This window comes from Sciurus carolinensis, chromosome 16 (assembly GCF_902686445.1).
Source record: "Sciurus carolinensis chromosome 16, mSciCar1.2, whole genome shotgun sequence".
Lineage (NCBI taxonomy): Eukaryota > Metazoa > Chordata > Mammalia > Rodentia > Sciuridae > Sciurus > Sciurus carolinensis.
Window position 1 is genome coordinate 30914308 of NC_062228.1, and position 144179 is coordinate 31058486.

The window sequence follows — 144179 nt, forward strand, 5'->3', positions numbered from 1 at the left end:
AGCTTCAATTTTGGTACTAAAATGAAAACGAGCAAAAGAGCAGCAGCTGATATGTGGTAGACAGGAATGTGGCTAAGAAATGGTCCTTTGTAGGGTCGCCCATGAAGATAGTAGAGGTTATTTTTTTGCAAAGCATAATCTATTCCAAAGATGGTTGATATAACACTTAATCCCCACCACACATATAACTACTTCATAACTGTTTAAAATCTCCTTTCCTTAAGACATTTTTCCATCTCTCTTGCCTCCCCAAGATATTCTCTTTCAAATGCCTTCTCCAGGAAGCTTCTTCTCATTACCCTGATCACAAATGATCTCTCCTCTCTTCCCAACATGTTATCGGTAACAATATCTGTAAACAAGTGTTTGTTGACTACATTAGCAAAGGAATGCTTCTCCAATGGTAATGATTATGATGTGATATTTCATTATTATAATACTTTCCATGGTTCTTACCATATTTAGTGTGGACAAGGGTCATGCCTTTTCCATTTCTGGAAACTTCTAGTGTATTAGTCAGCTTTTCATAGCTGTGACCAAAATACTCGACAAGAACAATTTAGAGGAGGAAAAGTTTATTTTGGCTCACAGTTTCAAGAGGTTCAGTCCATGCATGGCCGGAGGTGAAGCAGAACATCATGGCAGAAGGGTGTGGAGGAAGAAAATTGCTCAACTCTTGGCAGTCAGGAAGGGGGTGGGGGAGAAGGAGAGGAGGATCCAGGGAGACAAGATGCAATCCCTAAAGGCAGGTCTCCAGTGACTCACCTGCTCCAGCCACACCCCACCAGCCTACTGTCACAGTATGGTACAGTAGTCCTTTCAGATTGTTAACCCACAAATAGATTAATCCACTGATTAGGTTTCAGCTCTCATAATTTAATCATTTCACTTCTTAACAGTCCTGCAGTAATACAGGAGATTTTGGCGGACACCTAATATCCAAACTATAACACTTAGTTACATATATTTAGAAAGGCATGGTAAACAATTGTAGAACAATAAATGACATGGGTTTTGGTTCTGGATAAATGGGAGTATTTGCATTGAACATATAAAACTTATTAAAGTCCACAGTAGGAACTCACTTGGTGATGTTTGCAGATTAGAGAGCTCAGTCTTTCAGTAGAGCAACAGTCAACCTGTAGCTTTGGACTGCTGAATTGGTTTTTTTAGATTGTTAAATGCAAAAGCTTCCATCACCTTCTTTCCCTGGGCTTGAGAATTGGTCAGTTCTGCATAGGTTAACCAGAAATATGAATCTTCCATAATTTTGTTGTTTTCACTGCTGTATGTGAGACTAATGAGGTGTGTAGTGATCTCACCATATTTGTGACGATCGCCTCCCCAATAAGAGATAGGGGGAGGCAAATAATGAAGTACCCATCCTCCCCTGGGATGATCAGAAAGAAAAGAAAGGGCAAAGAAGGATGGTTTATCATCCTGGGGTGATTTTGCATGACCATCTGCATACTTTGCAAAATTGGCCTCATTTTACAATGAATGAACTATTCAAAGGAATGGTAGACTCTTTCTTTAAAAAATATTTATTTCCTCCTGGAAAGAAAGAAAACAGAGACATGGTAGCCCTGGGCAGATAAATCAACACACAAGGAATTGGGATTGAAAAAAAAATCAAATATAAATTTTAATTTAAGATCTAAAAGAATCCAGGACACTCAAGGAATTTGTTGCTGGTGAACAAGGGAGGCAACAAAAAGGAGGCACAGGAGGCAATCGGTAGTAACAGAGGCCAGTCTGAGGCTCAGCCACACGAGGTTTAAAGGTGTCAGTTTTCATTAGCCATTCTACTCCAAGATATTCAAACCAAGCAGCAGTTCTGAAATACCTTCAGAACTTCATTGTGAACTCCTTTCCTTCCTGTCCTGGGCTTCTGGGGTTTGTTGTGTAAGTGGAAGAAAGGAAAATGGAAGTGCTATTTCACTGCACAACTCTAGGGGGCAGCACCCTCACAGATCCATGCAATACAAGGAAGGTGTATTTTCCTAGCCCACCTAGCCTCAAAAGAGAGGAAAGACGGTGTTTTCTCTGAGCTGCTTGCAAAGGCCACCCTTCTATTTGATTTCTATTACATAGTCTTCATTATATATTATATGTGCTTCAATTCCCAGGGCCCTAGTTTGGAATTTTAAAATATTTCCTTTTTCTTCAACATGTTGTTGACACAGGACAGAATGAGTGGATAAAGCTAAATGATTTTACCTGCTCTCTTTGAAAAGAAAAGCTCTTGTGCTAACTAGCCTCATTTCTTTAAACATGCTTTTTCAAAAAATGTGCAAATCCTCTAATCTAACTTGTAAAACGTTTAATATTTTGGATATACGGTTTTAATGACTGTCCGAAAGTCACGACGGCTAGACAATGGGAACTGCTGGACTATTGTGCATTGGCTACAAAGCCATGAGGTGGCTCTTTCTCTCGGGTCAAGAGGTCAAGCTCCACAGCATTAATTTTGCTGAGTTTCTTTGTTATAAATAACAAACAAGGTCATTTATTTTCATTTTCTTGTTTCTAATTGCATGCATCGACTCCCGAGGATGAACTCCATAAACAGGTGGCTGGAATGCTGGGGAGAAAACTTGAAACTGTTCCAGAAAAAGAGGGCATGTCCCACTCTGGCGAAACAGTTTGATGAGGTAGAGATTTAGTCACTGCAGGATATGCACCTGCACTATTACTCGAAAAGCAAACACTCATCTGTTTGGCACGCACAGATCTATGTAAATTAGGGGAGATTATTTTGCTGCTAGTTCTTGGCTGTTCTGTGATCAAATGCAATTGTTTTCTCTTTCTTAAGAAACAGAATCTTTATTAGTCTCCGTTCTTTTCTCGGTTACTTTTTACAATTTTACTGTTAACAACTGCTGGGTTATTAAAAATAACATGCCATATAAATTAAGCCAAGGAAGAAACAGGATGCTTAGGAAAGAAAGGGTGTCATCCAGAGGGTTCAACTGTGAAAGATATTTATGTGCAATGCTATGTAGATCTGTCAGGGAAGGGTTTAATGAATATTCGCCCAAAGATTTCCTTTCTTTAAACTCCTATAGCTCTCCCTTAGTGAAAAATAAAATATGGACTGACCCCCACCCATTTGCTACGAAAGTACTGGATCTTCAGCTCCCATTGTTCAGTCAGTGGTCTTTGTGGGCTGCACTGCGGGGGCCCCTCCTGCTGTAAACCCTCTGGGCTTCCTGATTTTCACTCTGTATAAACCTCCTCCCCCTTCACTACCTTTGTCTCTTTGGGGGGAAAAAATCTTTTTCACTTGAGCAAAATAAAAACTACCCAGTATTTGTTTCTGGAGTGTAATTATAAACTTCATTGTACATTCTTCCTGGCTTTGATGCTTATCTTGAAGAGTTCAGTGAAAATAAATTGTTTTTATGAAAGCAGAGAAACCATTTGATAAACACACTGTCTCTGAAAATTGTTCCTGCAAAAGAGGTCATTCTTTCACTTTAAAAGAAATAGAATATATTTCAGAAAACAGGCAGGACAGCAGTTGAGGGTTTCTGCAAATACGGATTCTTTTTATTTTATTTTTTTTTAAGGTTGGGTGTAAATACACTGAAAATTGCACACCTCCTGATTGTGTTGAGTGTATTGGTTTCTAAAACAGCTTTATTAAAGAGTTACTCAGGTCACAAGGAAATACTTGCTGCATTTCACATTTCTGAGAATGAATTCTCAGCTTAGTACTCCTTTGCTACTAGGGTTTTGGGGTTACTGTTCCATAATTACTATATATCTGTCAGAACCTATGGGTGTATCTATTCTTAGTAAAAGTAGTTTTTCAGAGTTTTTCTTGTGCCTTCTGGCACTGAGACCAATCTGACAAAAACTGGGTATATATAGAGAGAGCAAAACTGAATCCATATTTACTTTCATGGAGGAGGAAAAGTTTGTTTATGTTCCCCCCATTTGCCTATGCTTCTGTATTTTTAAGCCAAAGTAAAAATATCAAAACTGCTTGTATTTCCAGATTAGAAAAAAAGTATGGATCCATTGAAAACAGAAACTAAAAATGACTATGTGGGCTTTTTTTTTTCTTTCTTTCTTTCTTTTTTTTTTTAACATGATAATTCCTGTATGGAACCCTTCAAATGATTAGTTTTAGATCCTCCACTGGAAACAGGTAATGAGGGCTCCAAGGTCATGATTCTTCCTCTATACCATGTATGTGTATGTTCACTATCGTGAAAGCCTTTGTAGGTCTTGATTTTATCTGCATGTCATTTACACTAGGAATGTGAACTGTTGATTTTCTGACATGAAACTCTTAAATTTCATGGGGATGAGTTTTACACACATATTAAGAATCCAGGCTGGATAGGAAAGCTATGCTTTATGACATGAAGCCAAATTCAGATATGAAACCAACTCTCAGACGTTTTACCAATATAATACATTAGCTGTTACTATGGGAATACATGAGGAGAAACTTGAGGAGCTCTGGCCTTGTTAATTTCCATTTGGAGCTGCTGTTAATTTGGCTACATTACATATTGCAAACAAGGATCATAATATTTGGATAGGACTTTTCATCACCCAAACTCAAGAGAATTAAACTATATATAATGTTTAATAGTATCCTCATCTCATCTGGGCAAGCAGAACCCAGAGGGGTTAAATTACTTTCACAGATTCTGAAAAGTGGGAGTCTCAGTACAATTTCTGGTTATAAAACTCAGCAGGTTTAGATTTAATGCAGTCCTCTTGGGAACCTTTTTGCTTAATTTGGAGGCAGGTAAAGTAGAGAAGTGAAGTTTTCAGAGTTCTGTCACGATGTAGTTTCCCTATTATGTTGAAGTGTGTATATCCACTGCCCCTCCCCCTGTTGTTTTAGGGATTCTTGGGTGACATCAACTATACAATTAGAAACATCAAGATAATAAGACTGTTTTGACCCAAAACATATAAAAACCCTAAAGGGGTTTTCTTATGTTCAGAAGTTGTATTTTGGCTGAACAAGGGTTTCTTCTGTCCTCTCTAATCAATAACTGTTAGCATTGTTCAACATAAATTCAAAGCATATTTAAGATACATTCTTGGAGAAGTTTCTTCAAATTCAAGGCTAACCTAGTATGAAGGAAACCTTTGTCTATGGTATTTCAGAAACAAGACTGCTCACAGACAGAAAAAGGTGACACCCTTCAGATGACAAATAGCATGACAGCTAGAATTGCCTTACGATTTTTTAGTGCATCATTCCAAAACTTTTAATGGAAGGGCTTCAAATCCCCTGGAACTCTTAAAATGAATTGGCATTTTGAATGCAATGGAGGGTTGAATCAGATCAGTTCTAAATGAAACAACAAATGATCTTAGTTTTAAAGTATTCGAAGGTTCTAGAATAGCAGGGCACAAAAGGTCCTACCCTTCTCCTCCCAAGGTAGATTGTTCTTAACCAAACCAAAGGTCCTGGATACCCTCTTCTCAAATCCTACCTTAACCAGATTCCCTGCAAATCATCTTCCACTATTAAAACATTTTTTCCCTCCCCTCTCTTTTCCTTCCTTTCTCCTTACCTTATTTCCTTCCCATTTCCTTCTGAACTGCCTTTGAATTACTTTTTAATTGCAAACACACCATGGATGGAGCACGGCTGATGTCCCTGGGATTCTGCAGTGATCTAGCAGTGTGCACTGCCTCCTCCCTCCTGCCTTCTCTGACACATTTCATGGAGGCCGAGAGTCTGGCCTCTTTCATGCTATGTGTGCATTTGTTTATCAGATTGCTTTTCTCAATAGCAATGACAGCTGTGGCATGACAAGATCTCCAGGTGACTGGCTGGGATGGGACAGGGCATGTGTGCATGTATACATGAGAAGGTGTGTGTGCAAGTGTGTAGTCCATAGTTCTCATTAAGGACTTTCATGCATCATGTTGTGATTCTCTTTCTCATTCACAAGTGCCTAAAATAGTGCCTGCCACATTTTAGGTACTCCGAAATTGCTTCTGAATACCTGGAGACTGGGTAAAATCAAGGGGCGGCCTTCCCAAACGACCACAGATTTTCTCATTCTAAATGGCTCCATATACACATCTTGAGCCTCATCATTTGATTTATTTTTCCCCTCTCTCTAATCCAAATCTATACTCATAACTTAGCCTAAATTGTAATAATAAAATGCAGACCAATGAGTACTGTCCTCCTCTTAAAGGTATTTGCATCCTAAAGGTAAAGGGACTCTAATAGAGACTTCTAGTAGAATAGGCAAGAGGTGTTCTGGGGTGTAACTGGGCATTCCTAAGTTCTGAGGGTCTCCTGGAGCCAGGTTCTCACTTCCCGTCTCTTCAGTGTTCAGGGCTGCACATCAGTCCACATTCAGTTCCTGCTCTGACAGCCAGTGGGGTTTCCACTTCGAAGAATATTTGTATGCCTGATCCCGGAGGTCTGATTACAACTTCAGGTTTACTCCGTCTGGAACTTTGATTATACTTTCCTTCATCCTCTGTAATCAAGCTCAGATTGCTCCAGATGAACGGCAGAATGAGCAGAAGGTGAGGCATGTACAAAGAAAAACTCAGCTTCCCAGCCTTTTGGCCTCCTTTTAAGAGCTATCTGGGGAGAAAAATTCTTTTCTGGCACCCCAGGTCAGCAGGCTGCTCCTCTCCTGTGGCCAGACTCTGCACTATACACCATTGTTAAATACTCCTAGTGAAACTTAAAAGATGCTCTCTTTCGCGACAACAGGTGGCCACTGCAACCTCCAGTTCTGATTGGTGGAAAGGCCACAGGCGCCTAGTGGCCCAGAGAAAGGGCCTCCACTTTTGCGTTTCAAGAACTTACTCAATGGGGTGTTGTCCTGATAATATCTCAGCGCACTGCCAATTTGTGCAACCCGCTGGGCCATTAGGGAGCGCCGCTGGGTTGTCAACGTTAAATGGAGACTCGGGAGAGGGGGATCGGAGTCAACCCAGGGACAATGTGAGCAGTTGTTCCTTTCCTGAATACACACGGCTTTCTCGCAGTCTCCCATCACTGGTTTCTGCTAAGAGAAGAGCAAATACACACACTTTCACCTAATTGAAGTTTATTTTCCCTGCTTGGTTCCAGAAAGATAATATTGAGTGAAGGTACACATACAGGTGTCAGAAGCCCGAGTGTCTACTTTGGAGAGCAGAAGAAATGAAAAGAAACTCTTGTAATGCTTGTCTGAAAAAGTTCAGGCCCGGGGCCAGTAAAGTGTGATCGTGGGACGACACCGTTAGCGAGTGTCAGACGAAATATTTTGAAATTTCTCTCCTTTTAAAGTAGCTCACAGATAGGTGAGCGGGGCACAGGGAGCAGATCCCACAGCCTCTCTAACGTTTTCTTCCGCCAAGGCTGAAGGCCAAACTCTCAAATTAACTCACAGCAATAAAGCCGAGGACGGAAAAAAAAAATGTAGCTTAAAGAAAGAGAAAGAAATAAAGAGGGGGTGGGTGAGTGCAGTATGGGGAAGTTAATCACCCAGAACCTTTTAGGAAAATAGGGACATTTTCTCTCAGAGAGCAGTGAATGATCCGCCTAGATCCAGTTACTCAAATGCCTTTCGAATACAAACAAGAGCAAAGAAAATAAGAAGAGAAGCGACAGGAGGCTTAACCCGGGAAGCTTCAAGTCTGCCTACCTGTGAAAGGTCAGGCCCAACACCCCTTCTGAAAAATACCACAGGTGTACATGGGGTCCCGGGTCCCGGCTACCGGGAGACACGCGTGCAGGTTGGCTGCTGGGATAGGTGTGCCCACGCAAGGGACATTCGGGACACAGGGCAGGGAGGGTGAAGGGACCGAGGGACAGGCCCCCACCGGGGAGGCAAGGGGGCCAGAGGAAAGCGATGGAAGGAGGGGCGGGCCGGGAGCGGACCGCGTGGGGATGCTGGGGCCGAGGCGCGCGGGGATCGGAAAGGCGGAGGGTGGGACGCCGGGGCCACGGGGCTGGCGGCGGCCGGGCCGACCGAAGCGGCCAAGGAGAGGAGGGGAGCAAGGAGCGCTTCGAGGCAGCGGGGACAAAGAGGACCGGAGAAGGAAGGGGGGCGAGGTGGGAAGAAGAGGGGCCCGGGAGAGGGGAGCCCGCGGCGCGGGCGACAGGGAAGGCGAGGGCTGCTCCAGGCGCGGGGTGAGCGGCGGGGCCCGCGCGGGGCAGGGGCCGGGAGGGGTCGCGCGCGCGGAGGCGGGCCGGGCCGGGGAGCGCACCGGCGGGGCGGGCGGCGCGCCAGCTGCCCGCGGTGGGAGGGGCGGAGCGGCGGCGGCGCGGGGAGGGGACCGGCGGCGGAGGCAGGAGGGGGAGAAGGAGGGGAGGGGCCGGGCCCCTTGTCTCCGCGGCTCCTCTCCTCAGTCCGCCCGGGGAGGAGGAGGAGGAGCGGGGCCAGCCGCCGCCGCCGCCGCCGTCCCAGCCTCGCCCAGCGCACCTGAACTCGCCGCGCCGCCCCGGGCCCCCGCGCTGTGCCCCGCGCCCCGGGCGCCCGGCCCGCGCGCAGGCTACCTCGGTGCCCCGGCGGGGCGCGTCCCCCGGGCCGCCTCCCGCTCTCCCGCGGCTCGCGTGGCCGCGCCTTTGTGTGCGGCGGCCGCGGCTCCCGGGCTCCTTGGGCTCCGGTCGCGACGCCCCTCCAGCCCCGAGTCCCGCGCGCCGACCCCGGGCGCCCCCAGTCGGGCGCCCCCGACGGTGGATCTAGCGGTTGCGAGGAGGCGGGCACCGTCCCTGGCGAGCCCCAGTCCCGGCCCTCGGCCCCGGGCCCGGCTCCGGCATGGATGTGAGGTTCTACCCCGCGGCGGCCGGGGACCCCGCCGGCCTGGACTTCGCGCAGTGCCTGGGGTACTACGGCTACAGCAAGGTGACCGGGCCGGGCCGGGCCAGGGGGTGGGGGGCGGGGGCCACCTCCCCATCCAGGGCGCGCCCCGCGCTCCTGCTCACCGCTTGCTGCACTTTTCTTTCCCCTCCTGTCTCCCGTAACCACTCCTTTCCCTTTGCGCCTTCGTCTCTGTCCAACTCTCCTCTTTCTGCCCCTTCCCACCCCCCTTTTTGTCTTTCTGCGGGCGCTCTGCTCTGCCCCTCCGCCTCTCCTCCCACCTCCCCCCCGACTCTCCATGCTGCCCCAAAGCGGAGCGAAGAGCAGCCGAGGACTGAAAGACGGGACTCGCGTGTGATTCTTTGTTGTTATTAGTAAACACGATCGGAACCCCCCTAACTGCGGGGGTGGGGGTGGGTTGGGCAACGCAGGGGTCCCTGATCTCGTGGTCCGATGGTCTTGCCCCTCTCGGCTCAGTCAGTCTTACCTCCCCCACCCGCTTGAGAGCTGGCCCCGGGGCCGGTTGGGGAACCGAAGAACAAACTTTTGAACGTGCTGCCTGGACCTAAGACGGGGTGTGGGCGAAGTGGTTGGGATCCCTGCAGGTGGGCTTTGCTACCTTTCCCGCTGGGGCGCTCTGGACCACCAAACGGACCTGCCCGCCCCTCCCGGGTCAGCGCAAGTGGCTTCTCATCTTTCATTTTTGGGGGCGGGGGTTAAGTTTTGCATTTCGGGGAGATCAGAGTTGCAGACCTCCACACCACGCCTTGGAGTCACCTCATCCTCCTGCACTTCCCCCTGCGCCAACTTGGAGAACCTAATGTTTCAGGTGGCCGAAGGTGGATCGCAGAAGGGCGGGCGGCGCAGCGAGTCGGTGCCGGGCTGTAGCCCGGGTGCCAGAGCCGCGCCTGCTCGGGCTCTCTGTCCTCTCTTAAGCCCCCAGGGCCAAGCTTTGGAGAAAACATCACCCCGAGGGCGACATTCAGAGAAAGAACCGTGCTCTGGATGGCCTGTGCCTTTTGAATGTGGTTTTCTTTCCCTTCCCCCTGCTCCTCCCTCCCCCTCCTTTTCTTTCAAATCGTAGTTTGTTTATGATTGCTTGGATAACAGAGGAGGAAATAAGGAGCCTGCTGAAAGAAAGGTGCTATACAAAACTAATGAATAAATAACAGGAAGAGGAGGAATTGCATCTAGAATGAGGGACAGTTTGCTGTGCCCCGTGGCTGATGGAAGCTCGTGTTCCTTCCTATTTGTTTGTACTTCCTTCCCAACTCCAGTGCTGAAGTTTGTAAAAGACCATTAGGATCGCTCTTGTTCGTCCCTGTGCCATCGTGGGCCAGCACTGCGTCTGGCACAGAGGGCCCTCCCTATAAATTTAGAACGAAGGGACTTTATCTAGTGTTTTTAACCCCTTGGTGGCGGCGTGTGTGTGTGTGTGTGTGTGTGTGTGTGTGTGTGTGTGTAGGGGGGCGCATTCATGCTCTCGGAATTCCAAGAGTAACACATTAAACACTGGAAAAGGAACAAGAAAAGACTGATGGCTGTAGCCAGAGTTAAGGATTGGTTTTTGTCCTCTGATTTTGGATTTACTCAGGTTATTAAATGCTTTAAAAAGTCCCCCATGTATGCTCAGTCAGGGACTTAGGCAGCCTAATTAAGTATGTAGTGTTTCTGAGAATCCACCTAATTGTTCCAGTGGGGTATTATTTATCTCCTTACAACTTAGCCTGTGTGTGCAAGCCTTGTATAAACTGGGCATGCTCTTATTTTGGGAAGCCATTACCTTGTCTAATGTTTCTACTTCTTTCTCTGATTTAAGATCAGCAACACTCGAATGACACCAAAATAGAAACCTATTGTACTAATCCAGTCACTGCAATGCGTGGCAAATCTCTGTTCACTAGGATCCCAAGGTACTTCAAGGGACCAGAGGAAATTGTGGGTGTTTTGTGTGTGTCTCTTTTTATTTTCTGAAAAAGACTATTTTGAGTCCATTTAAACTCGGAATACTTACTTCAGGGAGGGCATATAAAGCTCGGAAACAGACATTATGGGAATGCTTGTTCAACTTCAGGAGTGTGGATACAAGCTGGTTTGCTGTCATCTTAATCGAGCTATATTCCCGAAATAACCTGCTGTCTTAGTAATCAGCAATCTGATCATGTTAAGTGCTGTAGTACCCAACTTGTGAAAGTTAGGTACAGCACTTAATATTGGGAGGAATCGAATTGTACATATTCTAAGGGGCGTTTCCATTTGCTTACAGGTAAAAATATATTACAATCCTTGAAATAAAGCATTCCTTATGTTAAGCCACAATACTGTTTTCCTACTCTTTATTTCAGAAATAGAAACCCCAATTTTATTTACTGTAATTTTTTTCGAATGAGGAAGAGGAAATGTTAACTTTATATAAAACAGCAAGTGCTAATTAAAGGTTTATAGCATTTTCTTTCACAGCTAACTTATGTGTCTGAAGTGGTACTGCTTAGTGAGGTTTATACTGAAAATGTAAAACCTAGCACACAAAGACATGTGTTTATTTTATATGAAAATACCTGTAATTATTAATCTCTTAAGACAACTTTAAATGACTTGCATTATCTTTCTGGACGGGAAATGATGGATTTCACAAAAGTATGTTTTTGCCCTTTCTTGTTTTAACGACTGTCTGGGAAACTTTAGAAAGAACACAGAACTCTGGGCTCCAGGCGTAACAAGTGAAAAGTTAGCGCTTATCTTTAAATTTATTTACAAACCGTGAATAATAGGGTTCCATTCATTTCTCTCTTTAACAAATGACCAGAGTCCTTTGTATAAATTATATGTGAGTGTATTATCTTTACATTCTGAGTATATGGATCCTTTTTAAATGTCAGTGCTCATGAAAGTGTACTCTGTCTATGGAGAATGGATAAAAGAGTTTTGAGGGTTCAAAAGTCATTGCAAGTAGGAGAATAACTTCAAATAAAATATAGCCAGGATCATTAAAATCAGTTAATAATTCATGAACCAGCCACTGATGTAGAAACTTAAAGTCATCTCTATTTTCTAAGGGCTAATTTCCATTTTAATTTCAAGTGGAAAATCTACTATTTGAACATTTCTTTCTGTGGTGTGGCTAACAAATTAAACTAAAGTCTATATGTTAACAAAAGTCCTTATTATGTGATTCAAGTGCATTGGTGACCCATTGACAATGTATATGGAATTTCTTTCCCTGGGTCCAGTTAATTTTCTCACCAGTAAGAAAATCATATGTAAAGTATCAATTAGCATACAGTTGTCGTAAGTCTGCTACCCCAAAATGAGATTGTGTTTTGAATGCGGGTATAGATGAGGTAAAATTGTACTATACGTTAATAATGAACTTGGACTAAATTCTACTAGCTTTTTCTGCATATTTTTTGAGGTTTTCTTTTTTCCCTTCCAAATATGGCTGTTGTCTTCTTGTCTTTAATGATAATTAGTTCTATTTTGTTTTTATTCAGTCTAAATCTTCCCTTATACTTATTATATGTATTATTTATTGATCACTCTGATTAAATTAAGACATTCCAATGTTAGCACATTGACTCCACCTTATTGGGTCTCTACCTGGGTTAGTTTGAAGAGAAAGAGAAACTGAAAGATAATGTGTTATTTGTCTCTTTTCCTGGGGATCATGATTCAAATTGAGAATACTTTGAGGAATTCGATGGAACCTTAGACTGATATCTTAAACTAGCATGAGAATTAATTGCCTCATTTCTGGAGACGTTAAATTTTGAGAACAGATTGAGAGATTTCCATATCCTTCCATACAAGATATTGAAGCCATGTTATGGAAGAGAAATAAGGTTTCTCTAAAGATCTTAGACCAGGGATCTTACACTCAAATGTCTGTAAGGACATCCAGTTAACCTACATGAGGATAGAGTTTGTGGCCAAGTGGAGAACATGTCACACTTAAAGGGTGGCCTTGTCATTAGTAGATTGTTGCCATTTGGGCCCACTATTTCCAGATTTTCCAATTTTTCTTTTCAAGAGAATGGTAATCTGGATTTTTTAAATATGAACTTCCCAAATTTTAAATGTTGGCAGTATATAAACATATAATTAAAATCTTTACATGGGACCCTTAAAACATGCTTTTGTGCTACTTCTTTGCAACTTTTGTCTTAGACAAATTTATATGCAGATGAGGATTCAAAAATGTTTTTATAAGTCATTTGTGGTTTATGTTCAACTCTGTGGGCAGTTCTACATCCAACTCTGGACAGTTGAGTGAATGGAGTAGACCTGGGTAAAGAAATTTGTGATAGCTATAAAGAAGACTAGACTTATGGCAGATTGGTTGGTTTCAGGTTAATACTCAGGTACTTCTAGAAGTTTTGGAAGGAACTAACCACTATGGATCTGGGCTCACCTCCATATCAAACATGGAAATACACCTGTATCCTACTTTTAACATGATATGATACGACACCGTATCTAAGTTGATCAGCTGACTTATGTTTACAATTTGTAGACATTGATTTTGTATTTATTCATTTTCATATTGTAGTTCTTTTGGCGCTGCTTGCCTCATTCATTTTCTTCTTCATATTTGAAAATTTTTGTAGGCCTTTGAGAATCTTGCAGTCTGGTCCGTTGTGATTGATAGGTAAAATGGATCTGTTGCCATTAACTGGAGATCTACAAACCCCCAATTGGCCCCTCCAGGGAGTGGAATGTTGATGAAAACTCTGTGTGCACTAGAGACAAGCATATAGTTAGCAAAAAAAAAAAAAATTAATTTTAGTCACATTAGATGGAGGCAATGAGTGTATGTGGTCCCAGTGTTCAAAGTGTGTGTTGATATTTCAAGACTCAGCTCTTTCAGGCCACAATCTCAACTGGATGCTGGATCTGCTTGAGGACTTGTTGTGTTTAATTTTAAAGTATTTTTTAAAAGCCCAATTAGTTGTCTGTGTCTAAAAATCTTTGTGTATAAGTCTGGATTCCAGCTTTTTTTCCCAATTAATTGTAAATTTGGAAAAAGTGAACCTGCATCCCTGGGTGGCGACATCTGCTGGGAGTCCTTCAGATGGGCATGCAAACTGTGGTTCATCACAATCACTACTTCCTCTTCTCCTGCTCAGCCTCTGTGTTCCTCTCAGGTCCTGGGAACCTTTGCGTTTGAAAACTTTGATTAAGAAGAGATCAAATTAAGCAAACCAAAGGTGATGCTGAAACCTAGTGAAAGGAGGTTACTGTCACTGGAGAAATTACAGTCCAAGTGTGCTTTGTGGGTAGTAATATGTGATCATTTTATGGAGTTGTATCTCAAACTTCATCATCTACAAGAACCACCTGGAGAGCTTGTTATAATGCAGACTTTTGGACTTTACTCCTAGAGATTCCAATTCATGAGTCTGGGGTGGGGCTCCCAGGAGATGCTGCTGGTGTGGGACTGGAGACTATGTTCGGAGTAGTGTAGTGCACAGGGCCTTCTGTGGTAAGGCAGAGTTTGCTTTTTGTGTGTTTACAGGTTAGAATGCCTTGGGTTGCAGATAACAGAGAACCCAACAGAGTGATGTAAACTAAAGACATTGTTTACTTACAAAGTCTCCAGGTAGGCCATCTCAGGCTTTTTGAATGGTTCCATCATATAGATCCCTCTGATCTCTTTATTCTCCCAACCTTGGAGTTTGGGCACTTTCTGAAACCAGTTGCAAGTTGGCTACTAAGCTGGCATCACCTCCTAACCTGATAGCGCATGAAACAGGAACAGTGCAGTGGTGGTAGGGGCAGTGGTCGCCAAGAGCACATTTCCCTCCTGCATCTCTTATCAAGAAGCAACAGCTTTCCCATCAGACTCTCTCTTATTGATCAGAAGAGGGTCGTGTGACCACCCTAGGACACTCACATTGGTAAAGAAGAAGGAGATTGCTCTGATGGGTTTAGACCCATCCCATGTCATCCCCTGGGGTTGAGCCTTGCACATGAGCATAGTAAGTGTTATGCTCTGTTTGCAAGAAGAAGGCTGTTGAGAAGACAACCAGCAGTGCTCGCGGCTATGTGCATTTGAAGAATTGTTGATGGGCCAGTGGTTTGGGTACAAGTTGTACTTTGTAAAGATGGATCTGACCTTTTGACTGAATTGGTATAGAGCCCCACCAGAGCTAGGGAGACTACCTAGGAGGTCATTACCCCATTGAGTGAAGTATGAGAAGGATTTGAACAAGAAGGGGTGAATGTGGCTGCAAGGGAGAGGAAAGCACTCGATAAGACATCTCTGACTTGGGAAGGGAGAAAGGAGATGGAGATGATTAGGGTGTTTCAGCTCGGGTCCTAGATGAATGGTAAGACCTTGAGTGGAAACAGAGATTAGACAAGAGGCCGGTTTGGAAGGAGAGATAAAGCTGACTTTGGATATTTTGGTGGAATATTTCCAGAGAGACAGGTACTGGGTTAGTTTCAAGAGAGAGGTCAGGGAGGAGGAATCATAGTTGGTCTTCCTGTATGCAGTAATGTGATGGAAATGGACTTTTGTCCTTTCAGAGTAAGGAAATGAGTTCAAGGAACATCCTTGGTCTTGAGGGTTGGTAGGCGATGCTAAATCAACTCCCCAGTTAGTGAAGTGATAATTTAGGAGGTAATATTACATATGGAACTCAGATTATTTGGAAATTCTACTGCACTGTTAAAACAGTGGTATAAAAAAGAAGTGTACCTGTATATGTTTGTTTACATTTGATACCAGCTTATTCTCTTAATAGTTATTTGGAAGAAACATTCCTTTTTGCTGTGCTGGGAATTGAACCCAGGACGTTTTGCACTAGGCAGGTTATCTACCACTGAGCTACATCCCCAGCCCAGGAAACATTATTAAATGGTAATAACTAAATGGGAATGATGCAGAATTTGCAATAACAATTAAAAACCGTGTTAGCCACTTATGAATGAGAATATTTAATTTTTTTGTTCTTTATGTTAGAGGTGAATTTTAAATTGGATTTTGTGAGATGTTATTTATGTCAAAATATCTTAGAGAATCTGTTTCAAGTGTGGCTAATAAGGAGGGATAGGATTTTTGCTAAGTATGCTTGCAAATTTAAATATGTTTTGAATGTAGATTCAGGTCACTTAAAACCCTGTTCCAAATACAGAAGTAGAGGCTTTTTGTCAAGGTCTGTATGAGCTTCTGACAGGTTTTATCTCCTCCTCTTGAGGTAGATCATTTCATTTTCTTTGTTTCCTGGGTTTGTGTCCTTAATCTTCCCCAGGATGCCATGTTCTCTTAAATATGTTCCATGCTTTTGGGAAGCATATCAGCCCCTGGAAAATGTTCCTTCTTGTATGAGTAGCGTTCTATTTTTAATCTTAATTTTGCTTTGTTTATAAAAGAATAATTTGGGTGTCTTGATAATCCATAAGTCAAATAAATTGGCCATTATCAAAAGGCATTTGGATTTTACCCTAAACACATCTTTGAGTAATATAGACTCCTTCTTTTGGAGGTGTGGATTTTGAGCTTGGCCCTTCTATTCCAAATGTGGCAAGTTTTATGTGGCCTTATCTACAGTGACCAAATTGCTTATGTGGAAGGATTATGTTAAAGATAATGATGAGGGGAGTGAATTTTTAAATTTGTTTAAAATTGATGTAGTATAAGTTATGGTACCATACTGTGAGGTTTTCCAGCAGTTTCTACAGTTGATTTGTAATGAGCAAGGGATTTACTGTGGAATAATAAAAGTTCTACAGTTTCTTTAAAAAAAATCTCCTAGGTATAGGAAATGGAAATCCAAATTGCCAACCTGACTTGAAAACTTTAGGGAAATATGTTTGCTTGGTTGGAAATTGATTTTCTTGATAAAAGGATGAGTTAAATCTAGGAATATTTGAATAGTTAAAAAATATGGTAGATTTGTTTTAGAGTTCCTTAATGTCTATCTCTTCAGCATTTACTAATTGGCTTATTTAAAAAAATTATAGTGAGAGAGCTTAATGGAGAAGTGGTTAAAATAGTTGGATAGTTAAAATTGCTTTTGGTTGCAAATGAGAAAATGTCACCCAACTGAATTAAATACAACAGGGATTACAAGTTTTGTTTCAGGCATAGCGAGATCCAGGGTCTCAGAGGATGTTGTAAGACTTTCTGTATCACCTCTGCTTACATCTCTTCGGCTTCTTTGTCAGCAAGACTGACCTCAGGTGGTGGGAAGATGTCCAGCAGCTGCTCCAGGTCACATTCACACAGCTCAGCTCCCCAGGGGGAGAACTTCTTTCTTGCTTGTTTCAACTTCTCTACATCAAGTTCCATTGGATAGACTTGGTCCCATGTCCAGGCCCCTCAGTCCTGTGGGCATCTCAGGAGGGGAGTTGATACTGTCATTCTCTAGGAAACCATGTGGGCTGCTCTAGGAAACAAAGTTGGTACTGCCTTCAGTCACAAAAGTAGGTACTGGGTAGGGAAAAATGTCCATTTAAAACTGTTCTTTCCACTGAAGCTTGATGATTTTTTTTTTTTTTTTTTTTTTTTTTTTGGTACTGAGAACTGAACCCACGGATGATTTACCACTGAGCTACATCCTCAGTTCTTGTTATTTATTTATTTATTTTATCTCAAGACAGGGTCTCACTAAGAGTTTCACTAAGTTGCTGAGGCTGGTATTGAACTTGTGATCTTCCTGCCTCACCCTCCCAAGTCGTTGGGATTATAGGTTTGCAGCACCACACCTGAATGAAATTTGATGATTTTGAAGATATCTGAGGATTTGCACTATGCATAATTATTCTTATTCTTTATGGAAACCAGAAGTAGCTTGTGCTTATTTAATGCAGATATTTTATTATGATAGGAATGAGCTTCTTGTTGAGGCTGAGATTAGATGTGGTCTACCTTCAAGAGACCTCTACCTTGACTGGGGAGCAGATATGTATGCATGTGTGCATGTGTGTGTAAATATGTGTATATAAGAGAGGTGTTTTAGCCTGAATCTGATGATGGTGGAAGTAAAAGTTTCCCATGAGCAGATGGGATGAGGAAGAAGATCATGGAGGGATGTGCTGTCAGGAACAAGAGCTCTTGGGGACTGTCAGGCTTGGACAAATAGGAAATATAAGGATATTTAGAGGAGAGAGTGAGAGGGAATTCTAGACAGGATTTGCTGTGAGCATAACATCTGAATAGAAGTTCATTTAGAGTCCTCAGCAGGGTGGTCTATGGAATAATCTGTGGAGGTGAATTTTTGTGTTCCCATGGTGAGAGGTATGGTTGGTGAGATCAAATTGTGTAGGCACTAGAATGTTTGACCAAAGAGCCAAGATTTTTCTTAGTAGGTACTATAGTAAAGTCTGTGTGTGTTATAGTGTTTCAGTACCTTTATGTGTGTGTGTGTGTGTGTGTGTGTGTGTCTGTGTGTTTGTAGGTAGGCAGGTAGAGGATGGCATTTTGAAGGGGGAGCTTATGAGAAGATATTTTCAAAACTATTTGAAAATATTTGAGGGAGAGATGAGGGGGAAGGGATGGGTACTGAATAATGGATTGGATGGTCGCCTGATGTGGGAATGAAGACTGTAGGTGAAGGGAGTTAGCCTTTGATTGTAGGCTGGAAACCACTTCTTGGAGATAATAGGGAGGAAAGATTGCTGAAGATTTATGTATATATATGTGAAGTATGTATATCCTGTACTATTATATAGAAAAGATGTAAGGGAAGGAGTGAGAGGGAGGGAAGGAGAGAGGAATGCATGGGTGTGGACCTTGATTGACAGGTTCAAGGTCTATGCCCGCCTTGCTGTCTTCCGTCTCATTTCTTAAGGCCTCCCCCCGTTCTTGCTCTGTGTATCTTGACCACTCCAGCCATTATCCCATCCTTGTGCACTTGCTGTCACCCTGTCTGAAACCTTTTCTCCAGAGATCTTCACTTGGCTGCTGTTTCCTCAGCAGTAAGGTCTCAGCCTAAATATCTCCTTCAGGTTTGGCCTCACTATTTAAAAATATCTCAATCTCTAAAATATCCTTTTCCCCTGCCTCCAGTTACCACTTCCCTACCCCCATTTCTTATTCATGGCATGTGTCCCCAATTCAGGGTTTCATTTGTTCCACCACAGGCTGCTGCGCCATCTCTTTGCACTGGAGTATATTGATGAGGGTGAGGTCTAGGCCTACTTTGAGGACCAAGGGACAGATATCCGGGGCGGTGCTTGGTACACAGAAGAAAACGTGATGAAGAGTGAAAAAGAGATGAATAAAAACATCATAGAGGGGCTGGGGATATAGCTCAGTTGGTAGAGGCTGGGTTTGATCCCCAGCACCAAAAAAAAAAAAAAAAAAAAAAAAAAAAATCATAGAGCAGAAGATCTGATCTTAAGTTAATCTTTGCATAAACTGGTTGGATCCAACCATGTGTCAGAAATTTCAAGGCAATGTAGGGGAAAGGAGCTGTGAAAAGTCACTTGTCCTGTTTTTAAGGATCCCTTTTCAAGGCTTTTAAGGTAGACTTTTATTTTGGATTTTTGTATCAGTATTTCATGTGTTGGTAGCCCCCGAATAGAGTAACGGGTGTGAAGTTGGCGTCAGGGTGGCTCTTGCCTAAGAAGGAGTGAGAGAGGAACACAAGTAGAGACAAACAAGTAAAGAAGTTTTCAGAGTGACTGAGTTTGATCCAAGAAAGGGAGAAAAAAGCAAACTTTTGAATAGCAATGCCTAAATGATGTAGATGTTTGTTTCTCTTTTCCTTAGCCAAGTCTAGAGGGAAGTGATCCAGGGCTGCTATAGGGTTTCCGAGAGATTGGGGAGTCATGGTGCCTGTAACTATCCTGTGGCTTTTGTCCTTATGGTTCAGGACTGAGCTCCAGTTGTCTGTGGTCCATCCAGCAAGAAGGAGGGAGGTGTCTAAGGTAAAGGGAAGGTTCTTGAAGGTGCCACATGACACTTTGTTAATATCTCACTGGTCAGACTGAGTCACAGAGCTGCACCTGTGACTCCTAGGCTCGAAGGAAATGAATTCTGTGGTGCCCCTGGCCACGTGCCCAGTTACAGACGCCATTACTGTGGAGGGAGTGAGCCATAGGAATGGACAACTGATAGTCTAGTGGGGGTGGGGAGTGATAGGTGAGGTCCAAGAAACCCTTCCTGGGTATCTCCAAGTTTCTGATTTTTGTATACAAATCACAGTGGTCTATTTTTTTCTGTAAAGTTTTTTTTTTTTTTTTTGGCAGTGCTGGGGATCGAACCCAGGGCTTTGGGCTTGCAAGGCAAACACTCTACCGACTGAGCTATCTCCCCAGCCCTCTGTAAAGTTTTAATGTTTTTTTTCTTTCGTTTGCTTCTTGGAAGATCTTCCTTTGTTGAGAAAGATGCACTGTAATAAGTTTGATATCTTTTTAGTCCTTTCTTCAGTTTTGGGATTTTATTTTGGGTAGGCTTAAAATACCCAGGATTTATGTTCTTTGTAGAAACTGCAAATCATTATGCCCTAATTTTAATTGAATACCTATATTTTAGGCCCACATTTCTCTTTTCAAAACTCATCTTGAATTTTTATAGCGTTTTTTTCCTCAAGTCTTAACTATTGGTGACAAAGTTTCAGCAATGTTTCTTTAGATATTTTGAAAATTTTTGATCAAACCCAATTTACCCCTGAAGCCTCATGTCCACTGTCCACTGAGAATCTTCTTCACTAGGAACCTTGGGTCCTTTATGTCCCTTTGCCTCACATAGTCCACTGGCCCCTTTGGTTAGCCCTTGATTCTTTATGGAACCTTGACCATGAGAACATGCTGGCTGCTCTGGCCCCTACCCAACCTCCTCTCTCTCCTTTCCTCTTGCTGTGTATTTCGTATCCTTCAGTTCTCCACTTAAGGGCAGCTGAACTTGGTGCTGTCTGCCCTGGGCCCTGGCTGCATAGTCCTGTGTTCATCCATTTATTCTCCTGGGCATCCTCCACAATGACTCCTTCAAGTTTTTGCCACTTTCTTCACATCTCAGGCCAACCAGCCCTCCCCTTGTTCCTCATGGACTTCTGGAGGAATTTGATATTATCTGCCATGAATCTCAGTCATCCTTCTCACTTGTCTAGGTCTCTGTTCCAGACCAGACGGAGAACAGCTCTACTCTTCGGAATAAATCCTTCCAACAATATTGTGTATCCCTTCCTGACTCTTGGATGTTCTTGGTTCTGCAGACAGTACCCACCTTCCCAGGCTTGTGCCTTTCTGCTTTCAAATGTTCCTGTTCCTTAGCTGGTGCAGTGGTGCCTACCTGTAATCCCAGCAACTTGGGAGGCTGAGGCAGGAGGATTCCGGTTTGGAGGTCAGCCTCAGCAACTTAGTGACACCCTATCTCAAATTAACAAGGGCTGGGGATGTAACTCAGTGGTAAAGCGCCCCTGGGTTCAACCCCCAGTATCAAAAAAAAAAAAAAAAAAAAAAAAAAAAAAAAAAAAAAAAGAAAAGAAAGAAAAGAAAAAAATAAAAATTCCTGTTCCTGCTGTTCTGATGTCTTCTGATCTCCACTGTAGAGTTAAAGTGCTACCTCTCTTGTCCCATTTGCTTCATTTCATTTCATCCACATAAAATGCTTCCTATGTTCATTTATTTCAGTTTTTCCCTTAAATTAATGTAAAATTAAGACTACCACAAATGGAAAATCCCATGGCTTTCCACATACAGGGGAAAAAAAAAATCCTAAAGGTAAACCCAGGGGAGTAAACAGTGTTTTTGAAATCTCACTGGAGACCTTGCTTGCCTGAGGCTCTGTTCTGTGTTTGTTGAAAGGGAAGATTTGCAAGTGTCAGGGAGGCGTTGAAGATGTGTTAGCACCAAACTGAGACGTGGTCTTTGATTTTATCTGTCTTGGAAAGGAATTCAGAGCAGAATGGCTTTCCCCAGATGTCATGAAAGGTGCTTCTCTTCCTGTACCTTCTAGAGCAGAGTGTTTCTCAAACTTGGGTGTGCTTACCAACCTCCGGGGGACATGGTGACATGCACATAGGTCTGGGGTGAGCCCAAGAGCTGGGATTGCTGACAGGTCCCCAGGGAGCTCATGTGGCCACCTCTCTAGCTATAGAGTCCTAGAGAAAGGACCATCTACCCTGACACTTGCCCAGCTGTGGACACCTCTTTAACATGGTCTCTTTGAACAGTTTTTCAGACAAGTCCTGTGTCTTTCCCACCCTGACCACCTTTACATCCTGTAGACCACTTCTCTTCCCCTAGTGTGGCTGGAACTGTCTCTGAGCTCCTCAGATGAGCTGTCCTTGTCACATTAAACTTCATTCACTCATGCACGAGTGTGGAGTGCCTGTTGTAGGACAGGTACCGCTTTAAACCCTGGGGTCATCTCTTTTCTGACGACTCTGTAATTTCCTACCCCTACCCGGGTCCCTCTGTGTCCCCCTGTGTCTATGGTCTTGGTTCCCTAATTTAGTCCATCTGGATGCTTCTGGTTGCTTTTGCTGTGCCATCTTCTCTGCTGCTTTCCCTCCTCTTCCCAGGGACTGGAAGTCTCCTTCTAGAGCTTGACGTCTTGCTCTTTTGACCTCTGCTTCCTGCTCTCTCCTTTTTTCCTTTTTTATTTGTTCTGTGCCATTAGCTGTTCCCTTTCTGGAGTTTGTATTAGTTGTCTATGACTGTGTAATAAATCACCTCTAAATTTTGTGACTTAAAACGTTTTGCTTGTAATCGTGCAAGCCAGCAGTTTAGGCTGGATGCAGTGGGGCAGTTATTCTCCTCTGGATTCTCTGAGGTGTGTGCAGTCAGCTACTGGGTGGCCAGGAGGGTGGAGGCTGCTGGCCAGCAGGGGCCCCGTTTCTCTGGCCTGTGGTTCCTCACCTCCTGCCCGCCATCCTGGGCTTGCTCTGGGAAGGTGCAGAGATATCAGGGTCCTGGAGCTCAGACCCAGAAATGTCACCCTTTTCCTTCTACCACAGTCTCTTGGTCAAAGCAAGCCCCCAGGCCAGCCCAGATTCAAGGGGAGAGGAAACTCTATTTTCTGATGGAAGGACAAGCCAAGTTACCTTGCAAAGGGGCTTGGCTACAGAAAGGCAGAAGAATGGTGGCCCTTTCTCAATTTTGATGGAAAAAACGGTCATCTCTCACCTTTCTAGTCTCCCGCACGGCACCTCCGTAGGCCGTCGCCACTGCTGGGATTGTCATCAGTTCACATCTAGCATGAGCCATATGTCACGACATGTCACTCCCACCCCAAACTCCCCTTCAGGTTTACAGATGCCACCACCAATTTACAGGTGCAAACTCTCAAAATTAAATTTGCTTTTATTTATTTATTTATTTTGCGGTGCTGAGGATCGAACCCAGGGCCTCGTGCTTGTGAGGCAAGCACTCTACCACCTGAGCTATCTCCCCAGTCCAGCGTTGCTTTCTTGGCTTCTTTTGGTTCCTTGGTGAGTCTTCATGTCTCCTTCCTTTTTCCTTCAAGGGATCTTGTTCTCTCTGCCTCCTTTTTGCTGTCAGGAGTCTAGTCCACACAAGTGTGGAGTGCCTTTTGTAAGCCAGGTACTGCTTTAAACCCTGGGGTCATCTTTTTCCTCGTCTCCTTTCCCTACTCTAAATTTTTCTCACCTCCAGTTGCATCCAGGTTCCACTTTTGGTGTGATTCCGAGGACGTCATTCTAAGCGGGCATTCTCCTCCTAAAATCACCTCCGAGGCTTGTCGTTGTTTATCGCGGAGCTTTCTCAGCTGCCACCTTCGTTTTGTTTATTTACAATTTTTTTTATATTGATCCACTTTCAAATTTGACATTCCTATTGCATAGGGCAGCCCGGTATTGCTTTAGTGTACAAAAATCACCCATAAAATAAATGCACGATTATTAATTTTTTAAAAGGCGTATTTGTATACCACTTAAATTAATCTAGTATACATAATAGATACCGGGAGCAGTGGCCTCCTGGGTAAATTGCTGTATCTTCAACTTGACGTTGAAGACCCTTCATATCTGGTGTCAAACTTGCCACATTAAGGAAAAGCAAAATTCCTTAGTGAACAGTTGGTGAATTTTCTTAAATGCTTGAGTTCTGCTCGGTGTCACAAACTAGGATTTGCTTAAGAATCTTCTAGATCTCTTCCATCCATTGTACTCTTCTTGTCTTCTGCGCTCGCTCTCCTACCTTTATTTTTTGTACCTGTTCTTAGACATACTATTTGTTTTTGAAAATATTAATTTCAAATAGTTATTTTTCTTCTGCTTCCAAGGTTCATTATTCACAATAAATAACTTTTCTTGGTGGCATAATATCCTTGCTCTGTGTACATTAGTTTTTTTTTTTTTTTTTTTTTTCCATTACTGGAGATTGAACCCAAGGGTACTCTACCACTGAACTACATCTCCAATCTGTTTTATTTTTTATTTTCAGACAGGGTCTCCCACAGTTGATGATGAGGCTGACCTGGAACTTGTGATCCTCCTGCCTCAGTCCCCCGAGTTGCTGGGATTCCAGGCGTGCACCAGCCACTGTGCTGGGCTGCATTACTGATTTTTAAAACATTTTTTCCAATCCTGGTTTTGGCTTAACAGGTTTCTAATTGTCAGTGGAGTAAAATCGTTTGCTAGGTATTCCTTTTTTTATGGCTTGTCTTAGTCTTACAGTCCTAGAAAACATTGTAGTTAGGACTATACAGCTTTGATCATCTGAGATTCTCTTTATAGTTCAGACACTTTGAAAATGCATCAAGTGCAATGAAGCAAGTGCAAGATTGCAGGTGGAAGGTAGCCTTTCCCTTCTTCTGTGTTTCTTAAGCCTGCATGCGTGTGAGGGTGGAATTTGTGAACGACCAAGGTAGAAACCAAGTAAAGGGACACCAAGTCAAGTTGAAGGAATTCTACTGGGCTTAAAAACTAAGGATAGTGATAACAGAAGACCAGGAGAGAATGATGGATGGGAGGGATGGGAAGAATCTTATATAAGGATGAAGGACAAAACCCAGCATCTAGTAATAGAGAGGCAAGATAGAAGGGTCTAATTTTAAAACCCAGGCCAATTTAAACTTAATGGATCCATCTGACAACAGATAACACCTCATTGTTTGATTGTGGTCACTAACCAAAATGTACCATTGTGGCACAACCCTTACCTTAGCATTCAACTTTCTGGCAAATTTATTTGCGGATGATAAATTTTGCCATCATGCATAAATTGTTGACACAGAATTTTTGTCCTTCGGTTTCTTATCAGAAATAATGGAAATAATGATCTTGAAGTTTCTGCTGCCCAGCTTGCCTTTAAAAAATCTGTTGTAAGAAAGAATGTATTTCTGGTGAACGGCCTGAAGAAAATGCACCCATTCAGCCAGATAACCTAATTTAATGAGAAGGTGCTGCCAGACTGAGAGCCGAATGCTCCTGGTGACATCTTGTCCACCCTGCTCCACGTTCGCTTTTGCAGGATCTCTTTCCTTTACTGAATTGCACACCCATCAGGACTCACTTGGCATCTGGGGGAATCATGAGTCGTAGTTTCATGAACAACCTTTTGTTTGTTTGTTCTGCTTAGAATGTAGCCCATCTCATCTCAAAGTGTCCTTTTTTAGGATGATTTTCCCGAGAATCTTCTTAGAAGACTAACAGGAAGATCTGAAAAGAATCCACTTAGTCTTATCTTGTGGGTATTATTAGACTTGTCATTCTCATTTCTTCCTTGCATTGGCTGCCAAGAAATTGAATTCAAACATGAAACCCATTTAGTAGCTGTCCAGGATGGTAGGATATGCACTCCTATGTGTGGGTCATCTAGATTTTATTATTTTCTTTATTTTACATTTTCTTTGCCTTGATTCTTGTATTACCCCTCTTTAAAAAAATAAATATGCTTTCAAAAGTCACCCCAATCCTCCTGTGGAGAAAAACAGGCTATGAATAAATACTTGAAGTACTTATGAGTATAATGAATATGTTTGTATAATGTCAAGGATACTTATATCTTTCTGAAAGGGAAATTTTCACATAAAATAAAAGAACTTAGTCTACTGTGTCAATATTGTAAAACTAAAAAACAAACTTTTATCCCTTTCTCTTTATGGTCTTTTTTATAAGTAGGATACAATTCTCCATTTATAGCACTTGCTAGAAGTTGTTTCTTACATTTCCTTCCAAAATTATAGAATCTATTAAAATGGTGAAAACAGGAAAGTCAATGCATTCCTCAAATCTTTAAGTTAATTTTTGCACTCTCTTGCCCGTCAAGAACTATTAATTCTTGAAAGTAAATCTCATAACATAATTGACCTCCATCTTAATTTTACCTGAAGACGGTGCTAAGATGAATCTGTCATTGAGGGGTCTATTACTGTTCAGTGTTGACTGGTCCACACATGCATTCTGTGATCCATGTGTGGGCTCCCTTGTGGTCAGAAAGAGTTTCATAACTCACCCAAAGAATTTGTCCATTCAGGAAGTGCTGCCATCTTGGCTTCATGAAGTCTGCCAGTTGCTGCATGAGTCCTGCTCGAATTGAGAGAAGCAGCTTTAAAACCTCTTGTGAAACCAGCCACCCTCTTAGATTGCCATCAAGTGACTCATGAGAATGCAAATGTATTTTGCTATTGACTAGGGGGTCACTTTTGTTTCATCAACTTTCTGTATATTGGAAAATTTGACTTTGGTAACTTTGGAAAGCATCCTAACTCATTCCTCCTTAGGCTGTTGTTGGTTCTGCTTATCTAAGGTTAGTTCGGAGTGGTCCAATGTGTTTCAGTGACTCCAAATTTTGAGCATTTGGCAGGCTGACAGGGTGTGAAACAGAGTCTAGGGACCAGGGTTCTACCACTTAGTGGCTCTGTGATCTCCAGCATGTTCCTTGAGCTTCTTATTCTTAGCATCTTGGTTTACAAAAGGGAGATTTTGCTTTGTGGTGCTGGAGAGACAGGGGTGGGCAAAACAGATAAGTTCTGCCTCACAGCACTTACTGCCTATGGATTATTGACACCCTACTCCATGGGCTTGTTGTGTATGATAAACAAACTTACCTTCTTGAGAATTATAATAGTATTTCCAGCATAGAGTTTTTGTAAATATTGATAGTAACTCCACTGACTAAGCATTTTGCTGATGTTAGCTATTATCATTATCATTCCAATATATTATTGTCATTCTAAGATTAGGTCAGTGTCTTAACATATGGATAGATTGCTGTTCACAGACTATGGGAAAACCATCTTGCCTTAGAGTATCCCATTATTTTACCAGAACTTGAAGGACTGAATTGGGAGGACTTTCACCTTGAGCACTGATAGGTGGAAACTCTGTTCTTTGTTTCATGTATGATTTGAGCAGGGCTTTTCACCCTTGACATTATTGATATTTGGGGCCTAATAATTCTTTGTTGTAGGAGGTCGTCCTGTGCATAGAAGGATGTTTGGCAGTATCCCTGGTGTCTACCCACTAGGTGCCAGTAGCACCCCCAGTTATGACAACCAAAAATGTCTCTAGATATTACCAGATGTCTCCTGGTTGAGAACCACCTTGCTAGAGGAATATTTTGGAAATTTTTCTGATTTTGTCATTTAGAAAAGGCTAACCGGAATAAGTTACTCCTTTGTTGCAAAGGGCATTTATCTAAATATAGGGCAGTTATTTCTCTAGGGCCTAAAGATGCTAAAAGGATCTTCCATCACTGTATTCCCCAGAATAGTAAAGAAAGCCAGAGTTCATTCTAGGGAGTAGATGATCATCAAAGAAAGAGGTTTCCTGGACCAATTAAAATCATCAACACCTGTCTTGGCTTCTGCCAAATATTTTCTTTTGTCTTCTTGCTCTTTTGTTTAGGAATCTCTATGAGTTGATAAGAATATCCTTTGAATTTACAAAACTGTGTAAGAATAGTGGTCCAAAAAGAGCAGGTCTGTATTCATTAGAGGAAATAATTGTCCATCAGCTGGGGAATTGACTCAGTTAGGGTCCACCTATATGGCTGGGTGCTTGAACTCAGTCCCAGAGTATTTGGAATGAATTGTTACAACACCACCAACGACCAGTTCTATGCATTGATTATATTAGAATAAAAATAGGACTCTAGGTGACCAGGATTTGGTTTTCTTGTCTCATTTCTTCTGACATTGGGTGTATACACTCAAGATGATGGCTTTATGTGTTTAGTCATTCCGGTATATTTGCTAGTTATTTTTTATTTATTTATTTTTATTTTAGTCTTGAGTCACATGAACCCCAAACTCAGACGTCATTCATTCCTTAAATATTCACAGAGTGGCTACTGTGTCTAGTATGGTGTGTGCTGAAACTTAATAGGCAATTTGGCCCCTTCACTCTGTGACTTCCTGGAGGCAGTGACCAACATCTGCCTCATTTGCCGCCATGTCCCCAAAACCGAGTACTGTGCCTAGTATGCAGGAAAACCTTGGCACATAACTAGTTGCAAGATTTTATGCTAATATTTAGGGTTCTTTACTTACAGATTTCATAAGCTGATTACATAGTTTGGGAACAATTGGCAGGCTGTCTTAAAGCCTGCAGCAATACTTTTAAAAGAACAGATCCCAAGAAAATGTGGTGGTCCAGCGTTTCCCCAAAAGTTAATTGCAAAGTCTACCTGGTAGATTCCTCCCCCTGCAGTTGGCACTGTGACCCTCTCTGTCTACTGTGCCTGGAATTCCCGGAGGAAAAGGGGATGCTGAAGACAACAGTGTCTCTCACTGGCTCTGATCAGGGTTTTATTGTCAGGAAATCCCCCTTTTCAGGGACTTCATTGTCTGCATCCTCTAAACAGCCCTCCCCCACCCCCCATGCCCTGCCAACCAATGATTTCAAGGCTTTATAGAAATGAAAAGTTGCTCTTCTTCACAAAAAAAGATCGGGGGAGATAAAGTGATTAACACTTATTTTGTTCAGGAATCCATCTGAGCTACCATCCTTGAACACTCATTTGGCTTGTTGGAAGGGTAATCTCTTTCAGAAACATTGGACAGAATTGACCAATTCATTATGTATGTAAGTCTGCTTAAGAATGTTTGATTCAGTGAGCCCTCATCTCCTGGCTTCCTAATCTCCTGCCTTGGCTCTTCTGTTCTCTTTGAGTTTCTGCAACTCATTTCTACCCTGATTATTGAAGCTTTCCCTGGACATTCCAGGCCTGGTCGAATCTTGATGAATAGATTTATGGGGGGGAAATGCCATCCTCCTTTAGTTGGTTATTGATGGCCAGATTGTTCTGGGGTAATTAAACTCGGGTAACTACAAATTTAGGCAGAAAAGTATGAAATTACTTAAGCCGGTGGGAATGTCGAAGGATGTCTTAGAGGCAGTGAGGAATTCTTATAAAAAATATAGTACTTTGGACAATGTGGGATGTTCCAGAACAGCCAATTATGAAAGATATATATTAAAACAAACATCCATTTAATTCATCATGAGCATACCATTATATGTACTATTTAAAAACAGGAACAAATAATTGTAGGCATCTTGCATGGAAATGTACTTTTTTTTTTTTCAAGTCCCTTTCCTTTTAGGTTCACTAGGCAGATTTCTATAAAGTATTATTGCCATTACCTATAACAGGGAATAGAGGAAGTGGACAAAATATAAAGATATTAGAAAGCATTGGAGAGTGTGCATGCTTGCTTGTGTATGGGCACAGCACTCCTGTGAACTTCTAAATGGTGCAGAGGAATGGGGTGTGAGAAGAGCCCCTTTCTTAAGTTATTGCCTTTGAGATAAATTCATAGGAAGTTTGTGTTTTCCCTCTGGGTGCAGCAGGTGAAGTTACTGATGGCAGAATCCACACTTTTTAGCAGGTGGTCAGGTACCTGAAGTAGAATATGATCGTGTTATTTTGTTATTATAATCATTTAGGTAGGTACTGTGGACTCCAGATAAGTTTTCTTCTATTTCCTTTCTAGTGGGAGAGTTTCAGTAAAAAAGGATAAGAGGAAAGGAAAAAGGAAGATAAAAAGAAAAATCTTCACGAACTAAGTCCATCTGTACTCAAGGAACGTACATGGATAGCCCTCTGCCCCCAAAGTTATCATCAACTTTTGTGTTCAGCGGAAAGATTCTCTAGTCATTTTATTTACTGTGCCTGATTAGGTGCAATGTGATGAAATAAAATGATCAGGTCCTGAAAATATTTATTTATTCGCAGTAGTGGGGATCGAACCTAGGACTCTGCATACTAGACAAGTGCTCTACCACTTAGTAGCTACATCCCAGGTCTGTTTTTTTTAAATCAATAAAACAAGTGTTCTTGCCTCCCTACCCCCATTCAGACGTCTTACCTTTTATATTTTTGAAGTGAAAATAGAACAAAGTAGGATTTTTTTTTTTTTTTTTTTAATTATTGCTCCAACTCAGGACACTTTCTGGGAAGTTTTACCATAACAGAATAAGAAAATATGGGTGAATGTGCCAGGAAGAAGAACCAGCATCCTGACTCAAGAAAAGGCAGCAAATGGAGCTTCTCAGGAGACAGGGAGCAGGGCTGAGCTCCGATTTTGCCTGTCATGCTGCAGAGGTGAGGTCTTCTCTTCTAAAAAACGAGATAAAGCTCTAGCATGCTTCCGCTGGGTGCTGAGTTTTCTGTCTTGGAAGGTGGCTGGAGCTGGCGCGAAGGATGGACTGGGTTAAGGAAGAAAAGGAGGAATGACCACGTGCTTGGAACAAGAGCGAGTCCCTTCTTAGCCCTCTGTAGGGAAGGAGGGCATGGAAGTGTTCATTTCCTTTTATGTCTCGTTCAGTGAATGCCCAAATCTTCCCAATTCTCATTAAGAGACTTTGTAATCGTGTACACGTACCCGTGGTGATTGGAAATCATTTGCATTTACTGCTCCACACATGTAAATCATAGTAATTTTAGGAAGAAAGAATTGCAAACATCTAAAAAATTCATTTGAATGCATTTTCTCAAGTTCCATTTTTAATATATCCATTCCTTTCAGGCAGTCTAATGTCTTATCAGAATTATTTTTTAAAACTGAAATAGACCACTTTTAGGCCCTATTGGATTCAGCGAGTTATTAAATTTCACATCTTCCAGGGTTTATTTTTTCTGATGCCATAGTTCAAGATAATGTTTTTTTAATACTACATGCAGAATTCCAGAGATTCATAATAGCTTATGACATCTTAATGTCCACAGTGACATTCCACTGGTCATATCCAACTGTGATAAACAGCTCTGCACTCTATAAAAGACGACAGTCACTAAGTAAATGCAGGAAAATGCAAACAGTTCCTTCGATCTTATGAATGATGTTACAGATCCTGAATGTTAATTTTGAAGAAAACACATGCTTTTAAATTTAAAGTTTATGCCTTCAATTCATAGTCCTTTTATTCTTCCAGGAAAAAAAAATATCAAGCAGCTATACTTTAAATGAATTTAATGAACTGCAAAGACTGACATTTTCACTATAAAAGTCACACTTCATTTAATGAGTAGTTAAATATTGATGCTATATTAAAATACAGGCAGAATAAAAATGGTGCAATGGATTTCAAAATAGGAATTCAGGGTTCTTTTATGTTGAAAATTTCATGAACTGAAAAAAAAAGTACCATTTATCAAAATGTGTTCATAAACACAAATATTCCAGTGGAAATAGAATAGTAGCCTGCAGGTCATAAATCTCTGTAGATAAACTGAGGTCTTTCTTTTCACTGTTTTGATTCTGTCAGTCTTTGCTGCAAGGGGACCCAGTGATGCTAAATGTGGTTCTAGTTTCCTTGAACTAAGCTACTTGCATAAAAAGTAAAAACTGATGGTTACTTTAGAAAAATAAGTCAAGTAAGGGTCTGTTGCTCCTCTCTCTCCTCAGAGGTCTCCAAAGGCTCCCTGGTTCAATAAGAGTGAAAGCCACAGTCCTATAAAGGCCCCTATAGTCTTAAGTTGGTGACCACATTATCTTCTTGGCCTTTTGTAGGCCTGGCTCGACCCTCTTGCCATGTGTCCACCTTCTCCCTATTCCTTGGAAACTGCAGGCACACTCTTACCCCAAGGCCTTTGTTTTCTTTCCCTCTGCCTCAAATCCCATTTTTTTTCCCTGAGATTTTTGTGACTTTGTGACTTGCTCTTTTATCTTCTTCGGGTCTTTCCTCCAGCATCCCTTTCTGAGGGAGGCCTTCAAGACCATCCTTCTCCAATTGAGTCTTCTTCCCTTTTCCTGATACTCTGTCCATCTTCCCGCTTCACTTTCTCCAAGCAGTTTGTATCACCAAGCGTTTCATTTTCATTGCCTGTCTCCCCCATGAGAGAACACAATCTCCCAAGGGCAGGGAATTTTAAGTTTTGAATTTTTTTGTCTGTTTGGGTCCTTGTTTTTATCCCCAGAGCCAAAGACTGTGCCTGCTATAGAAGAGATACTCCATGAATGAATGAAGTGTGTTGTAATGGATAAATAAAAGTGCGTTTTAAGGCAAAAGTGGGATTTGCAAAGGGAATGTGTCCTATGGTAGCTGTAAACAGGGACCAGACAATCAGGAGGCGTGTCTGGATTGTGGATCTGGGAGCCATCTGCACAGAAGGCGTGACCAGCTTGTTGCAGGTTACCTGGGACTCCCAGTTTTAGCATGAAGGATCTGCATTCTGGCAAACTGGGATGACTGGTCACCCTGGCACAGAGAACATACTTGAAGCCATTAGGGATTACAGGAGGACAGGGATCACAGACAGGTGTCAAAGGTGCCAGGAGGATGCTCTGTGGCTACAGCTGACATACCTGTGTGTGTGCTTGAGAGTCATGCCTGCAAGAGAACCACCTGAAGGAGGTGTTGGCAGCTCTCCTGTGGCCCACCAGCTCTAGGGAGTTGCAGCCCAGTCTTGTCTAAATTCATAAATTTTCAAGGGAAACCAGAAATTTGGATTTCTGTGATGTTTTTCAACTTCTCAAATCCAAGTACTGATTGGAAACCGCCTAAGGATTACATATGGTCTGCGGGCTGCCCTTTGGCTATCTCTGCTGAAATTGACCCAGGCTTCCAATTCATTAGGAGACAAGTCCTATGGACCTGGATTTTGAGCACTGCATGAAGAATGTTTAATAACAACATTTATATTCTTTGGAGAAAATAAATATCATTTAATAGCTTGAAGAACAGGTTTTGGGTAACTTACATGGCATACTATTAATGTTTAGGGAGAATTTCCAGGAACTCTTCTCAGTACTTTATATGTATTAGTAAATTTAATCCTCATCCACTCTATAAGGTAAGTACTGTGAATATTTCAATGAACACATGAGGAAATGGAGGCCACTAAGATTAAATAACTTGTCCAAGTCACAGACTAGAAAATGGATCTTTGATTCAAACATAGCAGGCTGCTTCCACAGATTGTGTTTCAGGCTTCTCAAACTTCAGCGAGTCTCAGAATTATTGAAGGGGATACCTCAACTCAAGTTGCTGAGCCCCACATCCGGAGTGTCAGTAGTTCTGGGTGGGGCCCAAGAATTTGCATTTCTGGTAAGTTCCCAGGTGATGCTGACTCTGCTATTCTAAATTGCAATTTGAGTACTACTGCCAAGACTTCTGAAGGGACTGGGGACCACTGGAGAAATGTTGTGTGTATCCACCAGAGCTGGGTATTCACAGTAGATCCCTGCAGTCATAATTGCATATTCTGTGGATAATGTTGTCATGGGCACAGGTAGCCATAGACAAAGGCAAAACATTAATGGGCATTGCCTTAGTCTGTTTTCCATTGCTATAACAGAATACCTGATACTGGGTCATTTATAAAGAAAAGAGATTTATTTTGGCTTGTGGTTCTGGTGCCTAGATTCATCAACTGCTTCTAATGAGGACCACATGCTGCTTCAACTCATGGTGGAATGTAGAGGGACAGCAAGCTTGTATGGAAGAAAGAGCCAGAGAGTGAGAAGTGCCAGGCTAACTTTATAACAACTTTATAACAACAGGCTCTTTTGCAAGAACTAATCCATTCCTGCGAGAACAAATGCACTCTGAGAGAGCTAACTCCATCTCACAAGCAAGACCTTAATCCATTCACAAGAGCCTCCATGACCTAGTCCCCTCTCAGAGGCCCTAACTCCTAACACCTTTCTGTTGACAATCAGATTTCAACATGAGTTTTGGCAGAGACAAACCACAGCAGGCATAAAATGGGTTTTACATAAAATGAAACACTTCCTGCACCCCTGTGGTCCTATACCACTGAAGTTTTTTTCAGTTGAATACTGAAGACCTCTGTGTGTTTCCAAATATCTGGCAGAGAAAGCAGGACTGGGATGAGCTAGTGTAGGACTGGAGGAACCTCGGTGGTGCTGGGCTTCTACCAGTGGTTGGATGTGGTTTGATTTTTAGTTACAAAGATGTGTTTTTAAACCATATTGAATTGCATAGAAAGCATTTTTCTTCCATTTCCCTTTCAGTCTCTTAGTGCATCAGTGAGAAGATCTCAGTTTGGTGCCAATACGTCTTTAACAATACTTGCTAATCTTCCTTTTTAACAGAGTTTGAGAGACAGAGGGAGAAAGGTTGGGGGAGAGCTTGCAGGACCCAGTTACAGACCCTTCTGTAGCTAGAAGTTTGCTTGAATTAAATAGATCATTTTGCTCTCACTGTATTTCTTTTGATAGTTATATTCTATTTGTGGCAAGAGATACTGGTTTTCTACTTTAGATATAAAGTTCCCTTTTGTTAATAAGAATGCACACTTATTTTTGTTTGGATGACTGAATTGAAGAGAAATAAAGGTTGACAATACTTTATCCATAATTTCAACATTCTAAATACCTTGACAATTTTTTTTTCATAAAGTAAATTTACAATATATTTGTAGCAAAGACTGACCTGAAATCATGCTAGGCCATATTTGTTCTGTTTTTATCTCCCTTTGTATGAATATTCAGACAATTTTGCTACAGAGGTATCTGCCAGGGGTATTGTGCAATAGGTGGACAACTTCCTTTATTACTTTTCTAAATCTTAAAAACTCTTAAATGCAAAACACTTCCATCCCCAAGATTTTGGATAGGGAGGAGTGTGAACCTACTTTAAATGACCAAATCCATGCTGGTGGTGTATAAATAACTGAAATTGGCAGACACTGATCTAGAAGGAAGAGTTGTTATTTGAGATGAGTATATTAATGTGAGCAAAACAAACATAACATCTAATAGGATTTTTCAGCTTTTGCTTGCTTTAAGCCCCTGGCAATGGTTGCATCTGTATTTAGGAAGCAGTGTACTATATTTTACATATGATAAGGTGCTAGCCCTGCTGCCAAACCTGGTTTTTTAAAATCAAAAATTCTCAGAAAAATGATAATGTAGTACATTGCTCTGTTTTGTTGGAAAACCAAAGACATTCAGTCAAGAACTAGGTTTTCAGGATTTATTATTATTGCACTAATTATGCATCTACCTTTTATGTATTTTTATTACCTGTGGGGCATGTGGTATCTCCATCCAGATTCCAGTTTCCATTGCTCATCTGTGTATTGTATTTGCACCAATGACTATTTTGCCACATTTTGCTAAGAAGTAATGTCTGATTTCTAAGCCAATCTTCTCAGTGTGAAAAATGGCTAGTTGTCCAACTATCATGTCCCTTTCATCTTTTTCTCAGCTAGAATTCTCTTCCCGTCCTCATCCAGCAGAGTGACAGAAGAGACAGAGGTGGTGGAGAATGCTCAGATGCCCATAGGAGATTTAGTGAGGGGGGCCTGGAAGCAATCTCACTCAGGTAGCCAGGCCCACTGGTGAGAGCTTTGTTAGAGTTAACTATCCGATAGCAAGACTTAATCCTTGGGTAAGACTGGCTAATGCATCCTGGTGGGCAAATGACAGTGTATTTTATCAGTTTGATGAATGAACTAGCCCTTACATTTCTAGCTTAAATAAGATGAAAGTGGTTGGGAATAACGAGGCGTCGATTTGAATGTAACATCATGAGCTAATGTAGGTTTCACAAGCTTTAAACAATTTGCAGCCTCCAAAATATTTGTAGATAACAGAAGACAATTTGGCCCATCCATCTGTCCAGGACTCTGAGGGCTCAAGGAGTTTGGTTTTACATGCCTTGAGTGATGCTGGTCCTCTTTGATCTTCCTGGCAATAGTTGCCCTATAATTCATCCTCACTACGAGGAAGGATTTCCTGATTCCTGACATTTTGCCCTTCTGTACCTTCTTCCAGCTTCTAAATCTAAGCTCATCAGTCATTGTCCTTTGTGTTTTCACTTACATGTAAATTTTGGTAGAAAAAGAAAATGAAAATGATTTTCCCAACCACAGAATATTAATGATCATTGAAATCAGATTCAAACTAGAAACATATCCTGCCAGATGAGAGGATGTTTGAGAAGGGTCTTCATGGATCCTCATGTTTGTGCTCTGTGAGAAACACATCAAGCAAAGTAATTGCTCTGTGTATTTGTACTATTCAAGTGAACCTTAGACTCCTGATTCCAAATTTTTATGAGGTATTCTTCATTTCTGTCCTATATAGTATTGCATTTTATCAAAGTAAATGTAGATATTTGAGGAAAATGTTGCTGACAATTCTAGTAAATATTAGAATTCTGTATGAGAATATTGATATTAAAGCTGTATTAGGACTGATACCATTAGCAGCACTATAGAGAAGATGTTTTATTAAATACTAATTTCATATGTTATTTAACAAGTAGCTGGCTTTGAACACATTAATCTCTCTTTTTAATTCAAGGTTGATGGTCTGGGTCTTACATATTGTATCCCTGAATAGGCCATTCAATAACTATGCAAAATATCTATTTCTCCCATGGGTATTTGTGCTTTGATATATTCTGATCCTTATTAAATTTAAACAGGATCAAATTTATACAGCTCTGGCAGAGATTTATTAAAATACACTGAATGGACAGCTTGTGGGAGTGCAGTGTACTGTAATAACATATGCCTTTTACCAGAGAATAGTAATTATTGAGAATCAAATAAATCTGTAGGAGGTTAAGTATATATGGAAAAGATATCAATTGCAGTTCTTCAAAACTGGCCTAAAATATTTGAAGATGTGTTACTGTGCAAAATAATGAATCTCATCTTTTTAGATTCCAAATATTTAGCAATGTTTGAAAATGTGGGTTTTTTGGGATGTTTTAAATTCCAAGAGGAGGGTGACTCAAAATTATCAGAAGTGTTACATGTGTTTAGCATAGTCCATCTGTAGAGGCACCTGTTTTTTTTTTTTTTTTAACTTTGTCCTACTTTTTATTAAATAAAAATCAAAGTACATGCATTATCCTGTTGGCAAAAAACTTATTTATTTATTTATTTGAAAACAGACGTCCATGTCTCTCTTGGTGGGAGATTTGGGAGAAAGTTTACAGAACAGACTTAAAAAAAAAAAAATGTTTTCAATACTCTTAAACTAGCTTATGTTTTTAAAAATATTGTTTTGTTCTCAATTTGGTGTTCATCTACATACTTTTGCTGTGGCCTTAGGATATTGAATCCGATCAGATTGCAGACTTCTCATGTCTTTTATTTTCTTGGAGGGATGGGACCCTGGAGGATAGTTAGGATTTTCAACACTGATTTTGTCAGTCTGATACATCTGATCTGTTCTTTCAGTGCTCTTGTGGCTGTAACATTTTATCCTTCATACATTATTTAATTATGTTACAGTGGTCATTATTAATGCTCGTCTCTTCCCCCTATTTATAGACCCCCTTGGGGCAGGATGGGGCACCTCCAAGGAGTAGGGACTTTTCTGTGTGACAAGAGGAGACTGTTTTGGCACAGAACCATCTTGGCTTGCCCCAGGGCATTCTTCTCCTTCCAGTATGGGAAGCTGCCTAATTCCTTCTAGTGTAGAGACAGAGGTGTGGGTGAGGGTGGGCCACCCTCCTTCTTTCTTGGTTAAAATAATATGAGTGTCGAGGGAAGCCAGGCTGAGGTGTCTGAGAATCAAGGAACCTTTGAGTGGTGGTCTCTAGAGGAAGCGAGGTACGTGCCTCCCTCCCAGAGCTCCCCCAATTCTACCCTAAATTAGACCGAGAATGTAAGTGACAATTCTACCAGGGGGTGCGAAATCTGTTTTCCCATATCTTAACTGAATTTTTGCACTTCTTAACATATTGTGTGTGCATGTATGTGTGTGTGTGTGTGTGAAAGTTTATAGGAAAAAGTTTATAGGAGAATGTTGGATTGGGATGGGTTGGGATTCATATTTGGGGGTTCACGATGTTCTCGCTGGGTACTCCATAGACATTATTCTTAGGTATCATGGTACATCAGAGATTTTTTTTTTTTTTTTTTTTTTGTGGGAGTTGGGCAGATATATTGAGATGTAATTTACCTACACGAAAATCTGCCAATTTTAAGTGTGCATTTTGGTAAGTTTTAACAAGTATGAACACTTGTGAATAACCATATAATAAATACAGAACATTTCCACCAGCACAAAGTTTCCTTGTGCTTCTTTGAGTCAGTCTACTACTTCTGACCTGCCCTTGAACTATATGTTTATGACATTCATTCTTCATAAGTCCATTAAATTGCACCAATGCACGCAAATGTTCCTTTTTCCCCATGTTGTTAAGTCTTTATAGTAAGCATATGTGTACTTAGTTTTTTAAAAAAATCTTTTACTGCATTTTGGTAATGTGGGGGCATTATTGGTACAAAGAGAAATTATCAGAAATTTGGGAAGTGAGTAAAATAGATTGTATCAATTACAATGAAAAAGATTTTTAAATGCCTTTGATTATTTGTACTTAGGAAATAAGTAGAGTTGGTTCTACTGCCAACTTTGTTCCTTCATTGTTGTTGAGTGAAACAGATTTCAAAAAATACATTTAAGTGATGAATTCAGTTCCCTTTACTTTGCAATTAAGTTTTATTTATATGTCTGCTTATGGATGAGGAAAACATTGTTATTTGTCTTGCAATACTAGCTGGATCTATAGGACTATGTAGGTCTAGTTTGTGAAATCAGAAAATTGAATAAAAATATTAAATGAGGTGCTTTTTAATCAAAACGCCTTAATGTTAACCTTTGGCTGATGTTCCAAGGTATCATATCCATTACCATGTTGGATTATCTATGAAATTTGGAAGTTATTTTGCCTTTGAGGTCATCTGGAATACTCAGACTTAGACCAGATGGACTACAAAATGCACTTTCACCTCTGTAGTATAGGATAGATTTCTTTGAGCTTTCTTTTATTGTTTTAGAATGCATGTGTATGTGTGTGCATATTTGAATTATATGCCTGTGAATGTGTGTGTATACAGATTGACACACACAAATCTTTTTGACACTAGTTTTTTAAATGAGAAAAAATAGGGAAAAACTTGAAATGATGGTGCTATTGGTACTTTAGAGTCATTTGTTCAAAATATTGTAACTGTAATAAACAATTTAGATATTGCTTAATGCAGGTGGAAACTGAAGAAAATAGCAAGCCAGTGTTTCCTGTAGGAACATCAATACCAAAACCAAAAGGAAATCAAAAGGAGAAATGAAACAGCTTATGTGATTCTTCTCGTTTACCTGCTTCAAGTTGAGAGCGTAATATGATCACTTAGCTCCATAAATGCAAAGCTTCTAACAAGGGCATGTTTTAATGTTGTCAGAACTTTTGTTTGCACCTGGTGTTACACTTGATCACTGAATAATTGAGTGATAATGACTGTTATTTTTAAACTAACATATAACATCAGGGGAGGATGAAAAGCACAAAATATTTGTAAATGTCAAGCATGATAGAATTATTGAAAGCACAGGCAGTCAACTACTCAAACCTAACGTAAGTTATGGCATAATTTGTTCTGCAGCTCAAAAAAATCAGATTGTAAAAAAACATTCTTACAGATGGATTCTTCCAATGAAGAAAAACGCAGGGTTTGAACAGAATCAGGAAACTCACAGCTAACCAGACACAGTTATTCAGGACCAAGGACAAGGGCACAGATACCCGTCTCCCCATTTAAAAATTTTTAGCACACTTTCACAGCTATGTCTTTCTGTTACCGGTTGACTTTCTTTATTTGTTCAGAGCTTTGCTAATAAGTATCAGATAATGTGACAAAGTAAGACACCTTAAAGCTCTGTTTCCCTGAAACTTGGATTCAAGGTGCTTTTATAAAGCTAACTTTTGTATTCTCTTTCTCATCTTCTGGGGCTTGGACCCTCTTCCAAGTCCTACCACCCATATAAATGCCTCTCCTTAGATTCTTGATCTGCCAGTCTTCTGTTCTTTCTCACACTGTCTTCACAAACCTTTTGTTCCTGGCTCTATTGAACCCACAAGAACACTTCTTAAGTTTTACCACCATATTGAGAAAACAGTACAGGTGCCTGTTTCCCTTGTTTCATAAATGGCTCCTCCAAAGATGAATAAAGTGTGCTATGCAAATGGTTTGGTGGTTAAGTACCGGCTGCCTTCTTGCTAAAACCAACCATGTGGAGTTAGATGTGTAGACACTGACTTCTGATCAATGAAGTGATACCCAGAATACAAGGGAGGAAGTGCAGTGTTTAATTAAACAAGTGTCCATTTAGGCCTCAATCATTTGGAATTTGTTGACCTTGTATATTTGGATGGTGGTATGATAGAGTGGAGAAGCATGGATTTGGAATCTAATAATCCCATGTTTGACTTCTCAGTTGCCACTTATGGGCTTTGTGCCTTTGTTTACTTTATTTAGTATTTCTAAACTATGATTTCCTAAGACCTAAGATATAAGGAGATAGTAATATTGACCTCATGTCCATTATAAGATTTGATGTATGTAAAACACCTGGAAAAATATATTGCCTCTCTGTTTTTTTTTTTTAATGGTGAGTGATTTTTATTAAACAAAACTTATAATAATTTTTCCTAAGAAAATAATTAGAGTTTAACTTTAGCTTTTCCAAGCCAAGGTTCTCAGGGAAATAAGACATACTTTCAGTGTTCCTCTTACATCTTGGATGATGGATTAATGTTGAAAACTTGTAGGTGAATATTTTAATGTGATGTATCCTTCTTATTAAAGGATAACATATAAAGTGCCTAAATCATAAATGTCCAGCTTTAAGAATTTTCACAATCCCTTAAGTATTTTCATGAATCAGAAGCTAATAAACTTCCCTCATTTAAAAAGTTCGATATTTTAGATTTTTCAATTCCATCCCCATTCTGAGTCACTGCTTTTACTTAGCAAAGTTTTAGCTTTAGAACTTTGGTAAAGCAATACAGAACCGTCATGTCACTTTTATTTTGGAAAGGAAACTAACATTGACTGAGCTTGTGTAGGATTGAAGGTACGTACTGTTAGGAGCTTTGCATATATTATCCCATTTTAACTATGAGAGACTTCAGGTTCCAGTGTATTTTCAATTTCCATCTCATCTGAGTTTCTGTAGATTTAACTTACGCCGTTACCCTTGCAACAATTCCTGTTGCAGGGCTATTTGGGAGGTGTGGACCTGGTGCTAGGGGTTTCTGTGCATTGACTGCATAAACGAGAGAGACCCTCACGTTTGTGGGGGAGGTACTGTTCATCTCCAGGGCTCCAAACACCAGATGTTTTTGCAGCACAGAGGTAACAGGTTACCTGTTGCTTGGAAGATGGTGCCACAGCTCTCAGAGGGCTTGAGTGAAAGCCTTCCCTGTGGCATGTGTCCTTAGCATGGTTTTAGATAAGGTTGTGATCCATACGGCTTTTTGTGTTGGGCCTCAACCTCTTTTTGTCGAAGCTCCCTGAGAATCAGTTGCTGTTTGTTCACACCTTCCTTATGATCCACTGTCATGGTACACAACATGCATACGTATATTTTAGCACTGGAAAAAGAAAATCAATCAAGCCTTGGTTGTGAAGAATGGTATTATTTATTTATTTTCGTTTTGCTTACTTTGCTCACGCCACGTTCCTCAGCTCTTTCCTTTATCTCCAAACCCAACTCCTTAATAGAGGCTGGCTTCACTTGGCTCAAGCCAGCCTCCTTTCCTCCACCTCTGCCTTCCTCCCTCACTTCCTTCCTTCCTCCCTGTCAGGCACATTCCTACTTCGGGGCTTTTCCACTTGTTCTTTCTTCTGCCCGGAATGCTCTCCCTAGTTCTTTGTAAGGCCAGTTCCTCATTTATGTTTCAACTCAAAAATGTCGTCTCCACTGGAAGCCTTTCCTGTTTACCCTTTCAAAAGTATCCTAGCCACCAAATCATTTTAGGTTACCATCTTACTTTATTTTCTCCATCTGAAGTTCTTATTTACTGTCATCAGACTGTCCCCACCCATCAGGACACGGGTCAGGGCTTCTTTCATTGCTAGCTGCACTGTAAGCACATGGACTAGGACCTGTTCTGTAATTATTCATAAGGCATTTGTGGCATGAATAGATGCTCTGAACAGTAATGATGCTCTTGGTAAACAAAAACATAGGCACAGGTTGGTTGGAACGTTCTTGGAGTAAAGTTCTGCGTCGTAGAGTATTATCGGTTGGACTTGTTGCCAGCAGGTTGAACACTCAATCCATTAGCTTCCTAGCTTTTCCTTCAGAAACCTCTTGACACTTTGATAACTGTTTCTGGGGCAAATTTTTATCCCTTTAATTCAGCTGAAACAAAATTAACTTGAGCCAGTATTTATGTATCTTATCTAGAATGTGTTCTGATTCCTTAGGGTATGGTAATAAAAAATACCTTGCTCTTTTCATGGTCAAAATGTCTTGAAGATGAACCACTATTTAGCAGGGACTGGGAGGAAAACAGGACAGGGATTATCATTTAGGAGAGAGGCGAACACACCTATTTGAGCTTCCTAGACTCAGATTTTTGCAGGAGGTGCTTGTGCTAGTTAATTCCAGTTCATCTGCTCACCTTGGTGCCCAGATGGTCCCCACGTGACCTGTGGTTGGGGGAGACCCTCTGAACTTCCTGCTTGGTCTTGGCAGCATTACCTCTGGGCATTCCTGAGAGCCCTTTTATTTTCTTAGAACCACAAGAAGTCCCAGTGGATCCTGATTTCACTCCTGTCCAGACACATGGAACCAGCTATTCTCTCAGGAATTCTTCAATTCCTTTAGTAGAGCGTAGGATTAGAATCCAGAATTGTATTAAATGGTTTTATTCAAGAACTTCTGGAAGGAAGAAATGATGGTAGGCCATGTCAAGGAAAGAGCTAGAAAAGATAATTATTTTTGGTCATGAATTAATAGCATTACTAAATCCATATGTATTTTGTTCTAGTTTATCATATATATATCATATATGTATATATGTGTATGCATGCTTTTATATATATATATATATATACATATATATATACATGTATATATTTCTGCTCAACATATATTTTTAAGATCCTAGGCCTAAGTGTTTTATTTTTATCTCTTCTTTAATCTTTATCTCATCCATCATTTTATTGTAATCACCTGGTTGACATGAATATTTTGAGATTACCCATGCTTACCATAAGAAAGAGGGAGAAAAACAAATAGAACACCTTGTCCTTTACTTTGTAAGCAGCATCATTTATACCCAGACTTATTATAGCTTTGATCTGTCCCTTGGAAATGCAACACATATTGTTTGAGGTACAAGGGAACGTGCAGGTTTCCAGGGATTGGAGGAACATGGCAGATCTTGTACTTAGAAACTCTATTCTCCCATTGCAAATAGTAGGTGTCTCTGGTTTCTGGGAGGAGTAGGACTAGGGACCCTTTTCAACTCATCTCTCAGACACCAGGACTGACCATCATTGCACTGGTTTGAGAACCATTGGTATGGATCTTAGACTTTGGACTGCTAATTCCAATCTAGAAGTTAATTACATTAGTAGGGCTGCTGATATCAGTCATTACAGTCAATATGCAATAAGGTGGTATGCTGGAAGTCTGTTTATTTTAACCAGTACCCAGCAGTTGATGTGTTTGTACACATTTAGACATTGTGCGTGTTTGTGTGGGCACACCTACACACACACACACACACACACATATTAGGCAACCTTGCATCATCTGGAGGAATTGTGAGTGGGCATGTGTGATTGGCAAGTGTGAAATTGAATTTAATATGAGATCCTGTGTCTTAGGTAAAATATTTGAGAGAATGTTGATAGTGAAAAGCTGTCTAGCTTTGGGAAAAAAAAATGGCTTATGTGTTTTGGGAGCAAGAGGTCTGAATGTTAAAATTTCATTTAAATGGCAAACACTTTTAGAACTATACTGAAGAATTTAGTTTTAGTGGGAAAACTTTAATTTGCCTGTAACATGAAGTACAAGTTATTAATTGCACCAAAGATAACATGCTAATTAAAAGGTTCGTGTATAGTTGTCAGAGGTTAACAGTGCATACTGACAGACTTGGAATAGAAACTAATTATATTATGTTCTCTAAAAGGGGTATTTTTACCCACGAATGTAAGATACCTTATTATAGTTCTGTTTTTTTCTTAGCTTGGAAAAAAAAATCCTTTAGATGTTCTTTGTAATGAAGCCACGAGATAAGTGTTCAAACCAATGATATATAAATAGCTTTACTTGCAACATTAGCTTCCCGCATAGTTACAGAGATAATTCCAAATAAACATTTATTCATATTTGCAGCTTGGAAGAAATATACCCAAAGTAGAAGCTTCCTAAACTTTATTATCCTGGATTGAAAGACTGTCACAACCACCATGATTTCTAGAAATGCTTTCATATTTCTTTTTGAAACCCTTTATCATTAACAATTGTATTTTGATTGTCAGTATGCCAGAGAATTGGGCTCTTGCCTTATTTCACTTCATTGTATACCTGAGTTGTTTTCGTAACTATACCTGCAAAAAATTTTTTAAAAATTTAAATTATGAAACTTGTTTTGCATACAAGAGCATAGTCAGTATTTTTAAGGAAGAAGAATAAAATGATCACCCATTTGCCCAACACTTGGCTTACTGAGTGACCAATAATTTTGAATCTTTTTGGGTGCTATTTTCAGGTGTGATTCCCTCCCTCCTTTCCCCCAGAGGTAGTCATGTCCCTCGATTTTATTCCCTTGTTTTTTTTTTTTTTCTTTACAGTTTTTACCATGTATTTGTTTATTCTTCAACAATATATTATTCAGCTGCATATGTATCTGTCTCTGTCGAATCATATTGTACATCTTCATTTGAGACTCGTTTTATCCCCTTAAATATTATTTTTGTCCTACTCATGTAAATCAGTGAATGTGTCTGTCTTTCCTTTTCACTGTTGTATAGTATTCTGTTGTATGACTGGACCACTTTTGTCAGTGGACCTTTGAGTTGTCAACAATGTTTGGCTATCATGGTTTGCATTCCTGCAAACATCCTGGTGTATGTACCCTGATGCACAAGTGCGGGATTCACTCTCTTAAATTAGGACATGTGCTTACCTAGGGAGTGTTGAGTTGTTTTTCAGAGATGTTGTACTAATTTACACCCAGAATGTATCAGTTTTATACGTTGCTCCCAAACCAGCTTTCCTAAGAATGTCTCCAGATATTTGTATAATTAACTCTCTAAATCAGTGAGGAACTTTTTCAATACAATGGAAACTTCATAGGAGTTCTGCTATGATAGCATATTTCTTTGCTTATACTACTTAGTCATGAGTGCTCAGTATTTTTGATCCAGTGTTAAGCATGTTCAGTACATACCTGAAGCTCAGCCACAACGTCATTATAGCTATGAGACTTCACAGCTTCATCGTGGGAGTCTTCCGCCATCTGATTTACTGGCACTTCTTCCTGGGCATTCTTCTTGCACCTATAATGATTTGAAGCCATTATTTAATCTTCAGATAATATAATTTGGAAACACCAAAATAGACAAAAGAATATTAACTCTAGTAAAATGGTGACTAAGATTATGGACACACTATAAAAATGCCCTGATGTGTTTTGGTTCCCAATACATAACCTCCAGGCTAACTGGTATCTTGGGCTATTCATGGCACTCCTTTGCTCCATTAATATGAAAATAATGAGCATATATCATTTACCTTACACATTTTTAGAAATAATATTGCTCACTAGTAGCTTATTTAGCCAACTGAAACACGGGCCTATGATTGAGCATACATGCTGATATGAAGACCTTAGTGACTCCTTTAAGGTCTGCCTTCCAAAACTTCATCAGAGAAGCACCCTGATCTCCAAAAAGATGGAACACTCATATTTTTCAAAGTCTCCTGGCCTGCAGCAATTTTTCAAGACTCTTCTATTTTTATGTTTTTATAGCAGTTTTTTTTTTTTTAATTTTTACATGACATCTCCATGTTTGCTGTGATTCAAAAATCATGGCTCCCTCTCTCTCCCCATTCTTTGAGTAAAAAGGATCATCTGGAAACTATTATGTTCATTTTGTAACTTTGGAGACTTTAAAAAATATAACTCTTAGGTACCCCAGTTTGAAAAGTGGGGTACCACACATTTTCACTTTAAATGTGAGTTAGCCAGGTCGCTCACTTGGAGGGTGAGTGACTGCTTTGTGGAAACTTTGAGTGGTTGGAGCAGAATTCACCATCCCTGTGGGTGACTATGATCAGTGTTTCAGGTACTTAAAGCCATTAGTCTCCACGATGACCTCCTTTGAGTACTACATTATCAACACTGGCACTTCTTAGATGAAGTGGGTTTAGCAGGACACATAAGGAGAGCCAGGGTTCTAAGGAAGAGAAAACTAATATGTGATTTAATCCTGTTCATTAATCTTTGAAATGATTATAGGTGACGGCTCATCACTGGAGGCCTCCCCAAAAATTCCCCCATCACCTCAGCCCAAGAGTCCTCTTAGCCCTTTCCCTGTGGCCTGTGATGGGCAACTTAAGGGACTGTTTTTATACTGTGTGATTCTATCATTATGGAGAAACTCCCTTTCTTTAAGGAAGGACTAAGAATCATGAGGCCTTTGCCAATGCTTATATAATGTCTCCAATCCGTCCATAGTCCAGTGTGGTCCATGAGTTGGTGGGTTAGGTTGAAACGAGGACACTACTGGGCTGTTTTGATTCCTCACCTGTGATAGGTTGTTTACCTTCTTGTTCCATATTCTTCCTTCACCTTGGACTTCATGTTTGTCTTTTAGTAGCTAGACCTTTGTATGCCTGGGTCATGGAGCTTGGACATTTTGCTGTTTCCGACATAATCTTGGTGAGACTTGAGAGCAAGAGTCCCACTGTGCATTGTTTAGTGTGAGAAGAGTTTTAATTGCACTGCTTCCGAAATTCTTGGATGTATATAAAATAGCCTTTGAGTTTAACTAGGATCTACTTCTCTTGAAATGACTGTAATTTTGTAGGATTTGAACTCAGGGCTAAGCTAATAAAATGAGCCTTCAGGTAGGTTTAGATAAAAATTTAGAATCTCTCAGAGATTCTTAATTTTCATTGTGTATAGAATTATTGCATAGTTGAAGGTGGTTTTGACTGTTTTGTAGTCTCTTGGAAAGAACTTGGTCCATGAGACCATTCTCTGGAAACCAAAGCAGTTAGTGATTTTTTTTTTTTTGTGGTAAGATCCTGGTCTTTAGTTTCATGAAAACTCAATCTAGTTATATTTGTCTAGCATAATCTGTAATTATTCCTGTGCTTCCAGATTGTCAATCAATTTGCTTAGTGCTTAGTTGGGAGGCTGGCATTGAGAGTTTTATTATAACTGAAGAAACAAGCAAACACATAATCCGGCAGAAGAAATGGATTAACCAGATGATTATATTTTTATTGGAATGAGAGGTTAATAAAATCAAAATGACGGGTGGCACAAATTAATCACTCAATAATTCCATTTGATAGCTTTGGTTTTTAACCAAATCATTGACTAAAATGAGTAGTGAAATGAGAATGTTTGGGGATTTCTGGACAGGCCTTTTCTTTTCTCTTTCTTTCTTTTGTTCTTTTTAATTATACATGACAGTAGAATGCGTTTTGCTTATCATGTACTTGGAGTATAACTTCCCATTCTTGTGGTTAAACATGATGTGGAGCTACACAGCTCGTGTATTCATATATGAACATAAGAAAGTCATGTCTTTGTATTCTACTATCTTTCCCAGTCCCATCCTCCCTCCCTTCTCCCTATTCTCCCTTATCCAATCTGGTCAACCTCCACTCCTCCCTCTCTGCCTCCTTATTGTGAGTCAGCATCTGCATATCAGAGAGAACATTTGACCTTTGGCTTTTAGGGATTGGCTTATTTCACTTAGCATGGTAGTCCCCAGTTCCATCTATTTACTGGCAAACCTTTTCTTCCCCACATCGTTCTCTCCTTAATGGATCTTTCCATCTTGTTTCCTTAAAAGTTTCTCTCCTTTTGGACTGTGGCTGTAGCTCAGTGGTAGAGCCCTTACTGAGCACCTGTGAGGCACTGGCTTTGATCCTCAGCACCACATAAAAACAAATTAATTAAAGAAAGGTATTGTGTCCATTAAGAAAAAAAAAGTTTCTTTCCCTTTAATACATCTCCAGGGTCTGCTGCTCGACTGGACCGACATCGCCTCCAGTGCCAAGCTTGGGGCCCCACCTTGCTTTCCTGTCTCTCACTGATCCTTCACTTGTTCGTGCTGTGGGTCCCCAGGAGCCTCCTGTATCTCATCCACAAACCACATTTCTTCCATCCTTGACATCCCGTCTCTGTCTTGAGATGTCATCACGTGAGCAGGAGCCAGTGTAGGCATGACTTTGCACTCCGGCCCCTGTGCATATGTGGACACGTGTGTACACAGACATCTCGTTTCTCTTCACTTTACAGTGTGAGCTTCTTATAGGAATATATGGAGCCTTTTCATCCTCTCAACAACAAAAACTGTTGCACAACCAGGGCTGGTTGGCATATGCTGCCCTCATGCTCAATTTTGCTAAAAGAAACTACTTAATCCCTGGATTATCATGACCTGTTATTTATTAAATATCTCATCTCATGCTGTAGTGATTGTGAAAGTGAAGATTCTGTTGGAGAATAAATACTGGAATATGACTACTTGATATTTTAAGACATTGGAAAAGCAGATCTTGGCCTGATGTCTATATTATATGGAGTGATGTATTTTTTGAATGTATGTGTTTAAACGATCTGACGTGATGTGCTGATTCCATTGCATGACACATTTGTTCTTGCAGGATCATTTTTAGTATTGGGACTGATTAATTTACAGCGTGTGCGTTGTTGCCATAACCACATCTTTTGGTTCAAATGATGTTTTAAAAGAACAACTCTCTTTTATTTACTTTTCATTTCTTATACTTTGTCAGAGAAAAAACAAATTATGTGGAATTTTCTCTAGGAAACCTATTAATACAACTTAAGCATAAAGTATTGCTTTCGGATGCCTTTCTCTTGCAGAGCATTAGAAGATTCAGGTTACTTCTTAATTTGGAAACTAAGGTACAGTTCTGCCATTTTCCTTTGTCCTTCCATTTGCTTGTTCAATGTGAGTGTCCACTCAGGCTGGCATTGTGCTGGGTGTTTGTGGTATCACCCGTGACAGGCTAGAAGGAATTGATAGTAATAGTTGTGGTCAGGCAGGTGGTAGATAAGGTCATCCATGACTGTGCCAAGTGCTTTATGCTTATTTGCTTGTCTGGTCCTCACAGTGAGTGACTCTAGGAGGACCTGGACTCTGTCATCATCTTGATACTGCAAGGAAACGCATACCCAGAGATGGTAAGTCCCTTGCCCAGAGTCACACAGCCATTCTGCAACTCAGTCCTGTTTGACCTTATAGACCAATGCTTTTTCTTCATTCTGCACTTTTATACTTTACAAATTTCTTTAATGTACAAATATGATTTGCATGGTAGAAAGACCCTAACAAAAAATAAATCCACATAATAATTTATTCCAGAGTCAGCAAACTGACCCATGGATGGTTGCAGGTTTCTGTAAATAAACAGCCACGTTTTTTCATTTATGCACTGTCCTGTATTCTGCAGTTGCTTTAGTACTAGGGTTTCAGTAGTTGCAACAGAACCCGAGTGGTCCACAGAGCCTAAAATGTTTACTATTTAAGAAAAATTTGCTGACCTCTTATTTAAAGTAGCATGTGAAATGCATTGTTATTGTTATTATCAGCATTAGGATTATACCTACAGGCCAAAACTGTACTTCATGCAAAAAGTAATATTATTTGACAGCATTTAAAAATTCCCAGACCAAATTCTTGTATTGGTCTTTAAAAAAATAATTTGTAATATTGATAAATATTTCCTCTGCTCTAAGTTTTCTTAAAAAGTATATTTGAAAGAACTTTCTGGAATTCATTCTGACTACAATGTAATTAATCTGGTTGAACTTCAATGTTAATGATTTTCTTAAAAACTTTCCTTCTTTTTATTAGACGTGGCCGCCTGGATCAATGGTAATTTTCCTTCTTTGTTATTGAAATGTTTTCTCAATCTGTGCTTTTTTGTTGAGAGTGGACTTTTACATTTTGATCAGAAACGTTTTCCTTTTCTTGAAGGCCCGTTCTTGTAGGTTTGACCTGAATGACATTTATTGCTGCTTTGCTTGCTGGAAACTACTTTTCTGGCTAACATAAAAGGGAAGAAATTTTAGAAAGGGAAATTAAACTGAAGCATGGAAAGGCATGGATCCTTACCCCCCCTCGGCCCTCCACGTTAGATTTACCTACTTTGAAATCTTGTTCCTAAATAGCAGTAGCTCTTATGTGTTCCTGGTACTGCAGGCCTGGCCAGTAGTAGGTGCTCAGGAAATGTGTGTTTGTCTTATTGTGGGCTTGGAAGGAACTTGTAGAAAAAAATGGAGTTGCAAACGTGTGGGGTCACTGTCTTGCCGGGCCACCTGGGAAGATGGGACTGCTTTCTCCCTTAGTGACGTGGGTCAAGTGCTATTTGGTGGGTGTTTAAGTTGCAGGAAACTTTGACTCCTCTTTCCCTTTTCTCTTGCTTCTTTCCATCAGGTGGGTAGTTGTAAGATGGTAAACACTCCAGGAGAGATGACAGAGGGAACCTTTGTTGGCGACTTAATTGTTCCTTTGCTCATTCTAGATGGGAAGAGTTGTTAAAAGGAACCTGTTTAAATCATGGCCTTGTATAGGCCACAGAGCTCAGGGAGCGAACGTTAGGGTCGGAGAAGAGAATATTAATTACTCTGTGTTTTCTGTCATCCTTTTTTATTCTCATTTTTGGTATGCTTTGAAATGTGCGTAATGTAGCTGGATGGTGGTAACTGTGTATATAATTTGAAAATAAATAAGCCCGTGTGTGTTGGAGACGGAGACTCATGGGTCTAGGAAAGATGGTGCAGTGGTTCAGAGTGCATGGACTCAGGAGCCCACTGTCTGTATCACCACATGGCCCTGACCAGGGTCCTGAGCTTGTCCTCGATGGAATGGGCAACGTGATCGTAGCTGTCACATAGGTTGCTGTGAAGAACTAGGCCCATGGTAAGCAATGTGTACGTGCTCACTGTTACTATTGATAAGAACATCTTGAGTAGAGGGATATAATACAAATAATGGGAAAGTACTTTAAAGAGGACCTAAGGATTCAGAATCAAACAGTTCTTAGTTTGAGTCCAGGCTTTCTTGTTTGTGACTGTGGACAAGTTACTTAACCTTCTGGAGTATTCCTTAACTGTCAGTGGTGATGTAATAGTAATAGTATACAGGACTAAGGCACATCTCTGTTCACATGTTCATAGCTGGATCGTGTCTTCTGGCCAGTGGTGTCTTAGATTTTACAAACAATGATAGTTTCTGCCTCATAAGGTTCTGGAAAATAAGGGAGATGATTAATGGGAAGTGATCCGCATAATGCTTAGCATATAGAAGGTGCTCAGTAAATACTAACTTGTCATTATTAAGATGTATTGGCAGATGTATTATTCTGAAAGGGAAGTGGGGAAGCAAAATGCAGTGATAATAGTGGAGGGTTTTGGCGATCAGTCTTTTAAATCAAGTGGGATTATAGATTTCGACATTCATGTCTCTTGGAAATACTGTCATGGTACCCAGCTTGAGAAGCAATTCTCCAAAATCTTTGTGAAACATCCCTATGTGATGTTATCAGTTCATATGAGCAAATGCTGGTGAAATAGCACCAGTACTCACCCATCAGCAGAGCATTTGTTACACCTTGTTCTGAGGAGCTGATGTGTGCAAGGTATACTTGTTTTGTTTACATACTCCTGAGTTTCAGTTTAACTCATTAGTACCAAAACACAAAGAGGAAATGTACAGACAGAGGGGTAAAGTAGCATGCTCTCTGACTTCCTTAGGAAAGTAAACCTTAGTAAGTGTTTTTTTAATCCACCACATCTGGCATAATCTCTTATTTGCAGAAGAAAACCAGGATCACCAATCTTTTCTCCAGTACTTGAACACCCCATCTCTGCAGGGATGGAAAACTCGGCCAACATAAATCTATTACTGGTTACATTGGGTCAGAAGTAGAAATTCATAGTTGTCACTTTGTAGCCAGTGACTCTAAGGCTCAGACCAAAGACTGATGCTTGTCATGGTTTTTGCTTAGCTCTGATTGGACCCTCAGAACCTGAGGGAGAACGGCCTTGGGAAGAGCCGTTGTAAAGGGCCTACCTCCTCTCCTTGTACCGAGGGCAGTAGGTTGATCCGCAACGTCTTCACTCACCTTCTACCTGTCCAGGCAGGTGTATATTAAAATCATAGGGAGAACATGTTTTCAGGTTGGTAGAATCATGGAGTCAGATGAGTGCTTTTCTGCCAGCTCAGAGTATTCTGAGATGGTGGGCATAGAGCCTTCTGGACTTGACTACTAGGGCAGAGAATGATTTAGAAATAATCACAACAAGGTTTAGCATCCTTGTTATTTGGGGTGAGGGTTACAGTGGTCCTTTGTCCAAAATCCTCAGTTCATTTTACTTCTCATTTTGTCCGTTGTAGATTTTTAGCCACAGTTCTGATCCTAAAAATCAGATTCCAGAAGTGAAATGCTTCCTACTTTTCCCTAGCATCAGCTCAGCGATGGTTTTGCTTTGGAATCAGAAAGGCTTGCAGGAATCCTGCACTCGAACGCTGCCTTGGTTAACATTATGGGTATCTGGAACACATACCATGAAGAAAAACAAAAAGAGTACCTCTCCGGTAATTTGCAAGGACTGGCTCTTGCAGGCTGTTTTGTAGTAAATGCTGCCTGGCTTCCTCTGAGCAGCTGTCTCCATTGCTAAGACTGGTATGGCGCACCTAATTCCCTTCTGTTGCTTACTGGCTTTCTAATTTTTCCCCTGTGATCATAGTTATAAAACCTAATTTCCAGGGGGTCTTGTGAATCATATTAGTATCTTTGTGTTATAATAGCAATTTTACATTGCATTGGTATTCATTTTCACTATTACGAAATAATCAAATCAGCACCTCTCTTATTATGCCGTTGAAATAGAAAATAATGGGACTGTAATGTAAAACTGCTAATGTGATGAAGCTCATTCATTGTGTTAGGGTAAGAATGTCCTCCTTTCTTGTTCCAGCTCACTTGAAACTGTGATTGAGGAAGGAAATGGAAAGCATTTCTACATCTGTGATAAGGCCCCGCGTACATCCTTCATTTGAATACGTAATTGTCTTTTGATGGCTCAGGGGTGCTTGTTCGCGCACTTGGAGGTCTTCCCTGCCACCGTGGCAATGCACTGGCAGGAGGGATGCTCTGTGGACCAGATTTATCCTGTGGTTTCCCTTTTCATCATGAGTAACATTTAATGTCTCTGCTTCCAGAGGAATTGTTTGCACCCTTTCCTGCTCATCTGTTTTTTTCTTTTTTTTCCCCTATCATGAAGAACACATTTAGGTTACATGGTTAGAAAGTACCACACCCCTTTCCACCCCACCCCCCCACCCCTGCCAGGTTCTGATTTGACAGGGATGTTGGGAGGCAGGTCAAGTGACTGCCTAATGAAGATGAATGAAGAAAATTGCTGGTACCAGGATCACGCGGGGGCTCCCAGCCCAGGTTGTTGGAAGTGTGATGGAATCTCATCGCTTCATTTATCAGTGTCATATTTGGGCTAAAAGTGAGCAGTATTGTTCTCATTTCTCCCAGATGGATAGGTCAACTTTAATATTTATTGCTCTTGTAGAACATTTGTTTGATGTATTTCCATTAGCTAGGCAATAATAGAAAAGCAGTGGAGAGAAACATAAAACAGTTCCCTTCCTATTCAGTTGAAATACAGCGTGGACTAATGTGTAACTACGGCTTGAAGTGCCATTGATTTTCCCCCCTTTTGGTTGATGACACGATTGTATATATTAAAGATTCCCATGAAAATAATGGGAAGCAGCATGAATATAATATATATTGAGAGCAGCTGGTGGGGTATAAATTGTGTTGTCTTTTGATTTTCATGATTTGGTCCTATAATTGGTGAATTTCTCTTGGCTGTATATTAAATCCTTAGCCCCAATATTGTATTTTAGAATGGGGAATAATGTGCAGTAGATGGCTTCATCCTCTGGGTTCTACAACAAATCTCAATAAAGCTAGAATTTTCTTCACTTTACAAAGCAAATTGTTTTCAGTTGCTGAATAATGTTTATTTTTTTTCTTCATATCTTTGTGGGGGAAAATACCTTGTTATAAAAAGTATTTTCCCATATGTTTTGAATAGATTAAAGATAATACCCTAAACGTTCAGAAAGATTGGCTTTGCAAGGACAGCGAGCTCCCGATTTATTAACTGATGTTCACATTTTGCAGTAATCTGAACGTTGGGATATTATTTTATACCGTGGAACAAACCTAGCTCTTTGTGAGGTAGGTGTTGTCTTAAGTGCAAAGCAAACATCCTAGCCATATGTTTCTATAATTTAAATTAATTTGGTACAGTCATACTGTTAATCTTTAGTGACTTGTTGATTGGCATTTTGCAGACATATTTCTGGAAGGCTCCCAATACCATTTTCTGCAGCCTTTCTGGCAGTAGCAAAGAGCAACATTTCCACAAATTGGAATCTTGTACAGCACTGGGAAGCGAGCCAAGATTTAAATTAGACAATAACCTCTGCTCTGTATATAGCTTCTATTCTTCAGCTGTAGGCAGAGTGATTTGTTTAATACAGTCAGCCCTGTAGCATATAATAGACTGATATATGAGTCACTCCTTGGCAATGTGTGTTTCTTAAATTTATATAGATTGAACAACTGGTTGGTAATGTACTTAGTTACAGTTGTACAAACAATAACTATTAGCAGTTGTGGAACGGGCCTGCAAGGGCTATACTGGGCTGGTGTTTGTGAGGATCCTGAAGTATTGCTGATTTTCAGAATAATTCTCCTTTTGAGGCTAAGGGAGCCTCAATTTCATAAACATGAGTGTGCTTTTTTAGCAAAGTAGCCATAAAAGTTTTATGTTATAGTTTTCTGTTTCTCATTTTCTATTTGTTTAAAATTGAATTGGGGAACCTAATTTGCTTCAAAAATTAAACTTAACATCAGTCTGCATTTAGGGCAATGTAATTTGGTTGTAGGGTGTGTGTGTGTGTGTGTGTGTGTGTGTGTGTGTGTGTTTTGTTAAACATTTGTTGTTTCTTTTAAGAGAACATTGGTATAGATGCACATTTTCCAATTCTTTTCCAGGTTAGACTGTGTTGCTGGCATGAACTGTTCATAGGTTGAAAGAGATCTTTCTGAACAACAAAGATCTTTTCTTAAGGGGAAAGCTTGTGCTCCAAGTTCAGTTCATGTTTATTTAAAAGATTAAAATCATTAGACCAGATCTCACTTTTTTGTCCAAAAGAAAATTGATTTTGCTTCCCATAAAAGTGGGATCTGAAAGAGGATATTCAGGAATACGTAAATAGCGGCGATGTAGAAATCTGTTTGTGCAGCTGAACAAAGCAATTCTGTTTTTACGCTGAACATTTACTTAGCCTTGGTGTGAAAATTTCTGAACAGAATTGTCACCTGTCTTCAGAAAGTTCTTCTTTTGTAAAGCAAAGGGGATCATTTTGATCTGAAATGTTTTAATGCTTTTTTTTTTACCTCTGCCAACTGGAGCATTGATAAAATAACATACCCTGTAAATATTGAACAATACAAAGACATCTTTCATAACAGTTTATAGTATGTTGCATGTGCTCAGTGGAAGCCAAGCAGTAGTTAGTGGCAAATGATATGCCAATCAAAAATTATTATTGTGAGTGTAACCTGTATAATGCAGTATCTTATCTGGAAGTGTCAACTTGATATAAGCCAAGTCTTTGTCTTTTAAAGTTAAGCTCTTGTTTGCCCTCAGTTAATTCTGTCTCCCAAAGGCTCATTTGAATTGCATAAAGGATAATCTGCTTGACAGTTTTATACATTTAAACAATCTTGATTATATGGTATTTTACATGTTTTTTAAGCTCCCAGTTACTATTTTATGTAGGTTTTAAGTCTTTAGTTAGAAAAGAATGAAAGAAACTGATAGGCAGAATTTGATACTCTGGTGAACAGCATTTTAGTAAAACTGGATGGAGCCTCTCTTTTCATTGCCCCATGGTCCACGATGGTCCTGTTTGATCATCGATGGTGGAATTGAGGTACTTCTCAGAATTGCTCATGACAAAACTGTAGTGAGAAGAAATGAAGGAAAATGTAATATCCAAGTTTTACCATACTGAGATATTTATAGGCAATCTTCTGCCCCACCCCCATGACTCAATTTGGATAATGTCTTTTGATTCAGGATCAAGTGCCCTGCTGCAAGAATTTGGAGAGCATCTATGTGTTAGCTCTGGGAGGGCACGGGTGTGTATTCACACCATGGGTAGTTAAGAGCTCACCATCTGGCATCAAGACAGACTGGCTTCAAATCCTGCATTCGCCATTCTGTGTGTGCTCTGTGGTTTTTGAACAAGATATTTAACCTCTCTGAGACTGTGCACCTGTGAACAGAAGGTAAAATAATACTTCTCCCATAGGTTTACCATCAAGGTGAAATAACACTCTGAAATGCCTATCAGTGTTACTACTGTCATGGTTGATCTGTTCTGGGCTTTAGGGCTAGGGGTTTGGAGAAGCTGACCAGAGTAATAACTTCAGTACTTACTTTCCTTTGGCTAGCAAATGACTTGACAATCATTCACAGAAAGTCACATGACTGTCCTCCATATCCTTGGAAGATAAGAATTTTGAAGTGAAAATAAGGCATCAGGGAATCATCCCTTGAGGAAATGGAAAGCTCTTCTCTGTTTCTTGAAAGTCACATGATGATAGTGTGAAGGGGAAAGGAGTTTCCTCCCACCTCTTTATCAGCAGGTGGACCATAGTCCTGTAAGCTCAGCAGCAGTACTATTCCATTTTATGGATGAGGAAACAGGAGTTTAGAAAGTTTAAGGAACTTAGAAACAGCAATATTACCCCAGGGTTGCAGTGGGATTTGAACCCTTGTCCCTAGACTGCATACCCATTCCCTTTTCAGGGAATTCCCCTATTTAGGGGAATAACTTCTCCATGGAAGATCTCTTAACCTCCACTATAGGGTACTGAGGATGAGTTGATTCAACTGTACTGACCATTTCACAGAAACGCTTGTACCCACTAGCTCACGACCGAGGTGGACTGTTTGTCACAGCAGAACAATCAACTGAGAAAGGGGGGAAAACACCTTACCCTTCAGTATCCTATAATCAGGTTAATGGAAGAACTTTGCATCAGACATAAGAGCGTTGAATAAATATTGATTGATGGAGAGACTGAGTGAGTGATGTAACCAAATGCAAGCGAGTGTAATGTAATATAAACAATATGTAAGTGTTGGGAAGGGGAGGGTTTTTGAGTGGAAATTTTTATTAGAGAGAGGCACTTGATCAGAAATCGGAAGGACACAGAATGATTTAAGAAGTGCACAACTATTGAGATGGCCTTAAAAGATCAAAGTAGAAATGAGTCATGGGAAGGGGTGGCTCAGAGCAGCCAACGGCTGCAACAAATGGACCCTCAATGGAAAATGACTCAATATGATGGAAGTGGAATTCTTGCTCACTTTTGTGGTTCAGGGTTATTCTGGTTGGCAGTGGAGGAGAACCAGAGACTCATGGAAGTTCTACCATCTTTTTTTAAGGGCCAACACTCAGCTGGAATGGAAGGGGGGAAGAGAAGGTAGAAAGGCCACACCTTGGCAACTGCTTTGGCCCCAAAGTGAGCCCTGACCTTTCTGTTCACATCTCATGGACAATAGCTGGTTATGTGGCCCCACCAAAATGCAGAGGTGTTAGAAATTGCCAGACATTTCATACCATGGAGAAAGGAGCATGACTTTTAGGAAATCATTAGCCAAAGCTGCCACGAATGACAAGCAGATTAGTTCGCTAGACCTAGAGGGTTCTTTGGGGAGTTGGAAGAAGCGATGATAAAATTATCCTTAGAATTGTGGGTGAAAGGGTTATAGGGGAGTTTTGGATTATCAGTCAGAAAATATCTGTTCTCCTAAGATATAAAATTCAAGCCTTTCAATATTGGTGAAGATAAATGTTTAAAGAGCATGTGCCCACAGGGAGAATTATAAACAGTGAAGAAGCATCTCACATGTTGACATTGAATGTAAGGCGTCTGGCAGTGACTGAGGAACTGCCTGGGTAATTATGTGCTTAAACAGATCAGAGTTTGGGAAATAATTACCACCTTTCTTCCAGATCAAGGGGGAGAATTTGCAGGAGAGGTGGGATTTTGAAAGTGGAGGCAAAGACCAAATGAGTTGCTCTCTACACCACAGACTGTTTTTAGGAAAATTCTTGGATGGACTGAACTAAAAATGAAGAAGACATTGAGGACATTTTCTTGTGAGGGTTAGGAAAGAGAAACGAGATTATGTAGACTTGTCAAATATTTATAACCAATGGTCTCTCTTTATTCTTGCCAGTAGGTAATTCTCTTCAGATGATACTTGGTATAAAATGTGTTTTATTGCTTTTCATCATCCTGTAGTTTATTTATCCATTTATTTTTTAACCTCTCCTGGGAACTCACTATTACTACTTTCATTTTATGGTTCAATTTATGGATATGCTGAACATGAATAAAAACTGTAGCTCTCACTTTTCCTAAGAGCTGGTTTCTGAGAGGAAGAGGGTCAGTGTACACTGGGCATAGGAGTGTGTGCTGGGGAGTGTAAATGGGTACGTATCTGTATGCAAGTCCAAGGTTAAATATCTCTAAACCTTACATCTGTGTCTCACTTGCATTTTATTCTGCACAAGTTGTTTGAAACACTGCTCCTGAGATCCCGTCCCTGTGCCTCAGTTGTAAAGTCACTGGTTCCAGAAACCTCTTCCTTTTTCAGGACTGGAGTTCATCACATGTGTGAGTATTGACTGAGCAGAGGGAAGCTCAGTTCTGCCCACTTGCTCTGTGTTCAGTGAAAGTACAAAGTACATGTTTGTTTCATTTGTGAGTTAAAAGCGGGGAAAACCCACCTGTTTTGCCTTCAGAAAAATTCTTTTGATCTATCTGCTCTCAGAACAAAAGCAGGGGTGAATTTTTGTTTTTTTGTATTTTTCAATTGGGTCGTCTGATCTGTCTTGTGCCTCTCATGAAGACAAAATTGGGAGTTGAAAGAGTTTTGTTAAGGGGAAAAATGAAGATGCTTTTCATCATCCTGCAAATCAGAAGCAAAGATAGGGCCTTTTATTTTCTCATATCTGATAACACCTGGTAACAGTTGGAACCCTGACTATGTTGGAAAGGGAAAGAGTGACTTCATTTTGATTGGTCATCTTTCTTGGGTCCCAGACACAGCATAGGAAAAATTAGTTTCCTACAAATATTGTGCATGTAAGGGAAAATTAAGGGCTGTCTTTGTTTGTAGTTTTAAAAGTGACTGATAATACAGTGACATTAAAAAGCTTCCCAGAAATTACAAAGTCATTTGATACCAAATTCATTGTACATACTCATTTTGAGAGATTTAATTTATTAGGCCGGGAACTACTGAGGGAGTCATGTTTCAAAGTCAGCCTTTCAGATCTGAGTCCTTCAAAAGCCAATTGCTTCCTATTGCTCCCAGTAGCATGTGTGTAGCCCTGAACATGACTTGGCATGTGGCCCCAGGTGCCTTCTTTCATGGGAAGCTGGAAACCCTTAGGAAAATTATAATGGGATGGTGAAACATACTGACTTGTCACTTTCTGGTCTTCATGAAATCCCAGCCAAAGAAACCCCACTGTCCCCTCTCCAGGGATGGCGAGAACACTGTTTGTAACCTCCTTGGGTCATTCTTCATTTATGCAGGAGATATTTATTTAGTGCCTATGATGTCCCATACAGTGTGTCCAATACTGAGGACACAAGAGTAAGCAAAGAGGGTGGTAATTCCTTTGTGACATTTACAGTCAGTGGGAGCTGCAAATCAGTCAAATAATTACCCAAATAATGTAAAATGGCAGTTCTGAAGTTGAAACAAGATTATACATACTGACACATCCTCTGCCCTCAGTAAATGTGAGTTCTTTAATTTATAATACTTAATATTGTAAGTATTATACAAGTGCTAAGTCCATTTATGATGACATATCCAAATGGAAAAAACAAAACAAAACAAAAACTTTTGTTCTCTTTTATAGAACACAAGTTTGAGAGTCTTTCATGAGTCTGAAGCCATGCAGTAAGACGGCGTGTGTATTGCAGGGGACTCTCGTCCTGATTAAGGAGAAAAATAAAGAGGCCAATCATATTCCAGAGTGGAGGAGCCTAGATATCATGATAGCAGAGCCTGGGAAGGAGATCTCCCCATTGGACAATCAGAATAGAGGTGCAGAACCAAGAAGTGAAGGGTCATGGGAGTAGAGGCCATGAGGTTCACAGTGGGAGAGAGGAACAGAGGCTGGATAGATGAGGTGTTGTTGATTTGCCAATGGGCTGTTTCCCCACTGAGGAAAGGAGTTTGTAACCAGTAGGCTGTGGATTACCACTGAAGGGTCTTCAGCCCGACAGGTTCATGCATAATCAGGTTTCCATTTCGGAAGGGAAATGCTACTAAGACCTGATGAGAAAAAAAGTGCTGTAGCCATACCATGGTATCTTTCTCTTTGTTTTAAAGATTCTGTATGTTGGACGTGGGTCAAGGGTGGCCAGGGAGAGAACAGATGGGAAGACATTGAGCCAAAATATTGAGCAGTCATATTGGGGATGGGGTGAGAAATGCTTTTTGTGTTAGTATTCAAGTTTTTCAGTACTTCCCATTATCTTACAATGTAATAAAAATGTTAGAAGATAACTTGAAAGAAAGATAATTCTGGTTGCAGTGTGTCCGATGAATTGGAAGAGGAGAACCTGGACTCTGAGGATGGGTTAGATTAAGATTGGTGGCACCGTTAGAAGGGAAAGAAGTGATAAGAAAAATGTTTGCCTATTTGAAAAAAATTCAATGACTTTCTGTGCAGAATAAGCCAGAGGATTAAATGTGGTTTGGGATTAATAAATAGTAATGAGTTGTTTTGAGGGGAACATGTCTGCGATTGGTAAAGATTAGCTTTGCATGGGATCGAATGAATTTAAGTTGTTGGTAGCAAACTTGTGTGGTGATATTCAGAAAGCATCGGAAATTTGCAAGCTAATTTGATGAAAGTTATGTAGATTGGCAAGTGGTGGAGTGGTAGGTGTACTGGAATGAATGAATTAGCAGAGATGAGCGTGTGTTAAGAAGAAACTGAGACACTTCCAAGGGGATAAGAACACTGACTTGGAGTGCCTATTTCCAGATGAAATTTTTTTTTTTTTTTTTCAGAAAGGGAGTGACTGGAAAAGTCAGAGGAAGAGAGAGAGATACTAGGGGGAAAGTGTCCATGGGATTTAGTAATTAGGAGTTCATCGTGGACTTGATAACAACTCATTAAATAGAGGAAACAGATTATAGGAGCTTAAGCAGTGAAGTAAAGATTAAGATGTAGAGATGGAAGTGGGTTAGTGGGGCTGGGAGAGGGAGTAGGGAGAGGGATGTGAGATGGGCTCTGTGAATTTTAATCCCTTAGACTTTAAGGATGAATGTGATCTGAACATCTTGGTAAGTCAAAGGAGGAAACAGTGGTGTGGGAAGAGTTGGAGAATCAGATGAGAGGTGAATTGATAGATTCAGATCTTGGTGGGGTGAGGTTGGGAATGCAGGAAGATCCATTTTCCTTAGCAAATGAAGGAAAAGGAGGATTTAAGGTTTGAGGTGACAGGTGAAGAACAGGCCCGATGGGCTCTGATTTCTCAGTGAGGGCCAGTTCTTTTGCGGTGCTGGGGATTGAACTCAGGGCCTTGTGTTTGCGAGGCGAGCACTCTACCAACTGAGCTATCTCCCCAGGCTGAGGCCCTGTTCTTTAGTGGTGGGATGGGTGAGTGTTGAGGCAGAAAGCTTGAGGGCAGGGTGAAAGTTCAGTAGAGCTGCCGAGGGAACAAGACAGAGGAGGGTTACCGGGGATTGCTGAGTGCTTGGAATGGCTCCGCTGAGGTCAGAAGCCAATAATAAGATCCTGCCTATCATACATACATATTTGGCGCCATGACTCTAAAGATGTGGAGTATTTTTGTGTGCATGTATGTCTCTCTGTGTTTATATTCCTTAATGTGAGCCAAGTACACAATTGTTGAGTAAATAAGCCAATCACAGATTTTATATATATAAAAGAAAATACATAAAAAAGAAAATAAATATAAAAATATAAAATGTATTTTTATATAAAATATAAAAAATATAAATATATGTGTATTTCTTTTCTTTTTTTGGTCTACTATGTAATAGGAACCTATGTAATATAACCTCAAGCGTCGAATCCCTTTTCCTTGTTATGCTTTACTCTATAAGACCTTTGTTTCTTTTTCTACAGTTTGTCTTTCCTCTTCCACTAAATAAATAATTAAAAACAAAAACAAAGAAGGAAGTTCACAAAAGAATGAAAGATTAACGCCAAACACTTATTATGACCCTTTTATGGATAAAACGTTGTAGGTGGTTAGTCTTAAAAGAGTCATGAGGGCAACCTGGTTCCTTGCCCTTAAGAAGTTCCCAGTGTAGCGTGGGGGGAGGGGCGGGGAGGGTAGGAAGGGTCACCCATTAGCACAGGTACTAGAGAGATGGGGAAGGGAGCTTTGGAGATTCCAAAGAAGGGGACAGCCCTTCTGGTGGCCTACAGCCCTCGATGACGAAGGCATGGAGTTTTATCAGGAGGCCATTAGCTGGAGCATGGGCGTACTGCAGTGGGAAGAAGCAGCCTTTCAGCGGCAGGAGATGGCATGGCCTGAAGTTGGGGATGTGTGGGGTGTGTCCAAGAAGCAAATACCAGGATACATGTGCAGACACATCCATTTGCAGAAAATCCTGTCACTTGCTCGTGTTCAGGTTTGAGCCCTGGGGAGTTTACCTTTTGCCTCTCTGAGACCTGCCAAGACCTTGAATGAAAGGGGAAAAGCTTCCCCGTGGGTGTGTGTGGAATATGGAACACATAACAGAGAATCTGACTTACACAGAGCAGAATCTGGGGGCAAATTTTTCTTTTCCCTATTAATCCTTCAATCTTTGATTCCAAATTACAGACTTGTAGGAATTCACATTTCCCCCGCAAGGGGGAAAAACTGTCAGTTTAAAAGTGCCCCAGCATCAACATTTGTCAAAACCAAATTGCTTTCTGAGAAATAGTTTCAAATTTTATTAGAAATGTCCTCGAATTTCCAGTTAATATTATATGTGTTACCTCTAACTGCCAAACTCCAGTCTCATTCTCTTGTTTTAAAACCAATATGGAGAAGATTGGGGACAGTGGCAGCCCCAGGTTTACACACTTGTCCTAGAGACTGAAGCTATCCTTTAATCCTGTTTCTTTTAGTAGTTCGTCTGTCTTTTCTTATAAACACATCCTGACAGTGTCTCATACTTCAAAGGATATGTGTGTATAAACTTGAGGGCAGGTGGTTTGTTTAATTTTGGGCAATTCTTTTTTTGTGGGGGGTGGGGGTTACCAGGGATTGAACTCAGGGGCACTTGACCACTGAGCCACATCCCCAGAGTCTCGCTGAGTTGCTTAGTGCCTCACTTTTGCTGAGGCTGGCTTTGAACCCACGATCCTCCTGCCTCAGCCTCTGGAGCTGCTGGGATTACAGGTGTGCACCCCTGCACCTGACTTTTTTGGCCAATTCTTGTTTAGAATTACTAAGTCTTGAGCTGAAGTCAGTCTGAGTTACCTTATGAAGTACAGCATTTCCGAGTAGTGCGAAGGTATTGGAGAGCTTACCTTTCTCCCCTTTGCCTCCACTCATGACCAAGTGGATGCCCATTTTTTCTTTTTCTTTTTTGTCATCCGTGACTCCCCTGCTCTGGTGACCCCTGATCTGTTTATTGATGATGGAGAGGGATGTGTGTTAGAGCAGCAGGCTGGGAGCCACCCTGTGCCTGGCCTCTGGGAAACCAAGGGCTTCCAGGATGCAGGGCCGTTGTCATCTCTCCTTGGTTATCCCCGAAGAAGCATCTTCCGTCTTATTATAAGCAAATCAATATTGTCCAGTTGTTCTAAGAGATTTTCCTTTATAGACATTTTTGGACTCTGTTTATCTCCTGAGGGATAAGTTACATGCTAAGGACACATTGGCTTGCTATTTTTCTCCTTATATGGTGGGTGTTCACCATACTTTCTTTACATACAAAACTTCCTTCTCTCTGAAAAAGTTTCTGTTTTTCTCACTGGAGTCGAGGATTTATTTGCATTCCTTTTGGATACGGTTCTGTGTAGGTGACGTGTGTCTGTCTCGTCTTCACAGTTCCCTGAGGACAGAGGGCCCTGTCCCCGTCAGGTGTTCTGCTCAGTGCTGTTGATGGGTGGCAAAGTGTCTTCTGTGTCAATAAATCCAGCAGGTGTGTTCAGGATCATTGCTCACTCTCCTTACTGAAGTCTCCTCTTGACCTCAGGAATACCACCCTTCCTCCGCTTCCCTTGTCTCTGGTCACTCTTTCCCAAGTTCCTCACTGGATCAACATCCTCATCGTTAAATACTGGAGTTCCCAGAAGTTCTGCCCAAGGCTGCTGGTGGGTGTTTCCAATTCCTGATCCTATTTACATTCATGGCTTCACTGAACACCTGTCCCCGGGGATCTCCCAAAAAGTCTCACGCAGAAAAGCCTCTCTATTCCAAACTTTTCCCATCTCTTGGCACCTCAGTCCCAACTTGTTTAAAGTGTACCCATGACTCAGCCACCACCAAAGGCTGGTTCTGCTCCAATTCTCCTATTGCCATGAGTGGCATTATCCCGCCTCCAGTTATGCCAGCCCTAACCCTCCAGGTCCTCCTCCATAATCCCTTCTCTCCCATCCCCCTCCCCCTCATCCAGGCGGGGGGATGGCACCTATGGAAGCCCCTGGCATTTCCCCACCCACTTTTCAGCTTTCCCCTCTTCACTCCTTTCTGCCTTGTTTCCACCTCAGCTCGTTCTGCGGTGGCCTCTTATCTGCGTTGGTGCCCTTTTTCTAACTGGTCTGCTGGTGCCCACGGTACCAGTCTCCACAGGTCAGGTCTCACAGTCGTTCATTCTTATTTTTATTTGGTCACTCTCTTCTTTCCCTGTGCTGGGCTGGATGCTCCACGAGGGTTCACGTCTATGGTCACGACTTGAGCAAATTTCCTAAGCATGGTGGTAACCAGAATATGTGTTGTAAAAACAAGTGAAGGGGCAGTAAAATCTGATTATTGCTCTTAGTTACTTACTTTTAGGATTTGTATTTACTTATGTGCTTTATGCCGATGGAGATTGAGGAAATTCTTCTTGAGCAATTCCATTGTGACTATAGGTTTTTCTAATGAAAGAACTTCTTGGTGCTAATTTTAGAAAGCATAGAAAAGCAAAAGAAGAAAAAACAAATCATATCACTGTGCATGGTTTTGAGTAGTGGTTTTCTGTTATACTGTGACCATTTTCCTATGTCATTCAAACCACTTCAGTCTTTTAAAATAAAATTGACATAGAGGAGACATACAGCCTTTCTAGAATGTTCACCTTTGATCCAAGAAAACTCTTGGAAAGACCTTGTTAAAGAAATTTCTCTACAGTGTTGGAGTCCAGAAGGTTTGATAAGCTTTGGGCCCTACTGAAAATATACTGCATTTTATTTAGTGTCAAAAATATGTTTTCTGCTTCAGTAACTACTGCTGTTTTATAAAACTCCATGTTATTATCTGGACCTTGCATCTGTTTTTCAAGGCCAGCATGAGGGTTCCTGGGTCAATATTTGTCACAAAGCAACACTTTGGTAGTTCCAGATGACCACAGACAGTATTAACTTCAGGTTCTATTAGTGGGGAATTGAATCTCGTCTCTTTGTGAAGTTGCTTTTCTTGTATTAAAAACTGTGGAGGAAGCATCTTTCACAGTTTGCCTGATGGTGGTGAGGGATCCCTGTGAGAGTTTTATTTCTGCTTTTGAAATCCAAAGACACATGAGGGGAGATGATAATTACACAAGGCTGGAATGGGGTCACCTCAGCCTTCTGCTCTTCTCTCCTAGTCATTTCATCCGTCAGGAACTTTGACTTACTATCACAGAACTTCTGTCCTGTTATCTCTGGAGTGTTCGTTTTCCCATGGAGAATCCTGGTCTTTTATGTTGAAAGATTCCCTTTTATAGGCACCTATTTGGTGATGGTCGGTTTCTTAAAAATTTTATTTAAGTTGTTCATTAGGATATTCAACTTCACCTCTTTTTAATCGTATTAAAGTCATTAAAACATGAATGTAAAACACCGTGGGCACCAGGCATCTGAAGGTGTAGTTTGTCAGTAAGAGCACATTTTTGGTATGGAGTGTTTGGTACGATGGAGAAAGGAACAACGTATGGCTGGTGCCAGATGGACATCCCTCATGGAATCTGTTACTAATCCCAGGGGCCCCATTATATGGGGTTTATTTTCAATATTAATCTTGATATGAAGGCAGCTGCAGTTCTTAAAAAAAAAATCATGCTCTAGCTTATTTTTATTATGGCCAAAGAAATTTATAGGTCGGCTTTATAGATGGATTCTACTTTCCCCCCTTAGTTATTAACCAGCACTGTGGAATGTGCAGTAATTTTTCCTATGTGCCATATATATTCTTCTACCAGTAGCAGTGAGAAAAAGAATTCTTTCTGTTAGGAATAAATGGAGTCCATATAGGTTGGTAATATTTGTATTTTGTAAAGAAGTCACTGTAAATAAGGTGCTAACATTTTACTTAAGAGCCAAGTTATTTGCCTATTTTTTTTCCTCTCTTTCTGTTTTTTCTTCTTTCGTTTTTGTTTCTAAACATTTCCATTGTAACTGTGGTATATAAAGAGGGTTAAAAACTTTTCTGATGGTGTTCTTACAATCTTGAGCTGACAAGACCACCTCACTTATACCCTTTTGTGATGGTTTTAAGATTTTTCCTTTTGTTTTACCTCCCTTCGGTCACTTTTGTATTGAAAACTTGCTGTAGATTGCCTAAATCCAGTGGAGTCACTGTTCTGGAATAGAATTTGGTTTTGCTGAAGTGAGTAAAATTTGATATATGATTTAAGAAGAGCTGCTTACAAATTGCTGTATAATCACATCTTTTAAAATTCATGTAAGGAAATGTTAAGGTAATCTTGAATGTATTAGTATACAATGACTAGGATCCCAAGAATCAAATGCCTCCCTTATTTAGGAATACTTACATTCATGGTTATTTATGTAAAATGCTAAAATAAATTTGAGCTGTACACCAGATTAACATTGACATCTTGACTGAATTCCATTATTTGTCTTCCAGATGAAAGCCAGCCGCCTCTGCTTTGAAGGGATTTTCTTTTCTGGTTATGTTTAAGAAATCATTAGCCTCATATTCAAACTAATTAAAATATAGGTTTAGGAAAAGAAACCCAGCTTTTAAAATAAATATGAAGATACAAAATCTTAAGTGACAGTTTTTGGAATAGATGGTTGTGAGGACTGAGTTCCTTCCCTCCTACCCTGGGACCTCATCAGAAGTGAATTCGAAGCCTCATGTGAGCCCTTTCCAAAGAGTAAGAGATATTAGATAAACAAACACCACTGGTAAAAAATATGGAGAACTAATGAAAGCTGTACGATCACCCAACTGGTAAAAAGTTGTTCCTGTAGAATTCAAGTAATGATAAAATCACAGGAAAATGTATGTAATCAAGATATGCTTGCCGTGTGTGCTTGTCTCCGCTGTAAAATACTAACCCTGATGCTTCTGTAGCCAGACCATGACCTGTGGTGCCCTGGATTCTTGTAATTTTTTATCAAGTGTCTGAGACTTGCTCTTAAAAATGATAGATGTGAATTAATAGACACTAGTAGGCCTCATCTGTAATCCTGCTTGGTTTAAATGATTATATATCACTCTATATTATATATGCTTATTAACTTATTATTGATGACTTTTAAGTTAAGTAGGCTTTAGGGTCTTCGGTTTATCAAATATGATTAAGACGGGAAATAAACAGACCGAGTCACTTACAATACTTCAGGAAGAATTTATAGGCTTATTGATTCCTTTTTTAATGTTAGCTTTAGAAGAACATGTTAAAACTATTTCTATTTTCTTGACTTATTCTCAGCAGGAAAAAAAAAAAAAAGCAACTGGGTATTTATATACATGGAAAGCCTCACGGAGGACAACCAACTTGTTGATATGTATTTAACACATTTAAAGATAAACTTTGATTGCAGCCAATAATCTTATAAGTAGATATATTTAAAGTCAGTCTGATACCCATTGGAAGAAGAAACACTGTGTTTGCATAGTGTAGAAGCAGTAATTCTATAATATTTATTTTAAAATACATTTAATCTGGTATTTATGCTGCATATATGGACTGATCTCTATTAAGGTTTCTCAATCTCTTTGATGTATGGAGTAGAGGCTTCCCTGGGCAATAGTAAGGTGTTTAACAGCAGCCCTGGCCTTTGCCTGCTGGATACAAGAAGCACCCCTAAGTCGTGACAATAAAAACTCTCTTCCAGACGTGATTAGATTTCCCCTCAGAATGTAAATGTCTCAGTTGATCACTAATCTGTATACCTGTATACCTGTATTTATATATCTATAGTTTTATCTTCATCTCTGTGTTACTGTATTTGCTTTAAGCACCTGAATGTGATTATGGTGTAAGAACATTAAATCTTATACTGTAGAGATCAAAGAATGGAAGACGATGTAGGAAGCCTTTGACGTTTTGATGGAGTTCATCCTAAATCATAATTAGAGGGACTGATTGAAATTAGAGAACATTTAATTTTATCATTGGTTTGTAGAGTTTGGTGACTGACTGTACTAAAGAAATTTTGTAATTAGTTAAAATGTTTTCCTTTAAAAATACTGTGGAACATTTTTACTTAATTTGTGGTTTCTTTTTGTATTTGATATTTCATATTGTGCAAGAAGTAACACCTGGGAGACTTACTAAGGGTATTCAGTATAAATATGTCATTAGAGACCTTAGTTTGTTTTCAGCAAAAGTCTCTTAGGTCCTTAATCATTTGATTGCAGCAAGAACTACAAAGTCTGGCAGTATAAGGGAAATAACTCAGATTTTATCTTATGTGACTTTTCATTTCTATTTTGTTGAAGGCTCTGGCAATCCTTTGGCAAACCGTAATAGGAATGGTTCATCTGACTTTGATGTGGACTAAGTCAAACTCATAATTTAAGGAAAAGTGAATATAATAAGTGGCTTAGTAACAAGAAAAATAAGTGGTTTAGTAACATATCTTTAACCACACTAAAGCTGCCAATTGAAGGTACCCCTGGGGTTGATCCTGAGGCCCAGCATTATCAGTTAAGTACTTACTGTGCCAGATCCTGGGGCTCCAGTGGCCAGTGAGGCACAGCCTCTGCCCTCAAGGAGTCTAATAGGGAGACTGACAGTGAAATAGATCATTTTAACACAGTATGGAGTGATGCACAGGTTGCCTTGGAGCTTGGAGGAGGAGAATCCCATCCAGCCAGGAATGGAGAAGGTGGTACCGTGGAAGGCTTTTCCTAGGAGCTGTTTTCTGAGCATCCTTGAAAACGGTTCCTACTGAGTACATTAGTGGAACTACTTATTATAAACTAATTCATATTAAAATGCCCATGGCAGATGAGAGCTAAGTTGTTATTTCTGCCAGCAGATTTATATCATAGGTCACAGCCCTTTCTAAATCCAAGGGATGTTCTGTTGGTAATGGAAATTTGCATGTGAATGTCAGCTCTTTGGGGCCATGGAGAAGGGGTCTTTCTGGTTGTTCTAGCAACATCAAAGGAAGTAGCTCCCTTTTCCAGCTGGACTAATGGCCACTTTTAACTGTCATTTCAGTGGTTCTCACAAAACCCAGAGCAGGCGGAGCACATTTCTTTTGTAAGGTGTCGTCATTGTATGAGAGATAGCCACTAGTTTGCCAAAATACTGTAGAAGACACACAGAGAATAGATAGTACTTTCTTCTTCTGGAAATTCTACTCCGAATCTTGTCTTCTGCTATTGTGGGCTGCTCTTCCTTCTTTGGGTTCAGTCTTCCCCCACCAATAAACATGCACGTTTCCTTTGATCCACACATATGTTCAAGCTAAACCTCCCCAAGGTATAGTTTATACTTAGGGGCTCGAATATCAATAATGCTTCCTTTGTGCTTTGCTGAAAATGCGTGCATGTCCCTTTCTTGGTCTGCCAGGCCTATTTTTATGACACTGGACTTTGTCTCTCAAAGGCAAACTTCTACACATCCTTCAAGACCCCACTCAAATAATTCCTCCAGTTTGAAACCGGCTGACTTTCCTGGGAGAGTACTTTGCATGTCCGTAGTCCAGCACTTGTGATGTGAAGTCATATCTGTTTTTTCCATTAGAATTCTTCTTAGGTAGAAAATGGATCATTCACATTTTTAATTCAGTATCTACCATTGTGTCTTTTATGTAGGGGGCTCCTAATAAATATTACCTGAGATGTTTCAATAACTCATTTATTTCCCCCAGTTTATTGAATTTCTTCCTTCCCTGCCTTCTCACCCTCAATTTTCTGACATTTATCAGTTGCCTCTTCTGTATGAGACCCTTGGCTGGAGGTTTCATATTGCCTTACTTCTTACACAATCCATTCCCACAAAGCATTACCCTTTCTAACTCAGAAATGAGGAGACAGGTTCAGAGAGGTAGCATGACACAACTTACCTGATGATGTGCAGCTTGAAGTGACGGAGTTGGGATTTGAACTTGGATCTTTCTGGTTCACTCATTCACTTATGCATTCAGCAGATTGATATTGAGCACCTACTGGGCCCACTATCCTAAGTCCAGAGGAAACAGCAGTGAAACCAAAGGAATTCCTTGTCATCAGAGACTCAGCATTCTAGGGGGCTGGGGAGGGAGAGAGAGTAAGCAGACAGATGGACAAATGTAGAGAAATTGGCAACTTGGAAGCGATTGTATATTTCAAATGATATGCAGGGCTGGGGAATGGGGAAGAGACTGAGGATGGGGTGTGCTTGTTTTTGCTGAGCTAGTCGGGAGGCCTCCTTGAGGAGCAGATATTAAACATGACACTACATGCAATAAGGATAGGGGAAAGGGGTCTAGGTGTGGCGACCCAGAGAAGGGACTGAGGGGCAGCCAGGGCCGTGTACTTATGGCCCAGTGGGCCAGAGCAGCCCTCTTAGGAGGGGGTTTGGAGGAGGCAGTGGCCCATGAAAGGGGTTTGCATTTTCCCTTAATGTCGTTGGGAGGCCACTTGAAGTCTTTAAGTAGTAAAACTCTCCTGCATGGTCACATAAGCTGTAGCAGTTTGTAAAACAGATGCACTTGGTCTGTTTTGGTTTGTGCAAAGCTCATTGGAACATCACCTTAACTATTAGGACAGGTAGAAAAGATGGCTTTATACATAAGAGCTCATTTTATCCTCAGGGCCTCATATGAAGAAATACTATTCTTATCCCTGTCTTAGAGGTAGAGGAGCTGAAGTACACGGAGGCTGAATAACTTGTGAGCAATTGCACAGCTGGCAAGTAGCTCACCTGAGATCTTGAACTTGCCCTTAGGACAAGGTAGGCAACTTGCCTACCATCCCACAACTAGTTTGTTGGGTTTGGAATTCAAGTCAGCAGTTCGAGTCATGGCAAAGTGCTCCTTGCATGTCATTCCTCCCACTGTTGTCCCTGCCCAGTCTAGACACCTGCAACCTCATGCCAGCCTTAAGGGTGTTCTTTTTTTCTTTTAAATTTTTGTTTTCGTTGTAGATGTTCACAATACCGTTATTTTATTTATTTATTTTTATGTGGTTGGTGCTGAGGATTGAACCCAGTGCTTCACACGTGCCAGGCAAGTGCTCCACCACTGAGCCGCAGCCCGTACACAAAGCTGACCACAGAAGAGTGTTCTTCTTGCTCCTCGTCTTCCTCAGTATTAACTTTGTCCACCTCAGACTATTGACGGGCTCATGTTTGGATTTTCTGTATCTCTCTGCCTCTTCCCTCCAACAAAGACCTTAATACACCTTTCTGGTGGATACATTTCAAAATAGTAAGATTGGTTTTCAAGACCTGGCTTTGTACGGTCTCTCCCAGCTCATGTTCCCTGTTCCTGTGGCCACATGGCTGTCTGCTTTGTGCTTCGAACAGATCCTGTACACGCTTCGTGTACCCCACGCTCTTTGCCTGGGACTCTCCCTCCTCCTGACTTGTTCCACTGGAGGCCATTCCTTTTTGATTCCTTCTCCTGTGTTTGAAGACTGTTTGTCACACATTGATCTGCTCTTTTATCCCATCACCACAACCAAGTTGACATCCCTTAAAAGCAGCAATCATATCTTCTACTTTCTGCATCTCCAGAGAAGTAGATATATTCCCCCAAATATATCCAAGGGATTAGCATCTAATAGATACTCTCTTGAAAGAAAGGCTTTTAGGAGGAAACAGGGGAGGTGAGCCAAACTTATGCCAAAGCTGAGCTGCATAGCAGGGGTGTGACCGTTGGCCTTTATTGTTGGTGTGTGTTTAAAGAAAACTGAACCTTTTCCTATTCTGTATGTATAGGTAGGGATTTGTTGGCCAGTCCCTAAGATTGCTCCATTTTGGCTATTTAAAACAACAACAACAAAACCCTTGATTCTGCAACTTTAATATCCTCTCCACTACTTACATTTTTATAAGTGTAGTTGAGTTTAAGAGGGTGTTTTTTTTTTTTTTTTTCTTGCCACTTTTAACTCATCCAGATGGTTATGTGATTCACAGACTCAAATGTGTCCAGATCATGAAAATCCAAAGGCCCCTCTGTTTGAGTTGAGTCCATATGTTTAGGCATTGTTGCTACTTGTGTGGGTCCACAGAACTTGTTAAAAATCCAACAGTGGAACTTGCATTTCCTACTCAATCCAATTTTGGATGTTCCTGGCCTTCCTCCCAGTGATGAGGGCCAGAGAGGGGATGGTGGGGTGGGGCGGTCACCTCGAAAATGATTGCATTTTCCCATAAGCAGGAAGGTGAGAAGAGAGATGGTAAATATGTGAGCTAAGCCCGTGTGGCTGTCAACAACACAACTTGTGATTCATCAGCATTTCTGCAAGATCATCTCAGTGGTTTGGAAAAGTTTATTTTATACAAGAAATTTCTACTACATCAGTCTGAAATGAACTTGGTCTAGTAGTTCTTAAAGATTAGTGGTATGTAGAGTTCCTGAGAAGCTTAGTTTAGAAATGTAGATATTAGGGTCCCACTGCCTTGAGATTCTGATACAATAAATCCAGAGTGGGGCTCAGGTAATTTACATTTTTTATTTGCATCTGGTTGTTTATTTGCATCTGTCCTCCCTGGCACACATGTGAAGAAACAGTGATTTAGACCATTTTAATATGAAAATACCAAATTTAGTGTTTGAACCCTCACTCCCTTTAACATTAGACTCTTGGTGTTTTGCCTTCAGACCAGAGTCTGGTGTTGTTCATTGCGATTTGTATTTAACCACTCAAATCACCCATCACTAACCGCCTACCCCCTAACCTTAAATTATCAAAAGGTTAGTGCCAAAAAAAAGTGCATTTTCTTTACTTTTAATATGTTTTTATTTGTATTTGATGCATAGTAATCGTATGTATTTACTGAGTACATTGACACATTTCAATACATGTATATACTATGGGATGATCAGATCAGGGTAATTGGCGTATCTATGACTTCTTTGTGTCAGGAACATTCAAAATGCTCTCTACTAGCTATTTTTGAGATAAAATAAATTGTTGTTCACCATCGATATCCTACTGTGCTACGCAGAACATGATGCATTATTTGCCGATCCATCTGCAAAGTGCATTTTTCTAGAATAAAACATTTTTCTAACTAGAAACCTCTGGAGTTTGAAATATTTCTTGTATTAGACTGTACGTCTTCCTATTGCCAGTTTTTTGCCCATACACATGCCTTGGGGGGCAACAGTGGTGGTGGCTACTGGGCTTCTTGCTATCACTTGAATGACAAGAGCGTCCGCTGTGCCCTGATGGATTCAGAAAGCAGTTCTGAGCATATCACACCCCAGAATTCTCTTGTTCATCCATTCAGCAGAGATTTTCCCCCAATACTCTTCCTGGCACTGGGGCATTTGTGTAAACAGTAGACAAAACCTTCTCCTTATTGAATTTATTTTCTAGTGGGGCGGGGGAGAAAGACTATATTATGTGATGTTGAAAGTGTGAAAGGGTCAAATAGAGTCGGGTGACAAGGACAGTGTGCTGGGGGTGGAACACAGAAATTTGATCCTGTAGCCAGCAAGCCAAAGGAGAAAGGGGTGAGCAAGCCTTGGGGACATTTGAGGGAGGATGGATTCAGGCAGAAGAAACCTGGTGCAAAGGTGCTAAGGTGGGCCTGTCCCTGGGACATTGAAGGGACAGCAAGGACACCGGCAGGGAGAGGACCATGAGCAGGGCAGGAGGAGCAAGTGTTGGAAAAGAAAGAGGCCATGGTAAGGACAGGCGCATCTTCCCCGAGCCATGGGAAGCCAGAGGAAAGCTCAGAGCAGGGGGATGGCAGATTTTTCAAGGGGCTTGGGGAGTTTGGTGGAGTCAGAGGGATCCGCTAGGAGGCTGCTGCAGTGGTCTGGGAGGGAATGGATGGCTCAGGTATGGCTGGGTCCAGGGGAGGGAGAGACAGGTGGTTTTGGGTATAATTGGAAGGGTGAGCCAACAGTTTGTTGGGAGAAAGGAAAGAAAGAATAGGATTCAAGAATGCCTTGACCCCAGCCACTGAAACATTCCAGGAAGATGGGGAAGACCTTGGCGGGGCAGGCTTGGTGGAGAGGATGAGGGGTTCTCTTTTGAACCCCTCATATGTTTAAGATGCCTGTTGATGTCCAAGTGGATGTGCTGTAGGCAGATGGGTGTGAGAGTCCTATGCTCAGAAGAGAGTCATCCAGGAGATTTTAGCACGTGGAATGGCATGTATGGATGTGTGTACAAATATGCATGAGTGTCATTCTCTGCATGTATAGATACGGATATAATTGCATATACATAATTATCAGCAATGTGTGTAAATTACAGATGTTCCTTGGTTTATGATGGATGGGGTCATGAACCCATCCTAAATTGAAAATATCACAATTCATAATTCTGCAACTTGAGAACATCCTAAGTTGGAAACTCATTCACTACACCTAACCTACCAAACATGACCGCTGATCCTTGTCTACCTTAAAAGTGTCCGGAACACATGCATAACCTACAGTTAGGCAAAAATGTCTAATACAGAGCCTGTTTTCTAACCAAAGGTTGGATGTGTTGTGTACACACACAGATGGGCATTTGGTAGGCATGATGAGGTGAAAAAATAGAAAACAATATCCAAAAATGTGCACTGTCGAGCATCGGATGTTCGCCCTCTCGATCGCAGGGCTGACGGGGAGCTGTGGTGAGAAGCCATTGCCCAGCGTCACAGGAAGTGTCCCACTGTGTATCACTAGCTGGGGAGAGATCAATAGTCAAAAAAGAGTGGTTTCTAAGGAATGCACATCATTTTCTCAGCATGCTAAAGTCGGGTTGTCTTAAGTTGGGAACTTGGCGTGTCTGTGTGCAGATACTGCCCTGTGGTTATACCTGACGGTCCATCATCTGCAGTTTTTCATTTCCAGGCTATTGTTGGACACCTAACCTTTGGTGTAGAGGGTCTTCTTTATTGGGTCCTTCTCTGTTCCTAATATGGTGTTCCAGATCCGCCCGTGATTATCTTCAGTGTTGTTATCTGTTGGCTTGTTTTTGCTCCTTTGGGCTTTGTATCTTGAACGGGATTACCATCGCTGAAACTGGTTAAAACTTGATTATCCCGGGTCAGTTCTTTGCCAGGGGGCAGTTAGCAGAGCCTCTGGGAATGGGTGGACCTTGGGGTGCCTCCTTCCCATCATGTGACAGTGCCTGGCACACTTGATCCGTAATGGCACAGTTCATTTGTGTAAGCAACTTGACAGATGTCCGTAGTGAGGCATCAAATTGGATGGTGTCTGCTAACAAATCTAATGGGAAAACAGAAAAGAGAATTCAAAGGATTTTTTTTTTTTTTTTTTTTTAGGATTAAATTTGCCATTGAGCTGTTTGAGGCCCTGGCGTTAATGCTGCTTTATTAGAAGTCTACACAATTCTTCACATGGGTGTCAAAATAATTTCAGTGAAAATGAGGTTGGGTGGACTCATCAAGCTGAAGTATTCGTCTTGTGATTACAGATGGGTTTTTGTTTCTGCTCTCCTACTTTCTTCCAAGCCTTTTGCTGGATGAGCTGGACTTAACAATCTGCATTAATTTACTTTGGCACTTCACACGGTCAGACAGGGCACGAACACGATGGTCTCTAATACATTTCTAAAAAATCCTGCAATGCTCCTTTTTAATTGATGTCCTTCATAAATTGTATTTGCTGAAGCTGTAATTACTCGTCAAGCAGCAAAAGCAAATCTACCTCCAAGTACAATGAAGATGTTCTTTTGTAAGATTATTAAGATACAGAAGTTTGGCATGCAGAGTAATTTAGTTCTGCTTTATAATGATATCTTCAGGGACTGTATCTTTGGGGATCACATCCATTAGAGCCTAGCAAAGTGGAAAAGGACCTATCACCACCGTGCTCCTCATAAATGTCAAATGCCCCTGCCTTGCAGTGACCATGGTCCCCTATATATGCTTGTTATAAAACACTTGGAAGGGGCTGATTTTTTTGATAATCTTTTTGTATGCCCTTCAGAGTAATTAACTGCTTCACTGGACGTTCATTTAAGCTTATTTGGAGTATTTTAATCAGACTCTTGGAATTGCATAGAAGACCCCTACATGATTGAAATAGGGGATCTTTGAAGGAACATCAGCGGAAGGTTATCATCTCAAAAATTTGGAAATAATCCAAATTAAGCAGATACAGGACGGATAACTTAGAAATTCTTACTTAATTGATTTTTTAAATGCTTAAGTTTTGCCAAAGTATTAAATTAGAACATTAGATTTTTTTTTTTTTTTTTTTTTTTTTTTAAAGAGGGATCTAGGGAAAATGAAAGAAGATAGCAGAGGGTGAGGGCATTTGTGGGAGAAACAGAAGGAAGTGACCCACAACTTTTTTTGGACTCCCACTTTAAAATGTCAGCTCTGTGCAAACTTGAACCCTGTCCTCTTTTTCACTACTCTGTCTCCAGTGCCTAGCACACTGTCTTAGACACAGCTGTCATGTAAATAGGGGACTTCTCAGCTCCTCAAGCCTCATTGGGGCCTTGTGACCCATCAAGGATCCTTTCCCAAACTTGCTGGACTGTGGAACCCCTTTCTCGAGGAACATTAGACTGGTGTCTCTTAAAATACCCTCTGGGATATTCTAGCTTTGAGTAAAATAATAGTAATAAAATTTAAAAACTGAATTGACCACAGAGTGAAATGTTCAAGTTTTTGTGGATACAGGAATACGAGATAGGAGGGAGGTCAGACTTCCATGTTTGGATCCATCATCTCAGGCGAGTTACTTAACCCCGGTCAGCCTCTGTCTATTGATCTTTAAAGTAGGGCTCATAATTATATTTATCTTGCGGGTTGTTAGGAAAATAGATTACGTTTAGTCCCACTTTGGAAAATTAAATGAAATAATGTATGTATAGGGCTTCCCTGGGCTAACCATTTATTATTATTTTCATTATTATTGTTGTTATTATTAAAAAGTAAGTGATAAATGACCCCAGTTAGAAGGGGTGATTATGAGGCACTCGAGATTAAATGGGATCAGCATTCCTCCCTCTTTTCAACAAATATTGGAGGGCTTCTAATATGCCTGTCTTTGTTTGTTCTGGGGTGACAGTGGCGAACCCAGTTAAGGATCCCCTCCTGGGGACCTAGAGGGGTTTTGTAATATAATGTGTTTATGGAGGTCACTGTCCCCTAGAACATAAAGTAAATTTAATTGTACACAATTCACTTAAAGCTAATTGTTCTCGGGTCGTTATACTAGTGATCTGCCCCGAAGCAGTACTTTTCCTCTCAGAATCCGATCTGTTCTTAACACCGAACAAGTATATCAGCATTCAGAGGTCATGTTTTTACATAAAATAAATAAAATGAAGCTAGCATTACAAAATAAGTTCATCAATTGGAACATGCCCTTTCATTCTGATTAGTTTATCCACTATAGTCGGTGGTTAGAAAATCAAAATATGCAACACCCAGTTAAATTTGGATCTCAGATGAAGAATACCTTTTTTTAAAGTATAAGTATATCCCAAGTAGTATATGGGATAGACTTATCCTTGAAAAAAAAAAAGCTATATATTTGAAAGTTCATTTTAACTGGCTGCCTTGTGTTTTATCTGTCTCTCCTACACACTCCGAACCAGGGTTCCAGCCACCTGTGCAGGGGAAAGACCATAGTGAGCCGTGAGTGTTTGTACAGGAGGTATTTCACCCAAAACAGAGTAGAAGCCTCTACATCTATTTGAAATGATTTATAACTGTTCCCGCCTGATCACCGAGTGTTTCCAAATTAAAAGCCATTAATTAAGGCCTTATGCAGATACAAGAGATAGGCAAGGAGTGCTTTGTAATGCCAGCTCAGTACTTCAGGTGAGAGCTTTTCAAATTACGTGGACCACTGGAGCCACCTGCTTGACTAAACGCCGCGGCCTGCGCAGCTCGTCAGCACACTGAGGTGCCAGCATCGTTACTGATTTTTCTCATTTCTCCAGGGCAAATACTAATTAATGGATACAATTCACAGCTGATTAGCTGTAGTTTCTTCAGTAATTACATTCGCATACTAACTGTTCAGAAGAGGATTTCTAACCCAGTTCTTATTTCATTCTAAGCTTAATTTGTTTTTTGAATTGTTTAGGCCCTTAGTTTAATAGCCATTTTATTTTTCTTTGTTGTTTTAGGTGCTATTAGATAATAAGTGAGTTTAATCTTAAAAAAAATACTCTCTGATAATGAGCTGTTTGCCTTAAATGGATTTCTAATTCCCCAACAAAACCTACATTTAAATAACGTTAAAGTTGTGATACGGGCTGTCGGGTGGTTTGGGGGGGCCAGGATTGGAACATAGAATATATGCCACATTCTCTTCTATATCCCCCCAAAACTTGATTACAGGCCTGAGCTTTTAATTCTAGCATCATTCATTCATCAAAAGCTTCCTGACATAAATCTCTACTTTCTTTTCTTGGGTGGATTTGGCAGAGTGGAATAATGAGGAAAATTGTGTGTGTGTGTGTGTGTGTGTGTGTGTGTGTGTGTGTGCGCGCGCACGTGCACACACTCCTGTGCACTGGTACACGTTTTTGATTCAGAGAAGCCAGAGAAAGGTCCTTCTTAAGGGCTAACAAATACATCTTTCAGGAATCCTTCTAAGGACGTTTACCCAAATGAATCCGAGTGCTGAAGGAGAACCTTCCCGATGCTTGCTTGTGTGTGTGTTCAGGTGTCGTTCCGCAGGGGGAGAATTTGCTGCTGTGGACTGTAACAGCACTTTGGAACCAGTAGAGTCTTTCATATAAATCCTGCTTCGTTCTTGGATCCCTGACATGATAAAGTGTACCATGTCAATTCCCTAACTGCAAGGTTCAGAGTCGGCCTGAGAGCCCCCTGAAATAAGTGTTTATCAGTTTATGGAGAGGAGGATTATGTGGGTCTTCCATATCTGTGTATCCACATCTGTGTTCTGTTTATTCTGTTTATAGATATATCTGTGTATCTGTATATCTGTCAGTACCCCTACCTATTTCTCTATCCATCTCTCCATTCGTCCATCCTTCTATCTCTTGGGGAAATTGCCCCTTTTACTTTAAATTATTAACTTTATTTAGATGAAAGAATAGCTATATACATTTCACTGTTTTCTCATTTCTCCTGTGCTTTATTTGATGCATTAAAGGAAGGAAATAATATACTTTAAAAATAGGACATTCTTTTACCATTTAAAAATCATGAAAATAGCACAGCTCTAGAAAATTATGCCCACAGAACCTTTCCATATTGCCAGACTGATAACAGAATGTTTACAGCAACAAAATGTGCCGATTTATACCATTTGAACCCCCAAATCATTTCTGCCCAAAATCCAAGTTTTACATTTTGATAACAGGTCCCTAGAAGTAAAGAGCTTAAGTCTGAAATGCTGATACAGTCTTATTTGTGATGATATGAATGGGCTATTGTGTTAGGGAATGAAATAAAAATTGCTGTGTTCATAGGATCCCGCTTATTTTTTAAACCTCTTTGCATTTAATGTTACATTGAGAGATTAAATATCACTGTTTTCAGCAGCTCTGATGGATATAGATATGGCTTCTTTAAATTCTGGAGATTTAAAACATTTTCTTTAGTCTTATTTATTTTTATTCATGCCACACCTCATTCACTAGAAAATAGAATTTGAGTCCTGGGAATTGAATTTTATTCTCTTTAATTCACATTTTAACCTACCCACACTTGTGACATCTGTTCTTGAAAAGTAAGCTCTAAAATCCCAACATGCTTTAAAATGTGTCAAGGTGATTTTCTTGGAAACTCTTCTTCTAACCTCTGACAAGTGCCAGTTTGATAAACAACGCGGTAGTGACAGGTGGGCCCAGTGTTTGTAATTGTCTCCCTTCACTATTAGTCTTGATGAGAAACAAAACTATTTCCTAGAATTATTGAGTTAGCTTAACTCCGCGCTTTATTTTCCGAGGGAACTAGCTGTCAGCGGTGCTGTGCTTGGAAATCTTTGCTATTTTGAATTTGATCTCAGTAAGATCCCCCCACCCATTCTCCTAACACCCACGTTCTTTCCAAATTGCATCTAAGCTTTCATAACCAAGATTCTTATTGAACCCCATGTTAACATAAAACAATCTCTTTTCTTTCAGTTTGGAAATAATAATAACTACATGAACATGGCAGAAGCCAACAACACATTCTTTGCTGCCAGTGAGGTAGGTGTCTGTCATAATGGTGTCCCTTTGTGCTGTGTGTGTTATTTAGCTAATTTAATAGGCTCAAAAGGAAAAGCAAACCATCAAATTTATCTCATTCTCTTATGTGACTCAAGGTAGTGACTTCGAAGGAAAAATGAGGAATATCCTACTGGAAAAGAAAATAACCTGAGAAAACTTTAGTGCTGTCCATAGGCTATTGCTAATGTGCCTAATTTTGTGCAAAAAAAAAAAAAATTGTTGAAAAAATATACATGCAAACAAAAAGAAATTATGCTAAAACACACACACACACAGAGACTATTGGTATCTAAGCAGATAAGTGACTGTTTTGGAAAGCAGCATGGTTGTGACTTGTATTATAAGATATTTGAACTTCACATTTCTCTAGGGTTAATTTCATTGAGTTGCCATGATATGGGAAACTGTGGCAGAACAGTATTATAGTTTCTTTTTTGGGGGGGAGTTGAATGTGAAATGAGGGTTTCAGTTCAGGTTAGGGCCACTTGGTTTAGCACCGTCCTCGGCTGTTAGTAGGTGCTCAATAAAAATTTATCAACTAAATACTTGGGTGTATTCTAAGACCTGGTTGTAGCTGGAAAAACTGGGTGGTGAAATCTGAATGTAGCACCACCTGGGCTCTGGGTTCGGCGTCCTGTGCATGTGGAACAAACATGGTGTTCTTGCTTTTTTTTTTTTTTTTTTTTTAACCACATTCCTATTATTGACTTAGAACTGCTATCTGGTCTCACTGGCCTGCTCTCTACATAAACCTCGATCTTGATTACACCAAGGAGAAGGTTTCCTAAAAGTGGTAGCCTGTGTGAGATTTAAGATTTTCAAACAAGAACAAACAGAAGTGTGAAATTGGTCCAAATGGAACATTTCCTCTAGTGGCTCATGTAATAAAAAGTCTTCATTTTCCAAATACATTCAAATATAAGAAACTGAACTAGCTTGACCCCAGAGGATGAAAATAATAATGGCTTTGTAAATGATCTTGGTACAGGGAAGCCAAGTGATATGAAAGAAATTAACACTGAGAAATTATTAGAATAAATGGGGAATCAAGAATTAAGGTTCTTTGTAGATTAATCATTTTTACAGTGACCGTCATCTCTAACCAGGAAGACAGCTTAGGTAGGGAATATTGTTTGGCGCTGGCTGCTGTGTTGTTTGTGATAATGAACACAAACCCCATCTGTAAGGACAACATGATGTTTCATTCTGTAGGATTTTTTTCCCTACATTTGAATCAAACATTGATGAAAAGTCTACTGCCAGCAGCTGTTCAGAGACAATTTAATTCCAGCTGTGATAATTCACCGTGTCAGACATTGGCTGTTATATGTTGATACAACAGTTCTCCAGATTTGCATTTTTATCAAAAGGAACAAATGTTTTGAACATTTCAGTACAGATGGTATTTAACCATGTACATTCTACTTTAACATGTTCGAGGTAAACACTGAGAAAGTCAATATCTGCAAAAATAATCACATAAACTCCAAATGATTAGTCTGATATTGGTCATCTGGCACAGTTACAGGAGTCAATGTCTTTTATTGTTGGTGCCACACACGGTTCTTTTTATCATCTCAGCTAGTGTTTTGGAAATTGAATGCTTAACTTTAATATTTTGCCTCTCTTTTTCCTTTTCCCTGCAGAATACTTCACTTTATATTTAATATTTTACCTCTATTTAAAGGTGCTTTAAGATTTTAGCATTTCCTTGGTTATATGTTACAGTGTTATTTTATCGTTTCATTAGGTTACCATTTAGTAATACACCAAGTTCTAACTTAAAATTAATTTGTCTTTTGAAAAAATTATACCATAGGGGCATATTATGTATAAGACATCTCTCTCTCTATTCCTGAACAAAAATAAAAATGAAAACCTCTTTAATTTTGACTGCCTGGCATGAGACATGCTTTATGATAGTGTTTAAAAGGTAATCTTATGTAATGATTTCACTGTATATCTCTCAATCAAACAATAAGGGCCAAGTAAATGTTAATGCACTGCATTATAGCCTGTGCCTAATTTCCCAATCACTGCATTAAAAGTAAATTTATTTGGTATTTTAACATTTTAATGAGTGCAAACTAATTCAGGAGGACTTTAGGTTTGCATGCTGTAAAGTCTAAATTGTGCCTGAAATCAGTTCCCTTCACATCAATATTGTCCTGTAGATAACACTACAGGGACTCCGATCCTCGAAGTTTGAAATTCACACATTAGCTTTATGTTTTCTATCTGTGTCATGATTACCCTGACCATTTTTAAAGTACTTTAAATATTTATTGAAATAATATTTCAAGTGTTAATTACAGTGGTAATGAAAACAGCCAAATGCCACATATCAAGAATGAGTGTTTATCCGTATTGTTAATGTGATATGTTAGATTTCATTAAGCAGTAATGGGGTAGCAAATGAGTCACAAATTACAGTTGCATCTGTTACTAGACCACATTAGTGCCAAAATAACAGCAAATGCAGCCATAGGGTTACGTTCATTAGCCAACCACGTTTGTGGCCAATTCATCCCTTTGTTGCTGAGAACTCGGGGTAACGCAGGAAGAAATTGACATTTTTTGGGGTCATTGTAAGAATGCATATGTCAGAAAAATCTAATATTTCATCCTAGCTTTCAGATGTGTTCTTATGAGGCGATGGTTTGCATTTATTGACTCTGCTAAGAACCTCAAGGTGATTAGTTGTCCCACCACAGATTCCCACAGCTGTGATCTCTTTATTTCTGGTGAGATGGAAATAGTATCTGACAGGTTCTATGTGTAAGAAATGTTTTTTGTTGCTTTTTCCCCCCCTTGAGTTTGTTTCTCTTTTTTTCCCAATGGTTATTATATGATATCATCCTTGATAGTTTGAAGGATGATGCTTTTTAGCTCTTAATTAGTTCTCATGGCCTATAATAGCAGACTCCAATTAACTTGCACCAGTTCATGCTTTCAAATATTATTAATAATAAATGAACTATAACTTTGACCCTCTGAGCTATGAATAAAAAATATGTGGGTGGCTCACCCACCAAAATATATATGTATATATGTATTTTTTTTTTTTTTCAAAATTCTGGACCTTGACATCCCTTCTCCCCCAGAACATCCAATTTTTCTAAGAAAGATGGTTCATATGGTTGAGTGAGGCAGCCCTGATTTACATTAAAGACCCTACTTTAAAACACAGCCTTTAAGAATCTCCATAGCAGTGAAGAAAAACAATGCATGAAGATTTACTTAGGTTTTCAGATGTAACACTTGTCTAAGCAAGTGAGCAACATCAATGTCTTTAGTATGTCTACATCAATATAGTTCTGTGCTCTCTAGGTAGTCTTTAAAAGTTGAAGACTGTTGGAAAATGTTCCGATAAATACATATTAAAATGTTCACATAAAAGAAAATAAACCTCCTAGTTTAAATAAAAGCATGGCACCTTTTAATATGAGCTCTGATAATCCTTACATAAAGTGTTATATGACACACAGTTAAAATTTCCATGGAAGCATTCATTGCACTTGGGAATATACCAATAAGGAAATTAAAAAACCAAACCACAAATTTAATATTACTTGTTTTATAGATTGTGGCAGAAAGTAAATATATGTAATGTTACTTTTGGATTAATGCTGTGTATGTGTGCACCACAAAATCGTCAGCATTTTATGAAGCATGTGGATCGCGTAAGCGGTTTGAGCTGTTTCACTAACATATCAATAAAGTGGCAATTTGTTATATAGCCAAATCTAATGTCGCTGATGCTCCAACTAACAACAAAGACAGATGTTGCTAATTAAGTACGCATTAAAAAACTGTTAATACTGATACTCCATTAAAACCATATGATAATGAGACTTAAATCTTTAATCAGAATGATCAGCAAAACTTTATATATGGAAATCTGTGTTTAAGATGTTTTCATTTGAGAAATAAATATTTGGCCTACATATGTAGTGTTTTCTTCTTCCCTCCAAGGAGGAATAAAATATAAGGAACAGAATGTGAGGATATCTCTATTTTGTTTCTCTTTAGCAGACGTTCCATACGCCAAGCCTGGGGGACGAGGAGTTTGAAATCCCACCCATCACGCCTCCCCCAGAGTCGGACCCCGCCCTGGGCATGCCTGATGTTCTGCTACCCTTCCAAGCTCTCAGTGATCCATTGCCTTCCCAGGGAAGCGAATTCACACCCCAGTTTCCTCCTCAAAGCCTGGATCTTCCTTCCATTACCATCTCAAGAAATCTTGTGGAACAAGATGGTGTGCTTCATAGCAGTGGGTTGCATATGGTAGGCACCACACTTATTGCTTGAAAATATTTTTATCATTTACACTATCATGATAAAGATCTGAGTGTTCATATTCTGGAGTATGCTCCTGTTGGTCTGCTTGTGGAAGTGTAGATTGTTATCCCTGCTATCATTCAAACATGGATCAGTACCTGGTATTGGTTGATTGACAGTTGTCTAAAAGAGGATGACCAAGGAGATCTGCTAATATGAAACAATTTTTAGAAAGCCTGATTCATGGGTTTGGAAGTGGCTAGTCTTCCCTTGCCTCTGGTTGAATACAGAGATGTGCTTGAGTTGACCCTGGTGAGCTTTTAGAAATGGAAGCCTTTATCAGGTGCCTGGGTCTTTTGAACTTGTTGGATTAGAAGGTAAAGTTTATGATACTTGATTTGCTTCTGCCTCAAATGAAATATCAAACTGTGATCCAGAGAAAAGAAAAAACAATAATTGCTTATAACCAGCAGAGGAAAATATAGAATGGGCTATTGTGTGAAATGCACCTAATGATGTTATTTATTGTCATAAACATAGAATAAGGCACTCCAGAGAGCCAAGATTACTAATGCAATAATTTTGGTTCTATTTTTCTTAGTGTGCAATTATAGTCAGCAATCACCAGAGTAAATCTGCTTAAGTATTTTAAACTCTTCTGCTGGGATTGTTAATTTTTTTTTTCACCTAGTATGTAATGCATTTGTGTCTGACTAGGTGAGGTACTAAGCAGACATTTTAAAACAAGATTAATAGTTTATTGGGCTTTTTTTTTTTTAACCTGATAAAATGAAACAGATGTGTTGGTATAACAAAAAACAAATCCTATTGCTTGTTTACATATTTCTCTGCACATTAGGACCCTGCCAGTGATGTTTATTGGTTTCATTGTTAATTCCCCAGATAACAGCATATGATTGCAAAATATGTAGTGGATTAGCCGTGCAAAGATTCAGTGTGCTCTCTGAAATATAAGATTACTTTCCCAAATAGGATTGCTGCAACATAATTTTCTTTGCTTGTGATCTTTTGTGTTGGAGCTGAACATCAGGGTTTTTATTTTTGCTTTTTTTTTTTTTTTTAAGTCAGAAAAGAATGCAGTGAACAGTCAGGAAATGGTCATTAAGTATTCATAAACGTTACTCGACATCACAAATAATTGTTTCCTGTGGACTTTCCTACATTCTTGTCCCTTTGACACTAGAATGGAGGGTTCTGTCCCCTTCCTCTATAGTCAGGCTTGTAACATTGTGCCTGGAAAATAATAAAAATATAAAAAGGGTGTTCCATCGCCAACCAGGTTTGCCAGGGCTCACCATTTATTCGTAGATGCTCAGTCAGGCTCATTTAAGTCTCAGAAATAGTTAAGAGACCATATAATGTATGCTAAAATGTGTACTTTATTAAATTGGTAAATATTTATTAATAATATAAGAATCTGCCTTTAAATTAAACATCTGATGAATTACCTTGCCTTAAAGCTATAAAACTGTTATTGCTGCTATAAAAAAGTGTAAAGGAGGCATTTTGACTATGAAATTTCATTTCATGGTCAATTGAATTTACTATATTGGAAAGAACTAAAGATGGAATCATAAAATAATTATGATATTCACATACACTTAAAGAACAATGCTTTCAGGGACTGGCATTGGGAGAGAGAACTCAATTTTTAATGCTTCTTTTGTAATGTATGGCTAATCACTAAAGCAGTTGAATTATTTCATTGATTTTTAAAAGTATAGGTACTTTAGCTAAGTGCAGACTGTTGTCATGGTATTTACACGGACCTCGTCACATTTATTGGTGCCTTTCTGAAGTTTTGCTGAACCCGAATGCCATTTATTTTGGCTTGAAACAAACTAATCTTGTTGAAAATTCTAGTAGAATTTCACCTTGAAGAAATGTCATGGGATTTTAAATCACAAATGTTGGAAAAAATAAAATGTACTGGGACAGAATTATGATGAATACAATGTGTCGTTGGCTTTGTTCTATGGACTACCTGACATGTTCACCTATAAACTTGAATTCAGAATCGCCAGAGGCATGGTTAAAAATAGGTTATGTCAAGGTTCTTCTATATCTCCCTCCGGGTACCGAGTTGGCTGGCTACATCATAATACTCCACAGAAGCCTCCTCGGAGATTTCCCTTAGGAAGGTCACTGGAAAAAATAATAAATAATACTTTATACCTCATGCATTCAGCTTCCCAGCGCATGTTGGATATTTCCTACCTTAAGCAAGGAAGAAGTTTTATTATCCAAATGAATATGGCTGTCTGTTAAGGATTACTATGGTGCATTAAGACTATCATATAAGAAGAAAAGCCAGCTTGTTTATGTGTTGCATTGAACCAGCTTTTCTTTAGAGCCTTTAGAATGAGTGACAGTTTGTCACATTACTGATTAGCTGCATTATTGTTGACAACAAGCACAACACGTTTATCTTCCTTAAATTTCTGCCATTATATTTAAAAACAGAAAGCAGGAACATAAAAAGGGGGATTAAAAAGAGTCCAATGATTAGCATTCACATTTCAAAATATGCAAATAATGCCCTGGTATTCAAAAGTGAATTGCTGAAAAATTGAATGTCGAAGCATTTGTGGCTTCAAAGAACAACCTTGATTTGCTTGTTGTGGATACGTATGTTTTGAAACAGGATGTGGTTGGCAAGTCAAAATCAACTGTAGATTTTGCTTAAAAATTCGTTACCCTTAAGCATTATTGTCAGTTCAGATGCTCATCTGGAAATTATTTTAATCTACAAAAGATGTCAATTCTAAAAATCTACAATGTGCGCTCCAAAAGGTTTTTTTTCTTTTAACACCTCTCTATAATCTGCCCAGCCCGCTGAGTAGCATTGACATCAGTAGTACATCAATTTCAGAAAGTGGATTATTTTTACTAGACAGCTATTGTGACATATTGGGTCAGTCATAAATGAAAGATATTCATGCAAGCATGCAATACTTGTAATGAAGTCTCACTCTGACCTTCTGTATGATTGATTCTGTAATTTAGTTTTCTCAGGCAGTGCCTGAAATGAAATGAAATCATGTTGAACAAGTTTTGAATACCCACAGTGCACCAGGAGAAGAAAAATCTGCAGCCCCAGAGGCTTGAGAGAGAGCAGATGAACGATTTATCTCTATGCTATTATAGCCTTTGCCAGCATTCAACATTTCTTCTTCTTCTCCTTTTTTTTTTTTTTTTTTTTTTCTTATTTGGCTTAAGTACTTAATTCTGCAGGTAGCTGTAAATGGGAAAATAAAATGCTGTTCAGATTTAAAATGACAGGACAGGAGTATGTGCAAGGGACTGATAAAATATCTTGAATAGAACTGACCTTTCATGTAGCTGAAAGTTACTGGGGGATTCATCCTCATAATTACCATATAGATTATTTTTATTTCTTTCCTGCAATGAAACATTTCAGAGAGCAGTAGTGCTGATTGAATGAAAATTGAACTTGTTAACATTCTTTTCAGCTTAGCCTGTTGTACATAACAGAAGGTTAGCTTTGATGAATTTCAAAATTCTCTTTGATATCTAAGAAACAGACAGTAAAATAATTGTCTCTAGTCTGATATTTTGTATTGCCCCCCAAAAGAGAATTTATAAAACACACTGATAATTCACACACTTTTTTTTCATGCATTATATTTCACGTGTAGAGGACTGACGTTTTCTGTTTGATATTGCTTTGGGTTTAATTGTGATAGCACATGTTTATAGAAAATGCTCTACTGCCCTAATAATATCCAAAGTAGTATTAGAAAATTGAAAAAGATGGAAGTAAAGGAAGTCTGGTGAGTCTGGAAGTATCTGTACCTGTTAAGGCAAGAGGAAAAAAAGTCCTACAGAAGATCCTCATGCAGAGAAGAAAATTATAAGCTCTTAAAATATTCATAAGTCTCTGAAATCATAAATCACCAGACTGATTTTACAAGTTTTTATTTTTCATGAAACTGTTGGCATGGCTCTAATTTTGAAGTCGAATTATTTTCATCTTTACAAAATGACTTTCGTGCCATTTCATACTTTTGAAAAACTCTTACATTAAGAGACATAGCAGACTTTCAATTAATACATTGTTTTTAGCAATGTTGCTTAATGTGTTACAGATAAAACAGTTATTTCATGGGTCATTAATGTGTTTAATGCGTGGAACGTTCTATTAAAACAAGCCCTTATTATTATTATGAACATGTTCATTGCCATTGTCAATAGAGGCTGCACAGCTACATTCCACAGGATGATTACCATTTAGCCATTGGGGGGGCGGTGACAATTTCTCAAATCAATTGAACAGTTACTTCAGTTGTGTTTATCTGGGGTGATGTTATTGTCAAAATGTATTTTTATTCTAAGTTAACACTAGAAGAGGCACAACTTACATAAGCAAAAGATTCCCTTTAAGTGGAAAAGGACCTAACTATACAAAGCCTAAGTAATAAAAAGGAAACCATGTTAACCTACAGCAAATATTTATTGAACACCTACTAAGTGCTACATATTGGGGGTTTTTGTTGTTGTTATATTGGTGCCAGGGATTGAAGCCAGGAACACTTAACAGAGCAACATACCCACCATTTTTATTTTTTATTTTGAGACAGGGTCTTGCTAAGTTGCTTAGGGTCTTGCTAAGTTGCTGAAGCCTTGAACTTGAGATCCTCCTGCCTCAGTCTCCCCAATTGTTGGGATTGTAGGTGTGCACATACCAGCTTATGTATTGTTCTTAATCATTATAGGCTGATTATACTATGTATGAAATTGTTTTCTTGATTACCAGTGTAATAACAAAAACTGAATATAGAAAGAATCTGAATATAGAAAGGTGCTTATCAAAATTGACTTTAATTTGGCTGTTACTATACCTTGACGATTTTCTGCTCCAAATGCCCAAGCTGTAGGCACTTTTACTACTGTTTTTCTTGGGAGAGTAAATAGCCTTGTACCATTCAGAGCTTAAAATAAGTATTCTTTATTCTCACCGACCCTGATCAACTAAGTGCTGTCCTTAAGGTTAAATTCAGGGTTATCTATTTATTAAAGTGGGGGTCTATTCCAGATTGCTGCTAACCCCAGTTAGCTCTCACGCAGTGTGATACGTGACTGCTTGCTTGATTCATAACATTTAAGGGAAAGCGTTGTTGGATAGTTATGCTGTGGTTTATGGCTCTGTATTTTCTTTGTAGCATGTATCTTTATAGTTGAGTGTTATGGGAACCAAGTAATTATCTTGGACCCGTCAAAATACTGTCGACATTATTCAGATTGCCCAACAAAACTGACACAGTGGCTCGAAAGTTTTTAGAGGGACAAAGGTGACTCTATGTCATTACCCCAGTTTCTTTTATCTGCGGCCCTGACTGTACTTGGAAATGGTTTCCTTTGCTTGTTCACCCCCTGCCCACTCTTCACCACAGTATGAGTTCCAGGAGGGCAGAAACCTGGCCTCTCTTGCCTACAGTAGCCACTAGACTGACCGATAGCAGGCCCTGAAGCTGTACTTGACTGGTTCATCCCATGAATGAATGAAAGAATGTGCCTTGACTGCTACATTAACTGGAGGGAAGGGGACATCCAGTATCCACAGCTGTGGAGGTAGAATTCCTCTTTATAATTTTCAGTAAGGACTGAAGGAAAAAAAAAAAAAAAATCCATAGAGCGGATTCCTTGGGAAAACAAAGGAGTTATGGAATATGTGTGAGTGAAATACCGTGAAGTGTGGATAATAAACTCATGACAATTTTGTTTTGTTAAGAAACTATTAATTAACTCTTGGAAGACTGTTTTCCATGAAACTTTCTTCTGGAGGTATGTTTGATTATAACCCTGAGAGTACTTATTAAGGAAAAATCTACTGTAGCGCAGATATTTTGATGAATATTGAGTTGGTGGTATGTGGTCTGTAATTACCATTAGTATGCATTAGGCTTATCTGTGTTTGTCCTAGGGTCTTCTGGGGTTAGCAATATACTAGCTACTTAAATATATATACAGTTAATTTGGAAATAAAATTTTAGCACTGTGATAGGACGTAACTAAATAATTGGGCATAAAATTACAGGCATGAAGTTCATATTTGTAGTGATTCTGATATTTATTAATACAAGTAATTTTTATTACAGATAATTGTTTAATTGCTCCATTTCTCAAGAAATATTGATTAAAAAACCAGCACAGTGAAAAATACATTTAGTCACACTCTCATACATATTTGGGTTATTTGTTTCTTAATTGGATGTTATCCTCTATGATGAAAACCTGATATTGGATTGTGACAGAGAATATTTATCTGTAAGTGTAGATAAAAGGTATATTAAGTGCATTTGCATATTGGATTTTTAAAATCTTTTATGTTGAAATCAATCCAGGTGGAAGGAAGCACCATTGTAGTGACCAAGAATGGTTAAAATTTGAATGGGAATATATAATATTTAAAACAAAAAAATCAAAAACGTCAATTTGAAAGCAAATATTATCTTATCTTTGCAAAAAAAAAAAAATGAAAGAAAGAAAACCCACAATACCCAGAAAACAATATTAGAGAGGTGTAATTACGTAGTTCTCAGTGTGAACACAGGTGAATACTGCCCTGCGCCAGGCCAGAAGGAACCAGGGAGGATGATTTAAATAGGTAGAGGAAGTAGTTTTCTTGAGTCAGGAAACAGAAGCAAACTGTACCCATTCCTTTTCCCCTGTCCTTCCCAAAGACATATCTTTGTTTGTATGACATACAGACAGGCTAATACAGCGTGGTGATTTATACAGTCAGCACATCCTTCACCTTCTGGTTCTCTTTCAGTCTTGATTAAGTCAAGGAGAAAGACTCAGTGGGGGCAAATCCTGTTTCACACATCTTCCTTGTTTTGTTTTATTGTTGATGTTGGTTTTGTGCTGGGGATTGAACCCAGGGGCACTTAACCACTGAGCCGCATCCTGGGTACCTTTTTATTTTTGATTTTTGAAACAGGGTCTCACTAAGTTGTTGAGGCTGACTTTGAACTTGCAATCCTCCTGCCTCAGCCTCCCTTGTTTCTGGGATAACAAGGATGTACCACCAAGCCCAGCCGCACCTCTCTTTTGTCTTCTTGAATAAGAGAAACCAGAAGTTAGGCCCAGAGCCTTAGACAGGTCCCATAGGTACGCTCACTCTTAACGGTATTCCTTTCTTCTCTTGGTATTTATTTGGCATTTCATTTGCCACGAGTGAATCTAGTTTTTCATTTATGTTAGTAATCTAAGGTTTCCTTTTAGATATTAAAAAATATCCAAATTTGAACAGTTCACTCAAATGATTAATGATCGATAATTGACTACGTTTCAGGCAATTTAAGAAAATCTACCAGAAATATCCTCTCTGGTTTCCCGCTGGACAGACGGAGAGGCCCTTCATCAGGCAGAGAGAGACGAGGGCCTGGGCTGAGCCCCCCACGTGCCCCAGCAGCACACGCAGGGGAGAAGGTCTTGTTGGGCACTGCCTGCATGAAGTGTGCCTTCAGGCCAACAGATCGAAGGCAGTGTTGTCCTATCAATGAGAGTAGCCCGCGAGGACCACGCCTGCCCACCCCACATGCCCTGTGATGGCGAAAATTAAGACTTCGTTTGCCTTCAAAACACAGATTGAGGAGTCAGGCTGCACATTTCTACTTGAACTAATTCAAAATGCCCACAGTTGATTTAAATGGGTCGCCCATGAGGAGTGGTCAGTTAGGTAGCATTTACTGGAAGGGACAAACCCACTAGCTGGAGAGATGCCATCCTGTCAATGTTCTGTGGCTTCCTTCTACACTGGGAATACAGTCCAGACTTCCTAAAATGGACCATAAAGCCTGTCACTTTATGGTCATTGCCCTTCCAGCCTTGTGGCGGGCCTTGCTTGTCCTGGCCCTGGGACGCTGGCCTCCACTTCTTTGCCTGTGCCATGCCTGCTCATGCCCAGGGCCTTGGCCCGTCTTCCTCTCTGCTTGGGATGCTCTACCTCTTCTCTAGCTAGTTAGCTTCCGCCTCCCTTCGTGCCCTATCTCTGTTGGCCCCCTTCTTCAGGACGCATCCTGTCCCTCCCCACCATGCATCCTCTGGCCCTTCCGACTCTCCAGTCCCACTGCATTTCCTCTCTACCTTGCCCAGCCTGCTTCCGGCTCTGCTGGTCTTTTCTGCCTCTTGAGTGGGCCAGGCTGGCTTCCCACTCTGCACGTGCTGTTCCCTCTGCCTGGAGCACGCTTCCCACCCAGCTTGGGTGGGGCTGACTCTTCTTGCCCTTCTGTATCTGGGCCTGTATCACCCTTTTTAAGAGGACTTCCTTGCTGGCCTAACAAACGCCACCATGCTCCCCAGTACCTTTTTTTATTTTTCCTAGCTTATTTATTTTTCTTCATGTCACAAGCTGAATCTTGTTTGTGCTCCTGCTTTCCATTTTTAAGGATAAATCACAGGCTTTGGATACAAACTCCCTTCTACCCTGAGTAGATGACCTCCATGATGTTTGTCCAATAGAGTTATTCTCAACAAGGGAGATTTTTGACATTTACCAATGTCTTGAGAGAGCATGGTTGTCAAAGCCTGATAGGAAAGGGACTGCTGGCATCTAGAGGGTAGAACCAGAGATGATGCCAAACATTCTACGATGCAGAGGAACCCCCTCCCCCAACAGAACTTTCCAGACCAAAATGTCAGTACTGAAATGGAGAACTCTTTGTCTAACATCAACAAATAGAGGACAAAGTTTTTCCAAATACTGGACAATTTAGGAAAGGATACAAACAAATACTACATATAAAATAAAATTGCAGGGCTGGGGATATAGTTTGGTGACAGAGCACCTGCCTAGCATGCTGGAGGCCCTGGGTTTGATCCCCAATAATGTAAAAAATAAAAGAGTTACAAAGCTCTCAGCATTCAGATCTTATTTCTGGTTGTGATAGTGACAACCTCTTGGAATGCACTGGGTTGTCTTGCTTTTAAGTAACCATTGGTAAATCTTCCAAGACCTAATTTTAGCAAGTGCGAGGTAATCATTTATAAAAACACATCAAATTTATTTAATTTATTCATGGTTATATATTTCCTGACTACTACATTACTACTGAGAAAAATCGTGAGCTGTCTTGGAGCCTATATAAATTACTTTGGCCTATATTTTGTTATACTCAATCTGGTGGTCCATTCCAAGTTTTGTTTCGGATCATGTTTAAAAGACACGATAATTTTCTTGTTTTCAAAGATAACAAGTATTGATATGTTGGCTTCGCCTGCCTGGCATATAGTAGGTGCTCAGGAAATACTTTTGAACTGAGCTGACAGCTTCCTCTTTTTAAGTGGGAATCCTAAGATCAAAGGAAATGTCTTCTAAAGGTTACATTTTTTTGTGTGGAAAATGATTGGCGCCTTTGGGGAATCAAGTTCCCCTAAGCAGTTGTTAATAATTGGTGACCCTAAAGGAGCTTGAATTTCTAAAGAGACACTTTGACCATTAATCTTCTTATACTATAATCCTCAAGCATGGGAAGTTATTACTAGATAACTGTGAGCTGTGGTAAATGCTAGCACATTTTGATGCGTTGATGATGTGAGGCAGAGGTTACTTGAAAATATTCCGGAGATAAAGATGGGGCTGGCATCTTTTTGGATCTGAAGACGACATGACTCTGAGTTCTGGCCCTACCTCCAGTATTCGCAGAAGAACCCTATCTTTCTGTAGTGAAATGTAGTGAAGAATCTCAGTGGAACAGAAATAGGAATGGGGCTGATTTTGTGAAAGGGGTGTGATGGTGGTGGAGACCTCCAGGGTCATCCATTCTCTTCTCTGCAGGTTCCTTCCACCTTGGACATATCTCAACTCCCCTGGAGCATAGTTTTGACAAGAAGCAAGAGTCACTGCTAACTTGGTGACCTAGGGAATCACTCTGATGGAAGAATTGATATAGTAATAGTATCCAAGTCAGAAGACTTTTTAGAGGATTAAATTAGAAAGTACACAGCACGTTTAGCAGAAGCTTCGGTACAAACACCTAGTAAGTGTCCCTTATGAGTACATTGACCACAGCTCCGCATCAGCAGGAGCTCTCCAGCAGTCTGCTCATATACAGGTGTAAATGGCAGGTAGAATTCAGGAAGAGCCGGCAGGCCGGAAGGAAGACCTGTTTTTGGTCTTCTGTTCCATTGTGAGATCTGTCTAAAATGCTGTGGTAGTGGTAAGTCCATCAAGCATCTCTCTGTGTTGATTTTCACATTCATTGGAGCCAAGAGGGCAAAGTAACTCCTCTGTTAATGAAAAAGCTGTATAAATCCAATTAGCATAGTTCATAGTCATGCTAGTTAAGTAATTTATTATTATACAGTCAGAATTAAAACAATTTCAGTGTATTCTGGACAGTGCTTGTTGATACTTGAAAACAACTAGATCTCAGTAAGTCTGAAAAGACTTTGAAAGCATCCTACAAGGAAGGAGTTTGTGGGAGTAAATTTAAGGATAAGCTAGGTAACTTAATGGCTTGTCATTGAGGGGTGGAAGTGACATAGTTGAATAATGATGGAACCTCAAAAGAACAGCGAAGAGTGGACAGACAGCTCAACACTGAGGAGACATGGATACATTTTTGGTTAGAATGGTAATCAAAAAAAAAAAAATAGAACTAAGTGTTTATATCAGATTCACTTTTGGGACATAAGCCTGAAGAATGTCACCTACCAAAAAATGTCATATTTTAGGAACAATGGAAGAGAATGTTGCCAATGAAAGAGGAAAGAGTGGGATTGTTTGGATATGTGTGACATTTTTCTTCAGGATTCCAGACTAATTTAATAATTCAGAAATTATGAGGAGATGGAAAATTTATTCCTTTAATATTAGACTCTAGCAGTTTGCTAGACCATTTTAACCACTTGGGTTATCTTCTGTTTAGTTTTTCCTGACTCAAATGTTTTATTTATTTATTTATTTGTTTGTTTGTTTTGTACTTTGGTGACGGCTTGTCAAAAATAGTGTAGATGGAAAAAGTCCAGTCTCTCCTCTTCATTCCCCCAGTACTGTCCCTTTTAATGTGACCTAATATAACCATCTGCACATTGTCCTCTTTCTTCTTTGTTCGTTTGTTTGTTTGGGGGGACCAGGTCTTAAACCTCAGCCCTTTTTAAAAAAAAAAAAATATTTATTTATTTTTATTTCGAGACAGTGCCTCACTAAGTTATTTAGGGCTTCAGTTAGTTGCAGAGGCTGGCTTTACTCTTGGGATCCTCCTACCTCAGCCTCCCAAGTTGCTGGGATTACAGGCGTGGACTACCATGTCCGGCCTTTGTTGTTGTTTAACAACAGAAAAGTACTGTGTTCTACAATTATTTTGCAACTTGTCCTTGTACTTGGATATCTTGTATGTCACTCTAGGTCAGTGGTGTGTTCACTGGGAATGATTTTCACCTCCCAGAAGGCAATGTCTAGAGACTTTTATTATTGTACCTGTATGGGTAGGAAGGTTTCTCTGAGCATCTAGAAGGTAGAGGCTGAGGGTACTGCTGAAGCATCTTCCATACACAGCACAAGCCCCACAACAAAAATTAAAATTATCTGATCCAAAATGTCAATGGAGCTGAGACTGAGAAACTCTGCCCTAGGTCAATATGCATAAATCTAATTCATTATTTTTAAAAGCTTCAGAGCACTTTGTAGTACCGTAGACCATAATTCAACTAGTTTCCTTTGATATCGTCTCTTACTTAGTAGCATTCGTATATTTAACATTAAGAAATTTAGTTTTTTACAATTTATTGTGCTTCTTTAAAGAACAAAAATAAGCCTTCTCCGAAGGACTCAAAAGAGGGACTGTTAAGAATTCATAGGCTTGTGTATAAAATTAGATTCTGGGTCACTGAGAGTCAAGAAAATTTGGTTTCAGTAAAATCACAGACTCACTCTCAATGACAAGTCTTGAAGTCATTCGAAAAGCATGTCTTCATTTTTTGATTCTTTGGAATTAAAAAAGACAAGAATAAAAAAGAAGCAGCAATAACTTTATAAAACCTTTTGTACAACTCCCAGAACAGAGAAGGCTACTTTTGAAGTCACCGAAACCACTTTCAGAGAAAACTAATTCTGATGATCTCCACCTTCTCTTTCCACATTAAAAAAGAAAGAACGAAAGAAAGAAAGAAAAAAGAAAATCCATTAGTACATTTAATCATGGTGCATCGAACAAAAGAAAACAAAGTGGGTTTAAATGAAAAGCTGGTATCTGATCCGAAAGACAGGGAATGACTTCCAGATGCCGTTGAACATGTATCCGGCATCGGAGGGCCCCTCTGGTTAACTGTGGGGGTCGCACAGATAGGATGCCCTGCAGCAGGCACGTGTTCTGTGAAAGCAAAGCTCTGTGTTTCCCGAGTCTGTCCTCCCTGTGTGTCACTGTGTCCCTGGAAGGATAAAGTGAAGGACTGACTCCCCTTGACTCACAGAGCTGGGTGGAGGGAAAAAGAACCGTGTTGTGGGCGAGAAGACCAGTTGTGAGCCCAAAAAGGCTGGGTCCCTGCTTCTACCTTTCCTTGGTGATTGTTTCCGCCTTGAGCAGCAGGAGTTTTATTGTTCCTTTAGCTAATAGCCTTAAAAAATAAACAAACAAACAAATAAATAAATAAAATCATCCAAAGACAGTTCTACAGTGAAACAGCCTGGGCTGGGTATTTGGGTTTTATGCTTCTGACCTTACGATGACGTGGCATGGGTCTTTATATTGAATTAATTCATGAGGAATATCATCCTGCCATCGTCCAACCTGTCAAAATTGCAACAGGTCAGATCTAAGGAGCTGCTAACCTTGTCTGTTCATGGGTATCTGGGAAAACTAAGTCTCTCCCGCCGTTGCCTTTGCAGGATCAGACCCACACACAAGTGTCTCAGTACCGCCAGGATCCCTCCTTGATCATGAGGTCCATCGTGCACATGAGCGATGCGGCTCGATCTGGGATCATGCCTCCTGCCCAGCTCACCACCATCAACCAGTCCCAGCTCAGTGCCCAGCTGGGCTTGAATCTGGGAGGTGCCAGCATGCCCCACACGTCTCCTTCACCTCCAGCCAGCAAATCGGCCACTCCCTCTCCTTCCAGCTCCATCAACGAGGAGGATGCCGAAGAAGCCAACAGAGTAAGTTCAAGCTGCCTTAGCGTGTCACGCCCCAGAGAACGGGGCTCGTCCCCTGCCTGTGAATTTCATTCTTGGTCTCACCTTTGTTTCCTCATGGATTTAGAGTCACATTTAAGTTTATGCTGGTTAAATATTTTTCTTCACTCATATTTATTTTCACTAGAAAGGGTATAGACTAGAAATTGGGAGATCTGCTTTCTCTTAGTAAATTTTGATCGTTCACATCTTTGTTTTTATCATGGGAATCATATATTTTTTAACTCTATAGATTGCATTTATGACTTTTTTGAATGCCTGGATGAATATCTTTTTTTTTTTTTTGGTACTGGGGATCGAACCTAGAGGAACTTTACCACTGAGCTACAACCCCAGTCCTTTTTATTTTTTATTTCGAGACAGGGTCTCATTAATTTGCTGAGGGTCTTGATAAGTTGCTGAGGCTGGCCTCTAACATGTGATCCTCCTGCCTCAGCCTCCTGAGTCACTGGAATTACAGGCATGTGCCTCACCACACCTGGCTAGCACAAATAACTTCAATGAAAAGAATACTGTAATAATTCACAATTACTCTTTTTTGTGAATTCTGGGTTGTACACCTACTCTGTACTTTGACATTTTACTTGGTTCTGGTGATAAAAAGATTTATAAGAGAATTACTGCCCAAGGGACTCCCCATTGAGCAGGAATAGCAGTGTTAAAAAGTAACTCCAGATGCGATTAAGGGTATAATTGATGTATCGGGTGTGCTGGGATTATAATCAATTCTGCTTGGGAGAGTGATTTGAGGAAGACTTGATTGAGGAGGTTGTATTTGAATGAGGTCTAAGAGGATGCATAAAAGTTTGTGAGGCAGAAGAGAGAGGCCAGCATCCCAGTATGGAAGAACACTGAGAAGTAATGGAAAGTATGTGTCAATTTATGAGTATCATGACCTTTGATATGGGGGAGGGGAGAAATAGAAGAAAGAAATGACGTAAACGTGGTGACCTTTCTTCTGATGGTAGTTGAGAGCTGATTAATTATTTGCACAGAGGAACGGCCTAAGCAAACTGATGCTTTGGGAAGGCAACTGGAGCTATATTTAGAATGCATGACAAAGGGAGGAACCAGAGAAAAGGAAATCAATTAGAAGATTTTTGTTTGTTTGTTTTCTTTCATCAAAGGGCGGATTGGGCAGGAGGTACCGGATTAATGAGACATTTAGCACAGAGACTCATTAAGATACAGTGATCCATTGGTATTTGAAGAAGAGATCAATTGAGTTTTAGTCTGAAGATAACGTGAATACCTGTCAGGGATAGGATGCACCTAGAAAGAGAGAGAAGTGTCCCCACCCCAGACCCACCCCCAGGGGGAGGATGAGTGTGGCATGCAATGGTTGAAGTTAGGTGCTTAAATTTGAGTCTAGAGCTCACTTCATTGGAGCTGGAACTATAGACTGGGCAACCACCACCCACAGATGTGAAGACATGGAAGTAATCAGGATTTCTTAGAGAGGGTAAGGAGCAAGTCAAGGCCAGAACTTTCAGAGCATTATTTATTTTTAGTCAATGGAAGTAAAGGAACTAGAGAAGATCGGGACTGATGGAGAGGGCTGGAGAGGTGGCTCAGTGGTACAGTGCTTGCCTGGCACATGGGTGGCCCTGGGTTGGATCCTCAGCACTGGAAGAAAAAGCCAAAAATAAGGGGAAGGGGGGAGCAAGAGAGAGAAAGAGAAGGATGGAAAAAAGAGGAGGGAGGTTAGAGCAGTATGCAGAAACCAAAGTGTCTTGTGGTGTCAAATTAGCTCTGCATTGAGCTCAGGGTGGGCAGATGCAGGGTCTGTAATACTCGCAAGGACTTCAGCATGGTGAAGTGAGAAATAAAGAAACTCAAGGCACATAGGACACAGCTTGGTGGTGGCCATCCATTATGCATCCAGGTAGAGTCCTTTCACCGTGTACCTATATCCACTGATCAGACTGACTTTTTTTTTCCTGCGGTGCTGGGGATCGAACCCAGGGCCTCGTGCTTGCAAGGCAAGCACTCTACCGACTGAGCTATCTCCCCAGCCCCAGACTGACTTTTGTACCAAACTGAAATCATCACATCTAAGGAGAACCTTCTCCATCACTCCTGTCTTTCTCCATTTTAAGTGAGAGACTTGGTTTTATGTGAAAGCATCTGGGTCTCCGATTTATTACCTTTTAAATAACAGCTGAGAAAGGAGGATTAAAATGAGAGTTAATTATGTCTCTTTTGGGTAAAGCCGTTTCTTCAGCTTTCCCAACACTTTAAATTCAACCGCACAAAAGTTTCTCCAGGAAAATTTATCCTGAACGTTTATTTAAACAGTGGGAGTCTTCATTTCTGGTTTATCCTTAAAAAGTAGTAATAACTAAGGCCAGTTACAGTTTTACGAGAGAAGCAGCGAAGGTTGTGGACATTTGTACCTTGTTTTACAGAGAATACAATTGAACTCCTTTCATTTGGAGAAAAAAACAAACAAACAAACAAAAGACAAAACTGCACTATAAATTGTCACAGGTCAGGGTGTTTACTTTGGGCACAAATGGTATCAAATTTTCTTCCAGAAAAATAATATAGTTGGTTTGACTCAATTAGAAAAACATGTGCGAATTTATATTTTATTTTCATTGTCGTACATTAATGTTTTCGTTGAAGGAAAACTTGGCTCCAGTTCAAGCTCTAACTGAAAGATATGGGGTTCCTTTGCAAGTTCAGATTCATTAAGGTGAATTAAACAAGGCTCATTGAGATTTTAGGAAAAAGACAATGGGGTCTACAGATTTATTGAATTGTGTAAGTTCTTAAAAAATGGCATCTTGGAGGGGAGGCGAGATAAGATGTAACACCCTCTGAAGCATTTCAGCTACCTGTCAGCCAGGGTGGGTGTTCTTACTCCTAGGACAGGAATCTAGAAAGCCAGTGGTTTCTAAACCTCTGAAGGTTCAGAGTTCTCAAAAAAAAAAAAAAAAAAAAATCTACTTACCAGTTTCCTCCCTAAGAATTTTGGTAATTGGATTAAGTTCCAAATGACCCTCATTCAGAAAGTAATAATACTCTAGGAATATTTGAATTAGGATTCAAGGCCATTAAAAGCCAATCTGTTAGTAACTTGAATCTATCTCAGCTGATCTTGCCCAAGGCTGGCTTTTAAAACAGAATTTGTCAAACACTTCAGGGTTCTTGATGAAGTTAACTGAAAATTGTTTTCAATATAATTGTACTGTAATCGAGGGGAGGAAAAAAAAAAAACAAGGTTGATAAATCATTTCTTTTGCTTCTCTGATAAGGATCTCATATGATCAATAAAATTAGATGATAAGAAGTGAATGTGAAGCTTAGCAGTCTGTAAATGGGGCAGGAAGTGGTGGAAAATCTAAGGATCTATACTGTTTCATTTCCATGGTCTTGACTTCAGAATTCATAATGTGAATTTCTTGTGTGTCAGGTTACTTACCACATATAATAAATATCATCTTATTAGTCTTCTTGTTAGTCTTGGTGATGTTAAGTAAGTATCAACTGTGGTTCTTTTACAGGTTTTTAATTTTATGGAGAATATCAATTTCCTTTTTATCTCCAGTTAAAGTGGTTCTGACATTTTTACATTTCTTGTTATCCTGTCCTTTAGAAAGTTATTGTTATTTTAGAAAATAAAGATGACCTTTCCTTTATTGTGCAAGTGTAGTGATTATAGCTCCTTTCTCTTTGGAGTTTCCAGAGACTCATTAGCAAAGTAACATTCTGGAAAAAAAAAAAAAAAAAAATCAGGCTTAAGAAAAATCAATGGAGTCCGATCATACATATGGCATATAATTGTGGCAAGGGACCTTGTTTAAACACCCGGATGTGATCCACATCTTGGATATTATTAGGTTTTACTTCTAAAACCTCTGAAAGTAAAATATTTTGCTTGTGTGTGCACCGGCATATATCTATAGCATTGCCCGGTACAGTGTTCTGTTTTTTCATTACTCATAATTGCTATTTAGAGCATATGCTGTGAATGTATTGAAGATACTTCTGGGTCTCATTAATCAGTGTTCTAAATGCTAATCTCTGCTGTCCAGTTAACTCTCAGCAAATCCGCCCCTCCCCCGCTTTTGGTGGCGATTCATCTGTTGATGATGCTTTAACAAAACCTTCAAAGAACAATTGTGGATCTGAGCAAGTCTCGCTGTATTCTCTGCAAGTACATTCTAGGCAGTGAATTTTCTTCCCGCTTTGCAGGCCATTGGAGAGAAAAGAGCGGCTCCAGATTCTGGCAAGAAGCCCAAGACTCCAAAGAAAAAGAAAAAGAAAGATCCCAATGAGCCGCAGAAGCCAGTATCAGCATATGCCCTGTTTTTCAGAGACACACAGGCTGCAATTAAAGGTCAAAACCCCAATGCAACCTTCGGAGAGGTCTCAAAAATCGTCGCGTCTATGTGGGACAGTCTTGGAGAGGAGCAGAAGCAGGTGAGGCAAAGATCTAGCGTGGCCATGTATTAAGAAGTTACCAGAATACTCCTCATGCCTTTTCTGAGTGCATCCATTCTGTTAATATGATTGCTTCTACAAAAGACTTTCTAAGCTATGGCATTAAAACACATGCATATAAATCCAAGCAACTCTCTAGTTACATTGATTTCTCGGTCAGTTTAAGGGTGCATGTTCAGAATCTGGTCACAGGAGGGTTGGAAGAAATCCAGGCAGTAGCCTGCAAGCATAAACTTTTGATGATAATCTTTTCATTTTAAATAATGTGGAATTTTTTTTTCCCTTTGTTCAAAAAGGGCCCTACAAAGGGATTAGGTCCATCCTGCTTGCTTTCCCATTGATCATCTTTCTGAACCCTTGTGCTATCCTGGTGGGTTTCCAAACTTTGAAGCTGCCTCTGCATGTCTCATTATTGTCACTGGGCATTTGAAATTTTATTCCAAGTTCATTTTAAAGCTAGGCAGTGTGAGAGGTATTCAGAGATTAGCCATGCTGGTGGGAGATACTTCCTCAGGGGCCTAGCCCTCTCCTTCCCCTTAAAACTCCTCCACGCGATTGAAGAGAAGAATGGCTTCCTCAGGGGCTGGTCCTCCCCTTGCTGCTTGCATGAAACCCAATTGCCATTAATAGGAGTTAACTTTTACATATCCACCGAAGTTAGTGATAAAATAGAATTATCGTTCCAGGAATGAAGAGTGGAAAACTTTTGATTTTGTTTTGTTTTGTTTTAGAAATCCTGAACTCATTTCTGGTGCCTGTTTCATTAGAAGGGTGCAACTATTGAAATTCCCTGTTTGTTTGCCATAAGCTTATTTTATCACATGTTCAGAAGACTGATTTTCTGTCCCCAAATGAAGTTCTAAGGAACTGGCAAACTGAACTTTTACACTCTGAAGAGAAAGATAGTTGCAGTTTGGCCTACCACCCAACCATCAGACCATTTTAGAAAAGGAAGTCCAAATCATATGTAATATACTGGGATTTAATTGTGTCATTCATTGGTCCCCCTATGGAAATCTCCCACCTTGTATTATTTCTGTAATTATTTTTTTTGTTTTGGCGGGGAGGTGCTGGGGATCGAACCCAGGGGCACTTAACTACTGAGCCACATCCCCAGCTCTTTTTTATATTTTATTTAGAGACAGGGCCTCACTGAGTTCCTTAGCACCTCACTAAGTTGCTGAGGCTGGCTTTGAACTCGAGGTCCTCCTGCCTCAGCCTCCCGTGCCACTGGGAGTACAGGCTTCTTCCACTGTGCCCAGTTGTTGTTTGTTTTTAATACTCTGATTTGCTACAGTTTAGAAACGCACACAAGGAAAAGAAGACACGGATAGAGAAACTCATTATTTACTAGAATTTAAGCCATTTGCGGCAAAGCTGGTTATTTCCTGCCTTAGCGTGAGGCCTTCAGCTCTGAAGGAATCTGTAGCAACCCAGGATCTTTTTCTCATTCATAGAATAAACATCCCAATTGTGTTGCGGTGCTGAGGGCAGGTTAGGTGTGTTTTCAATATCCGCGTGCTTGTGTGTAATGTTTGAAAATCAAAGCACGGAGAGACCAAACTTTTTAGGTGAATGATGTTTATGTGACCTAATTTGTGTGGCTGTTATTTTATAGCTGAGAATTTATAAGCTAAAGGCGGTGCTAATTGTGGTCTTTTAATAGGTATATAAAAGGAAAACGGAAGCTGCCAAAAAGGAATACCTGAAGGCCCTGGCTGCTTATAGGGCCAGCCTGGTTTCTAAGGTAAGCCTGCGTTCAGGCTGGAGAGCAGCCCTCCAGCCCGGAAATCACAAAGGCATCTCCCCTGAGAGCTGACGAGAGTATCTGAACCACTCCAACTCGTTCCCATCAGAGATTAGCCGAACAGTGGTGTGAGCAGTAGGACTTCATTGAGGCTGAGTTGTTGCTAGAAGGTTCGCAGATCTTTACGCAGGTGTATGTGACCCTACGGATAAATCATCAGTGGCCTCTTAACTCTTCCTTTGTGTCAGAGTTTGGAATCTGTCTTAATGTCCTTGATTTAAAACTGGGAGGTGACTTTGTCAGGCATTTTTGAACACTGTATCATAAATTCTCCAGTAGTTACATTATCCTCATAGGCAATGGTACATTTTTAAAGAAGTTTTTATTTGTTCTTTTTAGTTATACATGAGAGTAGTTCGACATGTCATACACGCGCGGAGTATAACTTCCCATTCCTGTGGTCGTACATGATGTGGAGTTACATTGGTCCTGTATTCATATATGAACATAGGAAAGCTATGTCCGATTCATTTTACTATCGTTCCCATTCCCCTTCTCCATCTCTTCCCCCCACTCGGCCCTGCCCAATCTGGTGAACACACCCCATCCCTACCCCACCCATTGCGAGTCAACATCCAAATATCAGAGAGAACATTTGGCCTTTGTTTTTTTGGGGGAATTGGCTTATTTCACTTAGCATGATAGTCTCCAGTTCCATCCATTTACCACAAATGCCATAATTTTATTCATCTTTATGACTGAGTAATATTCCATTGTGTTATGTACCACATTTTTTTTTATCCATTCATCTGTTGAAGGGCACATAGGTTGATTCTATAGCCTTAGCAATTGTGAATTGAGCTACTTTAAACACTGATGTGGCTGTATCACTGTAGTATGCTGATTTTAAGTACTTTGGGAACATACTGAGGATTGGGATAACCGGGTCAAATGGTGGTTTTATACCAAGTTTTCTGAGAAATCTCTACACTGCTTTCCATAGTGGTTGCACTAATTTGCAGTCCTGCCAGCAATATATGAGTGTCAATGGTGCATTTTTGACCAAACTGTTCTACATAATATAAATAAATAAACCCTCATGATTATTTAAAATATAGAATAAATAAATGCTCTAAGTACTAAGACAAAGTGTATATATTACACATAGAATATATAATGGACCCTGATGTATTAATCAATCCCAAGGCAAATGCCAACTCTAGTTAATTGTTATCTTGATCCAAAAGGAGTGTGAGCTCAGTTGCTTTTGGGTTTATTTATTATTTTGCAGTGCTGGAGATTGAACTTAGGGCCTCGTGCATGTTAGACAAATACTCTACCACTGAGCTACATCCCCAACCCTGAACTCTTGGATCATTTTAATATTTAATTAACATTGTCTTTACCTAGAATTTAGATGGACTTTGGGGAGCACAGTGTGAACTAACGTTTTTGCGTTGCCACATTTCTTCTGGGAAGCAGAGATCCATTTCATTGTCAGTGTTGCCTCAGGTACGACAGAGGAACGTGAGGCCCTGGTGAAAGGGTCGCTGCCTTTTTTCTCTTTTTTACCTGAGTTTTTTTCTGCATATGAAGATTTGCCAGTGGCAGCTGCTCAGACTCAGATCAACAGAGGTCCTCCTGCCTTTGTTGACAGCTTTCAGGACACTTCCCACTTTCCCTGGAAAGAGGAAACATTTATTGAGTCAATAGCAAAATCTTTCTCTCGGGCCTGGAAGATAGACTGATTCTGTACTCAGATTTGCACACTGATGGAAAACTGTGCGAGCTACAGATGTTGACACTTGCAGTATAGGTGGTTAATGAGATGGGAGTGCAGTGAAGAGACCATTGGTGTGTGCATGCACTTCTTAAGTGGATCATTTATTCATTCATTTACCCAGAAGCAGGTACAAGTGATCTTTGTGCATCAAAGCATGAATAATGGACCGTACAAGGATTTAAGCCAAGAACCAGTACCTCAGATAGCAACCATGGTTGGGCTTATCAAATCTGTGACTAACTTAGAAGGCATAACTTAAAAGTGCTACATTGTATTAGAATCAGGATCCAGAGATATTTCCAGATGGACTTCAATAACTTCCCCCAAAATCTGATAGGACCAAATTTTTAAGAATAAACCTGAAAGTACTCTCTGTTTGTTTTTTTAACTCAGTACATTGCTATTTGGGAGGATCCTAAATCTATATTCAGAGACCTAAAACAGTTCTTGAGGTATAAGCTCGAATCATTTCATCCTGAATCAAAAGTGTGAAATAGCTGCTAACACAGTGATCTCATAGGAGGCAGCTTCTAATTGCACAGGCTGATAATCAGACCGTCAGCAGAACTGGGCGATTTGGAACCCATAATTTAAAGAGACGGGGACCCATCCCAGGCCGTCCAGTGTGTTGCCTCCATGCTGGTGAAGAGTGAAAATCAAATCCTAGTAGAATAATTGAAAGAATCAAGGAGACAAGCAATTGGGCACATATGATCTTAGTCTTCAAATATAAGAGCCACAATGTCAGGGGAGCTAATTGGGATCTCCATGTCCTAGATGGACTGCTTATCCAAGGGGTGAAATTACCCAGAGCAAGAACTCCGCCTCGTGGTTACAGATCACCATGGGTGGTACACCGTATTCCCATTTATCGGACACCTCTGTGTGCAAGAGCCTGGGATTTCCTTCCTTCAGTAATGACCCCACTGTCACTTTTCATCTTCAAGGAAATTAAGAGAAGCTTACTATTAAACCATAAGAGAGTAAACATGGTGGGCAAGCAGGGGGGACTCTACGATCACCCCCACCCCAGCTCCGTTTACCATCAAGGTGGCCCCTTTTAAAAGTAGTGATGCAGTTGCCCATGGAGATTTTCCTTGTGGTTTCTTCCTTGAGACTACTAGCTTGGTGGTTTTTTAAATATTAGACTATATATGATCCATATATATGTTTATATGTACAAAATTGTGTGTACTCTACCTTTTGGGTCATTTCATGAGTTTTTTTTTTTTTTTTTTTTTTAAGACAATTTTGAGTATTCTTAGCTATCTTCTTTCCCAAAGACTTTTCAGAATGGGACCTCCAGTAGCATGCAGTCACACTGGGCTTTTGCAAGGGAGAGAGTGGGGAGAGACTGGAGGGATGGTGCTTTACAGTGGCAATTTTGTGTTCAATCAGAAGCCATCAGAAATGACTTTGTATCCTTGGGTGACTCCTTATGATTTCTCAGGTTTCTTCCAATAGCAGTGTTTTATAATTGGAGTTGCAAAAACCTATAAGTATTTTAAATCATGGAGATACTAGATGGCCACTGGGTGCCTCCAAAGTGCCCCCTGCTACTTCCTTCTCAAAAGACACCTCTAATTTTGTGGAAAAAGAGAAGAAAGAAAACAGTCTTTCAGATGAAGCATTCCAATCACTGTGGCATTTGTGAAATAATTTACTTCTGTGGAAGTATTATGTTTTTAGCACAGAATGGCATGGGTAGTTTCCATGTTGGCCCACAGATCTGTCAAGAGTCATCAACAGGTTGTTCAGTCACATGAAGGTTGAACATTCTCCTCTTATCCTTTGATAAATTCTGGAGATCTTCAAAGATAATGGGTAGCCAGGCCTGGTGGCCCACATCTGTAATCCCAGACAGGATTGCAAATTCAAAGCCAGACTCAGCAACTTGGCAAGGACATATGCAACTTAGCAAGACCCTGTCTCAAAGTGGAAAATTAAAAAGGGGTTGGGGATGTGGCTTAGTGTTTAAGCTCTCTTGGGTTCAATTTCCAGTACCAAAAAAAAAAAAAAAAAAAAAAAATCACAATTAGTAAACCAAAAATGTTTCTAAAGTTGTAAAGTGCTTCAGTTTAGTATCTCAGAGGAATCTAATTATGTTTTCTTATAGACCAAGTGAGCACTGGTATAAATAATTATGAAAACACAGGGTTTTGAAGTGTTCTAGTAGTGGTCGTTCTCTGGCGGTAGTAGTTATTAATTGATGAAAATAGGTGACATTACCAAGTGCCTCCCAAGGGCCAGGCACTGTACTAAATGCTTAACACATGAGCCAATTTTATTCCCATAACCTCTACACAAGATCAGTGCCCTATAATTCCATGTTATAGATAAGGAAACTCAGGAATAGGTGGGTGAATTAAATGGCCCAAAGTCACAGAATTGTTCAGTAGTAGAGCTGAATTTGAACTCAGGCAGTCTGCCCTTCATTACTTTTCAATGTATAGTATCTCAGTGGCAAGGTAGTATGGACTTAAATACTGAAGAATTAGTGTTCTTAAATACATATACCTGCCCTCTTTTGTTACACAGTAGTGTCGTGTAACTTCCAGCTACAAAGCAGAGTGACTTATAAAGAAGCACTTATCTCTGAGCATGCCAGTTAGCTGGCTGGTTCTTCAGATCCAGCCCTGCTCTTCTGTCTGGGGTCAGCCTGCAGGTTGCTGGGGAGGTGGTGGGAATCGCGTGCATGCCTGTCGTTGACTGACTGGCATGAGTGGGCTCTTGAAGGGAGCAATTGAGTCAGGTGTCTGCCCTGCCCATGGTGCTGGTGGGTTCCAAGAGAGCAAGTGGAAGGGTGCAAGGCCTTGGGGCCTTAGTGTGGATCTTGGACAGTGTCTCTTTCATTCCATTCTAGTGACCAAAGCAAAGGCACAAGGGCAGCTTTGACTCAAGAGGTTGGGGAGTTTGACTATGTCCTGGAAGAGCTAAATAGTCACATGACAAAGGCCGTGATAGGGAGGCATGAATAATGGTGGCTGTTTTTTAAGTTAATTCATAATGCTTAAAAATATGTAGATACTGCGGCATACTTGTATATCATAACATTCTGGAATTTTCTTCCCCCAAATTCAGGCTGCCGCTGAGTCAGCAGAAGCCCAGACCATTCGTTCTGTTCAGCAGACCCTGGCGTCCACCAATCTGACATCCTCCCTCCTTCTCAACACTCCACTGTCACAACACGGAACGGTACCAGCCTCACCTCAGACTCTCCCACAGTCGCTCCCTAGGTCAATCGCTCCCAAACCCTTAACCATGAGACTCCCCATGAACCAGATTGTCACATCAGTCACCATCGCGGCCAACATGCCCTCGAACATTGGGGCTCCGCTCATAAGCTCCATGGGGACCACCATGGTTGGCTCAACAGCCTCCACCCAAGTGAGCCCTTCGGTGCAAACCCAACAGCATCAGATGCAATTGCAGCAGCAGCAACAGCAGCAGCAACAGCAGCAACAGATGCAGCAGATGCAGCAGCAGCAACTCCAGCAGCACCAAATGCATCAGCAGATCCAGCAGCAGATGCAGCAGCAGCATTTTCAGCACCACATGCAACAGCACCTGCAGCAGCAGCAGCAGCAGCATCTCCAGCAGCAAATCAACCAACAGCAGCTGCAGCAGCAGCTGCAGCAGCACATTCAGCTGCAGCAGCTGCAACACATGCAGCACCAGTCTCAGCCTTCTCCCCGGCAGCACTCCCCTGTCACCTCTCAGATCACATCCCCCATCCCTGCCATCGGGAGCCCCCAGCCGGCCTCTCAGCAGCACCAGTCGCAAATCCAGTCTCAGACACAGACTCAAGTATTATCACAGGTCAGTATTTTCTGAAGATGCAGGCGGCAGTTGGATTCGCGTGCCGAGGAGAAGGGCCAGGAAGGGAAGGCATACGGGCTGAAAGGCGGAAGTTGGCGCTGGTTATGCAGAAATGTGTAACAGATCAAACGGTCCTCTTGAGCGTCTATTAGATAGGCAATAAGAACTACAGTGTAGCTGGGTCCCATCTCTTAGCTGACTATCAGTTACTTCATTTTTAAACAAGGAAAGCTGTGCTCTTTTATGTGATGCCTTTTTTAATTTATTCAGGCTATACCTACAATATGTGAATCAAACCGTTCAATGAATTCTGGGACATACTGATGACTGTAAACTGGCCTCTCTGAGTCACAGAAAATGGCCTTATTTCTCCAGAAGTGAGTAAGCCACACTTCTAGGCTATTGAACTTCCGAAGCCCTAAAAAAAAAATGAATAAAATAAATAAAAAGCACAGTTGTAACTACCTGAAATATGAAGATCCAGTTTCATACAAACCTTTGTATGACGTAAATAGTTGATGGCATTTTTTTTGTCATGAAAAAAAAAATAATGTAAATCACAGACTTTTGCCAAAGCTCTTATTTTTTTTCCCTAAATCTCTCCAGAAAAAAAAAAATGCAAGTGATTAAATTCAATTATTGACTCATTTCCACTTTTTATCCAGGACTTCTCCAAACAAGCCACAGTATATGTTGTAACAATATCTATGACCACTGTTAGCCCATCCCATTCATTGCAATTAGAAGAGAAGAAATGTGAATACTATATTCCGTGTTTTGAGTGACAAGTTTCGAAAAATAAAAACACTGTATTTTTAAAAGGGAAATGCACTTAAATGAAAACAGTTATTACAAAAGTTAAGATTTAAAAAGAAAAAGCAAGAGTTTTTATTATGATGTAATACCGGTAGAATATTTAAAAGGCACACTACATCTGAATAATCAATGTAAATATTTTCTTTCAAAGTTGTAAGTTTTCATATCATGTGTTGTAAAGTTTTCCTAAATGAGGCTTTAACGTAAACACTGGTGACATAAACCATTCATTGCTACGTTGCTTATTGTGTTTTTATGCTGTTTTATACTTTTTTATGAGTTACGATAGCAGCGATTAAGTTGTTTGTATTTTGCTTAACTGAAACAAAATGCTTTTATCTTGCTATAGAATAAACACATTTCAGTAAAAACTGTGGACTGTATTTTGATGCAACAACAAGGAAACTGTTCACTTTTCAAATAAAATGCTATGTCAAATTTCAGTTTTGTTTCCTTGAATACGTGTAAGATGGGGAAACAGGGCACAGGCCCCGTTTATTTGCACCCCGACTTCATCTCTTCATTTTCATTTGGAAACGTGATATTCATTCGAGGCTAAGAGTTCCGATTGATCAGCCTAAAACAGGAGTCCTTAAACAATATTGGAAATATTTTTGTAATATCTCTTTTCGTTAAGATGCAAGCACAAGGTAAATAGAGAAAAGCAATCATCTTCTCTTTGGGGGCCACCACTATCTGGCATTGTGTTGTGATTGCTATTAAAATGGGTGGTGAATGCTAATTTTAAAGCCAAAATAATTATTTCAGTGCCCATTTCTTCCCCCTTTTTTGCTCTATGGTGGCTTCTCTTTGAGAGCCGTGTGACCACTATCCCCAGTTGTCTTGCATGATTAATTACAGCATCTGTCCTGTCAGAAGCTATAATGAAGAGGTCTTGATAAAAATTGCAAATTACCACTGGCAACAGTCTTAAACTGCTTATGATAAAATGAAAATTAAAAACAGCAAGTGTCAACCCTGACCAGAATCCTAATCTGGAAAAACGAGGGGGTGTGTGGTGCTGTCCAGAGCTACCGTGTGCAAGACATTCAAAAATCAGAGAATATGGATTCCGCAAAGTTGTTGTATTTCAAAGAATATTTACTGTATGTTGTGGGTTATGAATAATGAATTCAGCTTTCAATATTTCATAATCCTCGGGTACTCTGTATTATGTACAAATATTGAACAGCAAGAGATTCTAATTATAAATTTATAGATTTCTTGCCGTGGAAAAATTTATGTCTAAATTGAAGCTTTTCATGAGATGTATTAGTTGACAGGTATCCATGTTCAAACAGTCTTCGGAAGATGCCTAATCACATCTACAAGGGGGCATTCTATTCCACAAAGAAACGATCTGCTTGCCTCAGACCCATCAGAAGCAGAGCTGATGGTAAAAGATTTTCTGTGAATCGAAACTAACATTACATAACAATAAGAACCATTTTATATTCTGTTGTGAAACCTTTAGACAAATGTCTTCAAAATTAATTGCCAAACTACATGTGACAGTAATTGTGTATTAGTTCTATAATTGTCATTTTGAAAACCCATGAAGTATTGCTTGGAAAAAAATGTCACTAGTGATAAGACTTAATTGCAAGTGAAGTCTGTTTTCAACTGTTTGCAGTTAGAGGCAGGTGTTGTAACATCTATTAAATGATTTTATAAATCTTAGGTTTTATCACATTTGATTAAATGCTGCTAAACCACTGACGGTCAATTCCAGGGGGGGGGAAAAAACCTGATACTTTAATTACTACAGTTTTAAAAATTAATCACCAGGCAAAATTATGTATTTAAAATGTCAAAAGGCTTGAATCATGAAAAGAATCTCCCAACCTTTTTACCAAATTATTTTTCTCAGGATTCACAAAAGCATATTATGAATTAACTAGTATTTTAATTTATGCATGTAACTGGTTTCTATTCCTGAGATTTAAGTAAGTCCTTGGTGCACCTTTTTTTTTTTTTTCCTGTTACAGATCAGAAATAAATCAGGGTAATGAAACGTAGGCATGAGAAATGTGGAATCTGATTGGTACAGACCTCTTAAGTGGTATGTGGTATATAGACATTAAGGGGTCTCTCCTCTCCCTGCCACCTCCATCTCACATACACCTCCCCTCTCCCCTGCAGTGGGGACATTATTTTATTACTCTTGGCTAAACATGTTCCTTTTTTTTGCATTAACCTATACTGCTGTATGATGAAAGAACGTAAGGAGTTTTCATTTTTAGCTGACACGGGGTCATTAGTTCCTGACTCAAAGAACAAAAGCTTAAATGCCTTCGTGCAGCATAATTTCTGCAATATATTACCACCTGATGGAGGCTCGAAGGCTTTCTAGACAGATGGATTCATATCTCAAGTTTAAGTAGGAGTCCTCCGCTGTGTCCATTCAGCGGGCTTTAGACATCTGAGTGGTTTCTTTCCCATTTCTCACTTCATGGAACATTTTTCAGCACTGGACTTCAATCTAACCTTTCCTCCTCCCCCCCACCCCCTTTGTTTGGCTTTTGTTTTGCAACAGCTGTTATTATCGTTTTTGGTCAGCTGTGATTGCTGGAGGCAAAATAGGACCAGATGGTGTTTTGCTATGCATGAATGGAGCGTTAGAGGAGTTGGGATTGAATAGGCCAACTTTGAATGGTGTCTATGCACCACCTGCCTGCCTTAGCTGTGGTGTACACATCACAGTAGCATGATCCGTCTCAGACCTACTAGAATCGGATGGGAAAGTGGAGGGCTGGGTGGATTTTCCCCATATTTATTGATCTTCCATGCACTAACAGAATAATGCAGTGTACAGTCAATTTGAGTTAATTGGATATGACACAGCATGGACATGTAATCTATCACTGTAGAATCCTGGTTCACTTTAAGGATTTCACTGCTCCCTAAAACATACCACATAACCCCCCGGCCTGACACACACACGAATAGTACAAATTAATGGGCTAAGAGGCACAAGTTAAAAAAAAAAAAATAGCCTGTCTTAGATAGACTAAGTACCCTATGGTTGATGTTTGGGGAGGGAAAAGAGATTTTTAAATGTTATTTGTTATCAGCCAATAGGGCAAGGTAAGAAAACTTGTAATTCTGATATAAAGAGAAAGCTATTGATGTGGTCCTTCAAATATTGCAAATATCCTTAAATTTATAAGAAATGGGTCTCTCTAAGTAAACCACAGATATACAATCAGCCTTGAATTCTCTATCTACTCAGTTAGCTTTACTGACTCTCTGAACTGACCACAAGGATTAACACTTTCCGGAATGCTAAAGCTGGCGAACGGGTTTAACTGGCATCAGTTACAATCCTACAGGTGTGTAGGTTGTGTGCATCAGTGTGTGTTGCTAAGGAAAAGCTTCCCCATCCCATAGACGTGAAATCAGATATGCAGACAGACAGCTCCATTTGCCTAAGGCCCTAATTACTTAAATTTACTTCTGCAACATGCAAAACCAGGTGATAGGTCCCAAAGGAGGAGCAAAAATAAATAGGGCCTTCTGTTTACTTTGTTCATGCTTGAAATTTTCCTTCATCAAAGTTTATAAATAAAATTTTATTAAAAACACAGAGCTATCCTTCATCCGAGGAGTTTTCGTTTTTTACTGGGGTAGAGAGGATACCCACTAGACAGAATGATCAGTGTGCCAACAAGAAACACAAAACAAATTTGTGTGGAGGGTGGAGGAGTTGGGTGTGTTAAATCTGAGAAAATGAGCATGCATTTAGGAACGGGAGAGATTGCAATTGGTTAGGGGTCTTAGAGAAAGCCGCATGAAATTATTGGCGTTTGAGAAGTGCCTTGAAGATTGGGTAGAATTTCATTCAGTAGGCCAAGATAGAAGTCCTGTCCTGGTAGAATTAGCTAAGGAGAGGGCTGGGGGAAATCAGTTCATGTTGAAAGTCTGGGTACCTCAGAGCTACAGTAGAGAATCCAGCAAAATTGAACACAGTCCTTTTGCAGAGGTGAATACTTCCCAGAAAGTACTGAAAAGGAAGTTTGAGGTCAGATTTGTGGAAATCATTAAAAGCATGGAAGACCTCCTAGTAAGAAGGTATGATCAGAGTTGACTGAATGCATGAAGGGTTTTGTCTTCTTTTTTTAGAAGTGAATACTCAGTTGGCACTGAAAGCTGAAAGAAAAATGGAACAAGATCCCCCCCTTGAAAAAGTACCTCAATATTTGATTATTCACATGCATAAATAAAGCCAGGGCTTCGTGTTCTCCCACACACTTGTCCATCTTCCTGGTGCAAGAACTCCATCGAGAAAGCCAAATCCAGGCATTTTGGGTGGCAACGGTAGAATAAGCCTTATTCTGACATTAGCATCAAGAGAGACATCATTTTCTGCATTTCTGCTGTGAAAAGAAAGCTATTTTCACCACTGGTAAAAAGTACCTCTCGGTGCTTGAACTCAAATGTGATGAATGATGAAAAGAAGCCCTTGCTTTGTTGCTGAGTAAAACCTCAGGCAGCGCTGGGAGGGATGTTGGTTATGGTCTCAATTTAATTTCAAAGAAGAATCTTCACAGATAGGAAACGTGAATGTGGATGCACACTTCTTAGCAAAGGAATAATGCTCTTTTGTAAAACATCTCATTATCCCCACCATTTGTATAGCACTCTGTACTTTTCAAAGCCATTTTCTGTGGATTACTTTGTTCCTTTCCCTCTCTAGATGGGGCAGGAGTTAACCTCGTGGAACTAATTAGGAAACTGAGGCACTGAGAGTTGTGACTTACTCCAACGTTTTTGTTTAGAGGAGCCACAGTTGAACTGAAATGGAAACTTGCGCACTCTAGATCTCCTGTCATTTCGTTTGCTTTCAAATATGGGAATGTGTATGACATATATTGACATATATTTTTATGTAATTGTGCATAGGATGTGTAACTGTATATGCTCTTGCTTAGTGACAGAAATCCATCGCAGTGCTAAACTGGGGCACTAATCCATGTTATCCTCATGTCTACGCAAGCAGTAAACCCAGGTGAGTGCCACCTAATCCACGTTCCTCAATGGGGCATAGTGCCACCTGGCACTCGTTTGGGGTGAACACTTTCCAGTCTGATTGTTTTCCTTACCACAGTCTCTCTGTCATTATTTTGCATTCAAGCAAACAGCTTTGACTTGCGTTCAAGTTTTAGGACCGCAGGGGCCACGCAAGTGCCAAGGCATGATATTGAACTACATCTTTAAAACACAAAAAAGTTTCGAGGAAGACTGAGATGGGTGAGCATCAGGTGGGTGTGTCTCGCTATGCATTATGTAAGGGATCCAGTGAACAGATCCAATATGGAACACAAAGACAACAGAGGGAAGGTGTCTCTCTAGGGGTCAAGGAGTCTCAGTCCTGCACACTGCTTTGTGACTTCCCAGTCTTTCTGAGACCACGTGCCCCTTCTTGGGAAGTGGGGTGTATCCGACCTCAGGGAGCCACTTGTCAAAGGAGATACTTCCCCTGTCAATAAGATTGTATTATTGTCTTAATTTTAAATAAAGCACTAAAGCTTACATCACAAATGGTCTCTTGCTCAGACTGAGGAAAAGCGGATGATAAATCTAAACTTATTCACTGGGAACACCAGGCAAGCGTGAGTATTCTGGTGAACAAATATTTTGGGGTTTTCATTTGTAAGGTATTTAAGGGACTTACCCAGAATCAACAAGGTAATGGTTATTTTGAGATCTAGGTCTTAGGCTTCTTTTCAGATTTTTGCCCTACTTTTTCTTTCCAATCAGTTTGCCTGTGTCCAAGGATATATTCTGAGAAAGATGATTTTGATAACATTCCTTGTTATATGTCATTGCTGTCATCCCTCCGACATGCAAGAGACAGCCTTAATTTTCAGTTTGTCACAATGAGCGAAAATGATGCCACATCCTAAACCTGCCTTAATTGGTAATTTGCAAATTTGATACAAGATCTTAGTCCAAATTACCCAGGCCTGCTGTTCCAACCCTCACCCTTTCTGCCCATTCTTAATCCGCTCTTCTATAATTGGTATTGAGTACGTGGAATCCCAGGAGACAAATAACAGCATCTGAGGAAATTACTTACATACAGTCTGACCTCTTGTGTGCTTTTTGGATGCCAAATTAAGACATCCATCTTTGAATGTTTGGACAGTTACCTGGAAGGACTGGCACCATTTTGTCCATAATAACATTTTTATAAATTGTCCAAATGCTGGCATACCTAGCTTGGAACTTTTTAATGATGTTCAGAATATTTTGGCCAATGAATATGAGCATGGCCACAGTTCTTTCCAAAACAGAACCTCATTCCATGGGGAAACGCAGTATCCGTTTGTGTGCAGCAAATAAAATCAGGAAAAAAAAAAGACGGAGTACTGTTTTCTCATAACCGAACTCCTAAAATCATGATTGGCAAGGAGATCAGGACTTCTGTCAGGGAAAACTTTCAAAATTGAAATATGCTAAAATTTGACAATGGCGTTTTGCTTTTAGATCATCAAAGCCCAGAAATGTGTTGCTTGGGCTCAATTAACTGCTAGACACAAGTAACCCATCAAAACAGAATGACTTTAGAGAATGGGTACAAATCATCTTTCTTGGATTAGGTTTACTCCTGCTAAGAAATTGGTTTATTTACAGGTTGTGTCTGGAGTGTGTTTATTGCTAGAAAAGTACTTATTTTGTCTGTTGGGAACAAAATATGTGTTTTGTTCAATTCTTCTCCCTAGGTCAGACTTGAGTAGGTTAGGTCGTGGTTGTCTAAGGAAGTTTAAATTCTTGAACCAAAAAGTATTCAGAGATGAGAGTCATCATTTTTAAAGTTGCTATTCTCTTTAATTGTTAAAAACTTTTCACATGGTAAGGGGCCTCTTCAGGGGGGAAAGCTTCGTTAGGGGATTTCTAGAGGAGGAACCTGGTACTCACAGTTCTTGCTAGCATCAGGAAGCACTATTGTTGACCAAACTAAAGTGCTTAAATCTCCACTGTGCATGTAGAAATTCAGCAGAATTCTGTAGAACGAAGTGCACTTGATGCTAAATAGAAACTGCAGAGGTGGGTCAACCTCTGGGTACCTGGGTCATGATTCCTGCAATGAGTCTGAGCCATACATGTAACTAGACTTTAAGTCAAAGACACAGAGCACAGTCTGAGAAGATCATTAGAATCATGTGACTCTCAGGGACCCAGGAAACAGCTATGAAACTGCTTGGCCCGGAATTAATAAGCTACATTTTGCAAACCTGTGTTCTTACAGCAACTAAGAATTTTATGTTTGATACAGATGGTGTTTATGTAGAGTATGCGAGCTCAGCGTGAGAAGTAGTCATAAAACAGACTGGGGTTTGGTATAATTATTCACAATTACTATTGTATAATTGAATATCATAACTATTATATAAAAAATATTTTAAGAAGTAGGCTCTGTTCATACTTCCAACAGTAATTCTTAATAATAAGAGACATATGATGTAAACATCGTAACATATTTTATGATGTTTACAAACTTATCCAAGGTTTGGCAAAGGTGCAAACAAAAAGTCTGGGTTCTCTTTCTCACATTCTCAGGAAAACCAGTTGAGTAACAAACTCTCTTTTTTAAGTCACCTGTAAGACTTCAGGAGCCAACCTCATCAGGCCACCCCAAAGAACGGATGGAGGTGGATAGCAGGATTTTAGCAATTACAAAAGAGAAAAGAAAAATGAATCTGTTCCATGGAGAGTACCTGGAACTTTCTCCAAGCCAATGAAGTTCCTTCAGGCCAAATTGCAGCAATTAGCACATTAGCATAATGCTTATTTTTAATATTTCTGGGTGGAATTGGTGAATCAATAGAATCTGAACATTAAATACATCATCGGTATCTTCTAATGGGAAGAAAAGACACACTTATGTCTGTATCACTGCCAAGTTACAAAACACACAAAAAAGGAAAATTCATTACAGTTTTAAGTGAAACTTCTTTTCCTTTTATTTGTGTGTATAAAACAGGTCTGTGTGCACGAGCATGGCAGCTCCTCATGCAGAGAACAGTAGAGCATTGGAGTGGATTTCAGAACAAACGACTTTAGCGATGGTCCTGTTTCTCACACACATGTAATAAGCATGGAATCAATGCAACTCCTTAGCATCTGTTGCTGAACTTTTGCCTGTGATTCTTGAGGGTAACTGCTAGATTTGATGACTAGAGTCTTTATCACAATATTACTAAGGGGTTTCCATGTACACCGTGTTTGCATTGAGAAGTGAAAAGAGTATCTATTATCTGCAAATCTCACTTCCGTGATTTCTAAAGCAAAGGAGTAGATACAATCCAGATGTCATTCATGCAAGTACATCTCCTGTTCTCATAATGACCACGCCCTTGGATATTTATCTGCTAGGTAAACAATCAGGACACCTTGTGCCTTCACTTCTCATTGGGAAATGAGAGTAAGCTCCCCCCGTTATGTCGGTGACCAGTACTTAATGTTCCAAACCTGGACGGAGACAACCTGTTGTAGATATGTTCCCAAAGAAAATGCCTCCAATGTCCTTCTTGGCCCTGAAGGAAGAAGGGAGTGAAGTGTGGTTTTAGTACTTTTATGCCCAAATGTGTGGTTCCAGCCTTTCAGAGATTCTCAACTGTTACTGCTGTTTCTTCCACTTGGAAGGTGGCCATCCGTGCTCCTGACTCAGTGAGAAAGCAACATACACAATGAACACCAAGATCGGGTTCCCCTGAGAAAGAGAATGAATGCTTGTGAGCAAGGATGCCTGCCTTGGGTTTTACCTACTTGAGCCTGGAATTGCTCACTCTGATTTTTTTCCTAGGTAGAACACAAACATATACATATGTATTTATGTGCTGCTAACTTTGACCTATATTTTGCAAATGTTTTTCCTTTTAAAAAAAAATTGTAGTTGTAGGTGGGACAGCATGTCTTTATTTTATATGTTTATTTTATAGGGTGCTAAGGAATCAAACCCAGTGCCTTACACATGCTAGGCAAGTGCTCTGCACTGAGCTACAGCCCCAACTGTTTCTTTTTGATGGTACGGTCCCTCTTGTTACCAAACTGGCTTAATTCTATCATAGGAGCAGCCCAAGGGACTGTTCATGAAAGAACAGTCATCCTTTCTGATGTTGACCTCAGTATTTAGGATTTGATTTCAAACACCCTAGTTTCCATTAATAGTTCACTGTGAATGCATTACCTATTAATTATTCTCACCTTTTCATGTTTACAAATGCTATGGGTTTTTCTCTAAGCTTTATGAAATATAGTTTCTATTTATTTGACTTCTTATCCTTTTGGCTCCCATGGAGGCCTAACATTACCCAATTGAGACACTCATGCATTCATTCAGCAAATGTTTACATGGTGTTGTGTTCTGCTAGGGGATGTGGTTTCATTAATTCAGGAATATGGTTTCATTAATTCATTTATTCATATGATAGGAATAAAAATAAGTATGGAAGAGTGATAGGGAGGATGTGTGGGTGTATATAAGAGGAACTACAAGTTTAAATAGGGTACTCAAGAAAGGACTCACCGAAAAGTGGCAGTGGGGGAGGGGAGGGCCCTGTGCCTGTCTGGGAACAGATCAACCCAGGTAGAGAGAACCTGAGTGCAAAAGCTCCCTGGCATTCAGTGTGTTCAACAGGGCAAGGCAGCCTATGACTGGAGGGGAACGAAGTGGGGAAGAGCCATAGACAAGATCTAAGTGGGAGGCAGGGAGGCAGGCTGTGGAGGGCGCGGTTCTGAATCTTCACAGGGGATCACAATAGCTGTTCATTTTCATTTTTTCCCCTTAGATTTAATAACAGCATTGTGGTTATGTGGGGGAAAGAAGGAGTCTTTAATTCTTTGAGCTGCATTTTGAAATATTTATAGATAGAATGAGATGATGTCTGGGATTGGTTCCATAATAGACAAGGTGCAGGAAGGAGATGGGATGTGGTGGGGGCAGGATTGGCCCTGGGTTGAGAAGTGTGGGGGCTGGGTTATGGGTACACACAAGTCAAGGTACTATTTGGTCTACTTTTGTGTATGTTCCAAATTCTCCATAATGATCATGTAAAAAAGAATTACCTAGGGAACCTTTAAAAAAATAGCATCTCCAGAAATTGACATGATTGGTTTTGGATGCAGCATTGACGTGTTTGTTTGTTTTAAGTCTTCCCCAGGTTTGCTTAATTTTCTGTTAGTGTGAGAACCACTGGAATAGAGCCTAACGGGTCATCGGAAGGAGCGGGATTTTACTCAGATTGAAAAATGGAGTCTTAGGCATTTTGGGGGTCATTGAGGGACCCAGTCTTACTTACATTTGAAATGGATCATTCTGGCTGTTGGGTTGATAATAAACTAGAGGCGATGAGGACAGAAAGGCGGGGAGATCCATTCAATCACAAAAGTAATTGCGGAAGAGTTTGGTGAGACTGTGATAGAATGTCAGGCACATTAAAAGGTGGAAACTACATTATCATTCCTCCTCACTGTGCCGGGCAAAGGTGAACCTTCCGAAATATGCTCGGCTGATGTACTGTGGAAGGGTAACAGCGTTTCAGATCTTTGAGAGAATACAGCATGTGAGAAAGTGAAATGACCCAAGGAACCTCCCACAGCATGGGAAAGTCACTTGTCCTGAAGTCCTTTGACTTCCATTACCTAAAGCAATTAACACTGCAGTTACTTATTCAAACTTTGTCCCGATTTTTGGTTTTGAATTGAACAGAAGTTTAGGGAAAAAAAGGAAAGTTTTTTCAGTCCAGCATACAGGAACTTAGCATTTCCTCTTTCAATCCCTTGTGAACGAACAGAAGGTTTCAGAAATCCAGCCAAACCACTCAAACCAGAGACTTCAAAGATAGTTCTGGCATTTCCCACATATGATGGACTCTTACATTTTAAGTAGGAGAGTCCTCCTGGGCTGTACCTTTCAAACGGTACTCTCCGACACTTTCTTTGGTAAAGCTTTTTTAATCCACATCTGTATATTGAGTGTGCCTTCTATAAGGTCCTGTGTTGGACTTAATGGGGAACAGGTTGCCTAAAAGGTAGATTTTGCCTTTAGAAAAATTATATTCTGATCCCCACCACCCACCTTCTTGAACCAACCATTGCTCTTCAATGGATTCACAAATAAGCACTTGGCAATTACTCAATGTGTTGGTCACTGCTGATTTTAAAACACATGAATTACAGGTGGCATTCATGAATCTTTGTATTCCCCTCACCACCAACGTGGGTCTACAACAGATGCTTAAAGATGTCAGTTGACTGATTTCTCTATTATTTTTATGTGAAATCAATAATATGACATGCAGTTCAAGAATAGTGCATTTCCTAAGAGTTATTGCTGAGCTCTACAGCTGATCTGACCTAGCCTCAGAAGCATCTAGGTAGTTCCTCAGATCCAACTTATCAAAAAGCAAATGAGAGGAGAGATCTGAATTGGTTGGATTTCCCAGTGACACCTAAGAGGACCTTAACATTGACCAGGACTCTTCTGCTGTCTCAGGCATCTACCCTTTGGCCCAGGCCCATCTGGCTAATGGGGGAAAAATGCCAATCTTGACATGTACACAGCTTAACCTCTAAAAAAACCCTTCCTCTCCTCCCACATTGGTCTTTCCTTTTACATCACCTCAGGAAACAGGTGAATTTTAAACATCATTTGATATACAAAGTCCCTTTTATTGCTATAAGCAGAACCCGTATAGCATATATAAACATTGTCCCTTAGCCACTTGGAAGGACTAGCCTTCTAATCCTTCAGAAGGCCACAGCAGGTACTTAATAGATAGTTTTAAAAGAAACAGAATTAACAAAATGCATTATTTTGTTCATTCCTGTTTTAATTAGGATTCTCAATTGCAAAAGACTAAAAACCCAAATCAAATTGGCTTAGGGAAAATAAGGGAATTTATTTGCTTGTATAACTAAAAAGTCTAGGGACAGGACTAGCTTCGGGCATAGCTGGTGCCAAGAATGCAAACAAGTCTTTTTCTTTCCCTGTCTTTGCTCTGACTTCTGTGTTATCTTCATTCTCGGGTTCTGTTCAATGACTCCCAAAAGCCCTGCTTACAAGATCCTTGTTGCTAGCATTCCCAACAGAAAAGAGAATGGTCTCTCCTTTCTCCATCCTAGAAAAATTTCACAGTGTTAAGTTGATTCTGATTGGGTCTTGTCCCCAAACATAAACCAATCACTATGGGCTATTTAATGTATTCATCTGATTGGTTATTGCTCATCCCTAGAGATGAGGATCGATTCAAGACCACTAGAAGTACATGGATTAAGAACGGGGACATGTGGTTCTCTATGAAAACCAGATTCCTATTGCCAAAAGAAGAGTGAGTGGATGCTGGGTGGAATTAATGGTGCATGTGAAATATTTTCTTCAAAGAAATTCATTTCAGAGAGTTGGCTGATACAAAACATCTAGCAGGAGCCTGGGAAAGGGGGAAACTTGCTTTTGGTGAACTGAAATCATTCATTTTATGGTTTTGGGAGTGTGTTCTCTCTTATTTCCAGCCTGCCTCTGACATGAAGATGTTGCCTAGAATCAATTTCAATAGTTTATCCTTCAAAGCAAGGCCACATGACCTGCCCATTGTTTACATTTTCTGTCCTTGGTTTTAGGCATAAAATAAGGAGAGGAATTCTTCTCTGCAAAACCCACCAAACACACACACACTGCACTTGCTTCCTCTCATTAGCTTCCCTGTGTGGCTGTTGAATAAATGATTCAACGTGGGACAGCACTTAATCTTCCTAACAATAGCCCTCTAAACATCCAACACTGTCAGATGCTTTCCTGGCATTTGAAAATATGCCTTGCAGCAAAACCATCTATTGAATTTTTACTGTGACTAAGACCTTGTGGACAAAGAAGACTATCTGTTAAGCTGCCATCATTTGGCACAATCGGTTGCCATGGGGCCTCCTGGGGGAAGAGCAGAAGACATGGAAGGTAACCCCCATAAGTCAGCCAAGAGTGGGGTGCTGGAGATTTCCCAGGCTAACACACTGACTTGATGCTTTTCACAGGGCACAGGAGGGACGCTCTACAATTTGGGACATTTCAGGGTATAGGTCTCAGGGTTAGGAAGATGGGGTGGCTCTTCATAGCATGAGTGACTTCCCAAATGTAGCATGTGTCTTGGCTTGTTTCCACTGTTCCATGAAAACTCCTGATCCAGGTTCAATTTGCCACTGGGATACTCCTTCCAATTTTCCTGAAAAACCATGTTTTGTAATTTTAAAAAGTGGTTGCTATAATTCTTTAGAACTTTAAATGAGTTTTAAGGACTGGATAATGAAATCTACATTGCTTTGGCTTATTTTATTGGTAATATACATTACATAGTGGGTTCCCTGCTCTTTGTGATTTCTCCTTCTCTGGTCCTGGTCCCTGATACATTGGACAGCGTCCTCCCATACAACCCTTCTGGCTATAGATGATGGACTGTGGACAGACACCTGTCTGTGGGTGAGCCAATCAGATTATCCCTTCCTGGGATTTGCCAATTGGAGCAAAGCCTGATGGTCAATGGAGTGGAGTTAATGCCATTACTGTCTGCAGGGCTCCTTGATCTTTTCTGTTAAGTACAGATTCCAGGCTTCTCCTCCCAAAATTCTGATTCAGCAGATCTGGATTGGACCCAGGAATCTGTGTTTTAACAAGCATTCCTACATGATTCCCATCATCAGGTTGCTTTTAAAAAACACTTGCTAGAGAAGGTCCAGGAATTTTTACTATAGCAAGTCCATAGCAGGCTTGGTCATTCCTTCTCAGGTGATTGTGAGTATTCAACTCTTCATTCCATAAAAAAAAAAAAAAAGCCTATGTTAATAGATGAATGGATAAAGAAATTGTGGTATATACACACAATGAGGTTGTGTTCAGCCACAAAGAAAAATGAAATTATGTCATTTGCAGGAAAATGGATGGAACTTGAGACCATTATGTTAAGCCAAACTCAAAAGATCAAGGGTTGGATGTTTTCTCTTGCATGTGGAAGTTAGAGGAGAAAAAGAAATAGGAAGATGGGGAAAATCTTATGAAAATTGAGATGATAATAGTAGACTAGAGTAAAGGGACCAGGGGGAAGGAGGACAGGAGGGAAAGGAGAAATACTGGGGAATGATAATGACCAAATTATATTGTCATGTTATGTGCATGTACAATTACGTAGCAGCAAATGCACCACCATGTACAACCATAACACAAATATACATATGAACAAAGAAAAGAAATGACAAGCAAGGGGAAAAGCCTGTGACCTTCTTTTTTTGTCTTTATATTTATCGGAGAGAGTTTATATTGCTTATGACCAAAGACTACTAATTTGAAAATGTAACATTTTTGAGGCTCCAGAGAGTATTATGAAATAATGTGACATCAGAAGAAGATTTCTTTTATGGAAGAAGCCATAGATTAATATGCAAGAAGTAGGCAAACAAATTGAATAAAGTCACTCATTGACTGGGGAAGGTTCCAAACTCTCATATGCTCAACATTCATTTGCCCAGGAAAAGGGGAAAGCATAATAAATGAGAGGTCTGACCCTTTAAGAAAATTAGCAAACTGTAGCTATTGCTTTTGCAAACCACTGTGACCCATGATTGTGTGTCTGACACGTTCTTTTTTTCTATCATTTTATTTTCAGGAACAGGCTGATGCCCCAGGCTTTCTTGGTGAATATCCCCTTTGTGCAAGGATGAGTGTTAATCTTTGGTTGAAACATTGATGTATGAGATAAACGTGGCTAAATTAGAAAAACCCCATGCTCCCCTGACAACTGATCAAGAAAGACCAGCAGGTCAAACAGTTGATTCTTAAGCACATAGTCAGTGAATTGTCCTGTTTTTATCCAAAGACTCTTAATTTCTGGACATTAGTGGTAACTTCTGCCTACTAGTGTACGTGCATGTTTTCATCAGTGGGCCAAACCCTAAGGGTCATGTTAGCCAGATAGTCTTTTATTTAACTGGAAATCAACTCAACCTGTCTTAAGCACTACGTGTTCTGCAACATAAGGCTCTCCAAATTAATAGTGCAGAGCAAGCAGAGGTTTCCAAAATGAACATTTTTTTTTTTGTAAAATGAACATGTTTATGCATATTTCAGGTTCTCAGAGTACATAGTATCTACAAAAGGGTATCTTTTACTTTTTCTTTTATATACCAGGGATTAAACCCTGGAGTTCTTAACCACTGAGTCTCATCCCCAGACCATTTTATATTTTATTTAGAGACAGGGTCTCTCTAAGTTGCTTAGGACCTTGCTAAGTTGCTGAGGTTGACTTTGAACTCGCGATCCTTCTGCCTAAGCCTCCTGAGCCATTGGGATTACCAGTGTGTACCACCGCCCCTGACAAAGGAATACCTTTTTCTTGAATTGATTTCTGCAGCGTTAGTATGCTTTCTCATTTCTCTGCTCCTTGCACTACCCCCTTCCCAATAATTGGTATGTGGATGGAATCCTAAGTCATTCTAGATTTCCCTAAAAATACCAGTTTGGAGTTGACTGACCGTGTGACTCTCCGTAGCCTGAGACAAGCTAGTTACAGTAACAGTGTTGACTGTAATATATCAAACCTTTCTTTTTATTCCTCAACCCTGAACTGCCTTTTTGTCCCTTCTCATATTGACAGCCTGCTATCAGTTCCAGCAGGGAGAACACAGCCTGGGTATTTGTCAGGTAATTAGTGGACTATAAATCAGCAAGAGTTGGTCATTTTATTAAGCGTGTTCATGTCTTGTTAGCAGTTCCTCATCAGGGTCCAGCAGGATTGTGGCAGCTTTAGTTTGTTAATCTAATATTAAGTCTCCGAGGTAATGAGGACTTGAAAAAGAACATGCAAGTGGGGCCATATATGGGGTCCATAGTTTTGCATTGTACCTCAGCTGTATGAACCCAATGTCAGGAAGCAATGCTATCTTGTCTTGTTTTTAGTCCCTATTATTTTTCCCATAAAAATTCATCAATCAAAGTTGCCCACAAAATATAATAAAGAGCCAGGTGCAGTGGCATACCCAGTAATCCCAGGGGCTCAGGAGGCTGAGACAGGAGGATCTCTAGTTCAAAGCCAGCCTCAGCTACATAGCAAGACCCTAACCAACTCAGCAAGATCCTGTCTCTAATAAAAAACAAAAATAGGCTGGGGATGTGACTCAATGGTTAAGTGCCCCTGGGTCTGATTCCCAGTACAAACAAACAAACAAACAAAAAAACCCCAGAAAACAAACACACACACACACACACACACACACACACACACACACACGAGAGAGAGAGAGAGAGAGAGAGAGAGAGAGAGAGAGAGAGAGAGAGAGAGAGAGCACGAGAGAGAGAGAGAGAGAGAGAGAGAGAGCACTTACCCCTATAAATTCTGAAAATTTCATACTTTCTAGATGTTTCCATGACTGTAGGGGATTTTCTCCACAGTTTTGATGCCAATCTGAGAAGGTGGATGTGTGCCTTAGAGCTTAGCAAGATTTTGCTATTTTTCATGTGTTAAATAATGATTTGACTTACAAACCAGACTAACCTGAATTTGTGGGTCATTGATCTCAGCATTAGAATTAACATCATAAAATTCCATCCTCTCTTTCCCAGACTTAGAGTGAAGTAGAATTTATAGTTTTTTGTTTTTCACTTTTTCACTTCTTGTATTAGTCGGCTTTCCACCACTATAATGAATTACTTGAGACAAATAACTATAAAGAGAAAAGGTTTGTTTTGGCTCTTGGTTCTGGAGGTTCCAGTCTAAGATAGAGTGGCAACATTGCTTTGGGCCTTGATGTCATGGCAGAGGAACTACTTACATCATGAGCCAAGGAAGAGAGCATGAGATAATCCCCTTCAGGGGCATGTCCCCAGGGACTTAAGGACCTCCCAGTAGGTCCTATCTCTCAGAGATTTCACCACCTCCCAGTAGTGCCACCCTGGGGACTAAACCTTTAACACATGGACCTTTGGGGGTCACTTTTCTAACCACAGCATGTGTCTAGAAGCCATTCTTCTTTTAGCAACAGCATTGGTATTTCACTATCTATGGGATATGGATGTTGCTGACTCCATTTCTGGCCCAAGAATGGACATGTGGACTGAACCAGTTCAGCGAGAGAGTCACATCTTACTGGTCATAGAAAGAGGCTTAGAGATAGAAATGTGATTCAGTCTATGGGACTGAATTCTGAGGTTCTTTCCCCTCCCTCTGTTAGGGATGGGAATATTCCTTTTCCCACTAAGGCTACTCAGGATCAAACATAACGGCCAACTCTAGGAGAGACCCCTGCCCGCCATGAGTGGGATTGACTTTGTGCTGAGGACGGTGAGGCCAAGAGGTGGATGAGTAAAGCTAAGGGCGATGGCATGATTTAGGTCCTGGGTTCCCTTGTGCCTGTAGTACAAATTGGGCTTCTCAGTTATTTATGTCAAAAAATTCCCTTTTTTGCTTAAGTCATTGAGTTGGATTTTTGTCACTTGTGGCACAGGAGTCCTGACTCACACCGTATCTCTTTTCATCCTCTTTCATCTCTACTTGTCTTTTCCTGTCCCACTCCACTGTATACCATGCTGCCAAAATCTGCTCATTCTCTAAGGTTGGATTGACATAACTCTGCCTCCGAAATGATTTCCTGATACTTTCGCTAGTTAAGATGTAACGCTCCATCCATCAAGATGTAATTTTCCATGGCGTCCTAAAATTCCCTCTGGCATTTTTTCACTTTCACATTGCCATGTGTTGTAAACTTTTTGGTGTTTCCTGTGTCCTGGAGGCTACAGAGACTAAAAGGTGTATTGCATTGAAATCAGTGCCTTCGGAAGTGGTGGGGCATGTCCCCCTTCTTAGGAAACAATGAGGTTAGCAATGAATCCCCAAGCAGGATTACCCAAATGGGTCCATGGAATACTAAGTAGTGTATTCTCAGGTACTTGAGTCACAGTACTTGGCTATGAAAAGGTCTTGTGGTAGAAGAAACCTAAGGAACTCTTAGTTTGGGAGAGAGTTTCTCCAAGACTGAGATGCACACCTGATTGCAGAGGTGGGGCTCTAACCCACTGGATGTCAGAGAGGTTCCCTGAGCTGCCACAGTCCAAAACTGTTGGAGCAGGAAACTGTGGCTGACATAGCAACAAAATTCTCCTGGAAACTGCCCCAGGGGTATTCATATGCAAGGGAAAGAAGCCTTTATAGTCATACTTTGAAAGCTTACATGTTTAAGTCTTTTTTTTTTTTTTTGCATCAGATGTACTTGTGTTGATAAAGTGTAAGTTAAAAGATTTTGAATTACCTTGGGGCAGAGAACATGTCTTGTATTTTTTCTTTGTGTCCCACAGTGCCTTGAAGAGTCAAAAGAATGTAGTTTTCCCTTTTCCAAGTTTACACTGAATTATTTGTTTTGTTTTGTTTGTTAGTCTTGGTGCTGGGGATTGAACCCAGGGTCTCACACATGCTAAGCACGTGTTCTGCCACTGAGTGCATCCCCAACTCTATTTGCACTTTTCTTAATGGTACTTATTATGTCCTATCTTGCATGAATTATGTTAGAGGTTCAACAGAATTCCAGATTAAATGCTATTTATTCCACTAAGATTTCCAAGATTGACCCAGATGTACATTTTATATCTTACCCGTGACTCATTTTTCAAATCTGTGTTTAAACTTTATTACTGTTTATCTACATCCCTTAAAAGACTTACTGCTGCAGGGTCCTCATAGAAATGTTCGCCTGACTCCATTATCTTGGTAGTTTTGAAGGCATCTGGTTGATTTCAGATGAAACATAGAGAAAGCCCCAGTTATACTGGATTAAAAACCAAAGAGTTCTGGAGGTTGCTAACTCTGCAGTTAAGTTTAGCTGTTCAATGATACCTAAAACATCTTAGCTCTATTTGTTCATCCATTTTGCCATCTAAAGTTTCTGCGTTTTCATATTCAGACCAGATGGAGAAAACTCATGGAACATCCAAAAACCTTAGTAGAAGCCCCAGAAGGGTCAAAATGTAGTACTAGAAAGTATCCCTGGAATATAGGCTACTCTACATCCTCCACAACAAAAATTAAAAGCAAACTTTAAAGGGATAAGTTAATTTTCAAGAAATTTAACTGCCTGCTAAAACAAAAAATTCAACTTTCTTTAAATAAAGATGATCAAAATCTAGAAACTCAATTTGTAACATCCATAATGTCCAAAAATCTAATTTAAAATAATAGATATGATAAGAAAGGGGAAACTGGGAACCATAGCTAGGAGAACTCAGTCAATAGAAAGAGACCCAGAAGTGACAAAGACGGTGATTGACAATAGAAGATAAGATTTACAACAGGTATTATGATATATACTTAGAAATTTAAAGGAAAACATTGCATACAACAGGGAGAGAAATAAATATGAAAAAAAGAAATTTTTTGAGATGGAAAAATGCAATATTGGAAATAAACAATTCCATGGATCCACTCAATGTCAAGTTAAGACACTGAAGAAAAAAGATCAATGAACTTAAAGATATAGTGATAATCAAACCAAACTAAAACCCAGCGGGGAAAAAAGACTGAAAATTAAAATGAATAGAGCCTCCATGACCTAAAACAGTCCAACAAATATGTCACAGGAGTTCCAGAAAAGGGAATTAAAAGGGGCAGATATTTTAAGAAATAATGTTGGAAAAATGTCAAATTTCATAAAAACTTAAAATTTACAGGTCCAAGGAATTCAAGGGACGTTAAACATGATTTAAAAAAAATTACACAAAGCCACTAAAATTCAAATTTCTGAAACCCAGTGGCAAAGAGAAAGATCTTGAAAATGGTCAAAGAAAAATTACATGTTATAAATTGGGGAACCAAGACAGGAGTGAATGCTAATTTCTCATCAGAAGCGATGCTAGCCAGGAGACGATAGAATAACATCTTTAAAATGCTGAAAGAGAAAAGGAGTTAGATTCTACATCAAGAGAAAATGTCCTTTATAAAAGAAAGATAAATCAGTACAATTTTAAACTAGGCAAAAGTTAACAGAATCCCTATCAATGGTGCTCATGGGGGTTAACTTAAGTCCATATATCTCTGTGTTGCCTGACATCTATTCCCAATATTGGAATTTTTGTGTGTGTACCATATGATCTAGGTAAAACTCTCTGTATTTGACTGTGCTAGTCAAAAAGATCTAAGTGTGGCTTCTGTATGAAGTAATACCAGTCTTCTGATTTGGAATCTAGGTACAAGAAATTCTCATATTGCCTTATCCTCAATATTCTACAAATTTTGTTTCCAACCCTTGATGGATTTTCAAGCACATGGAAGGTGGGGATTTTGTATTATTTATGTCTCTAACTTCTTTTGTAGCACTTTTGATCATAGTATATGCTTTAAAATATTAATTTTATAATTGATATTAGAAAATTAATAAATCAATCTTATTATTTGTTGTAAGTATTCTGCCTCAACCCAGTAAGAAATTTGGGTATTGTTATTGTGTGATATTTATTTATTTGTTTATTTACTTATACTGTGATATTCAGCAGATATGTCTTTTTTTCAGAGAAATGGTAAAAATAGTCCACAAGCAGTGTTACAGTTTAGATATGAGGTGTCCCCTAAAACTTTGTGTGAGACAATGCAAATAGGTTCAGAGGTGAAATGATCAGATTATGAGAGCTATAACCTAATCAGTGGATTAAGCCACTGATATGGGTTAACTGGGCAGCAACTATAGGCAGGCCCAATGTGACTGGAGGAGGTGGGACACTTTGGGTTTATATTTTGTCCCCGGTAAATGGAGCTTTCTTTACCTCCTGGTTTCCATGTCCTGAGCTGTTTTGCTCTGCCATGCGCTCCACCATGAATCTCAGCCTCACCTCAGGCCCAGAGCTATGGAGTCAGCTAATGGTGGACTGAACCTCTGAAACCGTGAGCCAAAATAAACTTTTCCTCCTCTAAGTTGTTCTTGTCAGGTATTTTGGTTATAACAACCAAAAGCTGATTAAAATAAGCATCACGGAAGTTTTGGTGGAGAAGTAATTTCAGTTTTATTATAACTCATAGATAATTCCTCCATTAGAGTGTAAACTTCATGAGAAGAGGTATTTTTACTGTTTTATTTTCTACTGGATCCTGAGTATCTAGAACCTTAAAGGCCATTCAATAAATCTTTGAACATGTGAGTGAATATAGCTGTCTGACAACACCTGCCTACCCATGACTTTCCACTCGGGTCATCTAGGAAAGTTGTTTCCTGGGGAGAATTAGTACTAAATAACCTCAATCCAAGGAGGGAACCTATTTAAAATGCACATACGCATTTGACATAGGCCTTATGTATCTTACCATGATGTGCTATTTGCAAACATTCTCATGTCTTCATTGAGACAACAGTGTGGTTTATCTGTAGAGTTGTTGCTTTAACATTTTGGGAAGATGAAGAAAGGAAGATGAAGGGGCCCAGTGAGGGGGCAGTTTTAGTGGGCAGTTTTTACCTTAAAAATTATATGGTTCAAGGTTTGAATCTGAATCCCTGCTTCCTTATGTAGTGGCTGGGCAATCTCATCCAGAGCTTGATTTCCCATCTTTAAAACACAGAGATAACCCTTTCTTCTCAAGGAGGTTGGATAATAACAGAAATGTATTACATCAGGCTCAATCCCTTGTGCATGAGGATTTAATGGATTGTACATATTATTTTGATAAGATGGAGGATTCCTTCTGCTTTATTGAAACCTCATATGACCTAACACCAAAATTCTTTATAATGACCTAAAGGCCTTATATAATCCAGCCCCTGACTGTCTCTCTGTCCTGACTACAAAAGGGACCTCGTTTTCTTTCTTTTTGTTCTTTTCTACATGCCAAGCATGCCCCTGCCTCAGGGACTTTGCATTTGCTGCTTCCACTTCTTAAACGTTCTTTGAAAAACTGGCTTTTACTCAGTTGTACTGCCATTCAACTTAATAAGGCCTTCCTTGACCTCTCAAATGACATCTCCCCATCACTTTCTCTTAAATCACGATATTTTATTTTCTTTATGTACTTCAAACTCTCTGAAATAATATCATTTATTTATTTGCTTACTTGGTTATTGCCTATCTTTCTCCCTAAAATGTGAGCTCCCCCAAAGCAAAGCTTTAGCCTTACTTTCTGCTGAAACCCTGGTGCTTATCATACTGTCCAGCACATACTAGACCAGGAAATACTTGCTGAGTGAATGGAATTTTTTTTTAATTATTTAAAATTTTTTTTTACTTTTAGAGACTGCATTTTGATTCATTGGACACAAATGGGGTACAACATCTCATTTCTATGGTTGTGCACGAGGTAGATTCATACCATTTGTGTAATCATACGTGTACATAAGGTAATGATGTCTGTCTCATTCCACCATCTTTCATGCCCCCTATCATTATTATTTTCCCATCCTGCCTATTTGAACAAACACAACTAAACGAGTCTCAGTTTTTCATCGAGATTTGGGTTGTATTATGAAGAGTTTGGAAATGCCCAATTGATTAAATGGCAAATTAAAAAGATAGAGATGTTAAAAAGAGGAAAATTCTCCAAGAAGAAAATCCTCCAACTTCTTTTCCCCACAGTAGTACAACCAGTTTTCAGTGTTTACTTCAGGGTCCCTTTTCTGCATTCGTTTTTTTACTCTCTCATCTATCATTGTCAATTTGAAAAAGTACAATACTTAGGGTCATTTATCTAGACCTATTGGAGTCTAAAATTATGCAGCTCAGTCAAATATATGTGAATAAAGACTGTCATTTCTGATTAATGACATGTGACTTGAATGTCTTAAAAAATCATTTGTGCCATCCAAGCTTTACAGAAAGGTTATTATGTAAGGTCTTCCCCTAATGTTTCTGCTTTTCCCTCTAAGAACCCTAGAGGATCCAATTTCTCCATAGGAGAAAATGTGGCCGTTTAATGATTTCAGTTGTAATTGTTACTCAGGTCCTTGGTTTGCTGAACCAAGAGTGTTTTTCAAGTTGAAAATTCTCTTCCACTGGATGGTTAGGCAAGCTTATGATGTTGCTGTTTTGCAATTTTTGTTGCCAACATAGCCTTCCCTATTATTGAAAAAATAATCCATGTAAGACACTAATCTTATTCAGTTGATGCAGAAAAAAGAAAAGTGAAAAACATGCCAATTCTTTGTCAATTACACTTTCCATGATTCATCAACTCTCTTCTTGAAGCATAAAATTCCACTTCAGCATAGTCCCCAAAACATAGAAATGAAAGATTTAGAAAGAAAACTTTAGAGGAGAAAAATTCAGAACTGAAATAATGAGAAAAAAAAAAATTTTTTTCATATGAAGAAACACCATGTCTACTTCTCTTCATAATATTTTTGGGAATTCTTTTTTATCACTAGGAATGTAAGAGGCCATTAGCAGCCCCAGCAGTAACACACTCCTAAGACACGACTGTGGTAAATAGCTAGGAGTATGTGTTGAGGCCAGGAAGACTTCTTCCCTGTCCTTACTGTTTCCTTCAAGGCAGACAGAACTCCTCAAATGTGCCACTTAAAATCTTCCCCAAGACTTCCCTTGCTTGTGAAGGTAGAATAACATTTGACTAAATTTGAGGGAATAACTGGGTGCAGTTGGCTCGATTCTGAATTTAATCTTCCAGGAAGATTATTTTTTTCCTTCATCTTCCACTCTTGGGGTGAGAAGATCTTCCCTAGCATGGTGCTGCCAAGACTAAGCAGTCAAGTCTTCCTGATTTGGGATTCAGTAGGAGTGATCTCACATGGCTACCATTCCTGGTGGGTCATCTTTTATCCTGTTCTCTATGAATTTAATGAGTAATCTTTTGGACTTCTTTTTTCTTTGTTTCTTCCATGTATGTAGGGACCAGATGGGATTCAGGGACTCTATTTTGGGGGCCTCCCTCAGAGACCCAAATAGGTGGGTCATAGCAATTAGGTAACAGAAACTCACAATATTGTATTTGAAAAAACCAAAACCATCTTAGCTCCTTCCCAAGTATCTTTGGCATAGGAAGCATCTCTAGTTCATTTATTGAGAAATGTCATAGAGTAAATTAGGAAATCCCTACTATGTGTTAAGCTCTGTTCCAAGTTTTGAGATGAATACAAAGACCCATGAGACTTGGCCTCTGACTTGCAAAACTGCACTTAGGGTTGATACTCATTTAAAAAATCAAACAAATCACAAACTGATGACATTGCTCAGGACAGAGAAGAGAGAGAGGACTGGGGTGGATGAAGAGGCTTCTTGGAGGAGATGTCATGTGATGGATGAATAGAATAGAATGACAGTTTAAGTGAAAAAGGAAATGCCTTAATTCACATCTGAAAAATACAGAGGTAGAACTGGGTTTAGGCATGGCTGGATCCAGGGTATCCAGTGTCATTCTCAGAGTTCTGCCTCATTTTCTCAACTCCACTTCTGCTTTGCCTCATGCTGACTTCGTTCCCAGGTAGGCTGACTCACTGGTGACTCAAAGGCTGCCAGGATTTCCAGATTTAAAACTCATGTTCAACCCCAATGGAAAGCAAATTCTTTCTTCATGACAGTTCTAATTCCTGTGATTGGGTCGTTTTTTCATCCCTGAAGTAGCCATGTTGTTTTGTCATGGTTCCCTTTGGAGCAGAGACTAAAATCATGGGACTTGACTTTAGTAGGAGAGGGATGTCTCTCCATAGAAATTTGGGGTGCCACCATCAAGAAACATAGGAAGCAGATGTTGGATAGACAAATTGAAGATGCATTTACTACAGGAGATGAGTCAGCAAATGTACAGTGGAAATGCTGTTTATTAAGAGGTGCTCTATACATATAGGGAATCTAGGGGTTGGATATGAAGTAGGAAATGGAGTAAAACCTGATTAGAAGGAAATTGGGGGATACAAATACTGTGCTCATGAAAGGGTGCATAGATAATGGTTAGAATGTAAAATTATCTTGGAAATGGTGAATGAATGAAGTTAGAGAAGCAGAGTGAACCCAAGCAGAGAGGGACTCGAAGTTAGCTAGTAGTTAGATTCTATGCACTGAGCAAAAGCAATTAGCCATGGAGAGATGCTAAATATCCTCTTCAAATATTGCAGTGCACTATGGGCCTTGTTGATATACTGAAGAGACCTCCCATTGTGTTTCTCATTTTGGAGGAAAAGGTGATAGATTCACTAACACACACTCTACCCTAGGAGCTTGGTCAAGGGAAACTGTTCCAGGTCAGAAGCAAACATGTGACTTTTTCATCCCACAAGAGGTAAGGCAGTTCTCAGGAAGAACTTCTGTAAGAAGTTTCCTCTTTTCTAAGGAAGGTTTCAATGAAGAGATTATTTTTTCCTTGCCTGGAAAGCTGGACTTGATATCTAAAGCTATTGAACCCTTTAACTAGCAGACTAAGGTAGATGTGAGAACCCGGGTCCTTGGTGTCACTGTCAAACTGGTCAATATTCTATGCTCTACTTGATATTAGACTTTCTATTATGTGAGATGATAAATATCTTTATTTTTTCAGCTCACTTAAGTTGAATTTTTTGTTATTTGCAGCCAAAAGTAACCTAAGCAACATACTTTTTATATTAAGGATATGGACATAGAAACCCCTGTAAAAAGGGATTGATTTATCATCTGTTATGTGCACACTAAAATCTTAATTGAAATAAAATAAAAAGTCACTCTCATGCTAAAAGTAAAACAGAATTATGAGAGTATATATATATATGCATATATATATATATATATGTATATATATATGCATACATATCTAAGCCACAACTGCATGGAGAAAAAGATTGGAAAGTGATTGATCAAATTATTAAGAGTCTAACAGTTTCAGTCAACTGTGGTTGACATGATATTCTTTCCCTTTTAAAGACTTTTTCTTGGAAAATCTCATTGCTTTTCTAGAATTTAGCAAACCTGTTTTCTTTTCAAAACCAGCCCCAATTCAATTACCCTGAATTTTGAAGAATAGGCTATTTTTGACATTTTAATTATCTGGGTAATTCAGAACCTTTTTGTTATTTCAAATGTTGTGATGAGGAATTGTTCTGAAATGTATGAGTCACTTTTCTATGTTGGTAAATAGCTTAGTAACCATAATGGAATTTTTCTTTATGGATGGCAAATGTCTCAGGCTTTAGGTCATCTTTCTGAAGGTCAAAGTCAAGCAATAGAGACTGAACCAGTGTTAGAAATTAAGCTTAATGTGTACTGACTGGAAGTTACCTTCCTCCAATACCCTGTGAGGGAGTTCCTGAGGGCCATTCAATCAACTCTGTGGTTTGAATGATTTAGTAAATATTTGCTTTTAAATTGGTTCACTGTTCTCCGAGAGAAAGTTAATTAAAAGAAATATTTATATCACCATCATATAATGAAAACTGTTGTCACTCGACATCAATAAAAACCGACCTATAAACATATCCCAAGTAAAAGTTAACTATGTTAATCTTAGTCCGTCTTGATACTGTCAAGTGCTACAGATTCTGAACCTGTGTTTTTATTTCAAGAGGGAGATTAACAGGTGTTAGTGAGTCTCTTGGTACCAAACTGAGTCTTCCTGAACAGTGAGAAGGGTAGAAAAGGATTAACGTTCTTGCTAAGAGATCCAATATTATTTAAAATAGCATTCCAGTGCCTTTTAACATTACATCCTTGGGACCATGCAAAGTGACCCATCTGACACTTAACATCTGAGCGACACCAGTGGTACTTGCGTTCAAATTTTAGGATACAATGAACTACAGCTCTGGTTCCACATTAAAAATACCTGAGAGGTTAAAACACACACACACACAGTCCTCAAACATTAGTTTGCATCAGAAGGGTTTGTTGAAACAGTGTCTGACTCCTCTGATTTGGCATAGGACCTCAACATTTGCATTTCTAACAAGACCCCAGGTAATACACTGTTGCAGAAAACCGCACTTGGATAACACTGAGTTAAATGACAGGGGAGCCTGGATATAAGTAAACTTCCAAACAATTTTGCCTTCTTGATTTTACTGGAGCTGTTACATGTTGGTGCATATAGAAAGCAAAAGCTTCGAGCAGAGTTGAAATCCAAATGAATTAAGATGCACATATTTCTTAACCTTTATTCCAGCTCGGAGTACATCGGTTCCTACAAGTTGAACTGCATTATAAAGTAAATAGATCTGCTCTGAGAAAAGGTCAGTACACATGTTCTGCTACAATCTAATTTCAGTCTATTGCCCTATGCCCTATTGCTCACTCTGGTGCAAGAGATACAATGGTGAAAAGCCTGGATTTAATTGTCTCTTCTAGACTAAAAGCTGCTGGGTGCACAGAATATTCATGAGAGTTAAAGAGAACCTCTGCAGAAGACAGGCTTTCCTGACCGTGTTATCACACGCATCCCTTCTCCCAGACTGCTGCTTCCCTAGGTTCTCAGCGTGTTGGGGAGGAGACATCTTTGAAATCGTAAAGTGGTCCTCGACTCCCTTTCTGCCTCTTCACTCAGTGCGTGTCATTACCAAGAACGGCACACTAGGACGGGTTTTACAAAGCAGCTGTGACTGGTGCGCCAGCTATTCCTCCACCCTTCTGCCGATCGGGGAATTGCCTTTAGTTTCTATGACTTAATAATTACTTTAATTTCACTTCATACTGTTCTGAAGAACTCTTTCTGAATGAAGGGCACTTACCACATTCCTCGTGCTTGCCTGGAACAGACACAGCTAATCAGAATGTGTAGAATTAAATAAAAGAGTAATTATGGGAGGCTGTGATGTGTTATAACAGATGTACCAAACAAGGCTGGATCGACTCATTGCTCGGAAAAGAAATAATTTATTAAGGCGGTTTCGGCAAGGATCATACAAGCACTAGTGGAAGCATTTAACCCAGTAGAGGAGGGGAAAGACTTAAGTTTTTGAAGCACGGAATTTAAAACAATTCTAACTAGTATTTTTTTTTTTAAATCTTGGGTGCTAATTCCCAATCAGATGCACTTTCTTCTAGTCCTTGGTGCTCAATGCTGGTTTCGAATTACCCCTTTTTAAGGGAAATGGGTGCTTTCTGGGGTCACCTGGCCATGAAGCAAAAGTCACTAGGGTGGTAGTTAAAGTCACTGAGAGTTATTAAAAGTATTCCAATCCCTAAGGATTTAGGGTGAATCTCTTGGCCAACCAAGCAACTTATCCTTCTCTTTCTTCTAAAGCAACCCATGGTGTGCTGGTTGGCAAATCAAAGGTAAGAACAAATAAATCTGTTCCCCAAAGGAGCCTGAAATGATGGCGTACTGACTCCCATCTGCTCTGAGGTCTCCATGTAGTTCTAAGTTATGCCAGGGGCTGAGGGAGGGAATGTTTCCTTCTAAACACTACATGGTTAAAGCAGCCATGTACTTAGAGCTCATTAGCTAAATTAGATTTATTTCAATACAAGTTTTCTGGTATTTAGCTTTTGCTGTGGATACGAACCTTTGCTGGGCAGGGAAGGTAGAGAACTAGGCTTCTGTCGTCCTGAGGCTTATGATTGACTAATAAAGACAAGACAAGCCCATGCATTTCTGAATTTGAGAACAGTTTCAGTACATCATTAACTCACTGCTAAATAATAATGTCTAATTGATCCCAACTAGATAGGTTCACAGTGCTTTTTAAGAGGACCTGAGTTTTCACCTGGTCTTAGGGAGAACCTTGAACTTCAGGGGGTTTGCTGTCACTGAACAGGTTTGACTTGACAAGGATGGTACTCTTTCGGGTACCATCTCCCCATTGAAAACTTTCTCCTGTACAGCTGATATAAATTTTAGCATAAATGGTGTAAGGTCATGTTTTCGTTTACCTTGTCTGAAGCTCTTTAATCTGTCCCTCTACATCTATCTGTCTCTCCATTTACTTAATATTTTTATAAAATTTACAAGAGCATGCGTCAGTTTTCCCTCAAATTCATCTTGTGTTCACAATTAGATGTCAAGATTTTGAGCATAAAGTAACATTCCTTATTTATCCGTCTTATCTTCCTGGGGTGTCGAGGACAGTGGTTTTTTCCTATAGATGCAGTAAATCTGCCAATTGACTGTAATGATGTTGGCTGGTTAGGTTACTGTAACACAAATCCCAGGTGTGGATAATGAGCAAATAAGTCTTTTATGTATTCCTTCTTTTTAATATTGGACTGGGGAAGGAGGCCAGAGGGTATGTGAATGGTGTTACTGTTGTCAGCTGAGTCAAGGCACAACAGAATACACCAGAATAAAAAGGGGCTTCAACAAGGAGAGCTGGGCTCAACCCCCACATGCTTGAGACCAGACTGCATCCTGGAAACCTTTTGTCATTTAAGATACCATTGACCCCAACCATAAACCAGGGGCATGTACAATAGTACTTACCTTTGTTCCACACATGAATTTGGTGGGATCAAATGAAATAAGAAGTGAAAAACATAAAGTAAAATTCTGATCCTGTGTAAATAAATAGAAATTGTTGTTTATACTAATAAAAAGGAGAGAATAGAGCACACATTGAAACCAGCATCAACCAGTATGATCAAGTCCAGACAGTTTGGCACTTCCAATAAATCTCATGGCTTTATAAAGTTTCTACTGTTTACTTGAAAAAATCATAACATTTTCCAAAAAAACAAATACAGGCCTCTTTAATTGGGGCTGCTTTGTGGAATGGAGTACAGATGGTTACCAAATGGCTGGCGGATTACTGGGAGGCAGCGGGATTAATCATCCTTTTCATCAGGCTGGGCGATCCTGGCTGGAGGAAAACAGGGCTGTCCTGTGCTCACCCATACCTGTGTGTGCCTGTCAAATGCCCCGGGCATGAGGAGATCCAGGATCTGCTCTCAGATCTCCTCCCTGCTCCAAACCAAGCCCCAGTGAAAGCTTATGAAAGGTTAGGTATAGGGGTCTGTGCTCACAGAGACATCTGCTGGGTTTTGCCACTATGCCGCGCCTTTCCAGCAAGCGTAACCTTATTTTCCTCCAGCAAACACCCTTCTCATGCTTTTGTCTATATCTGTTCAGGGGAACTGGCTCTACTCACGCCCCCATGGAAAGATCATGTGACCCATACAGATATCCCTCCATATCTATGAAGGATTGACTTCAGGATTCCAGGCAGATACCAAAATCTATGGATGCTCAAGTTCTTTCTATAAAATGGAATAATATTTGCCTATAATCTATGTACATCCTATACTTTAAATCATCTCTAGATTACTTATAATATCTAATTCAATGTAAATGCTCTCTAAATTGTTGTTATCCTGAATTATTTAAGTAACAATGGCAGGAATATATGTTCTGTTTAGATGCAGTATGTTTCCAAATACTTTTGATGTGTAGTTGGTTGAGACCCTGCTTGTGGAACCCATAGACACAAAGGAAGGGCCAACTAATTTGTCTTGTTTGGGACCAGCAATTGGTTTTCGTGGGCATCTGACCCAAGTCAAGCCATCCAAGGCCAAAGCCTCAATTGAAGAACTTAGGTTTAAACTGCGCTCTAGATCCTTGAAGCAGAATCACTTCTCTTGATGCCAGGATGTCAGATTGGAACTCCTGGTAGCCGTCTTACCATGCATGGAGAGCGCAAGAATAGAGCTGGTGCTGAGGAAAGGAAAGCAGAGGGACACGCAGGTCTAACTAGCTGTATCTTTTGAACATCTGGATCTAATAATGCACAAGAAAGTCCTTCCTGGGAGATCATGGTGGTAGTGCAAGCAATATGGATTACTCAGAGTCATGTAAGACCAAAACAAAGAACAAAATAAAGGAGATTTCCATCAAGAATCAACAAAATAATCAGGCCATTTATTTATCCTTCTTTAAGTCAAAAGTACTTGAAGAAGATCATCCCTCTACATTGTCCAGCATTTCTAATAGGAGACTCATGGCAATTAGTGTCTTCTATGTGCTAAGTTTAGATTCTTTGGTAGACTGACTTATCCTTGAGGGCAGGGTCTGTTTGAGACTTGTTTGTCTCTCAGTTGGCAAAGAGAGCTTCCTCAAGTACGCAGGATCAAGATTTCTTATGTTGAGATTGTTGGAAAAATGAGAATGTTTGTTCAACCCTCATCATAGAGGACAGTTATGGGTCCTTGTCTGGAGCTACAGTTGTCAGATTGCTTGGCCTTTGCAAAGATTTAACTTTCTTATCAGTCATAATAAGAAAATGCTACCTTAGCTTTTTAGGGCATCCTCAGTTTTGGGGCAAGGAGTTATGTGTACTCCAGATCAAGTCTCTTTGTTTTAATTCTGCCTTTGCCAACTTAGCAAGACTTGTAGCAACACCTCTGTTTTATGAGTTACAACCACATCAGGTTGCTAACACCACACGGTGTGTGAGACGTGCTTTAGAGAGGACAAGAGATCTTCAACAACCTTGCCATCTGGGCCCTGGATCAGGACTTTTACCCCAAGTCCTATGGAGTCATGCTTCCTTTAGCTTCTCTCTGTCTGTCCTTCCATGGGCTACTCAGTCACATCATTCAGACTGTTATCATTTCACCAAAGCCTTCTCTCTCCCCTTCCCTTCATCCCCTTCCCCTGAAAAGCTTCCTCATCTTATAGCTTAAAGGCAATAGCTCATTTCAAAGTCAATGATTCTCCACCAGAAGCAACCAAATCCCAGGTCTACCAAAGAGAAGACATTCTGTTATCTTAATAACCACTGTTAATGGCATTTGATTCTGATTTTACAAAGTGCTTCCACATACACTTGTTGATCCTTCTTAACACTGCCATGAATGAGGGCCTTCGGTCTGAAAATGGCACCCAGGACCACATAGTTTGCAAGGGGCAGGGCCATGTTTGCAAAAACCTGTCACCTAACTTCTTGCTTCTTCTGAAATCATTTCTCTTTTCATAAGATCAACTGCTGGGCTAAAAGATTGAGATCAAGTCTAGGTGTCCCTGCTGCTTTGCATAGATTTCTTTCTCAGTTTCTCTGGGTATAAATAGAGCCCCCTACCTGGTCTATCTGTGGGACTTTCACCCAATTAAGCTGGAAAATTAGCTCCCTTTCTTCTAGACACATGGAACATGGACAGGATTCCTAGTCTGTTCCTCAGTACTGACCCACCCCAAGGGCTCCAGGGGGCTCAAGGAGAGGGCTGTAGTGAACTGGTGCTCTGGGTCCTTGAAGCACACTTCTTCCCTCAACAGATGAGTTGTGATTATTATGAATGATAAAGAGGTTCAGTGCTTTATTATTCTTACTTTTAAAAATTCTGTAACAAATGTTTCTCTCTGCACCATAACTGATCATTTTAATTTCCTTGCTTTTGCTATAATAAAAATTGACGTTAAAGGATGCCTGAGGCAGTGTAATGAGAAAATGAAATTAGTTTTTCAGTTGACTGATCAAAAGCATTTTATATGTGATAATAAACAGTTTATTTTACTCTTTTGCTTATGACATAATTAATGGCAAAAATATTTTCCTGAAATTCATATTGTCTCCCGAATTCTACTTCCAAGTTCCAGGAAAAATAACAATTTTGTAATTCCCTGGACTGGACCAAAATTAAAAAAAATAAAATAATAATAATAATAAAATAAACTTTACCAGACCTTGATGAAGAGAGTGCATGATCTTTCTTTAACCCTTCATGATCTGTAGTTGATATTGGACTAATAGTCAAAAAAATGTTGTCTATCACATATCTGTCTCGGGGATGGCAATATCTCTCTATTGAAATTGGAGCTAGCTATCCCAATGGTCGTTTCTGTTGAAACTCTTCCTAAAAACCTGACAAGTTCAGGTTTGTTGTTAGGATTAAAGGGCATGGGTTTTAAAAAATGTAGGCTGGTTGTAACCCAGCAAACTGAATTTGAACTTCTTTGATTTCTGACTTTGAAAAATGTGTTGCCTTTTCTCTACTAGCAAGATAAGAGAATGATGGATTTGAATGAATGTTGAGTTGAAATTTGAAGACTTCCTTCCCAGTGTTTGAGTTTGGTGTTTTAGTTTGATTTAGCTGTGTCTCAGTTTCCTGGTTTTTGCAACTTTCTAATTGACCTTAATAACTTTCAGGTTATGTATCAATTGCAAGGGGCTTGCTGTCTGGCAGGTGCACCAGAATGTGTATGGAAAGATACTCCCTAAAG

The 144179-nt window shown here is 40.0% G+C and overlaps 1 protein-coding gene across 2 annotated transcripts; it reads left to right on the forward strand.

Annotated features, from left to right (window-relative positions):
* The first annotated feature begins 8332 nt into the window (after positions 1–8332).
* Tox3 (TOX high mobility group box family member 3) lies at positions 8333–110967 on the forward strand. 2 transcript variants are annotated; one of them, XM_047529601.1, is made up of 7 exons: positions 8333–8840; positions 80950–81015; positions 85069–85323; positions 98192–98461; positions 102698–102925; positions 104613–104693; positions 109558–110967. In XM_047529601.1, exons 1-7 carry the CDS (start codon positions 8754–8756, stop codon positions 110308–110310), a joined length of 1740 nt encoding a protein of 579 aa, XP_047385557.1. In that variant the 5' UTR covers positions 8333–8753; the 3' UTR covers positions 110311–110967. The 2 variants fall into 2 exon arrangements, with proteins under 2 accessions (XP_047385557.1, XP_047385558.1); XM_047529602.1 differs by having other exon boundaries at positions 85072–85323.
* Positions 110968–144179: the final 33212 nt, after the last annotated feature.

Coding starts and splice junctions, on each gene's coding strand:
- Tox3 (XM_047529601.1), top strand. CDS start 8,754: ATGGATGTGAGGTTCTACCCCGCGGCGGCCGGGGACCCCGCCGGCCTG. Junction 98,462..102,697: donor ATGCCGAAGAAGCCAACAGA/GTAAGTTCAAGC, acceptor CCCGCTTTGCAG/GCCATTGGAGAGAAAAGAGC. Junction 104,694..109,557: donor GGGCCAGCCTGGTTTCTAAG/GTAAGCCTGCGT, acceptor CCCCAAATTCAG/GCTGCCGCTGAGTCAGCAGA.